Raw genomic sequence first — 109,372 nt, 5'->3', positions numbered from 1 at the left:
TCAAAGACTCAAGCCACCAAAGTCATAGACTGTTTTCTCTGCTACCGCACAGCAAGCAGTACCGATGCACCAAGTCTGGAACCAACAGGACCCTGAACAGCTTCTACCCCCAAGCCATAAGACTGCTAAATAGTTAGTTATCCAAAGGGCTACCCAGACTATTTGCATTGACCATTTTGCGCTTACATTTTTGACTCATCACATAGGGTGCAGCTACTATTTACCATCTGTCACTTTATTCCTAGTTATATATATATATATCTACCTTAATTACCTTGTACCCCTGCACAACGACTCAGTATTGGAACCTCTTGTATATAACCAAGTTATCGTTCCTCATTGTGTATCTATTATTACGTGTTTTACTTTTCTATTATTTCTCTATTTGCTTTCTCTCTGCATTGTTGGGAAGTAAGCATTTCACTGTTAGTCCACACCTGTTGTGTGTTACAAATACCAGATATGCATTCTGATTAAACATTTCACTGGAAAAAATTTATGTATGTGATACTATGCTTTGCACGCCATGACAGAGCTTGAAAAAAAAAACGTATTTTCAAACCGAACCTGTGCTTTTCTTACTTGCTCACATTCCAGTGTTACAAAAATGTCCTGTGATCCCTTTCGCTGTAGTGGTTGTGGAGCTTAGGCTCACTGGGTGCACACAGCACCTCAGGAAACCGGCATTTACTGAAGTAGGCAGGCAGTTCATGAGACCTGTGTCCACAGGCAGTCCCCAAATATGTGCACTGTTGGATAGTGTTTTACCACATCAAGTGAGCTATGTGTGGGTAAACTTATGCTTTGTAGTTCTTTAGGAAGTTGTAGCTATTTGAGAAATACATTACTTTGACATTTACTCTTTATATATGTAGTGGATAATATTTAACATATTTATTATATATGCTGTATTATATATACCTCACATGTGACTCGTAATAAGACTAAGCAATTAGCCTATTCAAATGTTTATCTTTATTTGACTCCGTTTAACATTATACAAGGCATAAGCTTAAGTTGCAAAGCATTAACAAGCATTACAAGGCATTATTCAAAGCATGGTCAGAGAGAAAAAGAGAGACAAAGAAACCATGGTTGTGCCATGGCCCATAGCTCATGGGCGAGGGAGAGAGAAAGAAAGAGTGTAGGTAATGTATTTCACCAGTGCAACATATGAGAAAGAGACAATGAATCTAAGACAATTTATAACATCTGAGTTGTTTGGAATCAAAATCTGAGTTGTTGACCAATATTTTTACTGTAAAGTTAACTTCTAATCAGATATCAGACCTACAGACCTGTAAAGACAACAGAACCTTTGCTTCGCAGATCTGTGAAAATGGGGGTTGGAGATCAAGACAGAGAATGCTGAATTCCTAAGACAACACAGAGGAAATTGTTGCATACAGTTGATAAGAAGAGTCACTTCGGGGCTGCCCTACATATATACAGTATATTGATCAAGAAATATCTGAGGTTTCTTTGGAGGAGAGGGGGAAATATGCCAATGGTTGTATGTTGGCCATTGTGTCATGGAAACGGCTGTGAGGGTTGAGGGTAGCATATGGTGTGGCTGGTGATGAATATGACATTAAAAAGAGCTACAGAAGTACAGAAAGTGAATGTGCTGGTTGTTTTATGGACACTAATTAAGTAAACAGGATGCAAGTTGCCTAGTTGGATTTAGTCTGGCCCTCGGTCTCTGGTAGTGCCTCCTTTGGATATTTATCATTTGACAGTGTCATTATCTTTACTGCTAAAGAATTGGTGTCAAACATAACTTGTACAATAAGCACCGTCGAGTGTTTGTATCATCGACTGTAAGATCATCCATCAACCATCAGAGGATCACATAATTGCAGAATGTCAGATGGTTGGTAAAATGTATGTTTACTTATCTGATTAGGTGAACACCAAACATAATCCCATTTATGAATTATAGCCTGTTTTCTGTGTGTTTTTGTTTTACAGTACATATACAAAAGCCAATTGTGCAGAGTTATTTCCTTGATTATCAAATATTATCCCGATCTGTGATATGATTTTTTTGTTATTACATTTGAACTCTGCATACCCTCAGATTGCAGCAATGGGAATATTCAGGTGCTTGTAGGGAAACAGCAGGTTTATACAGGTCCTATGGAGAGAAGTGTATGATCAGGGTGAGGAGTGGGGGAGGGATGCTGAAACTGGGCTGCCATCTGGCCTCATAATCACAGGCTACAGAGGGAGAGGCCTGGTTATGATCGCTGCATGCCTATTAGTCTTGTGATCAACGGTCTTTGCAAACAAGAATGATAACCCTGAATGCTTAAGCAGTTAACATTTATAGATTGTACATACATAGGCCTAATTCTGAATAACAATAAACAAGTCAGCAATGATGATATTACTGTGAGTTCTCATCTGTGTGCAGTTTGATATTATATTTAATTTGAAAAAGTATTGGTCAAAGCGTCTGCCTGTCTCTGTACGTCTGTCTGGATCTCTTTCTATACATATGTATAAATCGCTGAATTAGGATCAGCTATTTCAATGTGTAAGGCAAAATGATCAAAACAGATCCTTGAACAGTTGTAAGGGTATTTTGAGACTTTTCCGTAGCACGGGCGCGTCCAAATAAAGAAGCTTTGTGGGGAATATAGTCCGATTACAGACGGTCACATAATGGTAGGAACCAAACGAGTCACACCAAGGACATCAATACCCATAAATCCTTTCGTCTTCACACATGCGCTTTACAGACTGTTGTGTCCATGTGTAGGCGAATCACGTGTAGAGAATCCGTTGGTCGTCATGTCCCTGCTGTAGGATTCGTTTCGTTCTTCGTTTCATTTTGGTTGCTAGCTATCTCTTGTGTTCATTTTAAACTATTTAAATTTTCTCATACATTTCACAGAAGAATGAGCGACAACGAAGATATCGATGTCGACAGTGACGTAAGTTAATGTGATTGCTTTTGTATTTTTGATTAGGGAAACGCGTGCTTTTCGTTGTTCCCCGGGGTATGTTAGCTGGCTTGATGAACTAGCTGGCAGATCAGAAATATTTTTCGACACAGTAGCCTGCAAACCCAATCAGCTGAGTAGCTTGCCAATGAAACATAACACATGCATACATGATTACTCAACAAATGATCATTTCAATATATGTATCTATCATAATGTCATCAAAAAAACTTTGTTGACTTGTTAGCGAATTTTACCAGTTTTAGCAATGTAGCTACCTAGCTAGCTAACACGGAGCTTGATTGTTATATTTGAAGCGGTGAACATCGCTTGCTAGCTGGCGCTAACTTGTCTAGAACAACAAACAGCGAGCGATGCATGCGACGGCAAAAGCAGCAATCTATGTAGTTAAATATTACCTACAACTCGCTTGCAAGGTCAGCTAGCTAATGTAGCTAGTTAGGTTAGTCGGTGTAGAGCAGTGGTTCCCAAACTGGGGTACTTGGCCTATCCACAGGGGGTACTTGAGGAGACTCATGAGACCATAGGCTTAATGGTAAAGGTACTCCAGGCAGAGTAACATTAAGTTGGCGGTAAGCGAAAAACGTTGAGAACCACTGGTGTAGAGAAGTGTAACGTTACAAGGGCAAGTTAGTTAGCTAGTTATACTAGCTATGTAAAATGACAGTTATCTACAAGGCTCGTGCAATTTTTCAGGTTTGATGGGGAGTTATCAACCCTGAAAATATTAACGCATGAAAGGGTAGTCTCATCCTATAAACCAAGGGGAATTGTCCTTTGAAGCAAACCAAATGGTAATGAGCTAGTATTATGTTATGCAGAGTATAAGCCATTCAGAAGTCATGTCATTTTGTGTTTGTACTGTGCACCCCATGAGAGGAAATAATGTACATTGTGCCCTTACCATCATAGTTAATTTGTTTAGTCTTTTTGACAGGTTGTTCATACTTTATCAATAGGTGATAAGATCGTGCATTGCATTTGGTGCTGTTAAAAGCAACATAAACAAATATTTTCATAGAGAACTAACAGAGAGTTGCCCTCACACATTTCGATGAAGCTGGATGATGGATATCAGCTCAGGATAAGAACAGTGCTATTACACTGACTCATGCCATAATGTCTTCTATGCATTAATTCAATGCTGCTTGCTGAACCCCTTATAATGCTTGGTGATAAACATGGAGTCATGATACGTTTTTATTTGGGCTGTTTAGAGAGCAGAGGTAACTGCCAAGCAACCAACAGGTGGTACCATTCTGTCCTCCTTAGAACATGAGACATTAGTGATTTCTAAAATAATATAACAAAGAAATATAGGCTAGAGGTCGGTGGTGATAAGGATCTGGGTGCATGGGAGGTAGTTTGGTATGAGACAGACATTGTCCATAGCAACCAGTATTGTAGACTTCATACCAACAGTCAGTATTGATTCAACACTTTTATGTCATAAAAATCACGCATCAGTCTATTTTGTCTAACTATTACTGCGATTAACTCATTAGCAATCACAATATGAAATGAGTTAAATAATTGTGTTTTGATTTGGATGGGGATTGAAATGGTCAACTGAACATTGCTTGCTAGTTGGCACACAAAAAAATAACACAAATACACGTTTGAACATTGCAGGAAGAAACCCTTTTTTTAACACTTATTACTTGGCCTCTAATTATTGCCATTTTGGTTGATGCTGTTTTGTCTGTGGATCTCTCGTTGCAGGCAGACAAACGAGCACATCACAATGCGCTGGAACGCAAGCGTAGGGACCACATTAAAGACAGCTTCAGCAGTTTACGGGACTCTGTGCCTGCGTTACAAGGGGAGAAGGTTAGTAAAGTTAGTAATCGATATTTTCTACTTTCCAGCTCTGACTGACTGTAGAATGAATGCTATATGAAGTTAATTTGTATGAAATGTATGAATGTCCAAATGTATTAATGCTAAATGTACTGCTGTATCAATGATGATCAAATAAGCCTCAACCATTATTTTGAATGGTTTCGTTTTCATTTTCATTAATTATTAGCTCAGTTATGAATCAGTTTGGATTTCTACTTGGTTCCAATAAGTGAATGGTATAACTGGGCCAGCAGTGCATGTTTCACCTGTAATACTGTGATAAGTGACACATGCAACATTGCCTCATGGCTGAGTTTGTCATTTGTTGCTGACAGCAATCTGTCAAACAGGCCTCCCGAGCTCAGATCCTAGACAAAGCCACAGACTACATCCAGTACATGAGACGGAAAAACCACACACACCAGCAGGACATTGACGACCTGAAGAAGCAGAATGCACTGCTGGAGCAGCAGGGTGAGTGTGGGCTCAAGGCCCAGGGACAACTGCAGTAGCAGGAGGGTGAGTGGTTGGGTCATGGGATCAGAACCATACTTATGCTGCTTTTCAGCTGTAACACCAGGGTTACACTAGTCTATTCATCCTTATCTTATACTAGGGAAATTGTGTTTCCATAGCTAGGGCTGGCAGTGAAGACTTGAGAAGAGCAGAATCAAGAACTTCTGTATAATCAAAACAGTTGCTTTGTGGGAACAGTTAGCCATTATTTAATGACAGCTGAAAGTAACAGTGGCCTGGCTTTGGCCCCAAGTGAGAGCAGATACGCCAGAGCCGTGGCCAGTGAGACGCAGGTGCCGGCCCACGTAGATAGAAACAGAAAGGTCTGAACCTTTTGAGTAAAACACTGGTAAATCCTGAATGGAAATGTGCCATTATGGATATGCTACTGATGGCTTTTTGCATTATCCCAATGAACAATGTTTCATGGTGAAGGGAGAGACCGATACTTCTCCTGTTGTTTTCTGACTTGTGTTTCTCTGGGTGATTGCAGTCCGTGCACTGGAGAAAGCCAAGGGGAACACTACGCTCCAGGCCAACTACACATCCTCTGACAGCAGCTTGTACACCAACCCCAAGGGGAGCACAGTGTCCGCCTTTGATGGTGGCTCCGACTCCAGCTCTGAATCAGAGCCAGAGGAGCCGCCCAACAGAAAGAAGCTGCGTGTGGAGCCCAGCTAGACCCCCATCCACAGTGCTATCACTAGAGACTCTCTTATCTACCAGCCCACTCCTCCTGTTCAGTTTCTTTCCAGCCTTCTCATGCCAGTCCAGGAGACAGAGGGAAGACTGTGATAGAGCTGCTATCATATATACAATGCTTCAACCTTTCTCTTCCCTCGCCAGCATATTGTCACACATTCATGGCACAGCAACAACTCTCAACACCCTCAAAGTGAGGCTGCTCTGCAGTTTGAAGGAGTTAATGCGTTTAAAACCTAATTCTATTGATTCCGAATTGGATATGGAGGTGACCAGGTGTACAGCTTTAGTCTAGTTTACAACAAATAGCCCAATTTCTCTTTTTATGTCACCTCAATGAGTTTTGAGATTTAGGCAGAGTTTTGAGAAATTGTCATAAGGAATAGCTTACCTTGTTAATAGTTGTACTTTTTCACTAAAGAATTTGAAGTTGCTTTGGAAAAATATATGTAATGCAACCCTCCTGAATCAGTGTAGATGGCTGATGTTTTCCGTCTTTGAAATATTTGTGTAATCAAATCCCTAAATTTAGAGTGATCGTTATATTGAAATGAATTTCGTATCCCATATTGTAAATTTTTGTCATTTAGCTTGACCACTTGTCAATGGAGATAGATAGATGAACAATGTTGGCCTCATTTAATATATTCTCATCTCACAGGTTCAACATTTTGTTTTTATTTTTTGTTATTCTCAAGGAAATTGAGATTTGAAGAAAAAAAAGTTTCTTAAAATCCATACTGAATGTTACACAATGCAGTTAAAGGTAGTAAGTAACCTTTTATTTTTATGAAAGGAAAATAAATCCATATCAGTGTAGTGCATAACACTATACTCTTAAATGTCAATTCTACAAAGAAAAACTTATTTGGAAATATTTGCCTGTACTGGGAATATTTCTTTTCTTTTTTACAGAGATAATTAGTGTGTACAAAATAGATATTTGATTGATTCCATTCCATGGAAATTACAGATATGTTGTACATACTGCCAACAATTGTCTTGCAAGTTGAGGCATACCTTTGCTATGAGACTATTATAAATAAAACTATTTTATCCTTTAGTGCTGTGTGTAGAAGGGAGACCTGGTGAAGAGGGCAGCTTAAAGTGTATGCCCAAGCATACCTGACTTGAGTTTTCTTTGTATTTTGTGGTGGCTGTTTGGTGAGTTTTCTTTGGTATTTTGTGCCAGACAGTGCTGGGCAAGGTACATGTACACCTCTGCACTGTCCTATGTGTCAATGTTTTTGTACCACATTTTAAACCATACCTGCTCTAAGCACTGAGTGGCATGGTGTTGGCTGGCCAATTGACACTGATGCTTTGCAGTGCGCACTGAGCACTTATCCGCACACCTGATACCCACTTTTCATGCAGGTACATGCATCTCAAAGGAGCCATCTTGATATCTGGTGGAGTAAATGAGTTCAGTTTAGGAGAGTAAAGGAATGACAGGTGAAGCGTCCATATCAACACTAGGATCTCAAAGACTGGTGTTTGTCTAAGGTTGAGGATGAAAAAATGTTAGCAATTCAAAGAAGTTCAAAATGGTTGAGATAGCATCTCTTTTGTTCAGGACACTAATGGCTTTCAGTTTTTGGAAAATATTGTTATGAGAGGATAGATGGTAGCAGTGGTGATTTTAGCATGTAAATCTTGGTGGGGCAAACAAAAACAAAAAAATGTTTTAACTTGCATGCCAGCAAAACACAACACTAAACAATACATGAATTGCACTAGAATGTTGACAAACTGGCCAACATAATGCTGTTCCAACAGCAGAGCTCTCTTTTCAGCACCATGGAGTGAATCCTGACCACTGCTACACCTATCAGTAGATCGTTAACTGCCATCGAAACAGTTAATTCAGCCTCATTTCTCATTTAATGCCTTTAAAAAAACATGGCTGACTTGCTTAAACAAATGTGATTTCTGACAATTGAGAAGTACAAACTATGGCATGTAAGGGGACAGCGAGCAGATAAGAGAAAATCTGTAATTTTGATTAAGACAATGAGCGAGCTAGGACTGACGTCAATAACTATTTGTACTGCAACAGATTTCAGAACTTGGCCTATTCTCACAGTATTCTCCCTGTACACAAAGTCAGAACCGTAGGATAAATAAAGGGGCATATAAGCAGACAATGAAAGCTCTTACAAAATGTATTAATTACATTTTTCTAAAACAGGCTATGGGCTACATGTGCTCCACAAAGTCAGAACAGTAGACTAAGCTATGAGGGGGAAAGGCACCAAATTATAAGGGTGAGACACATGGGCTACTAACAGCTTACTACACAACATAATTAGTATTACTTTCTTAGCTATAGGAATCATATCTCCCTAGCATATTACATGCTGCATACAATACATTTTGGGACTCCTTGTGCGGAAGGTGGCATGGCAGTTCTTCGTGGGCAAATTTTGTCATTAAAGTCGGGTATTCTCTCAATGAACTTCAGGTTGGAGCGCTGGAAAAGGCCTGAGTTCCCGAGTTGGATGGCCAAACTTATTTTCCCAGTCTGAGCTCTTTTTTTTCTCAAGAGTTCCCAGTTGTATTGAGCGTGGCAGATGTCATGCTGGATTGACAGAATTTTAAACAGACTTGGACCACACACCCACCCCACTGAATAGCAGGCTAGTGATTGCTTGGCAACGCTTGCAGTTAGCCACTGATTCCTTCCAAAACACTAATTGTTGAATTCATGATTTCTAACTTGTAATGGTCGATGAGCACCGGTACATTTTATCTATAATTTCTCTTCGTATGACAATAATTGAAAAGGATTTGCCAGTAGATTGTCAACGTGATTCATGATAATGACTGCTTGTCTAGCTTTCTAGCTAAGATTTTGAGAATATGATGTTGACATGATCAGTCCGATCAAAGCTACCATAGATATGTTATTTTATGTAATTGTATCTGTGGCCAATGACCTTGAGCCTTCATTGATGGGCACTTCTAATGTAACTATGGCAGCACACAAGGGGCTTCAATTTTTGAGCTCCCCCTGTAGATTTATGTGGTGTCCCCATGAGTGACAGAACACTGAGCCAATCACGGCGCAACTAGAGAACATTACCAACCCCGCCACTCCGTATTTTCCGCTGGCTTCCCCACCACCTCAGAAAGCACTGAGCTAGGCTGGAACATCCACATTTTGGAGCTGCCTTGTTTGTATGTGGCTTTATTAACTCAATGATTATTTTAACATTGTTTGTAAACTGATATGTGACACGTAATGGCAAAATAACATGCAAAACAAACAGGTGGAGCACAAAACAGGTTTTTTTGGGCTCCGCCCCACCTACCCTGAATGACGAGTCGCCACTGGATGGTAGACTGGTATTTCCATATACAACACTATCTGCTGCACTAGTCTATCAACACCATGGTAAGCTTATTGCGGGGTATGCATACATCAAAACCCTAGCCCTTGATCATGACACTGTTTCAGTACATTACACATAAGTCTTTGGGCGGGGGAGTTTTGTTAAGAGCCATGGCGCTCGGTTTTAACAACACGCATCGCCTGCGGTCAGGTTTCGGAAGCACAATCACGCTATGTTTCATATCAGCGAGAAATCATTAAACGTTTAAATTGAAACAAAGTTATAGGGTTAGTGTTCCCACACGGCCATATCACAGCGATTGTTTATGGAAAACAAGACTGAAACATACACCTGTGCTATCTAACGTGCTCTGAACACCTGTGTGGAAGTGTAACTCGGGAAGTGTAGTTTCGGCAGATTGAGGCACACAGCTGTATGGAGAATTTTTGAAGGATTCTTTCACGCTGTTGAAAGATAAGGGCCATATCGCAAATTATGATTATTGACGTTAAAACAAAGTTCACGTGAGCCAACAGCTGAAAACTAGGGAAATGGCAGAGTTAGACCTAGTTTTCAAGAACTACAACAAAACAGCAAAAAAAAAAAACAGGAGGAAAGAGCCCCAGTATTTGTTACGAGAAACACTGACATCTCCTGGTAGATAATGGCAACGTATCAATATTCATGAAATCAGTCTGCGCGGTTTAACATGAATTGAAGATGAATTACCAAATGCTAACGTTACCATTTTGACACTACATTTAAGGTACCGCTTACATTATTATTATTATTTGTTTTTTACTTTACAGAGATGAAACGTATATAGGCAATTTTTCATTTGAGCGAGACACATGGGGAGATAGGCAAAGGCAATTTTTTACAAAGGCTAATTTGTAACCACTATTTTTGTGGTGCTGTTGTCGCTTCTCCAAGCCTTTTGATCTAACCGCCGTACTAAAAGCATGTTCGATCCTCCCATCTGTCAGATTTCTGGCAAATCATAGAGCAGCCCCCATGCAAGTGAGTTTTCGCTGAACAAGAAACTCGTTTTTTTTGTCCACCATGGCAAAGCAGTATGACGTTTTGCTCAGGTTGCTACTTTTAGGAGATTCCGGGGTTGGAAAGACCTGTTTGTTGTGCAGGTTCACGGATAATGAATTCCATTCGTCGCATATCTCTACACTTGGTAAGCTGCTGTTGATTGCAATTGGTTAGTTTGACTGTTGACTGATTCAGGCAAGTTTGCCGCGAATATGCAACTCCCACAATAAGTGATTGACAGCAATTCTATACGAAACGCTTGACGGGACTTTTCCTAATAGATTTAAAATGCTGTCACCTAAGACTTGATTGAAGGACATATTTCAGAAACTCTACTATGCCGTAGTCCAAACTGTATCAAATAGGAATTTGTTCTTAACTGACTTGCCTAGTTAAATAAATAACATTTTGTTTTTGTTAGGTCTGCAAACCTAAAAGAGACTTTTCACAAACACCAGTTTTCTAAAGAACATGTCTTTACCAGAACCAGTTGATTGTTTCCTCAGTTTCCATCATTCCGTATTCAACATAATTTCCCCCTGGACCCAGTCTATGGACACATTTGTTTAGAAACTCCAGTGTGAGCTCACTGGACAGTGCTCAAGATAGGCCTCAGTCACATTACATTACCAATTATTCCTCTAAATAGGATTAGATTCCCATCTATCACCATGATAAAAATGTTGTCCATTGAGAAACACATGGTTTACAGGAATATCTCGTTTTCAGCCAACAGGTGTAGGCATATATTTAGTCGCCTAAGCATTCAGAATGGACTAAGGATCTAAAACTGGACAAAACTTTCATGGTACAGTGTTTTCTGCAATAATGATCACATACAGGACAGGGCCTTTTAGCCTATTATGGATGGGGGAAGCTTTAAGGAAATACGCCTCTCTTTGGCAGAGCACAATGGAACTGCAGGATCTGTAATTGCTTAGAAAGCCTCTCCAAGCCTGATGATGGTATTTACTCGGAAGGGAGGTCTTTCTTGAACAGGAAGTGGCAGGGTTGGGGAAATGAATCTTCTGTGTTCCCTCTGATTGTGTAACTCCATTACTCCACCACTTCATTTTTGTTTTCATACAAAGTACAGGTATAGACAGACAAAGTAACTCACATTAAAATGGTGCTCTCAATACTGAAGCCTTTCTTCCCCTATTTATGTGGCCAATGTCTAATGATAATGACAAATGTGATATGCAGCAGAAAATGGACTGATTGGCCAGAATAACTTCTGTTTTGTTTAGGCCTACTCAGCCTACTGTCTGATTACTTCCCATGGGTCATCGGCAGTCATTGCACCCTCTTATTTATGAAAATGGTGGTGATCCAGCAGTATGACTGACTGGGTAACAGAGCAGGGGTTCTGTTAGAAAAGCAGCCGATTACAGGAAAGTCTACATATTATATATATATACACACACACTAAGGCACATGTCTTCAGGTTGTTTATCTAACCCTGTAACTTTCTTCCTCCTGTTTGTTCAACTTAAACAAAACCATATGTGATTAGAAGGAATTGGGAAGGTTGTGACTTACACTGCAGCTCTACTGGTGTGTTTAATATCTGTGAAGCAATCTTAGCTGCTGCTGATCTACTAAAAATGATTGTATTTGGTTGGTGTTAGTGAGGGGGATGGGTCCGTTTAGAGTAGCATACCGAACAGAATCAGACGAAGGCACCTGATGTCTCCCCTCCTAGATTCTACTTCTGCTTCATTCCTTATTATTGTTCAGTCTTGAACCCCCAACCCCAGTTCCTGAAATACAGTGTTACCCACGAAATTAGCTCAATTAAAGATTTGGCTGGCCTCACTGGCAGTGAATGTAATGTCAGACGTGTTGAACACATGATTAGCCTATAACACTGGCACAGGGAGATATACACGCATGCAAAGGTAGTGAAGCATGTACAGCATGTCAAATTTGAATGTGCTCTCGCTCCCATATGTCAGTGTTGGGGTGCTAATTGGGAAGGCTGCCTCCATCGCGATTGAAGATGATGACATGGCATTTTTTTAGTCATGTCCAACACAGTCAGAATGGTTTCTAACATGACTAGAAGCACAGTTTGGATTTACCAAGAACATATAATGGCCAGTCTGTTGCCTGAAGCATATCCTTGTGTGACGTGTTTGTGTCAGCTCTGTGTTTACTCTGTTTGTGGCAGGTATGGTGGTTATGACAATGTTGCAAGCAACTGACATTTTACGTCTGACTATTTGCTGGGTTTCTATGCTTTTTCAACTGTGAAGCTATCACACACCACTGACATTTAAATGAAGGTTGTTGTGAGTGAGATATATTTCATGCAGAAGTCGATACACTCAAGTCACGTCTTCCCTGTCCATTGGCCCTGCTGAAATACACTGTAGTAAATGACAAAAATGGAATTTCCATGAGCAAGATGACGGATTAAAAGGACATTCAACTGTGATAAATGGGTATCTAAAAAAAAAAATAAATCCCCATCAGTGTCTACTTCCAAACTGGCCAATATACATTTTTGTTAGCCAAGTGGAAGAATGTTACGTTACCAGCGATACTTATTGACTAGTACAGGCTGATTTGGTAAGTCATGAGAAGGAAAATGTGCCAATACGATGTCATTTCTTTTTATCATTTATTTATTCAGGAAAAACTTGTTTTAACCACCAGTAGGATAGGCTACAATATTTGAGCCTGAAATTTAAATAAAACCAATTGAGACAAAAGATAGAGAAGATGAATTAACAAGCCAATAGTAACATGTTTGCCATGCATAACAATATATTTTTGTATTCTGTAGGAGTGGATTTCAAAATGAAAACATTAAAAATAGATGGCATTAAAGTGCGCGTACAGATCTGGTGAGTGAACAGATCTTTGCGAGAACAACTCACTCACCATAATGCAGTAGTTACTGACACATCCATCACAAATGTCATGTTTTCATTATGTAAGTGTAAGATATGCTTTACCTCTTTGATTGAGACATATTCTGATATGTGGTCACATCACCATGTAAAACTGGGGATTGCCTCTATGCCTTTCTGTCTACACTAGGGATACTGCTGGCCAGGAACGGTACCAGACCATCACCAAGCAGTACTACAGACGGGCACAGGTGGGTTCTCTACACTGTCCAGAAATGAAGTACATTTACCAGAGTTAAAACCATTTTACAACATCAAGTGCTTGGTCCCGTGCTCACCGTTAGTTATGTGCTCACAATCGGTCATGACGGTCCCTCCCTCCTCTCTTTATCATTCACCAGGGTTTTATCCTGGTGTATGACATCACTAGTTCCCGTTCCTTTCAGCACATTGTGAAGTGGGCTAGCGATGTGGATGAGGTAAGGCGAACACCTACTGATCAAACTGCCCTCCTTCATTCACTTGGTCAGTCTGTTTGTCTCCCATTCTCTGTTTCTCCCATTCTGTTTCTGTTTATCTTTGTTACCCAGTTTTTACATCTTTTTATTGAACTGTAGGTGCCCAGTCGTCTTTTTCACAACCCTGTCTCAATATGTTTCAGTTTGCACTTGACAAGGTGCAGAGGATCCTGGTGGGGAACAAGGCTGATGAGGAGCAGAAGAGGAAAGTGCCTAAAGAACAAGGGAACAAGGTTGACCTTTATCTTGCTGTTTTCCTCAGTCACATTAGTTTTCTTTCATACACAGTTTGACATTTTCCATCCTTAATGAACTCTTGTGTTACAGCTAGCAAAAACCTATGGAATGGAGTTCTTTGAGACAAGTGCCTGCACCAACTGCAACATAAATGAGGTGAGTCATAGGCCTTATTGAGTCAATACCTTGTATGTACTCTGTTGGGTGATTATGTGAGGCAATTGTGATAAAATATTTTCTTTACGTCTTCCAGTCGTTCACCCGGTTGACAGAGCTGGTCCTGCATGCTCACAAGAAAGAGATGGATGCCTTCCAGGGTTCAATTAATAAATACCTAGACATGACTTATCTGGAGGGAGAGCAGGACAAAGAGGACAACTCCCAGAAGGCCTGCGCATGTTAGCATGAGGCAAAACTCTCAACCTGGGAGTGTTTGGATAAAATATTTAGTTGTTTTTGCAATACCTCTGGCCCTGTGACATAATGGCAATGAAATGATGATTAACTTATTAAATCTGTGAGGACAGTTGAGTCGGAAGTTTACATACACCTTAGCCAAATACATTTAAATTCAGTTTTTCACAATTCCTGACATTTAATCCCAAGTAAAAATTCCCCGTTTTAGGTCAGTTAGGACCACCACTTTATTTTAAGAATGTGAAATGTCAGAATAATAGTAGAGAGAATTATTTATTTCAGCTTTTATTCCTTTCATCACATTCCCAGTGGGTCAGAAGTTTACATACACTCAATTAGTATTTGGTAGCATTGCCTTTAAATTGTCTTCCACAAGCTTCCCACAATAAGTTGGGTGAATTTTGGCCCATTCCTCCTGAGTCAGGTTTGTAGACCTTCTTGCTTGCACACGCTTTTTCAGTTCTGCCCACAAATTTTCTATAGGATTGAGGTCAGGGCTTTGTGATGGCCACTCCAATACCTTGACTTTGTTGTCCTTAAGCCATTTTGCCATAACTTTGGAAGTATGCTTGGAGTCATTGTCCATTTGGAAGACCCATTTGCGATCAAGCTTTAACTTCCTGACTGATGTCTTGAGATGTTTCTTCAATATATCCACATAATGGGGCCCTCCCGGGTGGCGCAGTGGTCTAAGGCACTGCATTGCAGTGATAGCTGTGCCACCAGAGACTCTGGGTTCGAGCCCAGGCTCTGTCGCAGCCGGCCGTGACCGGGAGGACCATGGGGCGGCGCACAATTGGCCCAGCGTTGTCCAGGTTAGGGATGGTTTGGCCGTTAGGGATATTCTTGTCTCATCGCGGACTAGCGACTCCTGTGGCGGGCCGGGCGCAGTGCACGCTGACCAGGTCGCTAGGTGTACGGTGTTTCCTCCGACACATTGGTGCGGCTGGCTACCGGGTTGGATGCGCGCTGTGTTAAGAAGCAGTGAGGCTTGGTTGGGTTGTGTTTCGGAGGATGCATGGCTCTCGACCTTTGCCTCCCCGAGTCCGTACGGGAGTTGCAGCGATGAGACAAGACCGTAAATACTAACAATTGGATACCACAAAATTGGGGAGAAAAAGTGGGTAAAATAAATAAATATATAATTTCCCTATAAAATCATGCCATCTATTTTGTGAGGTGCACCAGTCCCTCCTGCAGCAAAGCACCCCCACAACATGATGCTGCCACCCCCGTGCTTCACTGTGTTCTTCGGCTTGCAAGCCCCTTTTTCCTCCAAACATAACGATGGTCATTATGTCCAAACAGTTCTATTTTTGTTTCATCAGACCAGAGGACATTTCTCCAAAAAGTATGATCTTTGTCCCCATGTGCAGTTGCAAACCGTATTCTGGCTTTTTATGGCGGTTTGGAGCAGTGCCTTCTTCCTTGCTGAGCAGCCTTTCAGGTTACATCGATATAGGACTCGTTTTACTGTGGATATAGATACTTTTGTACCTGTTTCCTCCAGCATCTTCCAAGGTCCTTTGCTGTTGTTCTGGGATTAATTTGCACTTTTCGTACCAAGTACGTTAATCTCTAGGAGACAGACCATGTCTCCTTCCTGAGCGGTATGACGGCTGCGTGGTCCCATGGTGTTTATACTTGCGTACTATTGTTTGTACAGATGAACGTGGTACCTCTAGGCAATTAGAAATTGCTCCCAAGGATGAACCGGACTTGTGGAGGTCTACAATTTTTTTTCTGAGGTCTTGGCTGATTTATTTTGATTTTCCAATTATGTCAAGCAAAGAGGCACTGAGTTAGAAGGTAGGCCTTGAAATACATCCACGGGTACACCTCCAATTGACTCAAATGATGTCAATTAGCCTATCAGAAGCCTCTAAAACCATGACATAATTTTCTGCTGTTTAAAGGCACAGTCAACTTAGTGTATGTAAACTTCTGATTCACTGGAATTGTGATACAGTGAAATAATCTGCCTGTAAACAATTGTTGGGAAAATTATGTGTCATGCGCAAAGTAGATGTCCTAACCGACTTGCCAAAACTATAGTTTGTTAACAAGAAATTTGTGTGTGTGTTGAAAGTGGTTGAAAAACAAGTTTTAATGACTCCAACATAAGTGTATGTACACTTCCGACTTCAACTGTATGTTATGTTTTTACTGACTGTTGCTCAGATTCATGCATTTTATAGTTTTACTCACTGTTAAATTTTCATCTTCATGTGTTGTTTTATAGTTACTTGACCTTTTCATGTTTATTACCCGGCTTTGCAACACCCAAACTGATGGCACCCTGAGTTAAGTAGTCAACATGTAATAAGAAGATTTGCCTGCAGATGGGCTGCTGTCTGCAATGCTACACTGAAAGTTGCAGCTCCACTCATTTGGATCGACAAGGTATACTTAAGCCTACCCCTGTATAATTTGTGTTGCCACCAGGGGCGTCATGCACCCCAAAAATCTGAGGTGCACAAAGTACATGAGGATGATTGGCAGGTGGATCGGAAGAGGGCTCAATTGAGCTTTTTCCTGCATCTAGAGCCATCAAAATGCATAATTTTATATCCATGTTTTCCCTGCTTATCTAAGCATACCTCTTGAGCCGTCTATTGGTGGATATTTTTTTTAAGAGACTAAAATCTCGGGTAAAATATTGAAAGGAATGTGAGTCTTCAATACATTTAGTTATTGCTTGCTTTTCTCAAATCTACTCACCTTGCTGGCAGGCATGCCAGCTAAGATTGTTAGACAAGCTGTACTGTAACTTGATAGCCTGAAATGCCTTCTTGGTAGCTAGTTATGAGGTTAGGAGATTGGGAACCTATATGGGCTAGTTAAAGCCAACGTCATAAAATTGGTGGCTAGTAGCGTTAGTATTTTTATTTTATTTTTTTAAACGAGACCTGAGGGTGCGCGTGCCCCTGTGCCCCCATGGGCATGATGCCTCTTATTAATGTTTTGCCACAATTTTCACCTTCATATCACAAACGTTGCTGTCTACTTGAAAAAGCTAATTATGCTTACAAATTAATTTGCTAAATAGATTAATAGTGGGACGGACCAAAGAGAATCTGAAGCTCTTGATTGGTGCTTTAGGAGACGAGGAAATGGGAGATAGGGTGGGCAGAGGGCATGGTTAAATTATTCACAAGCAGAAATAAAATCCAGGCTAGCAAGAAGGGCTCATTTACCTGTGGAAGACTAACCCATACTAAAACATGCATGAAGCCAAAAACTCAAATCTAAAACAGACATAATGTTCAATACTATTGTTAGTAGCTTGAATGTTTTGTGAATTTACAAGTTGTCATGACAAATTCTAGTTATTTTTACAGGTTGAAAAGCTGTAGCAAATGCCACTATGGTGCATGCACATACACTATTATAAAGGGCTGTATACATGGTTCCCTTCTCAATATTCTCACAGGAAATAAGTCATTTGTAATGACAACTGTACTTTTCTTTATTTTAAGTTACCTTTTATTTAACAAGGTAAGTCAGTTAAGAACAAATTCTTATTTACAATGACGGCCAAAGCATGACGATGCTGGGCCAATTGTGTGCCGCACTATGGGACTCCCAATCACAGCCCGATGTGATACAACCTGGATTCAAACCAGGGACTGTAGTGATGCCTCTTGCACTGAGATGCAGTGCCTTAGACCGCTGCGCCACTCAGGAGTCAAATACTAGCATAGTGTATTTTACTGTACATTACATCTCTGGTAAATGTTTCGATACTGTGGAATACATTTGTTACTAGATCAGATTCACAGATGAGTCTGACTGTAAAACCGCTAGGTGTATTTGGCCAACATGAAGAACATGTCATTTGTATAAAAAACCATTACGTATTTAGTATGCAAGTAATCTTGTTTTTTAAATTAGGCCATTTTAACAAACCATGCAACGAATAACCATAGATTTAATTTAACATGACCCCGTTCATACCGTTCTGTGCAAGTTTACAAGCTGAGATATGAGCCTATCTACCTTTGTGTGTGACAGTATTGTATGTCAGGTGGGTATCATTTTACTGCAGAGATATTTGACACCCAGGTAAGGCAGGCACATATCTGAAGTCCGGTGACCTGAGGTAGTAATACACACAGACACACTGGTCCTCACTACTGCCAGTAACTACAGAACAGGACCATGGCGTTCATTGCGAAGACCTTCTATGATCTGAAGGCCACAACCCTGGAGGGGAATTCAGTAGATTTCAATGTGTTTCGAGGGCGGGTGGTCCTCATTGAGAATGTGGCATCGCTCTGAGGGACAACCACCCGGGACTACAGCCAGCTCAACTTGCTCCAGAGCAAGTACCCTCACCGGCTAGTGGTCCTGGGCTTCCCCTGCAATCAGTTTGGCTACCAGGTCAGTATGCGACATTGTGGCCTTTGGTTATGTGGTTCTGTAAAATCAATGAAAACAAGCTAATCTAGTAAAATATTCTGTTAATTTACAGGTATCGGGTGATTTGTTTAATGATTAATGTCAGATGAGAATGTTGCATGTTTTACAGGAGAACTGTTCAAATGGGGAGATCCTGAACTCATTAAAGTATGTGCGTCCAGGAGATGGCTACCAGCCTGGCTTCACTGTCTTTGAAAAGTGTGATGTGAATGGAACCAACACCCACCCTGTCTTTGCCTATTTGAAAGACAAACTTCCCTATCCTGATGATGATCCACACACCCTCATCCAGGATCCTAAATTCCTCATCTGGAGTCCCATCAGCAGGACAGACATCTCTTGGAATTTTGAGAAATTCCTGGTTGGGCCAGAGGGAGAGCCCTTTAAACGTTACAGCAAAAAATTTGAGACTATCAACATTGAGCCTGACATTCAAAGACTGTTGAGACTAACCAAGACCTGAAAATAGCATGGGAATGTTCTCCTTGTGTACTACTCATTCTGCTACACAAATGACTTGATATGATAGACAGGGACTATTATGGCGTCGTCCATCCTTTTGAGTTTTACTAAATGAGGTTAATATTCTAAAAACTTGGGAGTATTATCTGAGGCCATGTAAATGCTTAAGAGTTGTGGGTTATGCCTTGATAAGTCTTCTTGCTCATGTAATAAAAATATGGAAAGCATCAGCTATATTTTTGTATGTCCTCCAGCAGTGATCCTGACCTATAGTAAACCCTCTCCTCTGTCTTTTTCTATGCTGGCCAGCAGGTGGTGCCACTAACTTGAGTTTGGATTAGATTTTTGCCACCAACTCGTTGAGTTGTTAGTGAAGTTTGTCAGACAAAAGGCAATATATACACAAGGTTACTGTAGTTGGAATAAAATTATTAGATTCTACTTGTAAAAACTGTTCTTATCGTTCCACCACATCCCATGTGTATTAATCATGTTATAATTTGACATTTTCTAGTTTCACATTAGACTTTTATTTTAGTGACTGTCCAATGTTTCCAGATTTCTATGAAATATGACATATAATTAATAGCAACATGAGTGACGAAGTTTTCGTTCCAAAAAATGGTAATGAAGTATGTTAAAAAACACATTTTGTTTTGGAATAGTGTGGGTGTGTAAATGGGTTAGCTGACAACATCACGAAAATGATGTGCACACTTCAATGGGGCTGTAGTCCGTGTGTTGTGATTCTGAATGACCAGGATCTGGATTCCCCATAGCGATGGAATTTAGGCATACGTCACACCGTTTTCCCAAAACACCATCCAGTTAACTCGTTCCAAAGTGAAACTTAACTGTGTTGTTACAGGAGCTGCTGTCCCGTGCTGAAAATTACTCCAGAAAATAGTCTTAAAAGGATCCGCCCCTTTTTAAAAATATCAGCCTAAAATTACATACTTAAATATAACTGCCTGTAAGGCCTTGAAGCAAGGATATGCATATTCTTGGTACCATTTGAAAGGAAACACTTTGAAGTTTGTGGAAATGTGAAAGGAATGTAGGAGAATATAACACAATAGATCCGGTAAAATATAATACAAAGGAAAAAACAACACTTTCTTTTGTACCATCATCTTTGAAATGCAAGAGAAATGACATAATTATTATTCCAGGCCAGGTGCAATTTAGATTTTGGTGTGTGCAAAGTTTTAGACTGATCCAATGAACCATTGCATTTCTGTTCAAACTTTTGTATCAAGACTGCTCAAATGTATTATTAACTTTTTATGTTCAAAATGGTTTACTCTCCTCAAACAATAGCATGCTATTCTTTCACTGTAATAGCTACTGCAAATTGGACAGTGCAGTTAGCTTAAATTCTTGTTAATCTTTCTGCCAATATCAGATATGTCTATGTCCTGGGAAATTGTCTTGTTACTTACAACCTCATGCTAATTGCATTAGCCTACGTTAGCTCAACAATCCCGTGGACGGGACATCGATCCCGAAGTTGCAAAGAGCTCGCTGTAGCCTTAAATGATTTATGGCTATTCAGTCTATTTTACAGAATGCAATTTTCCCAACAAGAGAAATACAAATCTGTAGCCTATTATGTATATTTGTATTATACACTGAACAAAAATATAAATGAAACATGCAACAATTTCAAAGATTTAACTGATGTACAGTTCATATAAGGAAATCAGTCAATTGAAATAAATTCAGTAGGCCCTAATCTATAGAGTTCACATGACTGGGAATACAGAAATGCATCTGTTGGTCACAGATAAAAAAAATAAAAGTAGGGGCATGGATCAGAAAAACAGTCCGTGTCTGGTGTGACCACAATTTGCCTCATGCAGAACGACACATCTCCTTACATAGAGTTGATCAGGCTGTTGATTCATCCAGGAAGAGCACACTTCTCCAGCTTGCCAGTGGCCATCAAAAGTGAACATTCTTCCACTGAAGTGGGTTACAATGCCGAACTGCATTCAGGTCAAGACCCTGGTGAGGAGCACGAGCATGCAGATGAGCTTCCCCGAGATGGTTTCTGACAGTTTGTGCAAATTCTTCGGTTGTGCAAACCAACAGTTTCATCAGCTGGTCTCAGACAATTCTGCAGGTGAAGAAGCCGGATGTGGGGCATTGTGTTCACAACGTTGACATCAGCCAACTGCTCACTCACATGACGCCATACACATGATCTGCGGTTGTGAGGCCGGTTGGACAGACTGCCAAATTCCTTAAAATGACGTTGGTAGAGAAATTAACATTAAATTCTCTGGCTACAGCTCTGGTGTACATTCATACAGTCAGCATGCCAATTACACGTTCCTTCAAAACTGTTGTGTGACAAAACTACACGTTTTAAAGTGGACTTTTTATTGTCCCCGGCACAATCAACTTCTTGACACCTGTCAAGGTGTCTGGTGGATGTATTGTCTTGGCAAAGGAGAGATGCTCACTAATGCACAACATTTTAGAGAAATAAGCTTTTTGTGCTTATGGAAAATGTCTGGGATATTTTATTTCAGCTCATGAACCATGGGACCAACATGTTTTCGGGTTGATATTTTTGTTTGCCATGTGTTATGTATTCTAAGTGTTTTCTTGTGCTATTTTGTATGCAATGTTTGATTATGTAATTTCAGCATTTCTTCAGTTTGTCTAAACTGGGAGCAAATATGAATAAAGTCAAAGTTGCTTTTTCAACATGACCTAAAAATAGGATGACAATGGTTTCCATAATTGCTCAACAAATCAGTGAGCTTCAAGTAGGCCTACAGGTATTATACAATTAAATAATTAAACAATAAAAATAGTAGCAAGCTAATTGTTGCCATATACCTAATAAGTTGACATTTAGGTCATTGGTTAGGTTATAGTAAAATGTGTCAGCTTTTTGATAATACTAGCCTACAGGCCTAATAGATACAAATATTTAAGTGGCCTAATGTGTTAATACTAGGTAGGTCTATCGATTGCACATACATGAAAGTGATGTCGATATTTAGCCTAATAAACAAGCTATTATATAATTTGGTTTTCTTTTCTTTTTAAATTATTATCCTTGCTTCGCTTGTTTATAACATTGTCACATTCAGAAAGCCTTATTCTAAAGTGGATTAAATTCACTTTTCCCTCATCAATCTACACACAATACAACATAACGACAAAGTGAAAACAAGTTTTTAGAAATGTTTGCAAATGTATTAAAAATTAAAAATAGAATTTTAGAATCTTATTTACGTAAGTATTCAGAACCTTTTCTACGAGACTCGAAATTGAGCTCAGGTGCATCCTGTTTCCATTGACCATCCTTGAGATGTTTCTACAACTTGTTTGGGGTCCACCTGTGGTAAATTCAATTGATTGGACATGATTTGGAACGGCACACACCTGTCAATATAAGGTTCCACAGTTGACAGTGCATGTCAAAGCAGAAACCAAGCCTTGAGGTTGAAGGAATTGTAAAGGGTACCAAAAAATGTCTTCAGCATTGAAGGTTCCCAAAAACACAGTGGCCTCCATTATTCTTAAATGAAAGAAGTTTGGAACCACCAAGACTCTTCCTAGAGTTGGCCACCCTGCCAAATAGAGCAATCGGGGGAGAAGGGCCTTGATCAGGGAGGTGACCAAGAACGCGATTGTCACTCTGACAGAGTTCCAGAGTACCTCTGTGGAGATGGGAGAACTTTCCAATAGGGCAACCATCTTTGAAGCACTCCACCAGTCAGGATTGTATGGTAGAGTGGCCGGACGGAAGCCACTCCTCAGTAAAAGGAGTTTGCCAAAAGGCATATAAAGGACTCTCAGACCATGAGAAACAAGATTATTTCCACATTTCCAGAAACATGACTCTCACTGATGCCGCTTGTTATAGACCACCCTCAACCTCCAGCTGTGCCCTGGACACCATATGTGAATTGATTGCCCCCCATCTATCTTCAGAGTTCGTACTGTTAGGTGACCTAAACTGGGATATGCTTAACACCCCGGCCGTACTACAATCTAAGCTAGATGCTCTCAATCTCACACAAATGATCAAGGAACCTACCAGATACAACCCTAAATCCGTAACCATGGGAACCCTCTTAGATATCATCCTGACCAACTTGCCCTCTAAATACACCTCTGCTGTCTTCAACCAGGATCTCAGCGATCACTGCCTCATTGCCTGCGTCCGTAATGGGTCCGCGGTCAAACGACCACCCCTCAAACGCTCCATAAAACACTTCAGCGAGCAGGCCTCATCCCGTCAGTAGAGGATGCCTGGTTGCTCTTTAAAAGTGCTTTCCTCACCATCTTAAATAAGAACAGATATAGCCCTTGGTTCACCCCAGACTTGACTGCCCTTTACCAGCACAAAAACATCCTGTGGCATTCTGCATTAGCATTGAATAGCCCCCGCGATATGCAACTTTTCAGGGAAGTCAGGAAGCAATATACACAGTCAGTTAGGAAAGCTAAGGCTAGCTTTTTCAAACAGGAATTTGCATTCTGTAGCACTAATTACAAAACGTTTTGGGACACTATAAAGTCCATGGAGAATAAGAGCACCTCCTCCCACCTGCCCACTGCACTGAGGCTAGGAAACACTGTCACCACCGATAAATCTATGATAACCGATCATTTCAATAACCATTTTTCTATGGCTGGCCATGCTTTCCACCTGGCTACCCCTACCCCGGCCAACAGCTCTGCACCCCCTGCAGCAACTTGCCCAAGCCCCCCCTGCTTCTCAGTCACCCAAATCCAGACAGCTGATGTTCTGAAAGATCTGCAAAATCTGAATCCCTACAAATCAGCTGGGCTAAACCATCTGGACCCTCTCTTTCTAAAATTATCCACCGAAATTGTTGCAACCACAATTACTAGCCTGTTCGACCTCTCTTTCGTATCGTCTGAGATCCCCAAAGATTGGAAAGCTGCCGCGGTCATCCCCCTCTTCAAAGGGGAGACACTCTAGACCCAAACTGTTATAGACCTATATCCATCCTGCCCTGCATTCTAAAATATTTGAAAGTCAAGTTAACAAACAAATCACCGACCATTTCGAATCCCATCGTACCTTCTCCACTATGCAATCTGGTTTCCGAGCTGGTCATGAGTGCACCTCAGCCACGCTCAAGGTCCTAAACGATATCATAACTGCCATCGATAAAAGACAGTACTGTGCAGCCCTCTTCATCGACCTGCCCAAAGCTTTCGACTCTGTCAATCACCGCATTCTTATCGGCAGACTCAATAGCCTTCGTTTCTCAAATGACTGCCTCGCCTGGTTCACCAACTACTTCTCAGATCGAGTTCAGTGTGTCAAATTGGAGGGCCTGTTGTCCGGACCTCTGGCAGTCTCTTTGGGGGTGCCACAGGGTTCAATTCTCGGGCCAACTCTTTTCTCTATATATATCAATGATGTGGCTCTTGCTGCTGGTGATTCTCTGATCCATCTCTACATAGACAACACCATTCTGTATACATCTGGCCCTTTTTTGGACACTGTGTTAACAAACCTCCAAACGAGCTTCAATACCATACAACACTCTTTCTGTGGCCTCCAATTGCTTTTAAATTCTAGTAAAACTAAATGTGTGCTCTTCAACCAATTTCTGCTGCCGGCACCCTTCCGCCCGACTAGCATCACTACTCTGGACAGTTCTGACTTAGAATATGTGGAAACTACAAATACCTAGGTGTCTGGTTAGACTGTAAACTCTCCTTCCAGACTCACATTAAGCATCTCCAATCCATAATTAAATCTAGAATCAGCCTCCTTCGCTTTAACATACCCTTGTTAAACTGACTATCCTACCGATCCTTGACTTTGGCGATGTCATTCATAAAATAGCCACCAACACTCTACTTAGCAAACTGGATGTAGTTTATCACAGTGCCATCCGTTTTATCACCAAAGCCCCATATAATACCCACCACAGTGACCTGTATGCTCTTGTTGGCTGGCTCCAGGTCATCTATAAGTCTTTGCTAGGTAAAGCCCCACCTTATCTCAGCTCACTGGAGCCAGCGGGTCACCATAGCAACACCCACCCATAGCAAATCGCTGAAGCTGGAGACTTATATCTCCCTCTCTGACTTTAAGCATCAGCTGTCAGAGCAGCTTATCGATCACTGTACATGTACACAGCCAATCTGTAAATAGCACACCCAACTATCTCATCCCCATATTGTTATTTATCTTCTTGCTCTTTTGCACCCCAGTATCTCTACTTGCACATCATCATCTTGTCACAAATACCACTGAAGTCGGTTCCTCTCCTTGTTCTGGCGGCGTTCGGTGGTCGAAGTCACCGGTCTTCTAGCCATCGCCGCTCTATTTTTCATTGTTCCATTTGTTTTGTCTTGTTCCCTGCACACCTGGGTTACATTCCCTAATCACATTGTATATATATATATTCCTCTGTTCCCCCCATGTCCTTGTGTGGAATTGTTTTGTTTCATGTTCAGTGTGACGCGCCAGGCTGGTTATTTCCCCCCTGGGTATTCTTGTTTAACCCATATGAGGTTTGATTATTACGTTAGTTTTTTGACTGTAGTTTGCGCTATCCTCTTTTTGCATTTCGGCTGGAGGTTTGACACAGTTGTGTCCATTTGTTGTACTTCTGCCCTAATAAAGAGTGCGCCTGATCACAACGGTCTGCTCTCCTGAACCTGACTTCAACACCAGTAGAGCATAAACTGACACATCTGCACATATATCACTCCAGTGTTAATGCTAAATTGTTATTATCTCAACTCTATGGCCTATTTATTGCCTTACCTCCCTACTCTTCTACATTTGCACACACTGTACATATGTTTTTCTATTGTGTAATTGACTGTATGTTTCTTTATGTGTAACTTTATGTGTTGTTGTTTTTGTCGCACTGCTTTGTTTTATCTTGGCCAGGTCGCAGTTGTAAATGAGAACTTGTTCTCAACTGGCTTACCTGGTTAAATAAAGGTGAAATCAGAAAATAAAATAAAATGTAAAATGTAACTATTTCGCCTGATTGCCAAGTGTCACATCTGGGGGAAACCTAGAACCATCCCTACGGTGAAGCATGGTGGTGGCAGCATCATACTGTGGGGATGTTCTTCAGCGACAGGGACAGGGATATTAGTCAGGATCAAGGAAAAGAAGAACGGAGCAAAATACAGAGCGATCCTTGATGAAAACATGCCCCAGAGTGCTCAGGATCTCAGACTGGGGCGACGGTAATCCTTCCAACAGGGCAACAACCTTAAGCACACAGCCAAGGCAATGCAGAAGTGACTTTGGGACAAGTCTCTGAATGTCCTTGAGTGGCCCAGCCAGAGCCCGGACGTGAACCCGATCAAGCATCTCTGGAGAGACAATTGCTGTGCAGCGACGCTCCCCAACCAACCTGACAGAGCATGAGAGGATCTGCAGAGAAGAATGGGAGAAACTCCCCAAACACAGGTGTGCCAAGCTTGTAGCGTCATCCCCAAGAAGACTCTGGGCTGTAATTGCTGCCAAAGGTGCTTCAACAAAGTACTGAGTAAAGGGTCTGAATATGTAAATGTTTTTTGATTTTAATAAATTAACAAAAGTTTTTGCTTAGTCATTATGGGGTATTGTGTGTAGATTGGAGAATTGTGTGTAGATACTAGTTACATTTAGAATGCTCAAGCAGGACAGAATTATAGCACCTATCAATATAACACTTTGTCATCTCTACTGCCTCTGATCTGGTGGACTCACAAAACACAACTACTGTGTTTGTAAATTGAAGTGTGCCCCTTTCTGTCCGTAATTTAAAATAATACCAAAATAGTGCCGTCTAGTTTGCTTAATATAAGGAATTTGATGCATAGCATTTACATTAACTTTAGTAAATTTAGTAATTTTTCTACCACTGTACTTAAGTACATTTAAAACCAGATACTTTTACTTTTACTCAATTATGTCACGCCCTGACCTTAGAGAGCCATTTTATTTCTCTATTTGGTTAGGTCAGGGTGTGATTTGGGGTGGGTATTCTATGTTGTCTATTTCTTTGTTTTTGGCCGAGTATGGTTCCCAATCAGAGGCAGCTAGCTGTCTATTGTTGTCTCTGATTGGGAATAATACTTAGGCAGCCCTTTTTCCCACTTTCTGTTGTGGGATCTTGTTTTTGTTAGTTGCTGGTTTAGCGCTACATTACTTTACGTGTTGTTTATCTTTCTTGTTTTTTTGGGTTGTTCATTTAATAAATTCAAATGTACGCCTACCACGCTGCACCTTGGTCTCATTCCGACGACAGCCGTAACAGAAGATCCCACTACCAAAGGACCAAGCAGCGTGGTCAGGAAGAATGGATCTGGGAGGAGATCTTAGACGGGAAAGGACCCTGGGCGCAGGCTGGAGAGTATCGCCTTCCGAAGGAGGAGATGGAGGCAGCTAAAGCGGAACAGCGACGTTGCAAGGAGTTGGCTCAACGAAGCAAACACGAGAGGCAGCCCCAAAACATTTCTTTTGGGGGGATGCACACGGGGAGATTGGCGGAGTCAGGGTTCAGACCTGAGCCAACTCCCCATGTTTACCGTGGGGAGCGAGTGACTGGTCAAGCACTGTGTTATCCGGTTCTGCACACCATGCCTTCGGTGCGCAGCCACAGCCCGGTGCGCTCTCTGCAAGCTCCCCGCAGTTGCCGTGCTAGAGTGGGCATTCAGCCAGGAGTGATTGTGCCGGCTCAGCGTTCCTGGCCTCCGGTGTGTCTCTTCGGCCCAGGTTATCCTGTGCCAGCTCTACGCACGGTATCCCCAGTTCGCTAGCACAACCCAGTGCGGCCTGTTCCAGCTCCCCGCACTTGCCGGGCTACTGGGGTATCCAGCCAGGACGAGTTGTGCCAGCTCTGCGCTCCAGACCTCCGGTGCGTCTCCACGGTCCAGTGTGTCCTGCACTGGCTCTACGCACTATGCCTCCAGTGCGCCATCATAGCCCAGTGCGTCCGGTGCCAGCTCTCCACACTCACTGAGCTAGAGTGGGTATCCAGCCAGGACGTGTTGTGGCAGCTCCACTCACTAGGCTGCCAGTACGTCTCCTCAGTCCGGTGAGACCTGTTCCGGCTCCACGTACGAAGCCTCCAGTGATAATCAATGGAACGAAGCCTCCAGTGAGGATCCATGGCACGAAGCCTCCAGTGATAATCCATGGCTTGGAGCCTCTAGTGATAATTCATGGCCCGGAGCCTCCAGTGATGATCCATGGCACGAAGCCTCCAGTGATGATCCATGGCCCGGAGCCTGTAGTGACGATCCATGGCAAGGAGCCTCCAGCGACGGTCCCCAGTCCGGAGCCTCCAGCGACGGTCCCCAGTCCGGAGCCTCCATCGGTGGTTCCCAGTTCAGAGCCTCCGGTGGTGATCCACGGTCCGGTTCCTCCGGCAACAATTCACGGTCCAGTTCCACAGAAACGGAGGGATCAGCGTAGGGAGCGGGGGCTACATCCCGACCCGGAGCCGCCACCGAGGGTAGATGCCCACCCGGACCCTACCCTATAGGTTCAGGTTTGCGGCCGGGAGTCCGCACCTTTGGGGGGGTGGTACTGTCACGCCCCGACCTTAGAGAGCCATTTTATTTCTCTATTTGGTTAGGTCAGGGTGTGACTTGGGGCGGGCATTCTATGTTGTCTATTTCTTTGTTTTTGGCGAGTATGGTTCCCAATCAGAGGCAGCTAGCTATCTATTGTTGTCTCTGATTGGGAATCATACTTAGGCAGCCCTATTTCCCACTTTCCGTTGTGGGATCTTGTTTTTGTTAGTTGCTGGTTTAGTGATACATTACTTTACGTGTCGTTTATCTGTTTTTTTGTGTTGTTCACTTAATAAATTCAAAATGCACGCATTCCACACTGCACCTTGGTCTCATTCCGATGACAGCCGTAACAAATTCGTATTTTACTGGGTAACTTTCACTTTAACTTCAGTCATTTTCTGTTAAGGTGTATTTACTTTAACTCAAGTATTACAATTGTGTACTTTTTACACCACTGAAAATTAGTATGATGTGCACTTGCGACCCAGTGTGCCACCTGTTAAGAACCCTACCTGTTTTTTGTTGTTGCCTATCTTGCATGTTACTTTGGCATTAATATGTCACATACTAGTTTGCAAACAGTGTAAAAAAATCATTAACTGAACAAAGCCGCATACAATCATGATCTCTTTTTCGCTTTCTTGAGTAAGGCAGCTCCAAAATGCAGGTGTTTCGGCCTAGCTCAGTACTTTCTGTGGTGCTGGGGCAGCTAGCCCCTTGGGTGCTGCCATAGAGTTACATTAGAAGTGCCCGCCCAAGAAGGCTCAAGGTCATTGGCTTCAGATAAAATGATGTCAAATCACGTTATATCTACCATAGCTTTGATTGGACTGATCATGTCAACATCATACCTTCAAAATCTTAGCTAGCAAGCTAGCAGTCATCATCATGAATAAATTCGACAATCTACTGGCAAATCCTTTTCCATCCTGGTCATATGAAGAGAAATTATGAAGAGAAATTGCAGATAAAACATATCGGTGCTCATCAGCCGTTGGACAGAAACAATACAGAAGAAATTGGAAAGCGCAAATTCAACAATGAGTGGTTTGGAAGGAATCAGTGGCTAACTGCAAGCATTGCAAAGCAATCCCTTGCCTGCTATTCAGTGGAGTGGGCGTGCGGCCCAAGTTTGGTTTTGAGGATCTCTTTTCCAAGCTTTAAAAGATAAACATTCAACAAGACCATGCTGTCAAATCCATGTCATAATTTGACCTTGTTCCCAGTTGTCTGGAAAGAACCAGAAATCCAAAGGATGCCAGACTTTGATGACAAAGTTTTATGACACAATATGCCCACGAGGGACCGTTGCGCCACCTTCCTGTTCAAGTGAGCAGAGCACAACAACGTGAGTCCAAAAATGTATTGTATGCTGCTGCATAAATGATATAATATGCCAGGGAGATATGTATACTGTAGCTAAGAAAGTAGTACAAAGTATATGCTGCCAGCTGTGCCACCAAAGACTCTGGGTTCGCGCCCAGGCTCTTGGCCTAGCGTCGCCGGGGTTAGGGAAATCTTTGTCTCATCGCGCACCAGTGACTCCTGTGGCGGGCTGGACGCAGTGCGCGCTAACCAAGGTTGCCAGGTGCACGGTGTTTCCTCCAACACATTGGTGCTGCTGGCTTCCGGGTTGGATGGCGCAGTGCGGCTTGGTTGGGTTGTGTATTGGAGGACGCATGACTTTCAACCTTCGTTGTAGGAGTTGTAGCGATGAGACAAGATAGTAGCTACTAAACAATTGGATACCACAAAATTGGGGAGAAAAAGGGGTAAAAAAAAGAAAGAAAAAAAGGTATATGTTGTGTAGTAAGCTGTTAGTAGCCTATGTGCCTTACGCTACTAATTTGGTCCCTTTTCCCCGGATAATTTTGCCTACTGTTCTGACTTGGTGGTGCACATCTAGCCTATAGCCTGTTTAAGAGAAATGTCATAATCAAATATCGTAAGAGCTTTCATTGTCTGCTTATATGACCCTTTTAATTATCCTATGGTTCTATACAGGGAGAATACTGTAAGTACGGCCCATGTTCTGAGTTCTGTTGCTATACATTTAAAAAGTGCTGAACAAATAGTTATATTGACTATGTCCTTCCTAGCTTGCTCATTAATGTCTAAATCAAAAGTACGGATTGCCTCCCATCAGCTCTAGTTGAATAGGGGGCAGGCAAAAAGACAAGTCAAGGTCAGGCAGAGGTCGGTAATCCAGATCGGAGTCCAAAAACAGGAGACAAAGGGCTTAGACATATGGGTTTGATTCTAGACACAAGAAAAGTGGGATATATACGGAGGGTACGGGGCAACAGAAGACAAACAGCAGAGGGGCTAATGACCTTAGAGATTGTGAGACCCGTGGCAGAGCAAGGGTGTTGCGGGCGTATTCGACCCCCACTAGTTGCTGGCTCCAGGTGGTGGGGTTGGCGGAGACCAGGCAGTGAAGAGTCTTTTCCAGGTCTTGGTTAACTCGCTACGACTGGCCGTTGGACTGGGTGTGGAACCCAGAGGACAAGATGGCCGACGACCCAATGAGTGTGCAGAATGCCGGAGCCTGGGTGTTGGGCAAGCATGGAGGAGTGGGCCCACTCCAGGACCGAGGAGCGGACCGTGTCAGGAACAAACATCCGGTTATCTGCCCCCCTGGGTTCGGCTGGGAATGCTGTGCTTCACTGACCTGCTTCCCTATTCCCCAGCTGAGTGCCTTCGCCAGGGACAAGGTGGGAAGGATGGTCTCGGGTTCCAGGGTAGTAGCCATGGGTCTAACGCGGCGCATCCAACTTGACATTCTTGGATCTCGGTCGGTATGAGAGGGAGAAGTTGAACCGGGGTGAAAAGCAGGACCCACCTAGCTTGCCTGGAATTGAGAAGCTTGGCGGTGCAGAGATATTCCAGGTTCTTGTGGTTGGTCCACACAATGAATGGATGTTCCGCCCCACCAGCCTGTGCATTCACTCCTCCAACGCCATCTTCACCGCGAGAGGCTCACGATTCCCCACATTGTAGTTCCTCTCCGTGGTTTTGAGAAAATGGAAGAAGAAGGGGCAGGGATGTAACTTGAGTACCAGGGTATAAAGCTAGGACAGGACAGCCCCCACTCCGACATCCGAAGCATCGGCCTCCACCACGAACTGGCGGGACAGGTCAGGATGAACCAAGATGGGAGCTGTGGTGAAATGGTGTATGAGATCCCAGAATGCCGGGTCAGCAGCTGGAGACCATGTGAATGGAACCTTGGGAGAGGTTGAGTGCAGACAGGAGGGGGGAGCCAGGGTGCTATAACCCCGGATAAAGCGGCGATAAAAGTTTCAGAATCCCAGGAAACGTTGCAGCTGCACCTTGGATGTAGGCTGCGGCAAATCCACCACCGCTTTCACCTTCCCAGAATCCATCTGTACACTCCCTGCAGCGATGATGTAACCCAGGAAGGAGATGGTGGAGCGATGGAATTCGCGCTTCTCTGCTTTCACAAAAAGCTGGTTCTCCAGGAGGCGTCGGAGAACCTGTCGGACGTGGGACACGTGGACGAAGCAGGAGACGACGAGGATGTCTTTGAGGTAGATGAAGACGAACCGGTTTAACATTTCGCAGAGAACATCATTAACCACAGCCTGGAACACAGCTGGGGTGTTTGTAAGGCAAAATGGCATGACCAGATACTCGTAGTGACAACTGGCCATGTTGAAGGCAGTCTTCCACTTGTCCCCTTCCCGTATCCGCACCAGGTGGTAGGCGTTTCTTAGGTCCAGCTTGGAGAGAATGGTGGCCCCCTGGAGCGGCTCGAAGGCCAAGGAGATAAGTGGTAGTGGTTCTTCACCATGATTTTGTTAAGGTCCCAGTAGTTGATGCACGGGCACAGGGTTTTGTCCTCCGCCAGCGGGGGAGGCAGAAGGACGGGTGAGTCCTCAATGTACGTTTCCAAACCTTGGTCTTCAGATCCATGAGAATGGAAAGGGGCTGAATGGGGATGCCCAGCTCGGATGCCAGGGTAGTGTCCATAAAGCTCTCATCGGCCCCAGAGTCGATGAGTACCCAGAATGATTCCAATTGGTTCCCTCACAGCAAAATGGCATGAAAAAGGTGTGAATAAGTGGAGAGAAAAAGTTCTCCGGATGGCCCACCAGAGTACTCGCTCCTACCGGTGAGCCTGGTCTTTTAGTGGACAGGTGGAGACGAAATGACCAGTAGTCCCGCAATACAGGTAACGCTTAGAGTGAAGCCTGTATAGCCATTTGACTGGAGACAGCCTAGCTCTGCCTAGTTGCATTGGCTCAGATAGAGGTGAATCGGCAGACTTCGGAGACTCTCGGGGGAACTCGGGTAGCCTCGGGTTCTCTCAGCAACGGAGCCATCGGGATTCCTCGAAGGTGAGGTGGAATCCTTGGGTGGGCGAGTGAAATCGAATCTCCTCTCCTTCCTTCATTCCTGTTGTCGCCCATCGATTCGAATGGTCAAGGCGATGAGCTAGTCGAGATCTGTCAGCAGTTCCCGGGCTGCAAGCTCGTCCTTTACTTCCTCCGAAACTCTGTGTAGGAACATGTCGAACCACGCTTCCGGGTTCCAGGCACCCTCAACTGCCAACGTGCGGAAATCCAACGCATAGTCTGCCACACTGCTGGAGTCTTGCCGAAGCTGGAGTAACTTCCGGACAGCCTCTCTCCCAGACAATGGTGCATTGAAAATGTTTTTTATCTCTGCCACAAACTCCTCCAGACTGAAGCATACTGTTGTTCCCATACTGCATTAGCCCAGGTGAGAGCCCTCCCTGACATTAGCGTGATGAGGTATGCTATCTTAGAGCAGTCCGAGGGGAAGGAGGAGGGCTGCAGCTCGATGATGAGGGAACACTGAGCGAGCAACGCCTGACAGGTGTCCGACTCTCCATTGAAGCATTCCGGGTGAGGTAAGCGGGGTTCCCGGGAAACCGGGGTGGCCGGGGAGGCGGCGGTGCTAACAGCCGAGTTACTGAGGGGCTGGGATGTTACAGTCGTGGTAGGCTGCCTAACAGACAACACATGGAATTGCTCCAGTGTGTTCAATGCTCGGTCATGGCGTTCGGCCAAGGTCTGGAACCCTTCCATCAGACCACGAAGCAAGTCCTCGTGCCTTCCAATGGTGGCTCCTTGGGAGGAGATGGCATTGCGGAGCTTGTCCGAGTCTGTTGGGTCAGTCAAGGCCAGTTCGTACTATCACTTTTTAGGGAAGACCCAGGTGCAGACAGTGTCGAAGTAATACAAGTTTATTACTAGAACAGGTGTCATGCAAAATGAGTCCAAAAGGTACAGAACGGCAGGCAGTCTCAGGGTCAGGGCAGAAAACTAGAAAACAGAAACTAGAAACAGACAGGAGCAAGGGCAAAAATGCTGCTAGGCTTGACAAACAAAAAGAACTGGCAACAGAAACAGAGAACACAGGTATAAATACACTGGAGAAAATAAGGTGGAAGATGGGCAAAACCTGGAGGGGTGGAGACAAGCACAAAGACAGGTGAAACATGTCAGGGTGTGACAGTAGTCGCTTTGCTGGCATGCATCAAACATTTTGGGAGGGCTTTGCCCCACCAAGATTTACATGCTAAAATCGCCAATGATGATGTTACATTTGGTATGGTTACATAAGACAGATGGTTACTTAAGGCAATAGGGTGGTTGGTAAGTCAGTCGGTCAGGGGTGGGCATATAACGCAAAGTCTGGGTGTGAGGGCATATAACGCGAATTTCCAGCAACCCAAAGGTTGCGTGTTTGAATCTCATCACGGATAAGTTTTGTACATTTAGCTAAGGATCAACTTTGCAACTACTAACTACTTTTTTAGCTAATTTGCAACTACATAGCATGTTAGCTAACCCTTCCCCTTCCCCTAACCTTAACACTTTATCCTAACTTTAACCCTAACCCTAAGACCTAACCCCTAGCCTAGCTAATGTTAGCCACATAGCAAACATTAACATTAGACACCTAGCCACCTAGCTAACATTAGCCTCATCAAATTGGAATTGATAACATATCATACGAATTGGATAATGGACATCGACCATACGAAATGTAACACATTACTAATTGTCGTGCCCCGGATTTACATTTACTCTATTACTTGAGTCAAGGTTGCAGCCACCCAATCAATCCTCTTGCACTGTGTCCTCTCTGAACACTAGAGTACCTGGAGTGATTCTTCCTATCCTCTTGGTTTTAGTTCTATTAAAAGGGAAGTTTTGGCAGAGCCACCCAGCAGTAGAGGAAGAGAGTGAGCATTGCATATTCTCTCAAACAGTCACATCTACTGCAGGCTGAGACAGAGAGACATTGCTGCTGAGTAATGCCTTAATGTCATTTATGCATTGTCAGCCCTTGGGGAGATCTGTGACAACAGTTAAGGATTCTCTGAGGTTTGTGTTTTTTGCAAGTAGAATGAGTGCCTTGGCTAATGTAAGACTGTAGCTCAGTCCAGAAACAATCCATAGTCCCTATAGGCAAAATGAACAAGGATAATAAATTTCACAACCCATTAGAGTAAAATAAAGCTGATATGACATGGAAATGATTGATTGCATTCAGTCACAATGATTTGCAAAGTATTGCAGTTGCTTTCACATGTTCTATCCTAGATAGACCTTGTTATATTTTGGGCAATTTCAAAAAGAGCTTCAGCAGAAACACTACCAGGTGAGCAGAAATTGCTTTGTTACCACAGTAACGTTTGCTTTATTGTATGAAGCCCTCTCGCGAGATTCCAGTACAGTGACGGGAGGGTGGTTGGTAATATTGGTATGATCTCATCCCTACAGCAACTGCATAGCGCAGCGAGGCAAACCAGTAACTTTGTATCCAACTTCTAAGTTAGACTGCATCTCTGGGGAAGGCGCAAAGATAATTGTGATTTTAACTGGAACGGAAACATCTGCTTTAAAGCCATATAGTTAACGTTGTTCCTGTATTTTTTATTTGATTTTTACATTAAAGGGTCTTCCACGAGAAGCAAAAGGGGGGGAAACGCGTAGTATTGTGTTCATGCCATCCAACGGTTGAGGGAGAGACAAGAAAAGGTGAGTCGCAAACCTGCGTTATGTCGTTGGGGAACGATGCATGTCATGTGCATGGTGTTTTTGGGGTAAGCTACATGGGCGCAAGCAACATCTGGATTGTCTCCCCAAACAATTAGCATGTTAAACAGCAAAATATGACCGATTTATGTTCTCTACTAGTAAGTAATCTACATTTGAATACGCAATCAGGGTATTTTATTTCTCCAAATTAGGAGGGATCCAGAAAGGTTGCTTTGTGGGTTTAGAACGCGCACGCTGCACGTGACTGGAGTGGAAAATGTCAATTTTGGTCTTGTCATGATCAATGAATGCATCACTGTATCACGTTTTTCAAGGACAATGTGCATTGTTTCGAGTTCAGTTTGGGTTTGCTGATTTACAGGTGGTATCGAGGAAATTGACATGGTTTAATAGCGCTGTAATAGACCTGTTATGCTGCAGCTTTTGTTGTAGTACTCTCCTTTGGTATATATAAACCAGTGGTTCCCAACCAGAGTAGCCTACTAGGACCCCTGGGGGTACTTGGCCTATCCACAGGGGGTACTTGAGACGACTCATGAGACCATAGGCCTATGGTGAAATGAACATAAGGGGGTACTTCATGGGGTAGTACGGGTAAAGCAAAATTCAGTTGGTGGTACAATAACCGAACATTTGTGAAAAAGGTTGAGAACCACATAAATATTGTTAGGTCTGTTAACCCATGCCTCTACTAGTGGTGGGTTAATGTTTCTAAAGGGTTAATGTTGATGGATCTTTCTATAAGCCAGGCAACACATATGCAGGTTCGACTGTCACAAGGCATAACACTATTGTCTACTCAACCACTATAGGTACAACGCTGAATTCATGTACAGTATTGCTCAACACTGCAGTTAGGACATACAGTATGCTAACTTGGCCTTTACACTGCCTGTTTGGCTCTTTGTCAGTGAGATGCCTCCAAGCCTGAGGGTTCGTCTCGAACTCAAAGAAAGAACACCTACCTTGCATTCCCTGTTTTGGACAGAATGGCCAAATTAACAAAAGTTTGTTTGGAAAATTTATACTTTACATCAGCTAAATTAGGCTAACTGATGATCTGACACAGCTGACTAGACATTGCTGTTGTAATAAAGCAGGTAATGTATTAGTCAGACTTCTGAGTAACATTTTACGTCGTTGCTCTCAGGCTGTACACCTGTTTAGTAAGTAACACTAACTATTGAACTATTACTACGCCAACCCCCTCTACGCTACTGCTACTCTCTGTTTATCATCTATGCATAGTCACTTTAACTATACCTACATGTACATATTACCTCAATTAGCCCGACTAACCGGTGCCCCCGCACATTGACTCTACCGGAACCACCTGTACATTGCTTTGCTTCAGTTATTTTTGCTGTTTTTTCTTTTCTTTACTTTTCTATTGTTTACCTAATACCTATTTTCTCCTTAACAATGTCACTGTTGGTTAGGGCTTGTAAGTACGCATTTCACTGTAAGGTCTACATCCGTTGTATTCGGAGCACGTGACAAATACACTTTGATTTGAATTCAAAGCAAATATTAGAGTATTATTACAGAGTTACTACACAAGAATTAGAGCAGGTTAATGTAAAGTGTTATACATTTCTGGAAGATGAAGTATAGACCTTCAGACATGTGACTGGCAAAAACCTTCATTTTTGTATGCAACCTGTGAGACACGGTAGAAATTAGTTTTAGTTTCAGGAGGAATTCAAATGCCCCACTGACCAAGTAGTAGCCTATTGAGTTACATAAAGCTATTGGTTGACATTTTATGGGGCAGGCTATATTTTGCATTGAAGGGCCCCTACAGTGGCAAATCTGGATGCGCTTAGACATGAGATTTGAACTTGGCCTCTCTGGCCAGCTGTTTTTGACAGTTCCAGTAGCTGTCACAAGGAGTCCAAATACAGTCGATTTAGCACTCACTCACTGTTTGTACTTTCTGTCTTCTGCAGATAAGAGCTTGAACATCACAGTGTTGAAATTGGAGTCCCCCTAGTACAGGGTTCCCCAACTGGCAGCCTGTGGTTTTCTGAGAAAATGTCATAACATGTTAATTGTTGGACATAAAAGACTGTAAAAACACCAGGAAATCATCTCCAAGTGATTTTAATTTTGGAAATCTGTTCCTAATTATTTACAGTCTACAAAGAAATTGTAATTATGTTCTGGTCCCCCGAGCATCTGTTGAAGAAAACATCAGCCCACGGCTGAATCTAGTTGATCATCCCTGCCCTACTGTTTCTTCTGTCTCTCTCTACCCATATTGGTGTATGCTGATCCGTGGCATTGTTCTGTAGGAAACGGGATTGGTTCTGGTGGGATGAGTCAGAAAGGGGAAGGAAAGAATATTGAGTTGCATAGTGGACAAAATATTAGCATTCTTTGTGAACATGGGAGATTGATGACTGGGATAACATCAGACAGGTCCATAGTCATAACAATTGAAGACCTCTGTTTTACTGTTGAATAAATATTTTCTTAACCTCATTACTCATTATATTTAGTCTGATATTGTTTTGCTGGTGCAAAATCATCATGCAAACTGGACCAGTGCCCCATTATGATGGAGTTTTCACTCTAAATCAATCTAGTGCTGACACTGTTATGGGGAAAAGTGTCTTTCTATTTTAATCTCCCATGATGGGTGAACCATTCTCTGCTATGTGCCATAGACCCCCCCCCATGGTTAACGTAGGACAATAGTATAGGGTAAATGCAGCTCGCATATCTTATCACAAGAGTATGACAGCAGAGACAGGGAGGTGGAGTCCAGGGCAGGCTCTTGACTCCTGGCTCTGAATGCCAGATAGGAGGAGCAACAATTGGAGCATAGTTCAGTTTTATAAAGTGCCTCTCTGGGATGTGTTTGAAGTGAAATACTAAAACTAAATGTTTGCTTTGTTCATGACAGGCCTACTCTTAAATATAGGTATAACATGTCATGTTAATATAACAGGGTGGAATATGCTTCCAGGCCAATTAAATACCCTGGCCCACTGCCTGCCTATTCAAGGTGCTCAAATGTTTACATTCAACAATAATTTGAATAATCTATAAGAATTCTAATTAGAAAGACAATGTCTAGTCCACCTTGATTTAAATCGTCTTTCTCCTCAAGTAATGTGTTGCTTGAATTTGCAATGTTGCCTGCCTTCCCTCCTGTTGTTAGTTGTTGAAGGCTGAGAACAGACATAACAGGCCCTAGGATGTGCCACTGAATGGACTGATACACATATCTGATGTCAAGTACAAGGCCATGTTATTTTCCTTTCTATTCTGACTAAGCTCAGTGAAATCAAAGAAGCGGATTGACCTTTTGGCAAACCGTCCGTAACCATAAAAGATAACGACTAGAAATATATTACGTTATGAAAAAATGAGTAGGCTCCTGTTCGAATGATTAAGCAATGTTTGTCAGACCAAAGGCAGAAGAGTAAATGATTGTCTTGGCAATCTGTCCTCCGGTGCCCTACGATGTCACCATTGAGTTGAATGGGGGTGATAAAGCTGACTGGGATGAGGATGACTGTGGTACTGTCTCCTGTTAAACTGTTGGAATGCTCCGGCTTTGTCTGCTTGGGCCTGCCGGGTATATGTCAACCAATGGAAACAGCGAAAGAGCACGAAACTCACAATGGAGATGATGTCATCTCTTTTAACTCGCTGTCACAGAGTAAATGCAGATGAACAAAGAAACTGCCCCCTCCACCACATCACAAAAATGATGTAGGCAACTCTTAACTTTTGCGGCTTTACAATTATTTATGTGGAGGTCACATTATTTTGCGTTGTGACCCCCCCCCCACACACACACACACACACACACACACACACACACACACACACACACACACACACATATTCTCCTGATGAGGCAGAATGTAATGTAGTGGTGCAGTTGCAACATAGCTGATGTGCTGATTTGGGACAAGATGTCTATTCTAATCTAGCCCTGACAAATAGGCCTATTCCCCACAGTATCAATCCACTTCTTGTGCTGCCCTCATAGTCTCAGTCTGTTGCTGATGCTGATGATTTTAAGTAACCTCACACTAAGAGAAAGAGTGATACCCTGACTAATTTAATCTAACTCTCAACTCTAACCCAAAGCCACAGTCTCACCAGACCAGACAGGCTGTAATTCCCATATTTCTCTGCCTCTCAGGCACAAGTGCTGGAAATAGTGTGTTCTGGGAAAGGATTGGGGAAAACACATCTCCAACAAACAACCACACACGGAAAGAAAGAAAACGCTTCCGTAATAAAATGTTGGTACCTGAGGATGTGTTGAGTTGCTTTAGGCTATCTTGCCTTATAGTGATGATCTGCCTGGTTGTGTCTAAACATGTCAGTCACTGCCTACAGTATCACACTGTTAGATCTACACCCCCTGTATCTCCCTCACATACAAAATATTTGCTACCATTCCTAGTCTATAAACAGAGAACAAGGCCCATGCCTCATGCTGTGTGTCTTCCATACAATAGTGACATATTATTTTCCCATACGGGGTCGAAACCACACAGCTATAGTGTTGTTCTGTGGGCAGAAATCTGAGAAGCAGATTGGAATATGCAGTGGGTTGAGCATGCCTGAATCAGGATATCAATGTGCAGACAGGTCTGTTCAGCTAGTCCTCATTCCTTCACTTTAACGGCTCAACTGTTTTTGTTACTTTCAGGTGCAGTGAAACTGAAATTCCATGCCACACAGCACCGCATGAGTTCTGCTCAGAACTTATTTGATTTGAAACCCCCAACACAAAATCTAAAGACGCTGATTGTTAACATTTCTGAAAGAGTTGCACTTTAGGCTCCCTCCTCTTGGTTTCCTGCATCCCAACTAGCAGAAATCCCTGTTCATATTGCTCCGAGACTCCACATCCTCTCTCTAGTCAAAACACGTAATACATTTCCATCCTGTGAGTTGAGTTCCTGCTCTACTCCAGGCATGGTTGGGGGTGAGGAATGAGACTGCTTGGCTCCAGTTCCTTCCTTGTCCTGTGTGAGAATTTCAGAGGCTCTTCCTCTGAAACACATGCAGAGAGAGAGAGAGGGAACACAATGGAATAGTCAATTGACTGTGTTCTCACCTGATATTGCTAGGATTCACTGACAAGGGGGGACAATTCTGTGATATTCAGGACAAACCCTCTCCTTTCTTGCTGTTTAGTTTTCAGTTATTTAGCAGAATCTTTCATCCATAGCTACTTACAGAAGTGAGTACATACATTTGATATTTTATTAATACTGGTCCCCTGTGGTAATCAAACCCACAACCCTGGTGTTGCAAACGCCATGCTCCACAATCTGAGCCACACGTGACTTTCACTTTGTTGTTGACAGTGCCACACCTCATAGATTAGGAGAATTAGAAATGGGTAACACATCAGCACCCTGCCTACTTTCTGACTTGATAAACTGTCCCACTCCCTATCAATTTGACTGCTGCAGAGAGACACTCTTTCCATCTGTTCCCAGGTGGAGAGAGCAGATGAGGCCGACCAATAACAAACATGGCTGCTGCTTTTCCGGGCTTTCCCCTCAGCCTGTTTCCTGTGTATTTAATTGATGTATTCCTGGATATCTTGGCTACAGCTTTTCAGCTGGTATGAGATACATACATACATCAACTCCATATTTGGGAGCTCATGCTCTCAGAAATAAATAACAATTCAGTTTTGACAGATTTTGTCTGTTTTCAGATGTTGTTCTTGAGGCCAAGGACGAAGAGCTAGACTACTAAACTGACTCTAGATCTGATCGTTTTAAAGTGTTGAGTTGAAGGCCGGTCTTCTGTTACAATACATTCATTTGTTGATGTGTTGGGAGGAGGGACCGCATGGGAAAGAGGTGCAAGAGGTCTGCTGTGCAAGGTATCACATAAAAGCCTGCCTGCCATTATTGCTCAAGGAGAAGCAGGGAGGATTCTTTGTGATGTGGGCCTTTTGCGGCAGGTGGGCAAGTGTTTATGTGGCGCGGCTCCCTGCTTTGAATGCTAATTAGTCGCTAGGGATCATGTACTGTTGGATTCAAAACACCGGCACACCCTGGCCTCTCGCCCTTCTGCTCCACTTGGTAACCTTATTATCACACCGTTACGTTTAACTTGTATTTGTTGTTAGTTAACCTCTGCAGATGTCACTGTGTCTATAGTGATCCAGGTTGAAGCTCTCTCCACAGCTCTGATGCAAACATGAGTGTGTGTGCCTGCGTGTGCATGTTTGTATGTTCCTTGGGGAGAATATTAGTGTCTATGGTGTGTGTGTGCGTGAGATACTCTTATTGTAAAGATACAAATTAAGGATCACACAGAGCTCAAACCTAAACTCTGCATGTTTTTTCCTTCAAGACTTCTGGGGATTCTGAGCCTCGATTAGAGCGAAGTGGGGGTATGAGTGGGGTGTGGTAATTGCAATCCGCTTTTTCCTGAGTCCTGTGAACCAAGACTAAAATTGAAAAATTGGAACAACTGTCAGATGTTGTCAACCTAATACAGCATATGCTAATCTGTAGGCCTTGTGGGTTTTTTGACTGTGAATGAGGTCTCTGTATTTTTGCTTTTATTTTTGATAAGAATAGGAAAGCGCTCCTCCCTAGGCCCTGTGTAGATTAGTTTTTTCTTTTGATCAGCACCGTTCCAGAGCTGTCTACACTGTGGGCTACAGTGTGGTGTGTTTGCAGTGCAGGTCAGCAGCAGTGCACTATGCAGGTTGGACATTGGTTTCCTGGCACGGCCAGTGATTTAGCATGGCTCCTGTTATGCAATGCTGCCTGAATTACTGCTGCACAAATGACTCTGTATGAATTGATTAACTCTGAGGCTGTACTGTACATAATAGGACTAGAAGTGCATCAAGCCATAAGTGGAGCCATGCCCTAATCAATGGCTGGAAGTAGTTAACGTGCAAAGGAAACATTGTTGAATTGATGTGCTAAATGGTATAGGCCCAATACAATATGATATGTTGATGTTACATATTTGACTTCACATTGCAACATCTTCCTGCTGTGGGAATATGCTAAGGGATGCCTACATTTGGCCCATTCACTCCAACAGTTAGTTTCTGTTAGATTTAGCTCATTGAGCAGCAGTACCTGTGTATTTGACGCTGTCACTCTCTCTCTGACTGAGCCAGCTCTCTGTCAGATGGGCTCCTCAGTGGGGAGATCCAGTGTTTCTCCTCTTTAGTATTCTCCTTCAGCATAGCTTGGGACTCCTAACAGCCACAGCTTTCCCCTGTAGTCAGCACCTGCAGGCAGCTAGTACCGGATGTTCTTTAAACGCTTACATGGTCCTGCAGAACATGAGAGTTAAGGTAGCACTTCCTCTTCTATGAGATTTGAATGGATTAGAACCTCTCTTGTTAATCCACAGTCGGTTCGAGGGGTTAATTAAAAGAGCTCATCTTTTCCAGAGCACATCTTCTTGTGTGGTAGAGAAGCAATTAGTATGTGACAGCAGCAGGGCAGATTTTTGGCGGGTGTGAGGGGATATTAATGAGGCTTTCACCTTGAGATCTGTGTTAGTGGGGAAAGAAAAGGGTGTCTCACTGAGCTTCTGCTGCATCAGGCTTTCTAAATGACACTGATTGTCATACAAATGCTATTACTCTGTTATTATTCTAGAAAAACCACAGTGTTTGTTGTATTCCCTTCTATTTGTTGGCAATGAGGGATCATCATGTTTTGTACTGAATCACTTTATTATAATGTAGGTCATGGTTATTGAGTGTGCTCTCTCCCGCTCTCATGTTCCTGGTTACAGGCTTAGGCTACAAAATATGGCAATGTGAGACTAGGCTTACTGTAGCTGGTTTGACTGGGCTTACTCTAGTCCAGCCATTTGGTTTGGTGGTGTTTGGATGGTAGACGGGAGCTCATGGTAACTTATATATGTTCACTTAGTGAGTTCCTGACCTTTCCCATACTGAGGCTTCTTAACTGTCACTACAGCTCCTCTCCCATCAGATCAACCCAGCCAACCTTCTCTGACAGCCCTATGTCAAAAAGAGTCATAATAAGCTGACACATCACTGTCCTGTCCTGAGCAACAGATTCTTCTGTGAGGGAAAATGTAAAACCACAAGAATGTATTATATGCAGTTTATGATTAGGGCATGATGTCTACCTGTGTAATATTAATATGTCCTATATCGTAATCAGTAAGCAAAATGATTTAGAGGCCTGTTATTTTATGTCTGTGTTATCTAATATGATTAATGCAGTTGTTTCATCATCAATGTTTTGACAACAGAATCTTTATTTTTAAAATTATTATGATATATTTTTTTGTGAATTTTACCCTGTTTTCTCCCCAATTTTGTGGTATCCAATTGTTTTAGTAGCTACTATCTTGTCTCATCGCTACAACTCCCGTACGGGCTCGGGAGAGACGGAGGTTGAAAGTAATTGAAAATAAGAATTTGTTCTTAACTGACTTGCTTAGTTAAATAGGATTAGGCGGGACGCAAATGTCCCACTTGGCCAATTGCCAGGGAAAATGCAGAGTGCCAAATTCAAATAAAATACTATACAATTTAAACTTTCATTACATCACACATGTAAGATACCAAATTAAAGCTACACTCGTTGTGAATCCAGCCAACATATCAGATTTCAAAAAGGCTTTTCGGTGAAAGAATAAGAAGCTATTATCTTATGATAGCACAACAGTAAACAAAGAGAATAGCATATTTCAACCCTGCAGCCACCACACAAAATGCAGAAATAAAATATAAAACATGCCTTACCTTTGACGAGCTTCTTTTGTTGGCACTCCAATATGTCCCATAAACATCACAAATGGTCCTTTTGTTCGATTAATTCCGCCGATATATATCCAAAATGTCTATTTATTTGGTGCGTTTGATCCAGAAAAAAAACAGCTTCCAATTTGCGCAACGTCACTACAAAATATCTCAAAAGTTACCTGTAAACTTTGCCAAAACATTTCAAACTACTTTTGTAATACAACTTTAGGTATTTATAAACGTTAATAAATCGATCAAATTGAAGACGGGTCTATCTGTTTTCAAAACAGGAGGATCACAAACTAACGCTACTTTTTTAGTCTTGCGCAACTCTCAAACAGTACACATAACATTATCCTGATCCAAGATGGCCTTACTTACTGGTGACATCCAGTGGAAGCGGTAGGAACTGCAAACAAGTGCCTTAGAAATCTTGTTTCCCAATGAAACCTCATTGAATAGACAGTGTCCTAAAAAAAAAAAAAATCTGAATGGTTAGTCCTCTGGGTTTTGCCTGCTACATAATTTCTGTTATACTCACAGACATGATTCAAACAGTTTTAGAAACTTCTGAGTGTTTTCTATCTAAATAGAATCTTATATTCTTGGCACGAGTAGCAGGAAGTTGAAATTGGGCACGCTATTTATCCAAAAGTGAAAATGCTGCCCCCTATAGATAAAGGTAAAATAAAAAAATACAAGTTTGTTATTAAGGAACATGAAAGTGCACATGTGCCAGAAGGCATTTCTACACCAAAAAAACGCATTTTGATAACAAAACAAAAACTTAAAATGGCTCTCCTGTGAAGTCGTGACTTGCAACATACGCCTAGTTTCCAGAAACGGTTCACATATTATGGCAAGAAAAGCTCAAATAGGCAAAGAGAAATGACAGTCCATGTTTACTTTAAAACATGAAGGTCAGTCAATCGGCAAATTTCAAGAACTTTGAAAGTTTCTTCAAGTGCAGTCTCAAAAACCATCAAGCGCTATGATGAAATTGGCTCTCATGAAGACCGCCACAGGAAAAGAAGACCCAGAGTTACCTCTGCTACAGAGGATAAGTTCATTAGAGTTAACTGCACTTTAGATTGCTGCTCAAATAAATGCTTCATAGAGTTCAAGTAACAGACACATCTCAACATCAACTGTTCAGGGGAGACTGCGTGAATCAGGCATTCATGGTTGAATTGCTGCAAAGAAACCACTACCAAAGGACACCAATAAGAAGAAGAGACTTGCTTGGGCCAAGAAACACGAGCAATGGATATTCGAGCGGTGGAAATCTGTCCTTTGGTCTGATGAGTCCAAATGTGAGATTTTGGGTTCCAACCGCCGTGTCTTTGTGAGATGCAGAGTAGGTGAACGGATGATCTCCGCATGTGTGGTTACCACTGTGAAGCGTGGAGGAGGAGGTTTGATGGTGTGTTTTTTGTTGTTGCTGGTGACACTGTCAGTGATTTGTTTAGAATTCAAGGCACACTTAACCAGCATGGCTACCTCACTGCATTCTGCAGTGCATTCTGCAGTGATACACATCCCATCTGGTTTGCGCTTAGTGTGACAATGACCCAAAACACACCTTCAGGTGGTGTAAGGGCTATTTGACCAAGAAGGAGAGTGATGGAGTGCTGCATCAGATGACCTGGCTTCCACAATCACCTGACCTCAACCCAATTGAGATGGTTTGGGATGAGTTGGACCGCAGAGTGAAGGCAAAGCAGCCAACAAGTGCTCAGCATATGTGGGAACTCCTTCAAGACTGTTGGAAAAGCACTCATGAAGCTGGTTGAGAGAATGCCAAGCGTGTGCAAAGCTGTCATCAAGGCAAAGGGTGGCTACTTTGAAGAATCTCAAATGTAAAATGATTTGTTCAAGGCACACTTTGATTTGTTTTAACACTTTTTTGTTATTACATCATAGTTTTGATGTCTTCACTATTATTCTACAATGTAGAAAATAGTAAGTGTGTCCAAACGTTTGACTGGAGTACCAGTCAAAAGTTGACACACTTACTATTTTCTACATTGTGGTTTGTTCTAAGATAACTTTAATACGCTAGTGTACGCTTAAGATCACCTATCTAGCTATGGTTCAGCTAAACGTCAGCAGAAATGATTTTGTTTAGCTAGATAGATTGCTCACTAACGTTACCTAGCTGTGTAAATTATGTTATAATATGAATTACACTGTATGATAACATTACTGTACTTTTATATTTGTATGGGAGGGGTAAACGTGCATTATTAATATGCTAACGTTACTTGATCATGAAGCATGTTGTTAGTTAGCTAGCTAGCAGGAGTTGGATGTGTATTGTTAGCTAATTTAATGTGTACGGATGAGAAAGTAAACCCTTTAACTGTCTGCTCATGCTTGTGAATTGTTGCATTATTCAAGAGTAGTATGGCTTGGTTGCATTATCCGTAGAAAAGTTGCTTGGATTCTTAAATAATTTGTGCTTACTGGATACTTTGATATTTATGGTTAATTTGAGCTGGGGACCAAGAATGTTGCATAGCCAGCAACAATGAAAAGTAAGGCAAGGATGTAATGAAGAAATCCCTTTCACCACTCAGCTCCTCAGACTCTCCATCTCTCGTAGTGGGAATAGGGCCTTAGCCCTAAGTATCTCTGTGTCCTGGCCCACAGTGTGAGAGGATTCTGGATGGCTTCAGACATCACAGGTCTGTGCCATATTGACACCTCTGGAGAGGGAATCTGGCAGGTCACTGTCAACTGACCTTGCTGCTATACTGCAGTTTGTCACTAGAGCCACTCAGTCTCATTTATCTCTCTCTCCCTCTCCCTCCCTCCTTCTCTCACACACTCATGCACTTCGTGCAAGCGCTCTCACACACAGGGACATAGGATAGATGTTGTTGCTTTGTGTACTTTGTTTGAAACAAATATGATATGTACATGGCTTAAGCGTTGTCTAGGGCTGTTGTTAAGTCCCTGTTGTACTGAGACCTACAGTGTCCAGTGTGGGAGAAGTAAATGGTTATTTTGGCTGTGTTCCAGAATGGACTGGTACTGGCACACACAGCACAAATCTACCCCCATACAGCACCAGCACAGAGCCTGGACATCACTGGCTACCCTTACTGACCCAGGCATGTGTGAATGCACTGCTGCTGTATAGAACACTCACCCAATCATCTCTTGCACTACCTAACGAAAGGGCAAATTGGAAATAATAGCCTATCATTGAGCTGTTATTTGGTTTAACTGCTTGCATTTTCACCAGATTCTCCCAGACACTACATTTCCCAGACATACATTCTCTCATAGTGAGCATTCTCTGCTCCTAATTGGCTCTGACATTGATTAGTGTAGCATTCAAACTATGCTAGGCTACTCGCTACTGTAGATTTAGCCTGAGAGCGAGCTCCCCATTGTTTTTCATGCTGAATCACTGTCATCTTAGCTTATTTTATTTTATTTTATTAGGATCTCTTTTAGTCCTAATTTGGACTAATCTTCCAAGAGTCCTTAAACATTAAAATACAATTTATAATACAATTTATAATACAATCACATTTTCACATATAACACACTGTTACACACATCAGACATAATACACTGAAATATTGACCAGATAAATACTTGAACAGTCTGAGAAGATAGATTGATTCCATCATCTACCAAAGTCCTGCACAACCTTTCAATTTATTATATTTAAATGGTTCGAAAGTATTGTTTGAATTAATATATTGAAAGGTTTCTGGTTTGCTCAGATAAATTATTACATTTCTTTATTGCTCTGACTCGAAACGTTCTTTAGCCTATTTCTCTTTTCTGTCTGGATAACACATATATGGTGGACAATCTATTCCTAGTATTTACTGAGTGTCTGTCTCTTACCAACTGAATACTGTTGTGAATGGGGTTTGGCCATTTTAAATGGTGTACATTGTGAAATAAAATAAGCATGTTTTATTCAATTATCTTGTTCATTAATGACCATCCTAGAGCATTGTGCATGACTACAACAGAATAGTCATATCTCCACCTTAAAACAGTCCTTGCTGCTTTGTTCTGTGCAATCTGCATCCTCCTAATTTCACCCACTGATGCATTTCCCCAGACCACAGAACAGTAGTTCACCTGATGCTTGGGTTGTTTGCTTAAGAATCTTTCCCAGTAAATAGTTAGCTATCCTTCTGATCGTGCATGCGGTTTTAATATATATATATTTTTTTACATACAGTGCATTCGGAAAGTATTCCGATCCCTCGACATTTTCTACATTTTGTTATGTTACAGCCTTATTCGAAAATGTATTAAAAAAATGTTTTCCCTTCATCAATCTACACACAATACCCCATAATGAGAAAGTTAAAAAAGGTTTTTATACATTTTTACAAATGTATAAAACACCCCACTCCTAAAACAAAGTTTTAAACTAGGCGTGTGTCGCATGACACTACTTCAAAGGATAGCCATTTGAACGCAAACTTTAAAAAAAAATCTAAATGCGTTTTTTTGGGCAGAAATGCTTTCTGCAACATGTGAACTTTCATGTGCCTCAATAACAAACTTGTATACATACCGTCTGTAAAAACAAATAAAATTGTTAAATTACAAGCCTAGTTGGTTTAGCCACAGAAAAAGACATCAACATTGGCTGAGATAATGAGTGGGCTGGGCATGCCGAGAGATGAGTTTTGATTGGTCTGCCATGTAGCACGCTTCTGTCTATTTAATTTTACCTTTATTTAACCAGGCAAGTCAGTTAAGAACACATTCTTATTTTCAATGACGGCCTGGGAACAGTGGGTTAACTGCCTGTTCAGGGGCAGAACGACAGATTTGTACCTTGTCAGCTCGGGGGTTTGAACTCGCAACTCTTCCGGTTACTAGTCCAACGCTCTAACCACTAGGCTACGCTGCCGCCCCAACATGAGCTGGTCAGTATGTGTAGGTAATCCTTTATAACGTGGCTTTTAAAAAAAAAGATATCGTGTAGTAGAACTGCATAAGTGTTGCTCTCCACTTTCTGGAGGACCGAGTTTTGAAATCAGTGGAATTAGAGTATGATAGCTAAGGAGATGGAGAAAATTCTGCCTTTAGATTGCAAATACGCAGATGAAGTCGAAAAAAAATCACACAGAAGTTTGTTGTATAAAACACCTGTCTCCGGATTACATCTTCAAACTAAGGGCAACCATGGTATCCACGGTGACAGAGAGGGAGAAGTGTCCATCCATGTATACGAGTAAGATAGTCTTGCTAGCTACATTTTCAGATATTACATGTTTCAAATTTGGTCTGAAAGTAATTTTCCTTTCAATTTAAAGTATATTGTTAGCTAGCTAGCTAACATTAGCTGGCTGGCTTGCTAGCTGACGTTACTTGTGTGATCTGTGTAGTAACATTATTTGTATCTCAGAGCCATTTGCATTGCTAGTTGTAGCCTAATGTTAGCTAGCTAGCTATCATTGAACCTGGCTGGTGAGATATCTGCAGATTCATGCAGGGTAGTAACGTTATGAGTTGGGATTATGTTTCATTGTTTAGCTAGCTAGATACATGTCTAAACAAAAGGCTCCACTATGCCGCGCCCTCAGAGCATGCGCAGACCAGCTGGCCGGTGTGTTTACGGACATATTCAATCAATCCCTATATCAGTCTGCTGTTCCCACATGCTAAAAGAGGGCCACCATTGTTCCTGTTCCCAAGAAAGCTAAGGTAACTGAGCTAAACGACTACCGCCCCGTAGCGCTCACTTCCGTCATCATGAAGTGCTTTGAGAGACTAGTCAAGGACCATATCACCTCCACCCTACCTGTCACCCTAGACCCACTCCAATTTGCTTACCGCCCAAATAGGTCCACAGACGATGCAATCTCAACCACACTGCACACTGCCCTAACCCATCTGGACAAGAGGAATACCTATGTGAGAATGCTGTTCATCGACTATAGCTCGGCATTCAACACCATAGTACCCTCCAAGCTCGTCATCAAGCTCGAGACCCTGGGTCTCGCCCCCGCCCTGTGCAACTGGGTACTGGACTTCCTGACGGGCCGCCCCCAGGTGGTGAGGGTAGGCAACAACATCTCCACCCTGCTGATCCTCAACACTGGGGCCCCACAAGGGTGCGTTCTGAGCCCTCTCCTGTACTCCCTGTTCACCCACGACTGCGTGGCCACGCACGCCTCCAACTCAATCATCAAGTTTGCGGACAACACAACAGTGATAGGCTTGATTACCAACAACGACGAGACGGCCTACAGGGAGGAGGTGAGGGCCCTCGGAGTGTGGTGTCAGGAAAATAACCTCACACTCAACGTCAACAAAACTAAGGAGATGATTGTGGACTTCAGGAAACAGCAGAGGGAACACCCCCCTATCCACATCGATGGAACAGTAGTGGAGAGGGTAGTAAGTTTTAAGTTCCTTGGCATACACATCACAGACAAACTGAATTGGTCCACTCACACAGACAGCATCGTGAAGAAGGCGCAGCAGTGCCTCTTCAACCTCAGGAGGCTGAAGAAATTCGGCTTGTCACCAAAAGCACTCACAAACTTCTACAGATGCACAATCGAGAGCATCCTGGCGGGCTGTATCACCGCCTGGTACGGCAACTGCTCCGCCCACAACCGTAAGGCTCTCCAGAGGGTAGTGAGGTCTGCACAACGCATCACCGGGGGCAAACTACCTGCCCTCCAGGACACCTACACCACCCGATGTTACAGGAAGGCCATAAAGATCATCAAGGACAACAACCACCCGAGCCACTGCCTGTTCACCCCACTATCATCCAGAAGGCGAGGTCAGTACAGGTGCATCAAAGCTGGGACCGAGAGACTGAAAAACAGCTTCTATCTCAAGGCCATCAGACTGTTAAACAGCCAACACTAACATTGAGTGGCTGCTGCCAACACACTGACTCAACTCCAGCCACTTTAATAATGGGAAGTGATGGGAAATGATGTAAAATATATCACTAGCCACTTTAAACAATGCTACCTAATATAATGTTACATACCCTACATTATTCATCTCATATGCATACGTATATACTGTACTCTATATCATCTACTGCATCCTTACGTAATACATGTATCACTAGCCACTTTAACTATGCCACTTTGTTTACATACTCATCTCATATGTATATACTGTACTCGATACCATCTACTGTATCTTGCCTATGCTGCTCTGTACCATCACTCATTCATATATCTTTATGTACATATTATTTATCCCCTTACACTGTGTATAAGACAGTAGTTTTGGAATTGTTAGTTAGATTACTTGTTAGTTATTACTGCATTGTCGGAACTAGAAGCACAAGCATTTCGCTACACTCGCATTAACATCTACTAACCATGTGTATGTGACAAATAAAATTTGATTTGATTTGATTTAAGTAACCATTTCAATAGAATTTTCATGATGTCACTACGCCAACTGTCGATATACGTAGCTGGTAAATTCGCTCTGGCTATCTACTCCGATGTCAGAGCACTCGCGTCTGAGTGTGCCTGAGCGCAGAATAACTGACGAATTTATGAATGCTCACAAGTGGTTGAATATGGCCGGTGTCAGTAAATGTTAGCCAAAAGGTGTCAGCAGCACAGTTACAGTCACTAATGTCCACTGGATGTCTTAAGGTGAACGCACCAATTTGTAAGTCGCTCTGGATAAGAGCGTCTGCTAAATGACTTAAATGTAATGTAAATGTATAACATTAAAAAAAACCTTACCAGCTCTGCTAGGGTGAGTAAAATGGTCAGAGTGAGCTGTTCTCTCATTTGTGTCTGAAAGTATCTAGCCAATGTTAGCCAGTTAGCTTGGGTGCTTTACTGCTGTTGTTAGGTCAGAACGCTCTGATCAACCCTACTCCTCGGCCAGAGCGTCCAGTGTGTGATCTGAGAGCGAAACGCTCTGAATTTACGAACTGACAATCTAACAACGCTCTGAGTTTACGAACACCCAGAGCACAGTCTCACACTTTGGCACTCCAGATTAAATTTACGAACACACCTGTAGTATAAACCAACCTTTAGTCTTGAAATCTTTGGTTGTTTAGTACATGGCCTTACATGTGAATCCTTACAGAGATGGGTGGGGCTAAGGCTTTAGAGGGTGTGAACAAAGCTGCATGTAGTGTAGACAAAGAAAAGCTCTCCAGTAGGTGTATCAAAACATTCAAGGGGACATTTTCTCAAAGTGGGGTTACAAGTTTATCAACTTTCAAAGCATAATTACTTTCTTGTTGTTAGTCAACTGTAGTGTATGATATACCATATTCTAGCTCTGAGTCTCTACTTTTATCCAATGTAAAAAACACAATTTCAAATGTTGCTTCAAAAGACCGAATCGAGCCAGTCGGTCACATTTACATAAGTATTCAGACCCTTTACTCAGTACTTTGTTGAAGCACCTTTGGCAGCTACCCCGATTGCTCAATTTGGCCGGGCTTTGGCCGGGCAGCCAGCTCTAGGAAGATTCTTGGTGGTTCCAAACTTCTTCCATTTAAGAATGATGGAGGCCACTGTGTTCTTGGGGACCTTCAAAACTGCAGCCATTTTTTGGTACCATTCCCCAAATCTGTGTCTCAACACAATCCTGTCTCGGAGCTCTAAGGACAATTCGATCTCAAGGCTTGGTTTTTGCTCTGACATGCACTGTCAACTGTGGGACCTTATATAGACAGGTGTGTACCTTTCTAAATCATGCTAAATTTTGAGTCGCATCATAGTAAAGGGTCTGAATACTTATGTAAATAAGGTATTTCTGGTTTTATGTTTAATACGTATGCAAAAATGTCTACAAAACTGTTTTTGCTTTTTGCTTTGTCATTATGCTGTATGTTTGTAGATTGATGAGGAAAAACAATGATTTAATACATTTTAGAAAAAGGCTGTAACGTAACAAAATGTGGAAAAAGTCAAGATGTCTGAATACTTTCTGAATGCAGTGTAGATTAGTTATTTGAGACGGCCATGATACGCAGGAGTCTAGCTGCACCCCTAGCAGTTTGATTTCTGCCACTTCCTCAATTTGTACTTCCCCCATACTTAATTGTTGTGTTGTGTTGACCTTTTCCTGGTGGAACAGACCAACATAACCTTTGTTTTCTTGGCGTTCAAAACAAGTTCGTTCTGGAAAACCCACTCCCTGATATTTCCCAGATCTACTTGTAGAGCTTGCTGTACCTGTTGAACCGATTGTCTTGCTTTATAAATTGTTGTATCATCTGCAAGTATAGTAGCTTGAGTTTCAGATAAGGTATAAGGAAGGTCGTTAGTAAAGATGGGGCCCAAGGCAAGCTGCCCTTCCACAGTTTAGAGCATGAGGGGAAGAAAACCCATTTATATAGGAGGACTGTTTCCTGTCAGTTAGATATGACTGTACCCAATTCAATGCTGCCTTCTTAAACCCATAATGCAGTAACTTTGTCGAAATTATTTCATGATACACTAAATCAAATGCTGCAATGAAATCTAAAAATAGTAACCCACAAACCTGCCATTATCCATAGCATTGAGTCACTGGTCAATCATATCAACCAATGCAGTGGTAGTGGAATGGTTTTTGCTATAAGCATGCTGATTGGCTGTGATCAGATCATTTTTTTCCATATATTCCCATATTTTTCTGCACACAATACCCTCTAATATCGTACTGAGTGAACCGAGTAGACCAATTGGTCGACTATTGGCAGGAGTAATGGGTTCTTTGCTGCCTTTCAGAATTGGACACAGGTTAGCATGCTTCCATACATTTGGAAATGTTCCCTTTTCCAGTGACCAAATAAATATGTATTTCAGTGGAGCTGCAATCTGAGTAGCATAATAAAGTAAAAAATTGTCCATAAGATCATAACCTGTAGATTTAGCATTGGGTGATGACTTCAATAGGTTTAACTTGTTATGGCTGCAGGGGCAGTATTGAGTAGCTTGGATGAAAGGTGCCCAGAGTAAAGGGCCTGCTCCTCAGTCTCAGTTGCTAATATATGCATATAATTATTAGTATTGGATAGAACACACTCTGAAGTGTCTAAAACTGTTTGAATGATGTCTGTCAGTATAACAGAACTCACATGGCAGGCAAAAACCTGAGAAGAAATCCAAACAGGAAGTGATAAATCTGAGGTTGGTCGATTTTCAACCCAGGCCCTATTGAATTCACAGTGGGGTATGGATGAAGTTGCACTTCCTAGGGCTTCCACTAGATGTCAACCGTCTTTAGAAACTTAAATGAAGCTTCTACTGTGTTATGGGCCTGAATAAGAGCTGAATGAGTCAGGTTACTGGCAGAGAGCCATTTCCTGGTCACGCGCATTCCACATGATATCGACCTGGGTTCCATTGCTTCTCTAGACACAAAGGAATTCTTTGTGGTATGGTAACAACACCATAAAGATTGTTTCTAGATTCTAGATGTTTCTAGATTGTTTCTATACTTAGATTGAAATGTTTCTTCAACCTGTAATATAACTTTTTGAAGTTTTTGTCTGAAGTTATGCAGGACCTGCACGAGCGTTTGGATATGTGTACCTAACGCACTAACAAAAGTAGCTACTTGGACATAAATAATGGACATTATCAAACAAATCAAGCATTTATTGTGGAACTAGGATTCCTGGGAGTGCATTCTGATGAAGATCATCAAAGGTAAGGGAATATTTACAATGTTATTTCTGGTTTCTGTTGACTCCAACATGGCGGAAAATATTTTTTTTCTGAGCGCCGTCTCAGATTATTGCATGGTTTGCTTTTCCGTTAAGTTTTGAAAAAATCTGACACAGCGGTAGCATTAACTTCTTAACCTCTTAAGGTATAGGGGGCAGCATTTTCACTTTTGGATAAATAGCGTGCCCAATTTCAACTTCCCGCTACTCATGCCAAGAATATAAGGTATGCATATTATTCGTATATTTGGATAGAAAACACTCTGAAGTTTCTAAAACGGTTTGAATCATGTCTGTGAGTATAACAGAACTTATGTAGCAGGCAAAACCCCGAGGACTAACCGTTCAGATTTTGTTTTGAGGTCTGTCTGTTCAGTGAGTTCTCATTGGGAAACGATATTTCTTAGGCACTTGTTTTCAGTTCCTACCTTCTTCCACTGGATGTCACCAGTCTTTGGAATTTGGTTGAGGTTATTCCTTTGTGCAATGAAGAAGTACGGACATCTAGGAACTGGGTAAAACTGTTGAGAGTTGCGCAAGACTTGAAGTCGCGTTGGTTTGTTGTCTTCCTGTATTGAACACAGATAGACTCGTCTTCAATTTGATCGATTATTAACGTTTACAAATACCTAAAGTAGTATTACATAAGTAGTTTGAAATGTTTTGGCAAAGTTTACAGGCAACTTTTGAGATATTTTGTAGTGACGTTGCCCAAATTGGAAGCAGTTTTTTTTCTGGATCAAATGCGCCAAATAAATTGATATTTTGGATATATATGGACGGAATTAATCGAACAAAAGGACCAATTGTGATGTTTATGTGACATATTGGAGTGCCAACAAAAGAAGCTTGTCAAAGGTAAGGCATGATTTATATTTTATTTCTGCGTTTTGTGTAGCGCCTGCAGGGTTGAAATATGCTATTCTCTTTGTTTACTTTTGTGCTATCATCAGATAATAGCTTCTTATGCTTTCGCCGAAAAGCCTTTTTAAAATCTGACAGGTTGGCTGGATTCACAACGAGTGTAGCTTTAATTTAGTATCTTACATGTGTGAATTAATGAAAGTTTGATTTTTATATCATTTTATTTGAATTTGTCACGCTGCATTTTCCCTGGCTTTTGGCCAAGTGGGACGCAAGCCTCCCCTATCCTAGAGAGATTAAGGAGAGGTATATCTATAATTCCATGTGTATAACTTGTATTTTCTGTTGAATCGATGTGGCTATGCAAAATCACTGGATGTTTTTGGAACTAGTGAACGTAACGCGCCAATGTAAACTCAGATTTGTTGATATAAATATGAACTTTATCAAACAAAACATACATGTATTGTGTAACATGAAGTCCTATGAGTGTCATCTGATGAAGATCAAAGGTTAGTGATTAATTTTATCTCTATTTGTGCTTTTTGTGACTCCTCTCTTTGGCTGGAAAAATGGCTGTGTTTTTCTGTGGCTTGGTGGTGACCAAACAATCGTTTGTGGTGCTTTCGCTGTAAAGCCTATTTGAAATCGGACACTGTGGTGGGATTAACAACAAGATTACCTTTAAAACGGTATAATTTTAATTATGAGATTTCCTTTGTTTTGAATTTGGCGCCCTGCACTGTCAATGGCTGTTGTCATATCATCCTGTTAACGGGATTGCAGCCCTAAGAAGTTATGTCCTCTACTGACACCAATGGCAGACTAAAATAGCTTTTTTTTGTGCTCATAATGTGATAATCAATCCATTGGTCAATATCTTGTTTGGAAGAATAAAATAAATATATTTGTAAAAAAAACAATTGGCAATATCAGCTTTCAATTCAAATTTTGTTCACATACACATGGTTAGCAAAAATGTTATTGCGAGTGTAGCTAAATGCTTGTGCGACTAGTTCCGGCAGTACAACAATATGAACAAGTAATCTAACAATTCGACATCAACTACCAAATACACACAAATCGAAGTAAATGGATGGAATAAGAGTATATACATATAAATATATGGATGAGCAATGACCGAGCGGCATAGGCAAGATGCAATAGATGGTATAAAATACAGTATATACATATGGGATGAGTAATGCAAAATAGGTAAACATCATTATTAAAGTGGCATTAATAAAGTGATTAGTGATCCATTTGTTAAAGTGGCCAATGATTTCACTTCTGTATGTTGGCAGCAGCCTCTCTGTGTTAGTGATGGCTGTTTAACAGTCTGATGGCCTTGAGATAGAAGCTATTTTTCAGCCTCTCGTCCCAGCTTTGATGCACCTGTACTGACCTCGCCTTGTGGATGGTAATGGGGTGAACAGCCAGTGGCTCAGGTGGTTGTTGTCCTTGATGATCCTTTTGGCTTTCCTGTGACATCGGGTGCTGTAGGTGTCCTGGAGGGCAGGTAGTTTGCCCCCGGTGATGCGTTGTGCAGAACGCAACACCCTCTGGAGAGCCCTGCGGTTGTGGGCGGTGCAGTTGCCGTACCAGACGGTGAAACAGCCCGACAATATGCAGGTTTAAAAATATATGCTTCTGTGTATTGATTTTAAGAAAGGCATTGATGTTTATGGTTAGGTACACATTGGAGCAATGATACGCACCGCATTTATTATATGCAACGCAGGACACGCTAGATAAACTAGTAATATCATCAACCATGTGTAGTTAACTAGTGATTGATTGTTTTTTATAAGATAAGTTTAATGCTAGCTAGCAACTTACATTGGCTTCTACTGCATTCGCGTAACAGGCAGGCTCCTCGTGGAGTGCAATGTAATCAGGTGGTTAGAGCGTTGGACTAGTTAACTGTAAGGTTGCAAGATTGAATCCCCCGAACTGACAAGGTAAACATCTGTCGTTCTGCCCCTGAACGAGGCAGTTAACCCACCGTTCCTAGGCCGTCATTGAAAATAAGATTGAGTTCTTAACTGACTTGCCTAGTTAAATAAAGATTAAATAAAGGTGTAAAAAAATAATAATAATAATAATTTCGGGAAAATCGGTGTCCAAAAATACAGATTTCTGATTGTTTTAAGAAATCGTCCCTAATTAATCGGACATTCCGATTAATCGGTCGACCTCTTTAAATGATCTTTGTTATGACCATCTTAAAGCAATTCCATATTACATTTACATTTAAGTCATTTAGCAGACGCTCTTATCCAGAGCGACTTACAAATTGGTGCGTTCACCTTAAGACATCCAGTGGAACAGCCACTTTACAATAGTGCATCTAAATCTTTTAAGGGGGGGGGGGGTGAGAAGGATTACTTTATCCTATCCTAGGTATTCCTGAAAGAGGTGGGGTTTCAGGTGTCTCCGGAAGGTGGTGATTGACTCCGCTGTCCTGGCGTCGTGAGGGTTATTAAAGATATAATCTAGATATTATACAGGTATATAGAACAGGTACAGGTTATTAAGATATAATCTAGATATTATACAGGAACAGGTTATTAAAGATATAATCTAGATGTTATACAGATGTTAGTTTAGAATCCCCTCCCCGACTTAGACAGGGATTTGACAGTCCAGAGGGTTAAAGTGTGCTAGCTTTGTAGCAGCCATCAAGGTCACTGAAGTTAGGAAGTATCAGTCATACAGCTGACTGCTGAGCCCGCTCATCAATAAGACCCATTAACATTTTGTACTACTGTGGTGTGTGTACCAAGAAGTGACTCGCAGCATCTAGCCTCTGTCATCCTGTCTTGCCTTGCATCTCATCTTTCTAATGGAATGAAAGCCCTGCTGGTTGAGAAAGGTGGAGAGGAGAGTTGGGAGTGAGATGTAAGTGGTAGTTTAGAGACAGGCAGCAGTGAGGGCAAGGAGAGGGAAAGTGCAGCCTAGAGCAGGCTCAGACTGACTGACTACTGCAGCTCTATAGTCAGGAACAGAGGCATCCAGGCACCTCATTAGAATGTTTCACATTCCTTTTCAGGCACCAATGCTCTCTCTGCTTCCTCTTCACTGCTCTTGATACCACAGAGCTAGCTGGGGAAAGTTGACGACCTCAGAAGTCTGAGGCTCTCTGTAAAATGGGTCAAGCTGACACTATTAAATATGACCAGTTTTACCACCTCGTCTCATCTGCACCCACTAAAACACAAATATAACTTGTAAGTACAGTTGTAGTCAGAGGTTTACATACACCTTAGCCAAATACATTTAAACTCAGTGTTTCACAACTCCTGATATTTAATCCTAATAAAAATTCCCTGTCTTAGGTTAGTATTTTAAGAATGTGAAATGTCAGAATAATAGTAGAGATAATGATTTATTTCAGCTTTTATTTCATCACATTCCCAGTGGGTCAGAAGTTGACATACACTCAATTAGTATTTGGTAGCATTGCCTTTAAATTGTTTAACTTGGGTGTAACGTTTTGGGTAGCCTTCCACAAGCTTCCCATAGTACGTTGGGTGAATTTTGGCCCATTCCTCCAGTCAGAGCTGGTGTAACTGAGTCAGGTTTGTAGGACTCTTTGCTCGCACGCGCATTTTCAGTTCTGCTCACAAATTTTCGATAGGATTGAGGTGATGGCTTTGTGATGGCCATTCCAATAACTTGACTTTGTTGTCATTAAGCCATTTTGCCACAACTTTGGAAGTATGCTTGGGGTCATTGTCCATTTGGAAGACCCATTTGCGACCAAGCTTTAACTTCCTGACTGATGTCTTGAGATGTTGCTTCAATATATCCACATAATTTTCCAGCCTCATAATGCCATCTATTTTGTGAAGTGCACCAGTCCCTCCTGCAGCAAAGCACCCCCACAACATGATGCTGCCACCACCGTGCTTCACGGTTGGGATGGTGTTCTTGCAAGCATCCCCTTTTTTCCTCCAAACATAACGATGGTCATTATGGCCAAGCAGTTCTATTTTTGTTTCATCAGACCAGAGGACATTTCTCCAAAAAGTGCAATCTTTGTCCCCATGTGCAGTTGCAAACCGCAGTCTGACTTTTCTATGGCTGTTTTGGAGCTGTGGCTTCTTCCTTGCTGAGCGGCCATTCGGGTTATGTCGATATAGGACTCGTTTTACTGTGGATACAGATACTTTTGTACCTGTTTCCTCCAGCATCTTCAGAAGGTCCTTTACTGTTGTTCTGGGATTGATTTGCAATTTTCGCACTAAAGTACGTTCATCTCTAGGAGACAGAACGCGTCTCCTTCCTGAGCGGTATGACGGCTGCGTGGTCCGACGGCTGCGTGGTCCCATGGTGTTTATACTTGCAAACTATTGTTTGTACTAGAGGTCGACCGATTATGGTTTTTCAACGCCGATACCAATACTGATTATTGGCGGACCAAAAAGGCCGATACAGAATAATCGGCCGATTTAAAAAAAATTGTATTTGTAATAATGACAATTACAACAATACTGAATGAACACTTATTTTAACTTAATATAATACATCAATCAAAATCTATTTAGCGTAAAATAAATAATGAAACATGTTCAATTTGGTTTAAATCAAAGTGTTGGAGAAGTAAAAGTGCAATATGTGCCATGTAAAAAAGCTAACGTTTGAGTTCCTTGCTCAGAACATGAGAACATATGAAAACTGGTGGTTCCTTTTAACACGAGACTTCAATATTCCAAGGTAAGAGGTTTTAGGTTGTAGTTAATATAGTATTTATTGGACTATTTCTCTCCATACCATTAGTATTTCATATACCTTTGACTATTGGATGTTCTTATAGGCACTATAGTATTGCCAGTTTAACAGTATAGCTTCCGTCCCTCTCCTCGTCCCTACCTGGGCTCGAACCAGGAACACATCGACAACAGCCACACTCGAAGCAGCGTTACCCATCGCTCCACAAAAGCCGCGGCCCTTGCAGAGCAAGGGGAATAACTACTCCAAGTCTCAGAGCGAGTGACGTTTGAAACGCTATTAGCGCGCACTCCGCTAACTAGCTAGCCATTTCACATCGGTTAGACCAGCCATTAGGCTAATAGGCTTGAAGTCATAAACAGCGCTGTGCTTGCGAAGAGCTGCTGGCAAAACGCACAAAAGTGCTGTTTGAATGAATGCTTACGAGCCTGCTGCTGCCTACCATCGCTCAGTCAGACTGCTCTATTAAATCATAGACTTAATTATAACATATTAACACACAGACATACAAGCCTTAGGTCATTAATATGGTCGAATCCGGAAACTATCATTTAGAAAACAAAGCATTTATTATTTCAGTGAAATACGGAACCGTTCGGTATTTTATCTAACGGGTGGCATCCCTAAGTCTAAATATTCTTGTTACATTGCACAACCTTCAATGTTACGTCATAATTACAAACAATTCTGGCAAATTCGTTCGCAATGAGCCAGGCTGCACAAACTGTTTTATATACCCTGACTCTGCGTGCAATGAACGCAAGAGAAATGACACAATTTCACCTGGTTAATATTAGAGGTCGACCGATTAATCGGAATGGCTGATTAATTAGGGCCGATTTCACGTTTGCATTACAATCGGAAACCGGTATTTTTTTTTTTTTTTTTACACCTTTATTTAATTTTTATTTAACTAGGCAAGTCAGTTAAGAACAAATTCTAATTTTCAATGACGGCTGAGGGACGGTGGGTTAACTGCCTCGTTCAGGGGCAGAATGACAGATTTTCACCTTGTCAGCTCTGTTCAGGGGTCCAATCTTGCAACCTTACAGTTAACTAGTCCAACGCAATAACGACCTGCCTCTCTCTCGTTGCACTCCACAAGGAGACTGCCTGTTACGCGAATGCAGGAAGCCAAGGCAAGTTGCTAGCTAGCATTAAACTTCTCTTATAAAAAACAATCAATCATAATCACTAGTTAACTACACATGGTTGATGATATTACTAGATATTATCTAGCGTGTTGCATATAATCGGACTGAGCATACAAGTATCTAAGAGCGGTGGTAGGCAGAAGCAGGCGCGTAAACATTCATTCAAACAGCACTTTCGTGCGTTTTGCCAGCAGCTCTTCGTTGTGCGTCAAGCATTGCGCTGTTTATGACTTCAAGCCTATCAACTCCCGAGATGAGGCTGGTGTAACCGGAGTGAAATGGCTAGCTAGTTAGCGCGCGCTAATAGCGTTTCAAACGTCACTCGCTCTGAGCCTTCTAGTAGTGTTCCCCTTGCTCTGTATGGTTAACGCTGCTTCGATGGTGGCTGTTGTCGTTGTGTTGCTGGTTCGAGCCCAGGGAGGAGCAAGGAGAGGGACGGAAGCTATACTGTTACACTGGCAATACTAAAGTGCCTGTAAGAACATCCAATAGTCAAAGGTTTACTTCTTGACGCTACCCATCCCGTTAGCGGGATCATTTTAAATCAGCAACCGCTGAATAGCATAGCGCCACAGTCAAATAATATTACAAAAAAATATTAATATTCATGAAATCACAAGTGCAATATTGCAAAACACAGCTTAGCCTTTTGTTAATCCACCTGTTGTCTCAGATTTTGAAATTATGCTTTACAGCGAAAGCATTCCAAGCGTTTGTGTAAGTTTACCGATAGCATTGCATAACATTATGTACACTAAGCATTAAGTAGCTAGGTCACGAAAATCAGAAAAGCAATCAAAATAATTGTTTACCTTTGATGATCTTCGGATGTTTTCACTCAAGAGACTCCCAGTTGCACAACAAATGTTCCTTTTGTTCCATAAAGATGATTTTTATACCCAAAATACCTCAGTTTGTTTGTCACGTTATGTTCAGAAATCCACAGGAAAGAGCGGTCACGACAAATAATATCCATAATGTCCACAGAAACATGTCAAACGTTTTTTATAATCAATCCTCAGGTTGTTTTTAAAATATATATTCGATAATATATCAACTGGGTGTGTAGGTTTTTCAAGAACACCGGGAGAAACAATGGCCGCTTTACTCTGTAGCGCAAAACTCACTCTGAGAGCCCCCACATATCCACTTACGTAATGTGATCTTTCACGCTCATTTTGAGAAACTATGTCTAAAGACTGATGACACCTTAGGGAAGCCATAGAAAATGGAATCTGGTTGATATCGCTTTAAATGGAGGATAGGCATGCATCGGAACAGAGAGGTTTCAAAATAAGAGGCACTTCCTGATTGGATTTTCCTCAGGTTTTCGCCTGCAATATCAGTTCTGTTATACTCACAGACAATATTTTTACAGTTTTGGAAACTTTAGAGTGTTTTCTATCCTAATCTGACAATTATATGCATATTCTAGTTTCTGGGGCTGAGACATAGGCAGTTTCAAATGGGTAAGTTTTTTTGCCAAAAATGAAAATACTGCCCCCTACACGCAAAAGATTAATGAAATACAAATGGTATAGAGGGAAATAGTCCTATAATTTCTATAATAACTACAACCTAAAACTTCTTACCTGGGAATATTGAAGACTCATGTTAAAAGGAACCACCATCTTTCATATGTTCTCATGTTCTGAGCAAGGAACTGAAACGTTAGCTTTCTTACATAGCACATATTGCACTTTTACTTTCTTCTCCAACACTTTGTTTTTGCATTATTTAAACCAAATTGAGCATGTTTCATTATTTACTTGAGGCTAAACTGATTTTATTGATGTATTATATTAAGTTAAAATAAGTGTTCATTCAGTATTGTTGTAATTGTCATTATTACAAATAAATAAATAAATTGGCCGATTAATCGGCATCGGTTTTTGGTCCTCCAATAATCGGTATCGGCGTCGAAAAATCATAATCGGTCGACCTCTAGTTAATATTGCCTGCTAACCTGGATTTATTTTAGCTAAATATGCAGGTTTAAAAATATATACTTCTGTGTATTGATTTTAAGAAAGGCATTGATGTTTATGGTTAGGTACAGTCGTCCAACGATTGTGCTTTTTTCGCAAATGCGCTTTTGTAAATCATCCCCCAGCGTTGCATCGATTGCAATGAGAAACAGGTGGTTAGAGCGTTGGACTAGTTAACTGTAAGGTTGCAAGATTGGATCCCCCGAGCTGACAATGTGAAAATCTGTCGTTCTGCCCCTGAACAAGGCAGTTAATCCGCCGTCATTGAAAATAAGAATGTGTTAACTGACTTTCCTAGTTAAATAAAGGTATAAAAAATATATATTAATAAAAATAAATCAGCAAAATCGGCGCCCGATAATACCGATTTCCTATTATTATGAAGACTTGAAATCGGCCCTAATTAATCGGCCATTCCGATTAATCGGTCGACCTCTAGTTTGTACAGATGAACATTGGTACCTTCAGGCATTTGGAAATTGCTCCCAAGGATGAACCAGACTTGTGGAGGTCTACAATTCTTTTTCTTAGGTCTTGGCTGATTTCTTTTGATTTTCCATGATATCAAGCAAAGAGGCACTGAGTTTGAAGGTAGGCCTTGAAATACATCCACAGGTGCACCTCCAATTGATTCAAATGATGTCAATTGGCCTATCAGAAGCTTTTAAAGCCATGACATCACTTTCTGGAATTTTCCAAGCTGTTTAAAGGCACAGTCAACTTAGTGTATGTAAACCTTTGACCCACTGGAATTGTGATACAGTAAATTATAAGTGAAATAATCTGTCTGTAAACAGTTGTTGGAAAAATTACTTGTGTTATGCACAAAGTAGATATCCTTACCGACTTGCCAAATCTATAACAAGAAATTTGTGGAGTGGTTGAAAAACAAGTTTTAATGACGTTAATGACCAACCTAAGTGTATGTAAACTTCCGACTTCAACTGTAAATGCTATTAATCTTGAGAATTATTAAGCAGAACATGAATGATTTTTTATATACACACAATGCCACCATGAGAAGTAAATAATTGTATAGTCTTTGTCAGACAGTAGATCTCAGAAGTTACACAACTTCGAGCCAAACCTCCAGCCCACCTACATACTCACCACTTTTGTTTGAAACAGATACTACTCGATTAAATGGAATTTGGAAAGTGGTGCCACCCACCCTTTATCACTGCTTTCCCCAACACAAAACAATTGACTGTGGTTGAGTAAAATCCTAGGATAGGAGGAGGAGAGAGAGAGAGAGAGAAGGCCCCAGCAGAGATACTGTCAGTGTCTTCGTTTGGCGGGCCTCCAGATCTGTCTTCTTCTGTAGGGTTCAGTTAATCACACTTTGTCAGTGGTTAGCTATGCTCACTGAACTGTGGCTTGCATCCGCTGAAGGGCTGGACCAGGGCATGCAACACCGTGGTGGTGAGCTGTGTAGCAGCTAGTAGCCACAGCGCTGCTTTGAAGTGTTAACATGCCATGCATATTGTATGTCTGTGTGGTCAGTAGAGCATGTCATCACTCCAATTATTGTTTATTGTGGTGTGCTAAGTCATGTGAGAAAAGTATTCCCATGATCAAAGCTGATATAATTGGCGCTGATTGTGAAACCAAAGGGGATGATTATGACAGTTTCGGGGGAACTTTGGGTATGTGGCTGTTTTCTTTGTAACTTTGAACAGGTCGTCTGGATCGGACAGTCTCCACCTTTTACTTGCCTTTATCTCTCACACACTCATCACTTCCTACATTGATGAAATTTGTGAAATTCCAGCCCGCCCGCCTGCAGTTTTGTGCGGGTGTATCGTTATCATTTGTCTGCTTCCTCGAGGCATGTGTGTTTTTCTCAGGAGGTGTCAGATTCTCCGTTTGCTCCAACAGAAAGGTTGCTACTTGTTCTGCACCCGGCTGCACAGAGTGAGTGAGGAGGAGGGTTGTGTACAGTATATGTGCCTCTACTGCCTCATCTCTTCCTGTGCCTCTGCTCTGTTTGTGGGCCTCACCTCATGTTTTTCTACAGAACTCCTACCATTCTAGGAAAAGAAGTAAGCCTTGTGTGGGAGAGACTATACTCTGAGTGTACAAAACATTAGGAACACCTGAACGCGATGATCCCTTATTGATGTCACTTCTTAAATCCACTTCAATCAGTGTAGATGAAGGGGAGGGGACAGGTTAAAGAAGGATGTTCAAGCCTTGAGACAATTGAGACATGGATTGTGTTTGTGTGCCGATTCAGAGAGTCAATGAGCAAGACAAAATATTTCAGTGCCTTTGAACGGGTATGGTAGTAGGTGCCAGGTGCACCGGTTTAGTGTGTCAAGAACTGTCGCTCTGCTGCGTTTTTAACGCTCAACAGTTTCCTGTGTGCATCGAGAATGGTCCACCACCCAAAGGACATCAAGCCAACTTGACACACCTGAGGGAAGCACTGTCAAAACAGGCCAGCATCCCTGTGAAATGCTTTAAACACCTTGTAGAGTCCATGCCCCGATACATTGAGGCTGTTCTGAGGGCAAAGGGGGGGTGTTCCTAATGTTTTGTACACTCTATCTATCTATCTATCTATCTATCTATCTATCTATCTATCTATCTATCTATCTATCTATCTATCTATCCCCTCTCTATCTCTACCTCCCTTATCTACCCCCCTTTCTCCCTCTTTCTGTTCTCCCCTAACCCCTCCTCTCTCTCTCTCTCTCTCTCTCTCTCTCTCTCTCTCTCTCTCCCCGCTCTCTATCTCTCCCTCCCCTATCCCCCTTTCTCTCTATCTCTCCCTCCCCAAACTCCCCCTCTCTGTCTCCCCCGCTCTCTCTCTCTCCCTCCCCTAACCCCTCTCTCTCTCTCCTTCCCCTAACCCCTCTCTCTCTCTCTCTCTCTCTATCTCTCCCTCTACTAACCCCTCCTTCTCTCTCTCTCTTTCTATCTCTCTATCTCTCTCTCTCAATTCAATTCAAGGGGCTTTATTGGCATGGGAAACATGTGTTAACATTGCCAAAGCAAGTGAGGTAGATAATATACAAAAGTGAAATAAACAATAAAAATTAACAGTAAACATTACACATACAGAAGTTTCAAAACAACAAAGACATTACAAATGTCATATTATATATATATATATATATATAGTGTTGTAACAATGTACAAATAGTTAAAGTACACAAGGGAAAATAAATAAGCATAAATATGGGTTGTATTTACAATGGTGTTTGTTCTTCACTGGTTGCCCTTTTCTTGTGGCAACAGGTCACACATCTTGCTGCTGTGATTGCACACTGTGGAATTTCACCTAGTAGATATGGGAGTTTATCAAAATTGGATTTGTTTTCGAATTCTTTGTGGATCTGTGTAATCTGAGGGAAATATGTATCTCTAATATGGTCATATATTGGGCAGGAGGTTAGGAAGTGAAGCTCAGTTTCCACCTCCTTTTGTGGGCAGTGTATACATAGCCTGTCTTCTCTTGAGAGCCAGGTCTGTCTACGGCGGCCTTTCTCAATAGCAAGGCTATGCTCACTAAGTCTGTACATTGTCAAAGCTTTCCTTAACTTTGGGTCAGTCACAGTGCACAGGTATTCTGCCACTGTGTACTCTCTGTTTAGGGCCAAATAGCATTCTAGTTTGCTCTTTTTTTTGTTAATTCTTTCCAATGTGTCAAGTAATTATCTTTTTGTTTTCTCATGATTTGGTTGGGTCTAATTGTGCTGCTGTCCTGGGGCTCTGTGGGGTGTGTTTGTGTTTGTGAACAGAGCCCCAGGACCAGCTTGCTTAGGGGACTCTTCTCCAGGTTCATCTCTCTGTAGGTGATGGCTTTGTTATGGAAGGTTTGGGAATTGCTTCCTTTTAGGTGGTTGTAGAATTTACCAGCTCTTTTCTGGATTTTGATAATTAGTGGGTATCGGCCTAATTCTGCTCTGCATGCATTATTTGGTGTTCTATGTTGTACACGGAGGATATTTTTGCAGAATTCTGCATGCAGAGTCTCAATTTGGTGTTTGTCCCATTTTGTGCAGTCTTGGTTGGTGAGCGGACCCCAGACCTTACATCCGTAAAGGGCAATGGGCTCTATGACGGATTCAAGTATTTTTAGCCAGATCCTAATTGGTATGTTGAAATCTCTCTCTCTCTCTGTCTCTCCCAGCTTTCTATCGCTCCCTCCCCTAACCCCTCCTTCTCTCTCTGTCTCTTCCCGCTCTCTATCTCTCCCTCCCCTAACCCCTCTCTCTCTCCCCTAACATCTCTCTCTCCCCTATCCCTCTCTCTCTCCCCTCTCTCTCCTAACCCTTCTTCCTCTCTCCCCCTCTCTCCCCTAACCTCTCTCTCTCTCCCTCTCTCCCCTAATCACTCTCCCTCTCTCCCCTAACCTCCCTCCCCCTAACCCCGCTCTCTCTCCCCTAACATCTCTATCTCTCTCCCCTAACCCCTCTCTCTCTCCCTCTCTCCTAACCCTTCTTTCTCTCTCTCTCCCTCTCTCCCTAACCTCTCTCCCTAAACTCTCCCCTAACCTCTCTCTCTCTCTCTCTCTCTCTCTCTCTCTCTCTCTCTCTCCCTCTCTCCCCTAATCACTCTCCCTCTCTCCCCTAACCTCTCTCCCCTAACCTCTCTGACATTCATTCGGTCTTCTTAGTGGGCCCTACACAGTCAGGACCAGCCTCTTATCAAGGGCTTCTCTGTGCTGGAGAGGAATCCCAGTCTTCCACAGGACAGAGGGAACTTTGTGCCAGCTGAGCAGGGCACTGGGAAACAGCTAGAGGTCTCCTGGACATTCCCAGACATGTTGTGGGTTCTCTCATAGGGCATAGCTTGGCCTCCATGGTGCTCAGGCCGACCAACAGGAGTGTGCCTCTCATCATTTTAAGCTGGCATCAGTGAGCCCTGGCTGTAAGTTGCCTTGGTAACTTCTACAGAATGTGCCCTCACAAGGAAATCACAAGGAAATTACCACATTTGTTTTACTTTCTACTGCAGTTTTTTCTCTGTGAGTGTGTTAGCTGTTACCGGAAGCTTTTAGAATACCTTCAAAAAAGGTGCTTTTTATATCCATTCCCCATCTCAGTGCTATGTGTCCTCGGCAGTGGTTTTGATGTTGTGTACTTGGTGAACCAGTATTAGAGACCTCTCTAACGCCCAGAAAACTCTGAGTCAAACTCCCATTCACCAGCTCTGCAAGTGTTATTGTGTCAAAATACATTTGTTGATGACCAAATATACTTAAATACTTAAATATGGTTAATGTTCTTGGTAACTGGGTCTGTCTGTGTATGTGCTTCATAACACAGTAGTGAGAAATAGCAGTCTTCAACGTCAACTTTTTGTACCACTGGGAAATGGATTCATGGCTTTCGCACCTGCATAAATACATGTAGCTCTTTCCTGCAGTCAATGACCAAAAGTGGCCTCATGGGTGGAATGTTATAAATATTTTTCAGAATTTAAATGATATATATATATTTTTACGACAAAGATGTGTCAATGGTTTTGTTATATTTCAGTTTTCTGTGATGTATATCAAGTGTAATATTGGGATGCAAACTCAAAAAAAACTATTTTTTTTAATGCCATAACCATGTGTGTGAGATATATACAGTACCTTTGTTTCAAAGTAGATTTGTGTAAGACTACCAAGAATCACTCTGTGTGGCCCTGATTTACAGAGACCCGTTCCGAATGGACCCGAGGACAGTCAGGCCCTGATTTACAGAGACCCGTTCCGAATGGACCCGAGGACAGTCAGGCCCTGATTTACAGAGACCCGTTCCGAATGGACCCGAGGACAGTCAGGCCCTGATTTACAGAGACCCGTTCCGAATGGACCCGAGGACAGTCAGGCCCTGATTTACAGAGACCCGTTCCGAATGGACCCGAGGACAGTCAGGCCCTGATTTACAGAGACCCGTTCGAATGGACCCGAGGACAGTCAGGCCCTGATTTACAGAGACCCGTTCGAATGGACCCGAGGACAGTCAGGCCCTGATTTACAGAGACCCGTTCGAATGGACCCGAGGACAGTCAGGCCCTGATTTACAGAAACCCGTTCGAATGGACCCGAGGACAGTCAGGCCCTGATTTACAGAGACCCGTTCCGAATGGACCCGAGGACAGTCAGGCCCTGATTTACAGAGACCCGTTCCGAATGGACCCGAGGACAGTCAGGCCCTGATTTACAGAGACCCGTTCCGAATGGACCCGAGGACAGTCAGGCCCTGATTTACAGAGACCCGTTCCGAATGGACCCGAGGACAGTCAGACTCGTTCCGTGGAAAAAAGACCCAAACAGACCCGTGCTGGTTCGGATCCGAGAGACCTGTTCGGCTCAGAGGGACCTGTTCGGATCCGAGAGACCTGTTCGGATCCGAGGGACCTGTTCGGCTCCGAGGGAGCTGTTCGGATCCGAGGGACCTGTTCGGATCCGAGAGACCTGTTCGGATCCGAGGGACCTGTTCGGCTCCGAGGGAGCTGTTCGGATCCGAGGGACCTGTTCAGATCCGAGAGACCTGTTCGGATCCGAGGGACCTGTTCGGATCCGAGGGACCTGTTCGGATCTGAGGGACCTGTTCAGATCCGAGAGTAGAAATATAGAGTGAAAGAAACCTCCGACTGGGTGCTGCCATCGCCATCAATAAACAAGCGATATTGGCCAAATATTGAGTTGCAAGTGTCTGACACAGATTACAAGCTTGAGCAGTTCTCATCACACAAACACTACATGAACAGAGGACAGGTCCAATCGGGTCCAGTCGGTAAATCAGTTTTAATATCACATACCCAACACCCGTGGTAATTATATCAGACCCGACCAAGAGCCGAGACAAAAGTTTGGAAAAGTAAGGCTATATTACTCTAGCAGCACACAGGGCTTTGTGCCCTGGCTGGCCCATCCAGTCTTAATCTCCCCAGAGGCAGCCATGATGACATCACCGCTGTCTCTCTGTCTGAGTGGTGCAGCATAATACTCATCTGTCCTCAGGCTCATTGGAGCAGCTGGGAAGTCAGAGCCCCAATTACAGGAAGTTAACCTCACTTAGTGGACAGACTCACAGTGCCTCGACATGTCCCACAGACCTGCGAAAATAGACAACTGATAGGGAGAAGGGACTACTGTATGGGGTGGGGAGTGTCAGTCAGAAGCTTCATTCATCTCTCCCCTCCACCCCGCCCAGACTAATCTGACAGTCCCATGAATTTGGGCCCTCCAAATGTCTGTCAGCAGCCAGATTTAGGCCTGTGGCTGTGTTTCGGCTGCGGTGGTTGTGTGTGTTGTGGTTCTGTTAATATGTCCGTGTGGACACTGCTCTGTGCTGCAGCAGCCAACCAGGCAGGCAGCGGGCCCAAAGCTGCAGTGATTGAAATGCAGAGTGCAAACAGGACAAGGTTTCCCAGCGGAATACCATCCATTAGAGAAGAACACTAGCCGCAGAGCCCGGCCAGGTGATGGAGGTCATGTACTGTGAGCACGACCAACCGCAGGCTCCATTACACTATTCATTTGGAGGTTGGATTTCATAATTCATAATGACTTGTAACAGTCAATTGTGACACTGATGTGGAATAATTAATTTATGCTATGATGGATTAAGGTGCTACTTTTGATATTTGTTTTGTTAACTGTCTGCTGCAGGAGCAAATTACAGTGTATTTTAAAATATAGACATAGAGACTGAAATAGAGTGAGTCTGTATCTGTCTGAGCAGTATTCATGTGAGGGAATCCAGTTTGTTTGTTTAGAATGGGAATTATTTCTCTTAATCTGGCTGCAAGCTTTATGCTACTTCGACTACTAGATCCAATAAGATTGTTGCACATCAGGAGGGTGTATAATATGCACAGATTTAGGAGTTTTTGTTGTTGTCAAAAACTCCCTCGTCAACTCAACGTGCATATCAGCTCAACGGGGAGGCTCAGCCTGGAGCGCTATGTACTCTCTAGAAACTGTAGTATGAGTATACGGTGCATTCTGAAAGTATTCAGACCCCTTGACTTTTTCCACATTTTGTTACATTACAACTTTATACTAAAATGGATTCAATAGTCCCCCCCCCCCCCCCCCCTCATCAATCTACACACAGTACCCCACGATGACAAAGCAAAAACAGGTTTTTAGACATTTTTGCAAATGTATAAACAAATTACAACTGAAATATCACAATTACATAAGTATTCAGACCCTTTACCCTTTACTCAGTCATTTGTTGAAGAACCGTTGGAAGTGGTTACAGCCTTGAGTCTTCTTGGGTATGATGCTACAAGCTTGTCACACCTGTGTTTAGGGAGTTTGTCTCATTCTTCTGCAGATCCTCTCAAGCTCTGTCAGGTTGGATGGGGAGTGTCGCTGTACAGCTATTTTCAGGTCTCTCCAGAGATGTTCGATCGGGTTCAAGTCCAGGCTCTGGCTGGGCCACTCAAGGGCATTCAGAGACTTGTCCCGAAGCCACTCCTGTGTTGTCTTGGCTGTGTGCTTAGGGTCATTGTCCTGTTGGAAGGTGTCTGAGGTCCTGAGTGCTCTGGAGCAGATTTTCATTAAGTATCTGTCTGTACTTTGCTCCGTTCATCTTTACCTTGATCCTGACTAGTCTCCCAGTCCCTGCCACTGAAAAACATTGTCATAGCATGATGCCAAAATGCATCACTGTAGGGATGGTTCCAGGTTTCCTCCAGACATGATGCTTGGCATTCAGGCCAAAGAGTTCAATCTTGGTTTCATCAGACCAGAGAATCTTGTTTGTCATGGTCTGATATTCTTATGGTGCCTTAATTAATTCAAATGAATTACTTAAAAATCATACAATGTGATTTTCTGGATTTTTGTTTTAGATTCCGTCTCTCACAGTTGAAGTGTACCTATGATAAAAAATTACAGACCTCTACATGCTTTGTAAGTGGGAAAACCTGCAAAATCGGCAGTGTATCAAATACTTGTTCTCTCCACTGTACCTTTGACTATTGAATGAACTTATAGGCACTTTAGTATTACCAGTGTAATAGTATAGCTTCCATCCCTCTCCTAGCCCCTAACTGGGCTCGAACCAGGAACACATCGACAGCAGCCACCCTCGAAGCAGCGTTACCCATGCAGAGCAAGGGGAACAACTACTCCAAGTCTCAGAGCGAGTGATGTTTGAAACGTTATGAGCGCGCACCCCGCTAACTAGCTAGCCATTTCACATCGGTTACACCAGCCTAATCTCGGGAGTTGATAGGCTTGAAGTCATAAACAGCGCAATGCTTGAAGCATTGCGAAGAGCTGCCTGCAAAACGCACGAAAGTGCTGTTTGAATGAATGCTTATGAGCCTGCTGGTGCCTACCACCGCTCAGTCAGACTGCTCTATCAAATCATAGACTTAGTTATAACATAATAACACACAGACATACAAGCCGTAGGTCATTAATATGGTCGAATCCGGAAAATATCATTTAGAAAACAAAACGTTTCAGTGAAATACGTAACCGTTCCGTATTTTATCTAAGGGGTGGCATCCAAGTCTAAATATTCCTGTTACATTGCACAACCTTCAATGTTGTGTCATAATTATGTAAAATTCGGGCAAATTAGTTCGCAATGAGCCAGGCAGACCAAACTGTTGCATATACCCTGACTCTGCGTGCAATGAACGCAAGAGAAGTGACACAATTTCACCTGGTTAAAATTGCCTGCTAACCTGGATTTCTTTTAGCTAAATATGCAGGTTTAAAAATATATACTATTGACTTTAAGAAAGGCATTGATGTTTATGGTTAGGTACACGTTGGAGCAACGACAGTCCTTTTTCGCGAATGCGCACTGCATAGATTATATGCAACGCAGGACACGCTAGATAAACTAGTAATATCATCAACCATGTGTAGTTATAACTAGTGATTATGATTGATTGATTGATTGTTTTTTATAAGATAAGTTTAATGCTAGCTAGCAACTTACCTTGGCTTCTTACTGCATTCACGTGAACAGGCAGGCTCCTCGTGAGGCACGTGGTTAGAGCGTTGGACTAGTTAATCGTAAGGTTGCAAGATTGAATCCCTGAGCTGACAAGGTAAAAATCTGTCATTCTGCCCCTGAACAAGGCAGTTAACCCACCGTTCCTAGGCCGTCATTGAAAATAAGAATGTGTTCTTAACTGACTTGCCTAGTTAAATAAAGATTAAATAAAGGTGTAAAAAAAAAAATAATAATAATAATTTCGGGAAAATCGGTGACCAAAAATACAGATTTCTGATTGTTTTAAGAAAACTTGAAATCGTCCCTAATTAATCGGCCATTCCGATGAATCGGTCGACCTCTGCAATGTAGTTTTGTTTTGCTTTGGTTCCTAATGTATTTTGTTCACAATATTATATTGGGTGCAGTGTGCAAATTGTGCTCTTTTCAGAGTGACCGTTTGACCCATCTCCCTGGGGTCACTGGCTTACAGTAGCAGCGCTGATGGCTCCTGGGTAATATGAACTGGTTGTGTGGAAGATTTATACATTTTTTTGTGTTCAGAGGTTCTTGGTGGCAGAAGCATTTGTTTGTACTGCCTTTGATTTTCCATCAGCTTGTAATCATTTTCGACATACATTGAGGATATAACATGCTTAGAGAATGTGTTTATATTTTTGGTGTCTCATCAGGTAAATCAATTAACGTTCAGATCAATGTCCATTTTCCCAGAATTTTTGACTGTCTGTGTATGTGTAAAGTTGCCACAGATGTTTTCCCTGTATAAATGTGCCTGGCATGGATAAAGCCCATCACAGCATTGACATCCAGTGGCTAATGTGATCACAGCTTGTGTGCTGCAGGACTGACTGAGAGGAACCTTAATCTCTCCCAGTTTCTCGCTGCCAAATTGGCTCAAGCTGCCAGGGAGAAACATCACTGAGTTCTCTGCTGCCGCCTTTCAAAGGGCCTTTTTTGATGTGGGCTCGAGGTGTTTGATCCAGTATACTGGATCTCAGCATTTTGATTTTGTGAGTCTGCTGTCCACAGCATGTGAAGGGACTTTACATAGAGGTCAGTAGTCCAGCGTCAGTGACAGAGAGTGGGAATTGAGAGCCCTGCCTCCAGCTGAACAGACTGTACTCTGTACACATTGTTTTGATAGATCGAAACCTCATGATTTTTGTAACACCTTATAAGTAATTACATAAGTATGTTTCTATTGGTGTATTGAATGACCTAATAATCTACTTTGGGAATTCATTTGAGGAATTGAATGATGAGGTTTAAGGCATAATTTTGCTCAGTTTGGAGAAAATAATTACAACTTTTTTGGATTTGGCTGAACTTTCATGTTCCACCCCAGATGTTTATGCTGAAATTGGTTTGAAAAGGTTAGAGTCGTTATCTGGAATTGAACATGTCAGCAACTTCTAACTGAGTCAGAAAGCCGTCAGGCAAAAATCACATCCAAATATGACTCTGCAGGCAGGTTTGTGAAATCCAGATATCCTTTTCAATCCTGTAGAATAGAAATGTCGGCACATTTGTAATGCTGTCCTGGAGTTTCTAAAAGCAGCTAGCTGACTGACTATGTCCCCCCGGACATGTCATGAGAAAGCACATCTGGAAAACCCTGAAATGTAAAAAAAATGTTTCTTTGCAAATGCTTCCAGATACATTTTTTGTTCTGCAGCCATTTTCATACTCCCACACAGTCAGATGATTAAACTTGGAGAACATTAGCTTGCTTGCCTCAAGGCCCAAAGAGAGAGTAGGTAGTAAGACTCAGTCCAGTACTTTCCACTGTGCTGCCTGCTAGCCTGCTATAAAACCTAGGAGGATGGCGGAGGCCACATCAGTAACAGAGTACCGTACACAGCAGGCAATTAGCAGGCAGGGATCCTGTGTCACTGTGTAATTGTTTACCTATCCAGACCAGATCTATAGGTTTGTATTATCCAACACCAGTCAGTCAGCTTACTGTACATTCCCCAACTGTTTCCTCTCTTCGCCTAGTTAGAGAAAGTTGCTGTCAATATGAAATGAGAGGCTGTGCAATTATTGTGTTTACAGTATGTTCTAATACAAAAACTCTGTTTATTTCACGGTTGTAGCCAGTTGGAGCAAGATGAGCACCCAGTGGATTGGCAGACAGACAGAGCTGTAGGGTCAGTATGGAAGCCTGAACATTGAGCAACCAGCTCCACAGTCAGCCTAGCCATGCCCTGCTGCTGAGTGCCCTGGTGACCAGCCCTGGCCTTGGCACCATGAGCAGTCTGACGCGCCCACCCATGGAGCGCATCGTCGGGGGTTCTATCCCTGCCTCTGACGAGTTCTACACCCGCCACCTTCGCCTGGCCAACGGAGGGGCACGTACAGACAGCGCCCACCTTCAAGTGGGCCCGGGGGTGCCCAAAATGGGGGTGCGGGCACGGGTTGCCGAATGGCCCCCGAGGAAGGACTTGGGAGCTCTGTGGCAAGTTACCATGGAGCCAGACTCCCCAGCCCTGGCTGGAGGGGGGCAGAGCCACCTGAAACTCGGTCACCTGATGAGCCCCCAGGACTCCTCCATGCTCCGCAACATCCAGAACACACTGAAGAGTAAAACCCAGGGGGCCAGCTACAGCCCAGACAGCCACTACCTGTCCCCGGGAGACTACAGAGTCCCATCCCACAGGAACACCGGCCGCATCCGCCAGCGCAGCAACAGTGACATCACCATCAGTGAGCTGGACGGTGGGTGGGACAGTGGGGAGGACTTGGGCTCCTCAGGGGCCAAGTGGTCCCCTCTACACAGAGAGTATGGCAGTACCTCCTCTATAGACCAGCACGGGGCATCAGGGGAGAGTTTCTTTGAAATGCTGAAGGGCTACCAGGGAGTGAAGCCTGACCAGCGCAGCCCTGCCCCAGACAGATTAGAGGATCTGCTGACTGCTGGACTCAAGCAGGCCTCAATAGAACTACATGAGGAGACTAGTGAGAACCAAGCATCCAGCAGAGTCAAGGAGAGAGAGAAGCCCCCAAAGAGACGCTCCAAGTCTGAGACAGGGGGCGAGTCTATATTCAGGAAGCTACGCAGCGTGCGGGGGGAAACTGACTCGCCCCGAGCAGGGTCTGATGCTGAGGACGGCCGTTCAGACGATGGGGTCACCCCCCTCAAGCCCTGGGTCTGCCAGAGGGGCTTCTCCCACTACGACGTGCAGAGCATGATGTTTGACCTGAAAAAGGTCATCCAGAGCAGGCAGATGGCGGCAGTGAAGAGGAAGAACACCACCACGGGGGCATCTGCTGCAGCTGCAGCCTCCACCACCTCCACCGTGTCCTCCACCCAGAGCCTGGCCTATTGCTCCCCCACTGGCAGTCAGGAGGAGCTCAGCACCGGGGCCAGGGACAGCCCCAGCATGGACTGCGGGGATGAGCAGAGCAATGAACTGCTCCTCAACTGCCCCTGTTTCCGCAATGAGATTGGGGCCACCTGCAGGCGCAGGGCAGGGGGCGGTCCCCCCAGACAGGGAAGTGGGGGCTCAGGGACCCTGGGAGGCGAGAACAGACTGTTTGAGTTGTCCCTCAGCTCCCACTGCACTAACGCTGGGGTGGCAGTGCTGGAGGGGCCCAAGGACAACCCCAGTGCCCTCGGTGATCGGGGCAAACACTACATCGTAGAACACGTGGACCTGGGAGCCTACTACTACAGGAAGTTCTTCTACCTTAGAGGTGAGAACATACACGATGCAGAACATACACAATGAAACTTATTCTGTTCAAACATTATACAGTACATGAAGAACTATAACACTAGAATGTAAAACATAAACAAACAGTCTTACACAGCCCATCGTTTAATACAGTTACCAAATTCAAGTGAATGTTTATACATAGTTGGAAAGGTTATTTTATTTCACTTTACCTTCCTTTCTCCCTATCCTCCCTCTCTCTCTCCCTCAGAACACTGGAACTACTTTGGGATGGACGAGGCTCTGGGTCCGGTGGCTGTGAGTCTGCGCAGGGAGAAACAGGAGGAGCACAAAGAGCACGGCCAGCAGTACAACTACCGGGTCATCTTCAGAACCTCAGAGGTCAGACAGCTAGCCTTCTGACATTACAACCACTCTCCCTAGATCATGTCACTTATTACATGATCAAAGATTCCCTTAGTATAGGGGTGTCAAACTCATGTTAATGACTCCTGCTAGATAGATAGAGATTTATGTTGTTTTAAAATCATGTCACATTGATTGTCTGTAGATTTGTTTTTCTGTAGATCAGTCCCTCTCCCCTATCTCTGTCTGCCTGGTAGGTTCACATTATGTAAGAAGCCCAGAGAGCCATCAGCTGTCCTCTCGGATCAGCTCTGTGTATAGAAACTATAGGAAATGCTCTCATCCTCCACACATCTCAATGCTACACAACCTCAAACCACTATAGAGAACCCTTCTTTTACATTTCACTGGAAAATCATGGCCTCTTTTAGTTGGAAGGTCATGCTTTTTGTTATGGAGTGACTGTGAAACTGCACCATTTCCTTCCCAGCTATAGATTTCAGACACCTGCCTTGGAGTGTTCAGAGAGGGTTGTCTTGGGGTTTTCCCCGGTTGGATGGTGGACAGGTGTGTGTGATTAGACCCTCCAGCTCTGTGAGAGACATCCCGGGACCCCAGGGCCCCAAACCTGGGGAACACTGGACGTTTGTTAGGGTCCTGTCCGAGGGGTGTGGGAGAGAAAGTTCCCCTCCGTTCCAGCTGCATATAATAGCAAAGTGATTGAGTTCACTGCCACTGCTGAACACAATGCACACTCTGTGTAAACATTATGCTTCGCTGAACAACCCCCACTCCACCCTCCTCTTCCTACTTCCCCCAGGCCAAAACTTTGATTCATAACTGAGCTTTGTTCTTTTCTGTTGCTTAATGTCCGATTCTTTTAGCTAAATAGTTATAAACTTAACAGTAAGTTATAAACTTACTCAGGAGATGTTATGGTGTTTGGGAAGCAGAACTGACATGTTCATTTTGTTCCATCTTAAACAGTTTGCTCCATCTTGAAAATAAAATTCCATGAACTGGTGATTCCTGAGGCACATTCCTCCACTTCCACTTCTCTCTCTTCCTCTCCTCCTTTTATCCCTCCATCTAGTTGACCACACTCCGGGGGTCTATTCTGGAGGACGTTGTCCCCTCGTCCTCTAAGCATGGCACTACCCGCGGGCTGCCCCTGAAGGAGGTGTTGGAGCACCTGCTACCAGAGCTGGACGTGCCCTGCCTCCGCCTGGCCCTCAACACGCCCAAGGTCACAGAACAGCTGATGAAACTGGACGAACAGGGGGTAGGAGGATACACACTCACATGACATAAAAAGACTCGCTGAATAGCCCTGAGTCATGCCACAGCTGTATGATGTTAATGGGGCAGTTGTCATTTTTCAGAGATGGCAGACCTTTAGTTGTCTCTACTATTGGCACTATAACATATTTTCTGTAGTTTTGCACTGCAAAAATGTCTTAACATTATAACTCCCCCCCATCCTCCTCTCTAGTTGAGTTTCCAGGTGAAGGTGGGGGTGATGTACTGCAGGGCGGGGCAGAGCAGTGAGGAGGAGATGTACAACAATGAAATGGCGGGCCCTGCCCTGGAAGAGTTCCTACAGCTGCTAGGGGAGAGAGTCCGCCTCAAAGGCTTTACCAAGTACCGCGCCCAGCTTGACATCAAGAGTACGCTCTCACACACACACACGCACGCACGCACGCACGCACGCACGCACGCAGCGTGTGTCTAAAAGAGTCATTGGTATTTTTTATTTGACCAAGGATGCAACGTGACAGGCTCCTGTGTGGGAACCTCTCTGAGCCTCTCTCTGACCTCCACCCCAGGTCTCACAGCATGAATTATGAGTCCTTCTGTAGGATCTGCTTACTATCTGCTGTAGGTGGTGCTCTGCTCTGCTCTGCCTTGCATGTTAGCAGCTACAGGTTTGGGGGTAATCTCTGTAATCTAGAGAGCCTTTCCTGTCCTGTCTCTCACATGTTTTATGTGCAATCCCGTTTACTTCATGTAGCCTGTCTTGTAAACCCCTCATTTCCCCTTGCTTGTCTTATCACTCCACTATACCTGTTCCTTTGACCAACCCTTTCTCATACCCCTAGCTCTCTCTCCAACCCTTCCTCATACCCCTAGCTCTCTCTCCAACCCTTCCTCATACCCCTAGCTCTCTCTCCAACCCTTCCTCATACCCCTAGCTCTCTCTCCAACCCTTCCTCATACCCCTGGCTCTCTCTCCAACCCTTCCTCATACCCCTAGCTCTCTCTCCAACCCTTCCTCATACCCCTAGCTCTCTCTCCAACCCTTCCTCATACCCCTGGCTCTCTCTCCAACCCTTCCTCATACCCCTAGCTCTCTGACCAACCCGTCCTCATACCCCTAGCTCTCTCTCCAACCCTTCCTCATACCCCTAGCTCTCTGACCAACCCTTCCTCATACCCCTAGCTCTCTCTCCAACCCTTCCTCATACCCCTAGCTCTCTCTCCAACCCTTCCTCATACCCCTAGCTCTCTCTCCAACCCTTCCTCATACCCCTAGCTCTCTCTCCAACCCTTCCTCATACCCCTAGCTCTCTGACCAACCCTTCCTCATACCCCTAGCTCTCTCTCCAACCCTTCCTCATACCCCTAGCTCTCTCTCCAACCCTTCCTCATACCCCTAGCTCTCTCTCCAACCCTTCCTCATACCCCTAGCTCTCTCTCCAACCCTTCCTCATACCCCTAGCTCTCTCTCCAAACCTTCCTCATACCCCTAGCTCTCTGACCAACCCTTCCTCATACCCCTAGCTCTCTCTCCAACCCTTCCTCATACCCCTAGCTCTCTCTCCAACCCTTCCTCATACCCCTAGCTCTCTCTTTCTCCCTCCCTCCCTCCTTTTGTGTCTGGTGTATTGAGGATTAAATCAGGTCTGCTATGGCTGGCCCACAAACTACACTACATCTTTTATATTCCTCATGAGAGCAGAGCAGGAAATGGCAGCTCGTCCCAATCATGCACTTAATTACATTTGGCTATTTTTGTCACTTCCTCTATCCATAAACTCAATGAATATGAACATTCCTATTTTGTCCATACATTTTGATTGTGGTGGCTGCCTGGGTAATCTGGGTACCCAGAAACTTTTCTCCTAGGGTTATGGTAGACTGATAGGGTTATGGTAGACTGATAGGGTTATGGTAGACTAATAGGGTTATGGTAGACTGATAGGGTTATGGTAGACTGATAGGGTTATGGTAGACTGATAGGGTTATGGTAGACTGATAGGGTTATGGTAGACTGATAGGGTTATGGTATAATTGTCCACTCCAATGCCTGCAGTAATGCACAAGAGGCTGTGCTATATATTTAATATAGTTACATGTGAAAGGCGTTTTGTTTAACCAACAATAGTACAGAGAGGGCTCAATCTGTATGACTACCATTATTTGTTTTTGTTTTCCTGTCACACTATCCGGGCAGACATGGATCAGTCTACGCTATCATGGCTTGTTTTTTGTGCTATGTAACAGGAGACAGTCTAGTACCAGGATCATCAACTCATTTCAGCCGCGGGCCAATTTGTTCTCGAGCGGATGGTCAGGGGGCCGGAACATAATTCCAAATCATTTGTAGACTGCAAATTGACCACAAGAAGCCCAAACAGATACAATATTTCACAAAAACATAATCATTTCAAACCTTGCTTACATTTGTATATAATCACACATATCTCTCTATTATGTGTGGGAATACTTTGGAACAGATTTCCAAATTTCAAATAACTTGGAGCTGATTTGCTGGTGTTTTTAGTCTTTTATCTCCCAATAAAATAAAATAAATAATCTTTTTTTTCTTGGAAAAGTTTGGAGGCCAAATATTATCACCCGTGGGACAAATTCGGCACGCAGGCCTAAAGCACTGAGCAGATAGGTTGCTGCTGGAGGACAGAGTTGGGTTGCAGTAGCAGTACAATGGGACCTTACATTGTGGTGATCCTATCTCTTCCTCCAGCTGATTCTACTGGAACCCACTCCCTTTACACGGCCTACAGGGACTATGAGATCATGTTCCACGTGTCTACAATGCTGCCCTACACACCCAACAACAAACAACAGGTACGGAAGGGCTCTATGATATCACATAAGGAAATGACAATCAAATGACATGCATTTGGATAACATGTTATGTCATAGATGGATTCAATTATTAATCAAGTTTAATTCAAGAAGAATAGGATATTCATTGAGATTTTGTCATTGAGATTCCTTCATTCTGTGTTGTAGTTGCTGAGGAAGAGACACATTGGGAACGACATCGTCACCATCGTGTTCCAGGAGCCGGGAGCCCTCCCCTTCACCCCCAAGACCATCTTCTCCCACTTCCAACACGTGTTCATCATCGTCCGCGTACACAGCCCCTGCTCCGACAACACCTGCTACAGGTGAGCGTAGACCACGGTGAAAGCGTGGTCAGACCACTAGCGACCACTGGAGGACCTGGCAGTCACAAACAACCTGGAAAGCCCCTGGTGCTACAACAGTGGTTGTTCTGAACAACTCATGCAGGTAGATAACATAAAGAGGAAGAGAACCACTGGGAGGCATGCTCACAAACCCAGATCAAATGTATTGTGTAACCATTAGCCCTTACTCTCCTCTCCGCTCTCTCTCTGTAGCCAGGGTACTGTAGGCAGTGCATACATTTGTTTGATTATGGTTGACTAGGAGAGATCACCCCTGCAGCTGACTAGCTGATAGGATGGGCCCCTACTCTACTGTTCTCCTTACCCCCTGTGATCACAGAGCTCTGTGGCATTCTCACTCAAGCACTCACCCCCCCCCTACCACACACACACGCACACACACTCACTCACTCACGCACTCACTCAACCCTCCTGCCTGCCACACTGCCTTGGAGCACTGGAGTCGGAGCGATCTGAAGGAGTTATCGGCATGCACATCAAGGTTTCCCTTGCTGGACGAGCGAATCAGAGGATTCTTGAGCAGCCGAGCAGTGCTCTGTCCCTCAGTGCTCACAGACCCTCCACGGGAACACTTGTACTGGCTCTGGGTCTGAGCTTAAATCTCATCAAAGTTGGGCTAATTTATTCTGAACTCTCCCCTCTCCAACCCCCCAGCGCTGCCTGCTAAAGATTGGATACCCTCCTCAGCTGAAGTTATTCTTTTTTAAAGGGAAGCCAACAAGTGTCGTCGAAGAGAAGAGGCTGATTGGGAGAAATGCTGGTTTGCCTGGTTTTCCTCTTGGATGAAATGGAGAGCAGGACCCTGAAGCAGTGGAGACTCCACTCCACCCAGAGCAGCTCTCAGCTTCCAGCCTCTGGCTCAATCCCGTGAATCTAATGAACATACTACAAGTTCCAAACCCTCTCTGTTCTGTTCTGCCTCCTCCAGAGAGCTGATTCGCTAGGAGCCTGATTGGTTTGAAGCCTGAGATGCCATTTCAAAGAGGAGTAAGAAACGCACAAGATCTAGCAACAGAACAACGGTTGGACGGCAGCATGAGCAGCTATAATTAGTTGGAGAAATATGTGTGTACCTGCAGTATTGTGATCAGACCAAACAGACAGGAGAGGATTCACTTCATGGATACTTCTTATTGTAATGCCTAGCCAAGTCAGGAGGCACTACGGAAGACAAAGGTGGGTCTGGGGTGTGTGTGTGTGTGTGTGGGGGGGATCTGAGGTGTGATGCCGATGACCTGTGTGAAAAAGAGGGGTCAGTGGACAGAGGTTTTTGTTCACAAACGCATACACACACACACACACACACACCTGCCCTACTGTAATTTATCTCATAGTTCAATATACATCTACTTTTTTTATTGGATCATCTATTTTGTCTTAAGTTACCGTTGCATTTTGATTGATCAGACTATATAGTAGCTTTAAATATTGATAGTGGTACAGCCTAGCGATACAGCCTAGTGATAATCTTGTGCTATCAACTGCTGTCCAAACACAGATAGATTAACTCAGCCGTATTGCATAACGATCAGAGCTTTGTTTCGAAAAATAGGGAGTAGCCTTCTCCACTCCACTCCTCTTCCCTGTAATCTGGGGCTGACTGAGAGTGGCCGTCTCAGTGGTAGCTGGCTTGTCAGATGTGCTGAATCTATATTTATATACGCCGGCCTGGTTTAGCGAGGCTTGGGCTGTAATGTCACATGCGATCGTTATGTTGTCTGTTTAATGGACTGAGGCTTGTCATGACTCTGACATCAGCCTACCCGAGCCTGGCCTGCAGTGGGTTTCTATAGTGCTGCTGTTCAGCCTTACCTCACCATTGTTGGGTTGTATATTGATTTGGAAGCCAATCATTGTCAATTATCTGAATCAGAACTAGGTTAGCTTTCATGTGAGTAGAAAAGAAACCTGCCATGTAGCCTGCCAAAGACGGATGTATTGTCAGTGTGTGTATGGGAAATCAGGTGGTTACCAATGGATATGAGACAGTGTTTCATTTCCAGGTCTACTTCATGAATAGTAATTCAACTCTAGGAGGCCTATTGTGGAGCAACAATGGTAGTTGACTGGGAAGAATAGTAGGTGATCTAAGGAGAGCCTTGCCTATAGGAAGACTCACACCCTCCTTTAGGATGACTCACACCCTCCTTTAGGAAGACTCACGCCCTCCTTTAGGAAGACTCACTCCCTCCTTTAGGAAGACTCACACCCTCCTTTAGGAAGACTCACGCCCTCCTTTAGGAAGACTCACACCCTCCTTTAGGAAGACTCACTCCCTCCTTTAGGAAGACTCACGCCCTCCTTTAGGAAGACTCACTCCCTCCTTTAGGAAGACTCACACCCTCCTTTAGGAAGACTCACGCCCTCCTTTAGGAAGACTCACGCCCTCCTTTAGGAAGACTCACACCCTCCTTTAGGAAGACTCACACCCTCCTTTAGGAAGACTCACACCCTCCTTTAGGAAGACTCACTCCCTCCTTTAGGAAGACTCACACCCTCCTTTAGGAAGACTCACACCCTCCTTTAGGAAGACTCACACCCTCCTTTAGGAAGACTCACGTGAAATTGAACAATAGCCAAGGGAAAACTCTATAAGGATGTTACTCCTCTTATTTCCCAGCCTATTCTACTGTTTTCTGCACTCTAGGCCCATTGTCACCAAACCAAATTCATTTCTGTCATGTGCAATGTGTGTAAGTTCTCCCTGAGAGGATAGGTATAAGAAATATAGTAAAAGCTACATATTGCCATCTTGCTTCCTCCTATTCAATTCTCTCAGATCTAGTGCCCTGGGGATCCATTGAGATTGAGTGCAGGACTCCTTCTTTCAGTGTGCTTACTAATTAGTGACCTCTCCCTCTCTCTCTCTCTCTTTCTCTCTCTCTCTCTCTCTTTCTCTCTCTCTCCTCTCCCCAGAGTGGCTGTGACTCGTTCCAGGGATGTGCCCTCCTTTGGCCCCCCTATCCCCAAGGGTGTGACCTTCCCCAAGTCCAGTGTCTTCAGGGACTTCCTGCTGGCCAAGGTCATCAACGCTGAGAACGCCGCCCACAAGTCTGAGAAGTTCGGAGCCATGGCGACACGCACGCGACAGGAGTACCTGCGGGACCTGGCAGAACGTCACGTGACCGGCACGCCGGTTGAGCCCACAGGGAAATTCCCTTTCATCTCATTGGCTCACAAGCGGAGAGAGAGGGTTCGGCCATACAGTGGGGCAGAGCTACGGAGCCTGGGGGCGGTGACATGGCCGGTGCATGTAGAGGACCAGGTAGCCGGGGCGGAGAGGGAGTGTCTACTGGCCATCTCCAATGACTTCCTCATCCTATTGGACCAGGAGGCCAAAGCCGTGGTCTTCAACTGCGCCACGCGCGACGTCATTGGCTGGTCCTCGGGCAGCCCCGCCTCCATGAAGATCTATTATGAGCGTGGAGAGAGTGTGTCGCTGCGCTCCATCAACAACAACACAGAGGACTTTGGAGAGGTGGTCAAACGCCTGGAGGTCAGTAGCAGCACAGTTAGTCTGTGTATTATTACTGGCTGATGGCCTAAAATAATATTTCATACACCATCTGTTGTGACAATTACAGGTCTTCCAAGCTTCAAGCCATATAAGATATTTTCCTCACTAACAAATGTGTTATAATGAATACATCTCTAATCTCCACCTCTGACTATCCATTCTGTTCAAAGGAGATACCGTATAGCTCTCAGCATTGTGGTGAAATAGCCAGTGTGACCTTATTTGGGGAGGTAGTTTAATCATTCACATGAGATTAGGCAAAGCCAGTTGTCTTCAATGAAAGATTAACGCTGTTTGCTAAGGCTTATTTAATGTTTGTGTTTAGTTAGTGTGTCAGTGTTGTAGCATAATATCCTGCTCTGGCTCTGTTGTGGTTGCCTGGAGCTCTACAGTACCAGTTAAAAGATTAGACACACCTACTCATTCCAGTTTGTCTTTATTTTTTTACTATTTTACATTGTAGAATAAGAGTGAAGACATCAAAACTATGAAATAACACATATGGAATCATGCAGTAACCAAAAAAAGTGTTAAACAAATCTAAATATATTTTAGGATTTGAGATTCTTCAAAATAGCCACCCGTTGCCTTGATGACAGTTTTGCACACTCTTGGCATTCTCTCAACCAGCTTCATGAGGTAGTCACCTGGAATGCATTTCAATTAACAGGTGTGCCTTGTTAAAAGTGAATTTGTGGAATTTCTTTCCTTCTTGCGTTTGAGCCAATCAGTTGTGTTGTGACAAGGTAGGGGTGGTATACAGAAGAGCCCTATTTGGTAAAAGACCAAGTCCATATTACGGCTATGAACAGCTCAAATAAGCAAAGACAAACGACAGTCCATCATTACTTTAAGACATGAAGGTCAGTCAATGCAGAAAATTTCAAGAACTTTCAAAGTGCAGTCGCAAAAACCATCAAGCGCTATGATGAAACTGACTCGCATGAGGACCGCCACCGGAAAGGAAGACCCATAGTTACCTCTGCTGCAGGGGATACGTTTATTAGAGTTACCAGCCTCAGAAATTGCAGCCCAAATAAATGCTTCACAGAGTTCAAGTAACAGACACATCTCAACAGCAACTGTTCAGAGACTGCGCGAATCATGCCTTCATGGCCGAATTGCTGCAAAGAAACCACTACAGAAGGACGCCAATAAGAAGAAGAGACTTGCTTGGGCCAAGAAACACGATCAATGGACATTAGACCGGTGGTAATAACGATCAATGGACATTAGACCGGTGGTAATCTGTCATTTGGTCTGATGAGTCCAAATATGATATTTTTGATTCCAACCGCCGTGTCTTTGTGAGACGTAGAGAAGGTGAACGGATGTGTGGTTTCCACCGTGATGCATGGAGGAGGAGGTGTGATGGTGTGGGGGTGCATTGCTGGTGAAACTGTTGGTGATTTATTTAGAATTCAAGGTATACTTAACCTGCATGGCTACAACAGCATTCTGCAGCAATACGCCAACAGGACAATGACCCAAAACACACCTCCAGGCTGCGTAAGGGCTATTTGACAAAGAAGAGTGATGGAGTGCTGCACAATCACCCGACCTCAACCCAATTGAGATGGTTTGGGATGAGTTGTACTGTAGAGTGAAGGAAAAGCAGCCAACAAGTGCTTAGCATATGCGGGAACTCCTTCAAGACGGTTGGAAAAGCATTCCTCATGAAGCTGGTTGAGAGAATGCCAAGAGTGAGCAAAGCTGTCATCAAGGCAAAGGGTGGCTACCTTGAAGAATCTCAAATATAAAATATATTTGAGATTTTACACCTTTTTGGTTCCTACAAGATTCCATATGTGTTATTCCATAGTTTTGATGTCTTCATCTACAATGTAGAAATCTACAATGTAGAAAATAGTACAAATAAAGAAAAACCCTTGAATGAGTAGGTGTGTCCAAACTTTTGACTGGTACTGTATATTAAGTACTTTGTTACAACCTCTTTCCATCCTGACGCTGGTTCAGAAGGCCAGGCAGGGTTACTACCCGTGTCTCCTTCAAACATGCCCCTCTACACAAACACTTTAATTGAAGGGTGCTGCATCCGCTGGTGATAGATTGAATCTGTGCTGGCGTGTGTCTGTGCTGGCATGTGTATCAGATCTTTGCCATGGGGCACATTTGGGGTTTTATGGTGTGCTTTACAGTAGCAGCCAACAGAATAGTTCAGATTAAACGATTCAGACTTCAGCCAACGTTGTCTGTCTGTTGATTTCAAATAAAAGTGTGAGGTGTAAACCTGACAGTGAAATGCTTACTTACAAGCTCTTAACCAACAATGCAGTTTTAAGAAAATACCTAAACATAGTAAGGGATAAAGATAACAAATAATTAAAGAGAAGCAGTAAAATAACAATAGTGGGGCTAGGGGGGGGGGGGTGCAAATAGTCTGGGTAGCCATTTGATTAGATGTTCAGGAGTCTTATGGCTGGGGGTAGAAGCTGTTTAGAAGCCGCTCCGGTACCACTTGTCGTGCGTTATTAGAGAGAACAGTCTATGACTAGGATGGCTGGAGTCTTTGACAATTTTTAGGGCCTTCCTCTGACACCGGCTGGTATAGAGGTGCTGGATGGCAGGAAGCTTGGCACCTGTGATGTACTGGGCCGTACGCACTACCCTCCTTAGTGCCTTGGGGTCGGAGCCCGAGCAATTGCCATACCAGGCAGTGATGCAACCCGTCAGAATGGTCTCGATGGTGCAGCTGTAAAACCTTTTGAGGATCTGAGGACCCATGATAAATAAAGCCACATTTTCTCCACTACAGCCCCGTCGATGAGAATGGGGGCGTGCTCAGTCCTCCTTTTCCTGTAGTCCACAATCATCTCCTTTGTCTTGATCACATTGAGGGAGAGGTTGTTGTCCTTGCACCACATGGTCAGGTCTCTGACCTCCTCCCTATAGGCTGACTCATCGTTGTCGGTGATCAGGCCTACCACTGTTGTGTCATCGGCAAACTTAATGATGGTGTTGGAGTCGTGCCTGGCCGTGCAGTCATGAGTGAACAGGGAGTACAGGAGGGGACTGAGCACGCACCCCTGAGGGGCCCCTGTGTTGAGGATCAGCATGGCTGATGGGTTGTTACCTACCCTTACCACCTGGGGGCGGCCCGTCAGGAAGTCCAGGATCCAGTTGCAGAGGGAGCTGTTTAGTCCCAGGGTCCTTAGCTTAGTGATGAGCTTTGACGGCAGTATGGTGTTGAACGCTGAGCTGTAGTCAATGAATAGCATTCTCACATAGGTGTTAATTTTGTCCAAGTGTGAAAGGGCAGTGTGGAGTGTGATAGAGGTTGCATCATCTGTGGATCTGTTGGGGTGGTATGCAAACTGGAGTGGGTCTAGGGTTTCTGGGATAATGGTGTTGATGTGGACTATGACCAGCCTTTCAAAGCATTTCATGGCTACAGACGTGAGTGCTACGGGTCGATAGTCATTTAGGCAGGTTACCTTAATGTTCTTGGGCACAGGGACTATGGTGGTCACCTTGAAACATGTTGGTATTACAGCCTCAGACAGGGAGAGCATGTCCCTGTCCCTGTTGAACATGTCAGTGAAGACATTTGCCATTTCGTCTGCGCATACTCGGAGACCACGTCCTGGTAATCTGTCTGGCCTTGTGGCCTTGAATGTTGACCTGTTTAAAGGTCTTACTCACATTGGCTGCAGAGAGCGTGATCACACAGTCATCCGGAACAGCTGATGCTCTCATGCATGTTTCAGTGTTACTTGCCTCGAGACGAGCATAGAGGTTATTTAGCTTGTCTGGTAGGCTCGTGTCACTGGGCAGCTCTCGGCTGTGCTTCCCTTTGTAGTCTGTAATGGTTTGCAAGCCCTGCCACATCCGACGAGCGTCAGAGACGGTGTAGTACGATTTGATCTTAGTCCTATATTGACGCTTTGCCTGTTTGATGGTTCATCGGAGGGCATAGCGGGATTTCAAAGCTTCCGGGTTAGAGTCCCACACCTTGAATGTGGCCGCTCTACCCTTTAGCTCAGTGCGAATGTTGCCTGTAATCCATGGCTTTCTGGTTGGGGTATGTACAGTCACTGTGGGGACGACGTCATTGATACACTTATTGATGAAGCCAGTGACTGATGTGGTGTACTCCTCAATGCTATTGGAAGAATCCCAGAATATATTCCAGTCTCTGCTAGAAAAACAGTCCTGTAGTTTAGAATTTTCTTCATCTGACCACTTTTTTATAGACCGAGTCACTTGTGCTTCCTGCTTTCATTTTTGCTTGTAAGCAGGAATAAGGAGGATAGAATTATGGTAGGATTTGCCAAAAGGAGGGCGAGGGAGAGCTTTGTACGCATCTCTGTCTGGAGTAAAGATGGTCTAGAGTTTTTTTCTCCTTTTGGTTGCACATCTAACATGCTGATAGAAATTAGGTAAACTGATTTAAGTTTCCCTGCAGGATTCTGATGTTTTGTAGTAAAAACTCTTTCCTCACTTATCCACCTCTTCCTCCTACCCCTCCTTTTCTTCCTCCTCCTCCTCCTCCTCCTATTTCTTGTGCTTCTCCTCCTCTCCTGTCTGTCCATAGCTTCTGACAAAGGGCAGCCAGACCACAGAGATGATCCTGAGGAGGAACGGTCTGGGCCAGCTGGGCTTCCATGTGAACTTTGAGGGCATCGTAGCGGAGGTCGAATCCTACGGGTACGCCTGGCAGGCGGGGCTGCGCCAGGGCAGCAGGCTGGTAGAGATCTGTAAGGTGGCCGTGGCATCGCTGTCCCACGAGCAGATGATCGACCTGCTGAGGACCTCCGTCACTGTCAAGGTGGTCATCATCCCCCCGCACGAGGACTCCACCCCTCGCAGGTACAGCTTATAGACAGCCAATCATCTATCCATCAACAGATATACCCTCCATCAGTCATATCAGTAGCATGCATTTGGGTACTGGTGCAGCATTGCGGTGTTTTTAGTGTATATTTCTGTTTCCTCTCACAGAGGCTGTTCAGAGCTGTACCACATGCCCCTGGTGGACTATAAGAACCACAAGGAGGGGATGCCCTATGAGTTTAAATTCCCCTTCCGCAGCAACAACAACAACAAGTGGCCCCGCACCTCCTCCAGCCCCCAGAGCCACACCACAGCGGCGCTGGGGGGGACGCTCATCAAGGCCCCGGCTTCAGACTATCAGGACCGGGCCGGAGTCATCCCCCGCAGTGTGTCCAGCGATGGGCGCCCTCTCAACCCCAAAAGGCAAGATAGTCACCCCAGTTATTGATATGATATATAGGAGGGAAGGTGTTCAAGCCTAGTGGTGGATAGTGCTGAGCGATTTGTGATTTTTGAGGTTGGCACGGTTTCAGTTTGGTTTTTAATAAATGCATTATGTGAGTTCGATACTGTAACAACACAGAATAAAACAGTTGATAGCAGTGACTGCCCATTTCTATCACTTATTAGGCTCTAACCATCATTTATTCACATTACTTTACTTAAATAATATATTTTGGTTGTTTATACTACATATTTGTTTTAGTATAACGATGTCATTATTATTAAATTAATAAAACCCCAATGAAGGTAGTGACTGCCCATTACTACATATCACTTTTTAATAAACCATCCTTTATTCACATTACTTTAATAAAATATTTAAGTTGTGTATATTACCCTTTTTTTATTTGATGACTTACTATTTAATTCCAAGTCATCTTCTTATCTCTGCTCAGACAGTAGCAGCCAGCCAGCCATCTATCTCTGTGCTCCCCAAAGAGTCATCCTTCAGGCTAGTAGGCTAGTCTAGCTGGCCAGCTGCCTGTTGTCTGACAACATCACTATTTCAGTAGTTCTTCAAACTAGACAAGGCATACTTTTAAGGCTGCTAAATAACAACTACACTACATTACCAAAAGTATGTGGACACCTGCTTGTCTAACATGTAATTCCAAAATCATGGTAATTAATATGGGGTTGGTCCCACCTTTGCTGCTATAACAGCCTCCACACTTCTGGGAAGGCTTTCCTCTAGATGTTGGAACATTGCTGCGGGGACTTGCTTCCATTCAGTTACAGGAGCATTAGTGAGGTCGGGCACTGATGTTGGGCGGTTAGGCCTGGCTCGCAGTCAACGTTCCAATTCATCCCAACGGTGTTAGATGGGGTTGAGGTCAGGGCTCTGTGCAGGCCAGTCAAGTTCTTCCACCCCAATCTCGACAAACCATTTCTGTATGGACCTCGCTTTGTGCATGGGGCATTGTCATGCTGAGACAGGATGCTGAGACTGTTGCCACAAAGTTGGAAGTACAGAATCATCTAGAATGTCATTGAATGCTGTAGCGTTAAGTTTTCCCTTCACTGAAACTAAGGGGCCTAAACCGAACCATGAAAAACAGCCCCAGACCATTTTTCCTCCTCCACCAAAATGTACAGTTGGCACTATGCATTGGGGTAGGTAGCGTTCTGGCATCCGCCAAACCGAGTTTCATCCGTCAGACTGCCAGATGGTGATGCGTGATTCATAACTCCCATGTCCAATGGCGGCGAGCTTTACACTACTCCCGCTGACAGCATTTACAGTCGACCGGGGCATCTCTAGCAGGGCATACATTTGACTGACTTGTTTGAAAGGTGGCATTCTATGACGGTGCCACATTGAAAGTCACTGAGATTTTCAGTACGGGCCATTCTGCTGCCAATGTTTTGCTATGGAGATTGCATGGCTGTGTGCTCGATTTAATACACCTGTCAGCAATGGGTGTTGCTGAAATGGCCGAATTCACAAATTTGAAGGGGTGTCCATATACTTTTGTATATAGTGTAGCTAACAACCGCTCTCTATCCCGCTCCTGTCTCTATTGCTCTTCTTCTTAGTGCCTGTCTGTCTGTCTGTCTGTCTGTCTGTCTGTCTGTCTGTCTGTCTGCCGGACCCACAGGCTTGCACGGCAAGAACCAATGAAAACAGGCAGCTGTAGATGGATGGATTCTAGTCATTGTAGTTCATTACCACGTTTTCTGAGCTTAAAGGAAAGTTCCACCCAAAAACTATCTTTTGGTATTTGTTTCATTCGTCCATTGTTGATATAGTCCCAACATGTTGTGCATGTCAGCAATCATACCAGAAAATACAGAAATATATCCGGTATGATTGCTCACATGCAAAACATTTTGGGACTATATCAACAATGGACTAATGAAACAAATACCAAAACAAATGTTTTCCTTTAACTATGATGAGTTGGACAACATGTCTTAGAGAGAAATCTCTCTCGAGAAATGGCACAAACAGCGCGTTGAGTGCACTAACAAACTACAAAAACAAAATGCAATTCAAATAATGGAACCGACTTCGGTCAATGAGTTATTTAAAAACAGAAAATAAACAGACATTTTGGTTAATCGCTCATCAGTAGTGGTGGAGCCTTTCTTTCTGTCATTCAACATATTGAAATCACCTAAATGATAACTCCCTATGTATGTTGGTATGTATCCCTCTCTCAGGTATTCCCCAGGGAATGATAACTATGCCCTGGCCTGTTCAATCGTAATGGGCCGCTCTCCACACACCCGCAACTCCCCCACCAGTCTCTCCTACACAGACACCGGGAGTGCAGGCTCCAACCACTGGAGACAGAAGTCCATGCCAGGCGGGTGAGAGAACACTCAGGCCGCAACAAACCTGGGCCAAGCTACGGCCACATTCAGACCATACCCCGATCATACACAGACCCAAATTCGCTGCAGGGTTTCGCTTTAATTGCTTTATTTCCAGATGTAGTCTGTATTTACTTTAATTACTTCTTTGGGAGTTTATCCAACAACAGAAAGGAAATGACTGAAATATAATGATACGTTGTACTAACTGATATGATAAACTACTCTTCTTCAGTAAATGATGCAGCTAGACATGATGCCCTCTTCTTCCATCTCTTTCCCAGGTTTAACAACAATAACCGCCACTCCCCTGTGTCTGCTGAGCGTCAGGGAGTTGGAGAAGGGTCTAACGGGGCTAAGCCTGCTCACGGATGGCCCCGAGAGGGGGAGGGGGCCAACAGGGGAGCCGATAGAGCCACAACAGGTATGAGGACATGCTTTAGAAAATGCCCATGTCCTGTCTGGTGTTTTGGGTGATGCAGAGGGTGACAGTCAGAGATAGGACCACCTCTCTATGTTACTAATTTTGTTATCTGGTTGTCTCATTCCTCTGTTTGCTCCTGTCCCTCCCAGACCTAGCTGTCTCCAAGGCTGCAGTACCTCGTTTCCAGGAGCAGGGTGGGCACCTGTCCCCCAACATTAACATCAAGGTCAGGCAGCAGGCACAAATATGACCAAATATGTATTTTAAGGTTTAGTGAAGAGGCTGTAGTGGACTTACAGGACCTTGAGCTCTGGCAGATAGACATAGGAATATAGCTAGCTTGGCAATGTATTGTTGTCTATGCCAAAGTAGTCGTCTTTATTTACTGTGGTCAAACAACCAGGAAGTGACTTTATGGTCCCTATCTCTACAGGTGGAAACTTCCTATTCCTCCAGCCAATCAGGCAGTAACACACTGTCCAGTAACGCCTCCAGCTCCGCCCACAGTGATGAGAAGTGGTATGAGATTGGCTCCAGCAGGACGGGGGTGCGGCCTGACTCAGAGCTCAACGGCTACCTGCAGCGGGAGTCCACAGACAGCGGCATCGACGCTACCTCTTACGGGGCCTCAGGGTCCGGGGGCTCCAGGGCCAAAGAGCGGCGGGCCCCAGAGACCTCTCCTTCAGCCCCAGACTCACCCGCCCCCCCAGGGAGCGGCGAGGACCCCGCCCAGAGCCCCCCTGTGTTCCCCTCAGCCCCAGACAGTGGCTCCTACACCCTCAGTGATGCTGCTTCCCATTCCAGGTGTGTGCCTCCCTGTGTTGTGCTACACTAGAGTTCTATTACAGTCAGCTCTTTATGCAGCCAATATTTCCTCTCACGTATCAATGTTTCATTAAGCAGACAGTGATGCATTGTAGTCCATATATATCCCCTATTGTCCCAGATGGAAAACTCCCAAGCCTTGCACTTTGCGGTGAGAGAGGTAGCAAGCTGCAATCTGCTGTGTGTGTGTGTGTGTGTGTGTGTGCTGTGTTTCTCACAGAGAGAAAGAGAGCACTTGAAACACTGAGGAATGCTGAATGTGAGAGCTCAACACTGTTAACACTCCAAACCACTGTTCCTTTGAGCGAACAGAGACTTTCCTCCTCTCCTCAGCCTCTCCTCTGTGGCCCTGAAATAACTCCAGCACCACCAGACTAGTGACTTTGTTTTAATGTACACACAGCATGTCTGAGGTGGGAGACGCTCGCTTTCAAGACAAACTGGGGAGAAATATTGTTTGAAATGTTAAAGTAGAAGAAGTCCAAGGACACTGTGACCTATTCATTTCTCTCATTTCAGATGTGGTGTCAGAAATGTAGTGTGTGGGGAAAAGTACCAGGTGTTTTTGAAATAGTTTTGAAACTTTTACAGAAATGTATTCATAGATGAGTGCACATTACAGAAATGTGTTCATAGATGAGTGCACATTATAGAAATGTGTTCATAGATGAGTGCACATTACAGAAATGTGTTCATAGATGAGTGCACATTACAGAAATGTGTTCATAGATGAGTGCACATTACAGAAATGTGTTCATAGATGAGTGCACATTACAGAAATGTGTTCATAGATGAGTGCACATTACAGAAATGTGTTCATAGATGAGTGCACATTACAGAAATGTGTTCATAGATGAGTGCACATTACAGAAATGTGTTCATAGATGAGTGCACATTATAGAAATGTGTTCATAGATGAGTGCACATTATAGAAATGTGTTCATAGATGAGTGCACATTACAGAAATGTGTTCATAGATGAGTGCACATTACAGAAATGTGTTCATAGATGAGTGCACATTACAGAAATGTGTTCATAGATGAGTGCACATTACAGAAATGTATATACACCACCGTTCAAAAGTTTGGGGTCACTTAGAAATTTGTCCGTTAAAATAACATCACATTGATCAGAAATACAGTGTAGGCATTGTTAATGTTGTAAATGACTATTGTAGCTGGAAACGGCAGATTTTTTAAATGGAATATCTACATAGGCGTACAGAGGCCCATTATTAGCAACCATCACTCCTGTGTTCCAATGGCATGTTGTGTTAGCTAATCCAAGTTTATAATTTTAAAAGGCTAAATGATCATTAGAAAACCCTTTTGCAATTATGTTAGCACAGCTGAAAGCTGTTGTGCTAATTAAATAAGCAATAAAACTGGCCTTCTTTAGACTAGTTGAGTATCTGGAGCATCAGCATTTGTGGGTTTGATTACATGCTCAAAATGGCCAGAAACAAAGCACTTTCTTCTGAAACTCGTCAGTCTATTCTTGTTCTGAGAAATGAAGGCTATTCCTTGTAAGAAATTGCCAAGAAACTGAAGATCTCATACAACGCTGTGTACTACTCCCTTCACAGAACAGCACAAACTGGCATTAACCAGAATAGAAGGAGGAGTGGGAGGCCCCAGTGCACAACTGAGCAAGAGGACAAGTACATTAGAGTCTAGTTTGAGAAACAGACGCCTCATAAGTCCTCAACTAGCAGCTTCATGAAATAGTACCCACAAAACTCCAGTCTCAACGTCAATAGTGAAGAGGCTACTCCTGGATGCTGACCTTCGAGGCAGAGTTACAAAGAAAAAGCCATATCTCAGACTGGCCAATAAAAATAAAAGATTAAGATGGGCAAAAGAACACAGACACTGGACAGAGGAACTATGCCTAGAAGGCCAGCTACCGGAGTCGCCTCTTCACTGTTGACTTTGAGACTGGTGTTTTGCGGGTACTATTTAATGAAGCTGACAAAAAAAATGCTTTTCTTTCAAAGTGACCCCAAACTTTTGAACGGTAGTGTTTAATCAAGCAATAAGGCAGAGGGTGAGTGTATAGCCAATATACCACGGCTAAGGACTGTTCTTATGCATGACGCAACACGGAGTGCCTGGATACAGCCCATAGCCATGGTGTATTGGCCATATACCACAAACCCCTGAGGTGCCTTATTGCTATTATAAACTGGTTACAAACATAATTAGAACAGTAAAAATACATGTTTTGTCATACCCGTGCTATATGGTCTCATATACCACGGCTTTCAGCCAATCAGCATTTACCACCCAGTGGTATTTACCACCCAGTTTATAAATATACCAATACTAGTCGTTTGTTTTTCCTCCCAGTACTCTGAGTTCGGGCCACTCAGGCAGTCCCATGGGTCCAGGCTGCAGCCCCAGCTCCTCCCAGGAGGAGTCAGCCCTGACCACCTCCCCTACCTCCCACACTTCCCTTTCCCCTGGAGGCCCCAAGAGCTTCTACCCCCGCCAGGGAGCCACCTCCAAGTTCCTTATCGGCTGGAGGAAGCCTGGAGGCACCATCAACTCTGTGGATTTTGGCAACATACGCAAGTAAGCATGGGGGGAAATAGAGAAGGAATGTTGAACATACGTGTGTTTATTGATAGGTCAATGAGACCATTACACTGTGAGACTTGTTGTGAAAGAATGTTCTTTCCCCTTCCAAACAAATCCTACTGTCCTCGATTGTTGATGTTATGGAGGCTTAAGATCTGAGTCAACTGAGAGGAGATGCATTTCCCACCTCAGTCATGGCTCACGTTTGTTTATAAACAAGTGCAACACTCCCACCCTGTGGTTCAACTGAGAACTGCAACATAACACTGCTGGTCTTCACTCTCCGTCTTCCTCAGACGTCACCAGAGTGATGGGTTGCTGGGTGGCAACCCTCAGCTCCGGGCCCAACTCAGGGCCCAATCACCCCAGCGGGTCAACAAGTCCAACCTGCAGGAAGAACTGAAGAAACTCATCACCCTGGACAGCCCCCCGCCCTCCTCCCACGATCAAAAGGTAGCTGGCAACGCTTTGTCACCATCATCCATTTTACTATGGACGTTATTGTTACATTGATGAGGAATCACATTTGAAATATACAGTACCAGTCAAAAGTTTGGACACACCTATTCATTCATGGGTTTTTCTTTATTTTTACTATTTTCTACATTGTAGAATAATAGTGAAGACATCAAAAGTATGAAAGAACACATATGGAATCATGTAGTAACCAAAAAAGTGTGAAAACAAATCACAATCAAATCAAATCAAATGTATTTATATAGCCCTTCGTACATCAGCTAATATCTCAAAGTGCTGTACAGAAACCCAGCCTAAAACCCCAAACAGCAAGCAATGCAGGTGTAAAAGCACGGTGTAAAATATATTTTATATTTGAGATACTTCAAAGTAGCCACCCTTTGCCTTGATGACAGCTTTGCTCACTATTGACATTCTCTCAACCAGCTTCAATAGGTAGTCACTTCAATTGCATTTCAATTAACAAGTATGCCTTGTTAAAAGTTAATTTGTGGATTTTCTTTCCTTCTTAATGCGGAGGGGGGGGGGTATACAGAAGAAAAAGACCAAGTCCATATTATGGCAAGAACAGCTCAAATAAGCAAAAAGAAACAAGAATCATTCATTACTTTAAGACATGAAGGTCAGTCAATTCGGAAAATGTCAAGAACTTCGACATTTTCTTCAAGTGCAGTCTCAAAAACCATCAAGCGCTATGATGAAACTGGCTCTTACAAAAATATAAATATATTTTATATTTGAGATTCTTTAAAGTAGCCACCTTTTGCTTTGATGCTAACTTTCCACACTCTAGGCATTCTCTCAACCAGCTTCACCTGGAATGCTTTTCCAACAGTCTTGAAGGAGTTCCCGCATATGCTGAGCACTTGTTGGCTGCTTTTCCTTCACTCTGCAGTCCAACTCATCCCAAACCATCTCAATTGGGTTGAGGTTGGGTGATTGTGGAGGCTAGGTAATTTGATATAGCACTCCATCACTCTTCTTCTTGGTCAAATAGCCCTTTCACAGCCTGGAGGTGTGTTGGGTCATTGTCCTGTTGAAAAACAAATGATAGTCCTACTAAGTGCAAACCAGACGGGATGGCATATCGCTGCAGAATGCTGTGTTAGCCATGCTGGTTAAGTTTGCCTTGAATTCTAAATAAATTACTGACAATATCACCAGCAAAGCACCCCGATACCATCACACCTCCTACATGCTTCACGTTGGGAACTACACATGTGGAGATCATTCGTTCACCTACTCTGCGTCTCACAAAGGCACGGCGGTTGGATCCCAAAATCTCTAATTATTTTCAGCAATTCGACCATGAAGGCTTGATTCACACAGTCTCCTCTGAACAGTTGATGTTGAGATGTGTCTGTTATTTGAACTCTGTGAAGCATTTATTTGGGCTGCAATTTCTGAGGCTGGTAACTCTAATGAACTTATCCTCTGCAGCAGAGGTATCTCTGGGTCTTCCTTTCCTGTGGCGGTCACCATCATTTGCAAATAAATTCATAAAAAATCCTATGTGATTTTCTGGATTTTTTTCCTTCTCATTTTGTCTGTCATAGTTGAAGTGTACCTATGATGAAAATTACAGGCCTCTCTCATTAAGTGGGAGAACTTGCACAATTGGTGGCTGACTAAATACTTTTGAGCCAGTTTCATCATAGCGCTTGATGGTTTTTGAGACTGCACTTGAAGAAAGGACTATCATTTGTTTTTCAACAGGACAATGACCCAACACACCTCCAGGCTGTGAAAGGGCTATTTGACCAAGAAGAAGAGTGATGGAGTGCTATATCAAATTACCTAGCCTCCACAATCACCCAACCTCAACCCAATTGAGATGGTTTGGGATGAGTTGGACTGCAGAGTGAAGGAAAAGCAGCCAACAAGTGCTCAGCATATGCGGGAACTCCTTCAAGACTGTTGGAAAAGCATTCCAGGTGAAGCTGGTTGAGAGAATGCCTAGAGTGTGGAAAGTTAGCATCAAAGCAAAAGGTGGCTACTTTAAAGAATCTCAAATATAAAATATATTTATATTTTTGTAAGAGCCAGTTTCATCATAGCGCTTGATGGTTTTTGAGACTGCACTTGAAGAAAATGTCGAAGTTCTTGACATTTTCCGAATTGACTGACCTTCATGTCTTAAAGTAATGAATGATTCTTGTTTCTTTTTGCTTATTTGAGCTGTTCTTGCCATAATATGGACTTGGTCTTTTTCTTCTGTACACCCCCCCATTAAGAAGGAAAGAAAATCCACAAACTAACTTTTAACAAGGCATACTTGTTAATTGAAATGCAATTGAAGTGACTACCTATTGAAGCTGGTTGAGAGAATGTCAATAGTGAGCAAAGGGTGGCTACTTTGAAGTATCTCAAATATAAAATATATTTTGATTTGTTTTCACACTTTTTTGGTTACTACATGATTCCATATGTGTTGTTTCATAGTTTTGATGGCTTCACTAATATTCTACAACGTAGAAAATAATACAAATAAATAAAAACCCTTGAATTAGTAGGTGTGTCCAAACGTTTGACTGGTACTGTATATAAAAAATGTATTCCAGAGTAGTTGATGTGAGTATTTGCTTGATGAATCCAAACTCCCTCCCCTGCTTTGCCACGTAAACTGTGCAACATGCTAAAGTCTGAGTGTATAGGTCAATCAGCAGCCTCACAGTGCTCCTCTCTCTCCCCCTCACTCTCTCCAGCCCTCATTCCCTGTCCCCCCACCCAGCCGGCGCTCCCTGCAGAGGACCCTGTCAGATGAGAGCATCTACAGTGGCCAGCGGGAGCCCTCGCACAGTGGGCACAGAGAGACGCCCAACGAGCTGCTCTTCAACTGCTCCACCGTGCCACGCTCGCCCACCGCCCGCCACGTGCCACCCCGACAACCCTCACATAAGTCTCTGGGTGAGCCTCAGATTATCCTGCAAATTATCCTTGAGTAAAGGGAATGCCATTTCATTCCAATTGAGTTCTATCTCAAACCAGGGGAGCAGGGTTTATCTTAGAAGTGTTATCAGATTAATGCCATAACTCCTCTTGATATTCCCAAACCCGCATGCGGGAGCGTAATCATCGCCTGACAATAATTAGCATAACGCAACGGACATAAATATCCCTAGAAAATATTCCTATTCATGAAAATCTCAAAATAAATATATTGAGACACAGCTTAGCCTTTTGTTAATCACCCTGTCATCTCAGATTTTCAAAAGATGCTTTACAGCCAACGCTAGACAAGCATTTGTGTAAGTTTATCGATAGCCTAGCATAGCATTATGCCTTGCTAGCAGCAGACAACCTTGTCACGGAAATCAGAAAAGCAATCAAATTAAATCGTTTACCTTTGATGAACTTCGGATGTTTTCACTCACGAGACTCCCAGGTAGATAGCCAAAGTTCATTTTGTCCCAAAATATTATTTTTGTAGGCAAAATAGCTCCGTTTGTTCTTCACGTTTGGCTGAGAAATCGCCCGGAAATTGCGATCACCACAACGCCGAAAAATATTCCAAATGAGCTCCATAATATCGACAGAAACATGGCAAACGTTGTTTATAATCAATCCTCAAGGTGTTTTTCTAATATCTATTCGATAATATATCCGTCGGGACAATTAGTTTTTCGGTAGGACCGATTGGAGTAATGGCTACCTCTGTATTTTACGCGAGAATCTCTCTCGGAGCCACCATGTGACCACTTACGCAATGTGGCCGCCTACGGCTATTCTTCAACAGAAATGCGTAAAACTACGTCACAATGCTGTAGACACCATGGGGAATACGTAGAAAGCGTAAGCTCGTTGATGGTACATTCACAGCTGAATAGGGAGTCATTGGAACGCAGCGCTTTCAAAACCTGGGGCACTTCCGGATTGGATTTTTCTCAGGCTTTCGCCTGCAACATCAGTTCTGTTATACTCACAGACAATATCTTTACAGTTTTGGAAACGTTACAATGTTTTCTATCCAAAGCTGTCAATTATATGCATATTCTAGCATATTTTCCTGACAAAATATCCCGTTTAAAACGGGAACGTTTTTTTTCCAAAAATGAAAATATGCCCCCTAGTACCAAGAGGTTTAAGTGTGTTTACCATTATGTGTATACGGAGTATAATTGGTATAATTGGTCATCTTTTTTAGTGCTTTATTTGATGGGAAAGGCTTCTGATAAGTTGGGGCTTTGTTGTAATCTGCTGTCTCTCCTCCCTCTCTCCTCCCCCCTTTCAGGTGACCTGTGTGAGTTGTCCAGCCAGGACCAGGGGGGCATGAGGCAGCAGCTGGGGGACCCAGGCCTCATACCCCTACCTAACTCTGGAACTGACCGCGCTCTGGACTGGTCCAACCTGGTAGATGCTGCCAAGGCCTTCGAGGGTAGGCAAAGTAAGCTAGAGATGCATTATCTTTACCAGCAGAGGGCAGTGGCACTCTGTCTCATTGCTTTGTGTTGTCCATATGAGCTGTGACTGAAGCTGTAACTGTTCTGTTTTTCTCTGGCAGTTCAGAGACTGTTATCTGTAAATGATGAAAGCTCCAGGCCAGAGGTCACAGACACCAGCCCCCAGCAGGCAGAACCCCAGGCTGCCCCAGAGAGACACCCCTCGCCTGGGTAAGACCCATTTACCATGCACGTCCAGATAATTCTGTAGGTATAGGTAGGGCCAGGAGTTTATCCTACAACTTGGGCCCAGTTTTTCCCAGCTAGGTCACATGGCCAGGAATTATTCAACTCCTCTGCCTATTATTCAACTCCTCTGCCTAAGCCAATTTGGCCCAGGTCATGCTAGTCTTGTTTTAGTTTAGAATATGGTAGTGAACAGTGTGTCGCCTCCCACAGTGAGAGCCCAGCCTGTCTGATGGGGAAGGTCAGCCAGCTGGAGTCAATGGTGAAGCTGCTGCAGGATGACCTTATTAAGGTGAGACAAGACACAACCAGACCTCTAGCACCCGAGTCTTAGCCTAGCCATCTTGTACTCTCCTCTCTGTGTTATTGATGACTCCCCCTATGTGTGTGTCCAGGAGAAGGATACCAAGGTGTCCCTGCAGGCCCAGATACAGAGCCTGAGAGAGCACAACCAGCGGCTCCACGAGGAGTCCTACAGCGCCTCGGCCAAGCTCAAGAAGTTCACAGAGTGGGTCTTCAACACCATCGACATGAACTGACTCTGTCTATGTGCAGTAGACAGGAGGAACACCTGAACACACGTGACCACAACACACTCAAACTTAAACTGATTCACACGATGGGTGCTCAGAACCACAGGAGTTGGTCTTTGATTCCTTCTACATTAACTGTGATTCTGCTATTGACATGGACCGATTCACAGTGGATCTAAATGCTATATGATCAACATGAACTGAATCACTTTGGTCTTCAACGGTCCCATCATGAACTGATCTGCCAAGCTTATTATTGTCATGATCACCATAGCCCAGGGAAGTTAATACATCTCTGTCAGACATGCAGGGACACTACAGTACAGTGCCAGCAAATCCTAAAGAAAAGATTGCATGCTGTTGATCTCTCAGTCTTTCTCCCTCTCCATCCTCTCTCTCCTCCTATAAAACCTCACTGAGCAGTAAGTGGTTGCGGTATTACACATCCACTGTGTTGAAGAATGATGACAATTCATCATCAACTACAGCTGTTCAACAATTTATTTTGTAAATATATATGAACAGAAATGTTACCACTGAAAAAAAACGGATATCGTTTTGCCACTTCCCCATGTCTCTCTATGGAGTGACCTCATTTCAGGAGAGTAAAATGGGCTTACTGGATGCAGTAGTACCAGATTGTACTATTGGTTTCTGTGTGAAAACAACTGGGCTTTCTGGGTGGACGACTGGAAGGTGAGGGTTACTGTTCAATGAACTTCATAGTGACGATATGAATTCTTCTTGATCTATTTTAATATCCTACCAGAATATTGGTATGGTTCCTTGACTTGCCTGGCTGCGGTTTTGGATCCACAGGGCCACCTTGTGATTATAACATGTCAGATTACATGGCAATACGTACTATACTCGATCCTGGTCCGCTACTGTATGCCATGCCATATAAAGAAGTTATGTAAATCCTGAAATGCCAGTTACAGTCCTCTGTAAGTCTATTAGTGAGTCCAACCTGACCATTGGTCTGCTTAGAAGGGAGACCTGACACCTGTTAATGGTGCGACTTGGTAGACCCTCCATGTCTACAGTCAGTTGTACTATTAAACCTCCAAGCTTTCCCGTGTGTTCTTACACTGTACACCCTGTATATAACAAAGGATTCTGATGCTCATCATAATTTGCACCTTCATTCATGTTTTACAGCATGTGATGATCTTTCCTTTGAGCTGTGATGTATAAAAATGTTTATATCTATTAAAGATATTTTGTGCAATTTTATCTTTGTTCAGGGGTCGTTGTAGTGATTGTGTCTTTGTACAGCAGTCATTATAGTGTGGGGCTGCACACCCAAATGCAGATATGGTATGTATGATGTAGCCACAGGACAGGGTTCCTCTTATTTTCCACTAATCCATGTAGATTATTTATAGATGTAGTAGATTATAATCATGGTTAGCTTTTAGCGGCAGTAGTGCATTGATTTCATCCATTCCCCTCCGTATTTATTTGCATAATGAAGCAATTTTTAGCAACTTTTGGTTCTAGAATATGGATTTGAGATCTAATGTTTCATATGAGGTGACAGTACAGAATGTCACCTTTAATTTGAGGGTATTTTGAGGCGTATCTGTTCTACCGTTTAGAAATGAAAGCACTTTATGTATTTAGTCCCCCAGTTGAAGATGTCGTAAGTATTTGCACAAATTCACTTATAGTGTATTAAAGTAGTCAAAAGTAAAGTGTGTGCATTACATTTTGTTTTATGGGCCTAATAATAAAGACGGAATTTAACGTTAAAAATGAATGACCTTTTAATGTGGCATGAACACAACCGGTCATGATATTTTCATCTGGTTGTCAACTAAATCACTTCTAAAAGTAGGCTAACTGCATGGTCGTCCACCCAAATAATTCCAGCATCAAAACTGCATTTATTCTGGCGCCATTTGATATATGGAAATACACATCTGTTACAAAACAGTGTGCCTAATGATATTTAGCTATGGTCATTGATTAGGTCTATATTAATTAGGTCTATATTGATTAGGTCTATATTAATTAGGTCTATATGAATGAGGTCTATATTGATTTGGTCTATATTAATGAGGTCTACATTGATTATGTCTATATTAATTAGGTCTATATTCATTAGATTTTAGGTTTATATTGATTAGGTCTCTATTGATTAGGTCTATATTAATGAGGTCTATATTGATTAGGTCTCTATTAATGAGGTCTATATTAATGAGGTCTATATTGATTAGGTCTATATTAATGAGGTCTATATTGATTAGGTCTATATTAATGAGGTCTATATTGATTAGGTCTATATTAATGAGGTCTATATTGATTAGGTCGATATTAATGAGGTCTATATTAATTAGGTCTATATTGGTTAGATCTATATTAATCTAATTAATTAGGTCTTAGGTCTATATTGATTAGGTCTATATGAATTAGGTCTATATTGATTGTGTCTATATTAATTAAGTCTATATTAATTAGGTATATAATGACTAGGTTTATAATGACTAGGTCTATATTAATTAGGTCTATATTCATTAGGTCTATATTGATTAGGTTTATATTGATTATGTCTATATTGATTATGTCTATATTAATTAGGTCTATATTGATTAGGTCTATATTAATTAGGTCTATATTAATTTGGTCTTAGGTCTATATTGATTAGGTTTATATTAATTAGGTCTATATTGATTGGGTCTATTAATTGATACATCTTGCTGACAAATGTAAATTTTTTGTAGCCTGAAAAGGTTGGACACCTGAAATTAGGCTGAACCTGTCCCGGGAAAAACGTGATGGCCATGCTAACACACACATGTCAACATACTAGACTAGGCTACAATGTGTATTACCATGAACTTCTAATAGGCCTACCGGTAGTGATGTAGTAGTAAAAACAATTGGTGGCTTGTCTCTGATTGCCTAACGCTCCCTATACTTTCAATGCATTTTCTGAAAAAGGTGGGTAAATGGCGTTTACTTGCGTTTACCCTCCGCTAGGCCTACCCCACTGGCAGTAGCCTATCCTCTCAGCTGAGGCAATTCTACACACAGGAACATATGCAGAACAGGTAGCCTACATTCACTATAGACCTCATACTTAGTTGAATCAAAGCATGTTTATTGTCCATAATTCATGAGTTAATGCTTGAAGTCTATACAGACCATGTGATATAAAACACTACTTTTCTTTCCTTACTTTAATAACATTTATGACAGTGTTATTTGTCATTACTAAGCATTTAAACAATGGAAACAGAACATTGAACCTAAACCCTGTGTGTATCTTGGAGATCTCTGAAAATGCACTGTAACTGTAACTAACTATGCCTACGTAACATTTCATTATGTTCTGCCGTGACAACAGTCCTCAAATCCAAAATAATGTAGTCCTATGCTGTTGCAAAATTGAATGCTTCTCACAGAAATAGTAAACTATAGGCCTACTGTCATTAATGTACTTGTTGGATGGATTGGATGCACGTTGGTGTCTAGTTGTCTAGTGATATTGTTGACCGTCATCAGCTGATCCAGGAAATAAAACAAATATTGATAGAAAATAATAAAGGTAAATAAATGGTCTAGTACTTCTGGCCACGGACGGCACGGAGAACAGCAGCACCCGTGTGCACCTGGAAAACAAAGCAATGACCGCTCTAAACAGCTGACCGACAAGAAGTAAACAATGGTAAATCAACGGATAAATCTAACGCTTTGGGATAAAGACTATTTTAATCAAGGACGCATGGCAAACAAATGGAGGAAGTACAAGATTAAATGAATTCTCAAATAAGCACAGCTGAGGCAGACATTCAGCCCTACTGAGTGGTGTAGTCTTAATTATGACCAAATAAATGGTGTAAACCATGACAGAGAGGTGGGGGTGTTCAATTTCATTTTGAAGCTTTTATTTTCATATTTACCACTGTATTTGAAACAGTGAATGGTTAAATTAGCATTATATATATTTGGGGGGGGGGGGGGGGTTAAAGTGAACCTTTATTTAACGAGGCAAGTCAGTTAAGAACAAATTGTTATTTACCATGACGGCTTACCCCGGGCCAAACCCGCCGCTCTATGGGACTCCCAATCACGGCCGGATGTGATGCAGCCTGGATTCAAACCAGGGACTGCAGAGACGCCTCTTGCACTGAAATGCAGTGCCTTAGACCGCTGTGCCACTCGGGACCCCCCAATATTGTACTTTTGTTGCATTAACGGGAGCTAATGACTCATTCAGGGGAGCTGAGCTCTCATTCCCCGTAATTCGTACCCTGCTTGCCAGTCCAGTGACAGCCTCAGAAGGTGGGCGGTAGCCTGTGTTATTTTGTGATTAATAGTGAGCTGCTGTTTTTCCACTGACAGACCATTACACAACAGCCTAACTGAGGCTACAGCATGTCGCACTCAGCCAGATCCACCATGAGAGAGGGAGAGAGAGGAGGGGGTTTTAGGTGATGCCTTCGCATTGAAGGAGTTTTATACTGGGAGGTTATTTGTTGATATAGTTGTAATATTGCTGACCCTGCAGCTGTCTTGAACAAGGTCTTTCTTGCAAAAAACTTGAATAAATGAAGATTAAATAGAAAAATCAAAAGCTTAAAGGACCATGTTTTCCCAAGTATGTTTTCCCTGCTGAGTTCAGAGTTGCTGACTTCTCCAGATGTTCTCTCTAGGTCCTAGGACATGATTTAGAACATATGCATGCTGTGGTGTACATAGATAAGAACCTGTCCCAGTTTACTGATCCAGTTGAATAATGCAGTGAGTCCAGAGAGGAGCAGAGGTGATGGGGGATGTCAGATGTGGTGATCTCGTGGTTAATATATCACCAGGGAAGAACTGTGGCGAATGTCTCCTCAATAATTCAGCATGAATGCAGATGAAGCCTGGCTCCTTTAAAGCTGATTAGAATGAGACCTCCTTCTCTGCTTGTTAATGATGCAGAGCCTAAATTGTCTTAATGGTACATTTGGCTGATGTAAGTGGGAGATGTTACAGTAACAGCTTTGCAGGTCATGGACATAATGCAATACTGTACGCTGTGGGGCGTGGGGGATTATCATATCGCCATATTGCTGTGGTTTATGTTTTACTGTAAGCACCAACAAAGGGTATTGTTAATACATCTCAGCCATAATGGGGGTGGGTAGTAATAGTATATGGTTAACAGTACTATATGAGAAGGTTCAATGGAAGCACTCTGGGGTTACTTTTCTTTGTACATTTAATAATAGACATGACACACGTAGTCTGACGTCTGACTTTCCTATTCAGCTCTGACTGGTTTGCTTGTGTTTCTGTGAGCTTGTTTTTTACACAATTCGATGTTGAATGATGATTTGCATCCAGTAGAAATGCTCCCTTTGACGCAGTTCATCTGATAGAAGCAGAAGGTAAGCTGCATGTTTCTGGGGTGTCCTTGGTTTCAGTCGCAGCATGTGGGCTGCTCGGCTACAAGAGAAGGTGTTACAGAGGAATGACAGGGAAGGAATTAGAGTAGACAACAAGGATATATGCCGCAATACAGGCCCCTGTGCTCTGTTTGAGTTTATATATGTAGACGGTTAACTGGTTCTGTGAAAAGTCTTTGTGTGTATGTGTGCATGTGCACGTGTGTGTGTGTGTGTGCATGTGCACGTGTGTGTGTGTGTGTGTATGTGTGTGTGTGTGTGTGCATGTGCACGTGTGTGTGTGAGTGAGTGTGTTTGTATGTATTCATAAATTGGCCAGGCAAAGATTTTCTGGGAGAAAATTCATTGGGGGAATTTGGATCTCATTTATAAGAGAAAAAAAAGCTTCCGCCATTTTGGTTGGCCATTTAAGCTTGGATGTTCCTAGAGTGTTAAAGAGAGAGGAGAAGACAGTGAGAGAGAGAGAGAGAGAGAGAGAGAGAGAGAGAGAGCGGGAGGGCAAGGGAAAGAGATTATCGTCTCTTGCCATCCTGGAACAAGCACATTTGTAGTTGGAATATGTTTCTATAGCATGTTGATGAGAATTACAGAATAACTACAGTACAGTTTGTCAGTTCAATAAGTGGGTGCAGTCTTAGATATCACCATTTAAAACCCAGTAGCCTTTGACTTGCACATTCATTTATTTATGTGCAGCCTGTAGAATATGGGCTTTCAATTAAATGTTAATGAAACCGTGGATTAACAAGCTACACATTTAATCATCTCTCCATTATTTCAAATTCATCCTGTACCATCAAAGTGTAACTTGGCCTTCATTATGATTTCATGGTCCTCTTAATGGAATGATTCTTATTTTCAGCATCAGTGGCCTCAAATACTAGATGTAATATAGTAAATGTAAATCT

General features: G+C 43.1%; 4 protein-coding genes across 8 annotated transcripts; all 4 read left to right on the top strand.

Moving 5' to 3' along the window:
• Positions 1-2,776: 2,776 nt before the first annotated feature.
• Positions 2,777-7,092, top strand: LOC115146245 (protein max-like). 4 transcript variants are annotated; one of them, XM_029688215.2, is made up of 4 exons: positions 2,777-2,939; positions 4,692-4,808; positions 5,162-5,285; positions 5,821-7,092. In XM_029688215.2, exons 1-4 carry the CDS (start codon positions 2,904-2,906, stop codon positions 6,006-6,008), a joined length of 465 nt encoding a protein of 154 aa, XP_029544075.1. In that variant the 5' UTR covers positions 2,777-2,903; the 3' UTR covers positions 6,009-7,092. The 4 variants fall into 4 exon arrangements, with proteins under 4 accessions (XP_029544075.1, XP_029544076.1, XP_029544073.1 ...); XM_029688216.2 differs by having other exon boundaries at positions 2,778-2,939; positions 4,692-4,799; XM_029688213.2 differs by having other exon boundaries at positions 2,778-2,939; positions 5,147-5,285.
• Positions 7,093-10,160: 3,068 nt separating this feature from the next.
• On the top strand, positions 10,161-17,100 carry LOC115146653 (ras-related protein Rab-15-like). Its single transcript, XM_029688719.2, has 7 exons — positions 10,161-10,550; positions 13,197-13,257; positions 13,454-13,514; positions 13,665-13,742; positions 13,925-14,014; positions 14,109-14,174; positions 14,272-17,100. Exons 1-7 carry the CDS (start codon positions 10,427-10,429, stop codon positions 14,419-14,421), a joined length of 630 nt encoding a protein of 209 aa, XP_029544579.1. The 5' UTR covers positions 10,161-10,426; the 3' UTR covers positions 14,422-17,100.
• Positions 17,101-17,204: 104 nt separating this feature from the next.
• On the top strand, positions 17,205-19,610 carry LOC115146652 (glutathione peroxidase 2). Its single transcript, XM_029688717.2, has 2 exons — positions 17,205-18,818; positions 18,967-19,610. The coding sequence occupies exons 1-2, from the start codon at positions 18,597-18,599 to the stop codon at positions 19,318-19,320; spliced, it is 576 nt and encodes a 191-aa protein (XP_029544577.1). The 5' UTR covers positions 17,205-18,596; the 3' UTR covers positions 19,321-19,610.
• A 16,021-nt stretch (positions 19,611-35,631) lies between these two features.
• On the top strand, positions 35,632-104,301 carry LOC115146244 (signal-induced proliferation-associated 1-like protein 1). Of its 2 annotated transcripts, none has more exons than XM_029688212.2 (21): positions 35,632-35,896; positions 76,089-77,688; positions 77,920-78,050; positions 79,108-79,296; positions 79,507-79,681; positions 82,000-82,103; positions 82,272-82,429; positions 85,388-85,967; positions 90,544-90,818; positions 90,951-91,205; positions 93,450-93,599; positions 93,887-94,026; positions 94,176-94,252; positions 94,460-94,830; positions 97,200-97,424; positions 97,727-97,883; positions 100,613-100,814; positions 102,139-102,282; positions 102,409-102,517; positions 102,746-102,824; positions 102,928-104,301. In XM_029688212.2, exons 2-21 carry the CDS (start codon positions 76,242-76,244, stop codon positions 103,069-103,071), a joined length of 5,112 nt encoding a protein of 1,703 aa, XP_029544072.2. In that variant the 5' UTR covers positions 35,632-35,896; positions 76,089-76,241; the 3' UTR covers positions 103,072-104,301. The 2 variants fall into 2 exon arrangements, with proteins under 2 accessions (XP_029544072.2, XP_029544070.2); XM_029688210.2 differs by having other exon boundaries at positions 102,139-102,291.
• Positions 104,302-109,372: the final 5,071 nt, after the last annotated feature.

The sequence above is a fragment of the Oncorhynchus nerka genome, linkage group LG18 (genome assembly GCF_034236695.1).
Source record: "Oncorhynchus nerka isolate Pitt River linkage group LG18, Oner_Uvic_2.0, whole genome shotgun sequence".
Classification (NCBI taxonomy): domain Eukaryota; kingdom Metazoa; phylum Chordata; class Actinopteri; order Salmoniformes; family Salmonidae; genus Oncorhynchus; species Oncorhynchus nerka.
The sequence above is the reverse complement of the archived record's forward strand: the minus strand, read 5'-3'. Positions and strand labels throughout refer to the sequence as shown.

Coding starts and splice junctions, on each gene's coding strand:
- LOC115146245 (XM_029688213.2), top strand. CDS start 2,904: ATGAGCGACAACGAAGATATCGATGTCGACAGTGAC. Junction 2,940..4,691: donor ATATCGATGTCGACAGTGAC/GTAAGTTAATGT, acceptor CTCTCGTTGCAG/GCAGACAAACGAGCACATCA. Junction 4,809..5,146: donor AAGGGGAGAAGGTTAGTAAA/GTTAGTAATCGA, acceptor TGTTGCTGACAG/CAATCTGTCAAACAGGCCTC.
- LOC115146653 (XM_029688719.2), top strand. CDS start 10,427: ATGGCAAAGCAGTATGACGTTTTGCTCAGGTTGCTACTTTTAGGAGAT. Junction 13,258..13,453: donor AAAGTGCGCGTACAGATCTG/GTGAGTGAACAG, acceptor TGTCTACACTAG/GGATACTGCTGGCCAGGAAC. Junction 13,515..13,664: donor AGTACTACAGACGGGCACAG/GTGGGTTCTCTA, acceptor ATCATTCACCAG/GGTTTTATCCTGGTGTATGA.
- LOC115146244 (XM_029688210.2), top strand. CDS start 76,242: ATGAGCAGTCTGACGCGCCCACCCATGGAGCGCATCGTCGGGGGTTCT. Junction 79,297..79,506: donor TGAAACTGGACGAACAGGGG/GTAGGAGGATAC, acceptor CCTCCTCTCTAG/TTGAGTTTCCAGGTGAAGGT. Junction 90,819..90,950: donor GAGGACTCCACCCCTCGCAG/GTACAGCTTATA, acceptor TTCCTCTCACAG/AGGCTGTTCAGAGCTGTACC.